Source organism: Hypanus sabinus, chromosome 2 (genome assembly GCF_030144855.1).
Source record: "Hypanus sabinus isolate sHypSab1 chromosome 2, sHypSab1.hap1, whole genome shotgun sequence".
Lineage (NCBI taxonomy): Eukaryota > Metazoa > Chordata > Chondrichthyes > Myliobatiformes > Dasyatidae > Hypanus > Hypanus sabinus.
In genome coordinates, this window is record NC_082707.1 from 73,601,034 (window position 1) to 73,725,884 (window position 124,851).

Here is a 124,851-nt window from a genome sequence, read left to right on the forward strand (position 1 = left end):
GGGTTGCACTTTGGCAGATTGAATGTGAAGGGACAGTAGACTGTTAATCGCAAGATGCTTCACAGTGTTGATTTGCAGATGGATCTCAGTTCAAGTCCGTAAATCCCTGAAAATGGGGTTGCATGTCGATAGGGTGGTAAAGAAGGACTATGACAGCTTGCCTTTATTAGTTCAGGAACTGAGTTCAAGTGTCAAGATGTGATGCTGCAGTTTTATAATACTCCATATCTGAATGACATATTTCATTCAGTTCCAATTGCCCCATCATAAGAAGGATGTCAAAACTTCGGAAAGGGTACAGAAGGGATTTACCATGATGCTGCCTGGATTAGAGAGCATGTGCTATAAGGAGAGGTTGGACAAACTGACTCTTTTCTCTGGACTGATGGATGCCGAGGGGAAACCTGATTGACGCTGATAATATTATGAGGGACATAGGCAGAATAGACAGTCAGTTACTTCCCCAGTGTTGGAATGTTAAATAGCAGAGGGCATGCATTTAAAGTGAGAGAGGTTAATTTCAGAGGACACATGCAGTACAAGATCGGTGGATGCATGGAATGCGCTGTCGAGGGTGGTGGTGAAGACAAAGACAATGGCTGTGTTCAACAGCTTGTTAGAGAGACAGATGAATGTGCAGGACATGGAAGATCATGGACATTGTGTTGGCAGGAAGCACTAGTTTTGTTGGACATTTTATTACTAATGTAATTAGCAGCACAGCATTGTGGGCCAAAGGGCCTGTTCTTCTGCTGTACCATTCTATGTTCTATTTTCCAATTAACCTATCAGAATGTGAAATTATCCATTGGAATGTGAGGACAAATTGGAGCAATCAGATGGTGCAATGTGTTCACAGGATGAGCATCCACCCACGCAGTAACCTGACGTCAGGATCAAAGCCAGGTCCCTTCAGTTGTGAGACAACAAACTTAACTGTTGCATCGCTGGGCCAATGGTGTAATTGTATCAGCACTGGCCTTCAAGGTGAATGGTCCTGAGATCAGATCCGGCCAGCTCTTTCAACACTTTCCACCTGAGCTAGGTTGAGCTTTCTGCTAGCAACTTTGCCTCGTAAACAAAAACAGTCAAATGTTACAGAAGCAGTAAAACTACCACCCAATGTGCCACAAGGTGTAGAAAGGAATGACAACAACTTGGCCACACTATCTTTTCCTTCAACAGCTTTCTAAACTACGCCATAAGAACACAAGACCACAAGATATAGGAGCAGAAGTAGGCCATTTGGGACTTCAAGTCTGCTCCACAATTCAATCATGGGCTGATCCAATTCTTCCAGTCATCCCACCCCCCTCTTTCTCCCCATACCCTGTGATGCCCTGGCTAATCAAGAACCTATCTATCTCTGCCTTAAATGCACCAAATGACTTGGCCTCCACAGCTGCTGGTGGGAACAAATTCCACAGATTTACCACCTTCTGAGTAAAGTAATTTCTCTGCATCTCAGTTCTAAATGGATGTCCTTCAATCCTGAAGTCGTGCCCTATTCTCCTAGACTCCTCTACCATGGGAAATAACTTTGTCAAATTTAATCTCTTCAGACCTTTTAACATTCATAATGTTTCAATGAGATCCCTTCTCATTCTCCTGAACTCCAGAGAATACAGCCCATGAGCTGCCAGATGCTCCTCATACAGTAACCCTTTCATGCCTGGAATCATTCTTGTGCATCTTCTCTGAGCCCTCTCCAATGTCAGTATATCCTTTCTAAAATAAGGAGCCCCAAACTGTACACAATACTTCAAGTTTGGTCTCACAAGTGTCTTAAAGAGCCTCAACATCATATCCCTGCTCTTATATTCTATACCTGTAGAAATGAATGCCAACATTGCATTCGCCTTCTTCACAACCAACTCAACCTGGAGGTTAGGGTATCCTGCACAAGGACTCCCAAGTCCCTTTGCATCTCTGCATTTTGAATTCTCTCCCCATCTAAATAATAGTCTGCCAGTTTATTTCTTCCATCAAAGTGCATGACCATACACTTTCCAACATTGTATCACATTTGCCACTTCTTTGCCCATTCCCATAAACTGTCTAAGTGTCTCTGCAGGCTCTCTGTTTCCTCAACACTACCCACTCCTCCTCCGACCTTTGTATCATCGGCAAATTTAGCCACAAATCCATTAATCCCATAGTCCAAATCATTGACCGGTAGCGTAAAAAGCAGCAATCCCAACACTGACCCCTGTGGAACTCTACTGGTAACTGGCAGTCAGGGAGAATAGGATCCCTTTATTCCCACTCACTGTTTTCTGCTGATCAGCCAATGTTCCACCCATGCTAGTAACTCCCCTGTAATTCCATTCTTTTTAAATCTTTTTATTAATTTTAAACAAACATAAATGAAACATGAATACAAAGTGTTTGAGAGTACATAATTAATAGTTTAAATAGACATTCAGATATATAATAATAAAAATATATAACCTCCCAAACTCATAACATTGATGAATAAAGAAATAAAAATTAAAAAAAAGACCCCAGAAAAAAAAAGAGAAAAAAAAACACTAACCAACATGGGCCATTGAATAATGTTAAGTACATATACTCCGATAACTCCGAACCTCCATCCAAATAATTAAGGATAATATAAGCAAGGTTTAGGAAAAGACAATTCAACTCATATGAAAATGTTGAATAAATGGTCTCCAAGTTTCTTCAAATTTAACTGAAGGGTCAAAAACCACATTTCTAATTTTTTCTAAGCTCAAACAAGAAATGGTTTGAGAAAACCACTGAAATATAGTTGGAGGATTAATTTCTTTCCAATTCAATAGAATAGATCTTCTAGCCGTTAGTGTAACAAATGCAATCATTCGTCGAGATGAAGAGGATAGATAACTATTATCCACCATTGGTAAACCAAATATTGCAGTAAAAGGATGCGGTTGGATATTAATATTCAGAACTCTTGAAATAATACTGAAAATATCTTTCCAGTAATTTTGTAAACAAGGACAAGACCAAAATATATGGCTTAATGAGGCAACATCAGAATGACATCTGTCACAGGTTGAATTAACATAAGAATAAAATCGAGCAAGTTTATCCTGAGACATATGAGCTCTATGTACAACCTTAAATTGTATTAGAGCATGTTTAGCACAAATAGAGGACGAATTAACTAATAGTAACATTTTCTCCCATTGCTCAATGGATATAAGACAATGAAGTTTTTCTTCCCATTCCTTCTTAATTTTTTCTGATACATCTGGCTGTACTTTCAAAATCATATTATAAATGACAGCTACTAAAGCCTTTTGACAAGGATTCAGAGCTAAAATTCTTTCCGTAATGTCCAATGGACCTAGTTTCGGAAAAGACTGTAAATCATTATACAAAAAATTTCTAACTTGCAAATATCTAAAAAAAATGAGCTTTAGGTAAATTATATTTATTAGATAACTGTTCAAAGGACATAATGCTATCATCTAAAAACAAATCACGAAAACATGTTATACCTTTTGTTTTCCACAAAAAAAAGTTTGATCCATAAAGGAAAGCCGAAAAAAATAATTAGATACTATAGGGCATGATAGAATAAACTTATTCAAACCAAAAAATTTACGAAATTGAAACCAGATTCGCAATGATTATAGGATTAGTTATATGTTTATTCAATTTAGATAAAGAAAAAGGAAGTGAAGATCCTAAGATTGAAAACAACAAAAAGTCTTGTACAGATTTACATTCCAAATTTACCCATTGTGGGCAGGCAGCTGTAGTCAATTCTTGTGTCCAAAATATTAAATATCGTATATTAACTGCCCAATAATAAAATCTCAAGTTTGGCAAAGCCAAACCACCTTCCTTCTTAGGCTTCTGTAAATATTTTTTGCCTAGTCTGGGATTTTTATTCTGCCAAAGATAAGAAGATATTTTGGAGTCAATAATATCAAAAAAAGATTTAGGGATAAAAATTGGTAATGCTTGAAATAAATATAAAAATTTCGGTAATACCATCATCTTAATAGCATTAAGTCTACCAACCAATGACAAAGATAGTGGAGACCACCTGGTAGTAAGTTGCCTAATCTGGTCAATTTAAGGTTAAAAAGTTAGCTTTAAATAAACCTTTATGTTTTTTAGTAATTTTAATACCTAAATAAGTAAAATAATCTGTAACAATCTTAAATGGTAAACGTTTATAAATTGAAACTTGCATATTTAATGGAAATAGCTCACTCTTGTTAAAATTCAATTTATAACCAGAAAAGTTACTAAACTGAGCAAACAAAGACAAAATAGCAGGAATAGATCTTTCAGGGTCAGATATGTATAGTAACAAATCGTCAGCATATAATGATAACTTATACGTCCCCTCCCCACGAGTAATACCAAAAATATTAGGTGATTCACGAATAGCTATAGCCAAAGGTTCTAGAGCGATGGATTACCCCTGTAATTCCAGGAGCTCTAATTTTGCAAATAAGCCTCACGTGCGGCACCTTGTGAAAGGCCTTCTGAAAATCCAAGTAGCCCATATCTACTGCATCTCCTTTGTCCACCCTGCTTGTAATTTCCTCAAAAAATCGCAGTAGATTAGTCAGGCAGGATTTTCCTTTCAGGAAACCATACTGCCTTTGGTCTATCCTATCATGTGCCTCCAGTACTCTGTAATCTCATCCCTAACAATTGATTCCAACAGCTTCCCAACCGCTGATGTCAGGCTAACAGGTCTATAGTTTCCTTTCTACTGCCTCCCACCCTTCTTAGACAGTGGAGTAACATTTGCAATTTTCCAGCCATCTGGTACAATACCAGAATCTATCGATTCTTGAAAGATCATGGTTATTGCCTCTGCAATCTCTGCAGCTACTTCCTTCAGAAGTCAAGGGTGCATTCCATCAGGTCCAGGAGGTTTATCCAGCCTCAGACTATTAAGCTTCCTGAGCATCTTCTCAGTCATAATTTTCACTGTGCATACTTCATTTCTCTGACACTATTGAATGTCTGGTATACTGCAGATGTCTTCCACTGTGAAGACTGATGCAAAATACATATTCAGTTCCTCTGCCATCTCTGCATCCCTTATTACAATAACTCCAGCGTCATTTTGTATTGGTCCTATAACTACCATCTCTTTTACCCTTTATATACTTAAAAAGCTTTTAGTGTCTTCTTTGATATTAGTCGCCAGCTTCCTCTCATAATTCATCTTTTCCTTCTGAATGACCTTCTTAGTTTCCTTCTGCAAGTTTTTAAAAGCTCCCCAATCCTCTATCTTCCCACTAGCTCTGGCTTCCTTGTATGCTCTCTCTTTTGCTCTTGCTTTGGCTCTGACTTCACTTGTCAGCCAGGGTAGTGTCCTTCTTCCTTTTTGAAAATTTCTTCTTATTTGGAATATATCTGTCCTGCACTTCCCTCATTTTTTGCAGGAACTCCAGCATTTGCTGTTCTGCTGTCCTTCCTGCTAGAGTCCCTTTCCAGTCAGTTCCCCTCTAATGCCATAGTAATTTCCTTAATTCCACTGGAATACCAACATATTGGAATTTAGTTTCTCCTCAAATTTCAAAGTGAACTTGAACGTATTGTGATCACTGTTCCCTAAGGGTTCCTTAACCTTGAGTTCTCATAAACCTCCAGATCATTGCACAGCACCAATTCCAGCACAGCTGTTCCCTTAATAGGCTCAACAACAAGCTGTTCTAAAAGCCAATCCCTTAGACATTCTACAAATTATTTCTCCTGAGGTCCAGTACTGGCATGGTTTTCCAATCCACTTTCATGTCAAAATCCCCAATGATTATCATGACATTGCCCTTCTGACACACCTTTTCTAACTCCTGCTGTAATTTGTGATCCACATCCTGGCTGCTGTTTGGAGGCCTGTATACAACTGCCATTAGGGTCCTTTTACCCTTGCCATTTCTTTACTCAACCCATAGAGCCTCTATACCTTCCAATCCCATGTCATCCCCTTCTAATGATTTAATATTATTTCTTATACATAGTGCCACACCATCTGCCTACTAATCTACCTTTGCGATACACCATATATCCTTGAACACTCAGCTCCCAACTTGTGTTGGCGCGTGGCCTAGTGGATAAAAGGCACCAAACTAGTAACCTAACTTAAGTGCTCTTATCACCTCCAGATCATTGCACAACATCCAATCCAACACAACCAATTCCCTGGTGGATTCAATGACAAATTGTTCTAAAAAGCCATCCCTTATACATACTACAAATTCTCTCCTTTGAGGTCCAGTACTGGCCTGGTTTTCGCAATCCACTTTCATGATAAAATCCTCAATGATTATTATGACATTACCTTTCTGACATGCCTTTTCTATCTCCTGCTGTAATTTGTGATCCACATCCTGGCTGCTGTTTGGAGCCCTGTATGTAACTGCCATTAGGGTCCTTTTACCCTTGCCATTTCTTAACTCAACCCATAGAGACTCTACACCATCCAATCCCATGTCATCCCCTTCTAATGATTTAATATTATTTCTTATACATAGTGCCACACCATCTGCCTACTAATCTACCTTTGCGATACACCATATATCCTTGAACACTCAGCTCCCAACTTGTGTTGGCGCGTGGCCTAGTGGATAAAAGGCACCAAACTAGTAACCTAACTTAAGTGCTCTTATCACCTCCAGATCATTGCACAACATCCAATCCAACACAACCAATTCCCTGGTGGATTCAATGACAAATTGTTCTAAAAAGCCATCCCTTATACATACTACAAATTCTCTCCTTTGAGGTCCAGTACTGGCCTGGTTTTCGCAATCCACTTTCATGATAAAATCCTCAATGATTATTATGACATTACCTTTCTGACATGCCTTTTCTATCTCCTGCTGTAATTTGTGATCCACATCCTGGCTGCTGTTTGGAGCCCTGTATGTAACTGCCATTAGGGTCCTTTTACCCTTGCCATTTCTTAACTCAACCCATAGAGACTCTACACCTTCCGACCCTATGTCATCCCTTTCTAATGATTTAATATTATTTCTTATACACAGGGCCACACCACCCTCCCTGTCTACTAACCTATCTTTCTGATACACCGTATGTCCTTGGACATTCAACTCCCAATTGCAGCCATCCTTTAGCCAAGTTTCAGAGATGGCCACAAAGTCATACTTGGCAATCTGTATCTGAATTTCTAGATCGTCCATTTTATTTCTTATGCTGCATGTATTCAAATACAACACTTTCCGTCCAGTATTAGCGACTTTCTGTTTTAACTGCACCACGTCTCTATTGCCCTGTAACTCATCCCACTGGCTGTGATTATGTCTCATCTCATGTACTTTCTATCATCTCTGTTGCACGCAATCTTTGATTTATTTCTGTTTTCCCCTTCCTAAGCCCTATCACTCCGTTTCTCATCCCCCTGCCAAATTAGCTAACACCCACCCTAACAGCTCTATTAAACCTGCTTGCTGGGTTATTGGACCCCTTTGAGTTCAGGTGTAATCTGTCCTTTTCGTACAGGTCATACATCCCCCAGAAGATGCCCCAGTGATCCAAGAACCAAACGCCCTGCCCCTAACACCAGTCTCTCAGCCAAGCAACAATATGCCTGATCATGCTATTTTTTCACTCATTAACACGTGGCACAGGCAGAATTTGTGAGATAACTACCCTGGAGGTACTGCTTTTCAGCTTCCTACCCAACTCCCTGATTTGCTTTTTCAGGACTTCCTCCCTTTTTCTACATATGTCATTGGTACCAATGTGTACCAAGACTTCTGGTTGTTCACCCTCTCCCTTCAGAATACTCTGCTCCCGATTCGAGACATCTTGTACCCTGGCACCTGGGAGGGAACACACCATGCGGTTATCTCTATCAGGCTGACAGAACCTTCTGTCTGTTCCTCTCACTATGGAATCCCCTATAACTACAGCATTTCTCATCTTCTTCTCTCCCTTCTGCACCACGGACCCAGGCTCAGTGCCAGAGGACGATCACTGTGGTCATCCTCTGTCAGGTCACCCCCACTCCCCCTCAACAGCATCCAAAACCAGTTAACAATTATGGAGGGGGAAGGCCACAGGGGTCTCTACTATCTGAGCTCTTCCCTTCCCTGACAGTCACCCTCTTATCTAACTCCTGCAGCCTCACCCAGCTCATTCCCAGCTGCTCTGCCAGATTAGATATTGCAAACATCATTTATCTTGAGAAATTGGGCATCAACTACTAATTCATATATGTCACTTAATCCTGAGTATGATTACCACCGCATGCCACTATTGCATTTTAATTCGATTAGACATTACAGAAAACTCAGCATTCAATGATTCATTTTACATACAGATTATTTTGCAAATTGCCATACTCATAGAAATAGTAAGTATAAAGAGTCCCTAATAGAATTGCCTGCATTTATATGGACGCAACTTTGGCCAAGGATGGAATTGTTGGATTTAGTGACAGATTCAGCGCATTGGGTCTGTCAGTTCATTCTTCCACAAGGCCCTAGGATGCAGAGGATCAGAGACCCTGTTGATGTCAATGCCACAGGCAGGATCTTGTGTTTATTTCACATAATGGTAAAGCGATCGGCTGGTGTATGTACAGGGGAAAATTTGTTTACCCGCAAAACCGCGCCTCCCGTATATGTGGATGCTGTGAAATACACGCTAATACAAACTCACACACACAATATCAAGAGCACACCAGGTACATTTACAGAATACACTTTATAAACCTTACTAGAACTAAGTGATTAATAACGGAAAAGGCGCCAAAACTTATCAGAGTTCAGTCAATTTAGTGCGCATCTTTGGAGCTCAGAATCCTCTTCACTCTCTTCTGACCTCCACGACCCCGCACCTGGGACCACCCTCACTGATTGACCAGCAGTGCTGCACCCGTCCACCTTCCTCGCCATCTTCTTCCTGACTCCCCAAAAAGACTGTGCAATCCCAGCCTCCCGACCCATAAGAGAAAATAACATCCAACCCAACTGGTTAACAAATGAATACAATCTCCGTTATCAGCAACTTAAACCCAAACAATCTTTGAGAAGCTTCAAGAGTGCTCTGCAAGAACAGCACTCGCTCACCAGTTAGCATAACAAAGAAGCAGTTTTACTCTTAACAAACAAAGAAGCCAATTTGATTAACATACGCAATACATTCTCTTCCCTCCATCAAAAGTCATGCCCTCATGACATTAACAGAGTTCCCCAATCCTTCTTGCAAACACAAAACCCAACCCAGGTGCAGAAAGCAGTGACATAACTGCCCAGAGCAGTAGAGATCACACTCGGTTCTCCTGGCACTGCATATGGTAAACACTCTGGGGGGTGCCTACTTCTCTGAGACCTCAGTATCCCCTTTGCTGACCCTTCTGCCTCAGACACCACGGGCAACACCCCAGATCAACCTGTCGGACCCTCACTGGGATCCCTCTTCACCTGAGGGCCCCCTGTCACAAGTTCGGCTTCCATCCTCTCTCAATGCTGGCTGCACCTCAGTCTGCTCATTAACACCCTCCCTCCTCTCACCTAACTCAGTAGGGAAAGGGCCAGGAGCCTCTTCTTCCGGTACTGGAGAATTAGCAAATGGAAACGGGGGCCACCTATTTGAATCGTCGTCTTCTGAATCGGTATCCCTTTCCGGGGTGAGAACCAGTCCCGTCTCTTCCGCAGCAGGTTTTTCCCTCACCCTGCGCCCTTGTAGAGTCCTCGTACTAAGCGTAACCTCCCACTCTGGCTCTTTATCCATCTGCACTGCTTGACCCAGGGGCAGCAGGTGGTTCCTTGACAGGCCCCTTCCCATCCTTGAGTTTCACCCGGTAAACAGGTAGATTCGGCATCTGGCTCTCTACCACAAAGGGGGTGGCCGCCCATCGGTCTGCCAACTTGTGCTTACTGGGTAGTCCTAAATTCTGTGTAAGGACCCAGTCTCTCAGCAGTAATTGAGCGAACTTCACTTTCTGGTCATATCTCCTCTTATTCCTGATTCTTCTTGGTGGCCGCCGCCTCAGCCAAATCGTACGCCCCTTTCAACTCTCCTCATATCAGACACCTACTTCAGGTAGGGCTTCACAGGTAATTCGCCTCAGTCCCAAAACACAAGTCGATGGGCAACCTCGCTTCCCGCCCAAACATCAGATAATAAGGCGAATGCCCTGTAGCGTCATTGCGAGTACAATTGTAACAGTGAACCAAATGCCCAATATATCGACCCCACTTACTTTTCTGACCAATCTCCAGTGTCCCGAGCATATCCAACAGTGCCCGGTTAAACCTCACAAGCTGAGGATCTCCCTGTGGGTGATAAGGGGTAGTTCTGGATTTCTCAACCCCAAGCATAGTCAGTAATTCATGAATAAGCTGGCTCTCAAAGTCCCACCCCTGATCACTATGGGAAGGCCATAATGAACAAAGTACTTCTTCCATAATACCTTTGCCACTGTAGTTGCTTCCTGATCCTTAGTGGGAAACGTCTGAGCATATCGAGTGTAGTGATCCGTGATGACTAAGACATTTGCGGTGTTGTTGGTGTCTGGCTCAATAGACAGTAAATCCATACACACCAAGTCCAGGGGTCCCGCACTCTGCAAGTGCGACAAAGGGGCTGCCGACGCGGGCAGGGTCTTCCTCCGGATGCAACGACTGCTCTTCTTATAGTATCCTTCAACCTCCCCCCTCATCCGGGGCCAGAGTAATCCATAGGTCTTTTCCACCCCAAGTGCCCGGAATCATCATGCAGTGCCTGGAGCACAGTCTTCCGATATTTCTCAGGCATGACCAGATGCCAACGCCGGGGGTGGTCCCGGGTGCACCGTGACCTGGTAGAAGACTTGGTTCTTCAACTTTAACCGAGGCCTTTCCTTCAATAACAGAGGCACTGAAGCGCGTTTCGCCTTTTCTGCCCACACCACATCCCCCTTCTCCACCGCCCTCCAAGCAGTGCCAATGTCGGGTCACTTCGCTGAGCAGCTGCCACTTCCCCCAGACTTAGTTCCGGCAACTGTTTAGTTTTCAGTGCAGTCGGGTCACAGTAAACTTGGGGCAGGGCACCATCAAAAGCTCCCAAGGGGTCCACTGCTTGCTCCAGCCTCCCCCTTCCCTTGGCCTTCATGGTGATAACAAACTGACACATGGTTTTCACTCCAGGGGCAGGAATGCTCTCCCATTCCCCAGGCTCCCAACGTGACAGAGCATCCGCATTGACATGCTTGCTTCCTGGGCGGTACTTCAGGCTGAAATCATATACCGACAACGCTGCCAACCACCGATGTCCTGTGGCATCCAGTTTCGCAGAAGTCAGGATATACGTGAGAGGATTGTTATCCGTTGTCACCTCAAACTTGGCTCCGTATAGGTAATCGCTCAACTTGTCCACCACCGCCCACTTCAGTGCCAGGAATTCCAACTTGTGAGTGGGATAGTTTTTCTCAGATGGCAACAAGCTTCGGCTGACAAGTGCCACCGGTCTCAATGCGTTGCCCTGCTCCTGGTGCAGGATAGCCCCTAGACCCTCTCGGCTGGCATCAGAGTACTGTACATACAGCTTCCGGGGATGGGCAAAAGCCAGCTCCGGGGCCTGGGTCAGCACCCTTTCCAGAGATTGGAACGCCTCCTCACATTGATCATCCCAACTCGATCCACAAGGCTCCGCCGGGTTCAAGTATCCCCCTGCTTCTTGCCCTCGGTCCCTCTTCCTTTTCTTCCTCACAGGTGGATAGCCACGCAATAGCTGAGTCAACAGGTGACACACTTTAGCATATCCTTTCACGAATCGCTGGTAATACCCACAGAACCCCCAAAATGAGTGTAAGGTGCTCACCTTCTGGAGTCTCTGCCAGGTGGTCATGGTGTCTATCTTAGTCGGATCTGTAGCCTCTCCCTCTCGTGAAAAGATGTGGCCAACATAGACGACAGATGACTTACAGAACTGGCATTTATCCAGGGAAAATTTCAACACTTCATCCTGAAGCCAGCTTAACATCTTCAACAGCCCCTCCTCATGTTCCTCCAAAGTAGATCCAAACATTATCAGATTGTCCAGATACACCAGCACCTCGAGCAGATTCATATCCCTCGCAGCTCTCTTCGTGAGCCTCTGGAAAGTGGCTGGGGCCCCTGATATGCCCTGGGGCATTCGTTCAAACTGGAAGAACCCCAATGGGCAGATAAAGGCCGTCTTCTCTTTATCACCCTAACTCATCAGGATCTGGTAATATCCACTCAAGTCCAGCACACTGAACCAGGCAGGCCAGTGCATCTTCGACCCTCGGGACAGTATACTGGTCAGGGACAGTGCACCAGTTCAAAATCCTATAGTCCACACACGTGTGTACCCTTCCATTCTTCTTCCAGACCACTACTATTGCTGACGCATAGGGGCTTCCGGACTCAGTGATCACTCCAGTTTCCTTCAACTTGCACAAGTGCTGCCACACGCCTTCCACATCTGCAGGGGCCAGTCGCTGTGACCTCTCTCTGAACGGGGTGTCCTCAGTCACTCGGATGGTGTGGCGAGTGCCCTTGGAGCAGCCCACATCAAACTCGCCAAGAGAAAACACATCTTCCAGCGTCAACATCTTCTCCACCAGCCTGCTTTTCCACTCCAGCGGCACAGGAGAGTCCCCAAAGTGAAAAGCCTCAGCGGTCAGCTTTCCTGGGTTTTCCAATCCTTCCCCTTTAGTGGCCTTCACTGGTGCGATAGACGTTACCATCACCGGGAACAAATGCACCAGCAGCATCCCTCTCTTTAAGGTGATTTCTCTCTCCGTAGTGTTCCTGACACTCACGGCTATACGCCTCGCATGTACCACCGCTGGCGTCGGCACTTCGGGCCTCACCAGCAGCCTCACCAGAAGTCGTGTCTCCCCCTTGAGATCATCCGGGGTGACTACTAACAGGGCTCTACCTGCCAGCACTCCGGGGAATCTGGGGGTCCCCATCGCAAGTACCACCTCCCCGGTCGTATCATCTTAGGCCTCACTTGCGTACACCACATCATCCCTCATTTGCACTGTGGATCCAGCCATTGGGGGTCACCCCCATCTTTGAACACCCCCCAAAATACTGGGTGTTCGAGAGGGTCTCCAGAAAGTTCTCCCCCGCCTTTTCCTTACAGGCTCCCAGGAGCCATCTCAAAAGGGGGGAGTTAGTCCCCACCAGAAGGGCAGTGCCACTGGTTTCCACTGGGTCCGGACAAACCAACACCAATGTCTCAATAGCTTCAGACACTCCCACATCGTCCTCCGAGAATTCCAATCTCACTGACAGGTACCTATCGTACGGATAACCCCCCCTTGCTCACACCCCAAATCTCCAGTGTGTCAAATGGGGTTACTGGCAAGTGCTTTAGGTATTTGTTGTAGAACAACCGGTACAATAAGGTAACCTGTAATCCTGTGTCCAGAATGGCTTTTGCGTAAACTCCCTCTATCCGTAGGCACACGCTGGAACGTGGTCCCACCAGCCCCTCCGGAATAAAGGCTTGGGCTTTCAGTCGTCCTCTGGCTGATTTCTGGGAATGTGTTCCTCCTGAGACTCCGGTCTGTTCCCTCACTGAGTCTCTCCTAAGTTTCCTGACAGCTCTCCCTTCTTAGTCGCCTGGGGGCTTGCCCTCCGTGGGGCGCCTTGTCTCTCACAATCCCACCGGAAGTGTCCCTCCTCCCCACAGCTGTAGCACACCCTTGGCCACTCACAGTCCTGCCGGAAATGCCCCTCTTTCCCTCAGTTAAAGCACACACTACCCACTGTTCCTCCTCTCCTGGGACGCCCGCCACTCCCAGCCCACTGTGCTGGTCCCCTGACAACCCAAACACTCCCTCCAAATCTTCTAAATACACCTCCAATGAAGCCATGGGTTTGTCAACTTTCAACTCCCGGACTACTTTGGCCGCTGTGCCCCTCAAACTTCCCTCCAATCGCTGTCTCTTCTCCACATCCGAGCCTGGCCACTCCTCTAACAACAGGGATTTATGTTCGATCCTGATCTCATAGTCCACCTCCCCATCCGGAGTAGGCTTGGCTCCTGAGAACACCCCCAGCTTCAGCCGTGGCCTCTCGGCCACTCCCACCAGGGAGTTAAGAGCGGCTGCCAGCTTGGAGGCTTCTGCTTTATCTGGGGGCCGGGGCCTTGCCAAGCCTTCCCCTTCCAGCCTCCCTTTACTGGTTACTGGCACCTCCCCTGGGGTCAGCTCTAGCTCCTCCTCTCGTGTCTCCTCACCTTTGTCCTCCAAGAGGGTGTGGAGACCCTACGGCCCCACCTGCCCCGGACACTGACTGTCGCTGGCAGTTCCAATGTCCTGATGTCAGCACTCGTACGAACCGACACCCAGCTTCCCTCCATCTCTTTATGCACCTCCATGCTGCCAGTTCTCTCGGCCCCATACCTTTGACCAAACTCAACCCCCGCACTAACGCACCATCAGAAATGCGGAAACCCACTCTGCTTACCATACACACATAATGCACCGGTACTTTCTCCAAATTGCACGAGTTTACAATCTTATCTCTATCCATCTCCACACTCTGGACATGCGCGATTCACACAGCCACTGAAAATTCAATCCTGGAGATGAGCACCTCACAAATGTAACGCTAAAGCAAGCAGCTGGTGTATGTATAGGGGAAAATTCGTTCACCCGCCAAACCGTGCCTCCCGTATATGTAGATACTGTGAAATACACACTAATACAAACTCGCACACACAATATCAAGAACACACCAGGTACGTTTACAGAATACACTTTGTAAACCTTACTAGAACTAAGTGATTAATAAAGATACAGTATATATGAAGGAAAAGAAAATAAAGAAAAGGCGCCAAAACTTATCAGAGTTCAGTCAGTTTTGTGCACATCGTTGGAGCTCAACCATCGAATCCTCCGACCCCTCTTCACTCTCTTCTGACCTCCACGACCCCACACCTGGGACCACCCTCACTGATTGACCAGCAGTGCCGCACCCATCCACCTTCCTCGCCATCTTCTGCCCGACTCCCCAAAAAGACTGCGCAATCCCAGCTTCCCGACCCACAAGAGAAAATAACATCCAACCCAATTGGTTAACAAATGAATACAATCTCCGTTATCAGCAACTTAAACCCAAACAAACTTCAAGAAGCTTCAAGAGTGCTCTGCAAGAAAAGCACTCGCTCACCAGTTAGCATAACAAAGAAGCAGTTTTACTTTTAATAAACAAAGAAACCATTTTGATTAACATACGCAATACAATGGGTTACTTGTGTCTTGGCCAAAATGGTTAGGCAGGTAACTGTGAATTATTTAGATCCCCTTTGAATTGATAGGGTCATTTAGTATTCAGAAGTAAATACTCTTGGGGGGATAAATAAATTCTGATGTACTATTTATATGGTGCAGATTTGGGCTTGATGAAATATTCAGTTCACCATCAAATGATTCATCTGGGGAATTAGTTCTAAGTGCATTTGTGCAACAAAAATAAATTATATTAATAAATAAAAGAGAAATAAATATTGAGAAGATGAGGTGAAGCGTCCTTTGAAGTGAGTCCATAGGTTGTGGGAACAGTTCTGTGACAGACAAGTGAAGATGAGTGAAGTTATCCACAGGGGTTCAAGAGCCTGAGTGTTGAGGAGTAATAACTGTTCCTGAACTAGGTGTTGTGATTCCTGACTCCTGCATCTACTTTCTTATGGCCGTAGTGAGAAGAGTGTGTGGCCTGGATGATGGGGGGGGGGGGGGGGGGTGTCCTTGATGGATGCTGCTTTTCTGCAACAGCGCTCTATCTAGATGTGCTCAAAGCTGAGGAGATCTTTACTTGGATGGACTGGTACTCATTCACGACTTATTGTATGATTTTCCATCCAAGGGTCTGGTGTTTTCATACCAGGCTGTGAGGCAGCCAGTCAATATACTCTCTATCACTCATCTATAGAAGTTTGTCAAAGTTTACAATGTCATCCTGAATCTTTGCAAGCTTCTAAGGAAGTAGAGATGCTGTCATGCTTTCTTTGTATTTACACTTTTGTGCTGGTCCCAGGTCACATTTTCTGGAATTATAACACCGAGTATGTTAAAGTTTCTAACTCTCTCCACCTCCCATCCCCTAATGGAAACTGGTTCATGGACTTCTGCTTTCCTCCTCCGGGAGTCAATAATCAGCTTCTTACTCCTGTTGACAGTGAGTGAGAGGTTGTTCTTGTGGCCAGGTGAATGAGAATGCTGGTGGAAGGGCTGAGCCTATGAGAATGCAGTAATTAAGATGACACATGATTAATGAAACGGCTGCTCAGCCAATGAGAATGCAGTAATGTGTTTACTGTGCCGCAATGTTGTGAGAGGACATGTGGGGCATCAAAGTTTAGGCTTAGACTTACTTGTTTAGGTTAGAAGGGATGGTTTTGGGGACAGCACATGGAGTTAGGGGACAGGTTAGAGTGTAGGGACAGGGATGGTGTATTAGAGGTGGGGGGCAGTTAATGAAGTATTTGGGACAGGAGTCCAGGTCAGAGTATCCACAGGATGGCGGGAGGACAAGCTGGTAGGAGAGAGGTGAGCAGTCCTGACAAAAGTTTTCAACCCGAAACGTCGACTGGATAATTCTCCAGAGGTCGGTGAGTTGGAGAGCAGCAGATATGACGAAGAGTGGGCAGTGAGGGAGAGCCTCACCAAGCACCCAGCGAAGAGAGAATAGATAATGGGGATCCAGCAAGCATCATGTTTTGAATTTCTGGAGGCTTTCAATAAGTCCCGTAGAAGACCTGGTCAAGACGGTTGGAGTGAGGTGTAATACTCTGACATGAACTGGGAACTGGTAATTGGACAGAAGCCGAAGAGTAGGAATGAATGTCACTCTCAGGTCGTCAGACTGTGTCTGATCGGTTACAGCAGGGATCAGCACTTGGCATTCAACGATTCAGGAATGACACAACATTTTGACTGAGAGGATCAAATGTTGTATTTCTTGGTTTGCTGACAAGACATAACTGGGTTGGATGAAGAATCTGAAGGGGTTTCAGTGGGATAAAGACATCCTGACTGAGGGCACAGGAATGTAGCACAATACAGAAAAGTAGAGTGTTTGAAATGTTTAGAGATTGAATAACATTGATGTTCAAAGGATCCCAGGGGTTCTCTTACTGAAGTAAATCAAAACCAGGTGAAACTAGTAATTAGGAAGATAACAATTGGGATTTATGGAGAAAAGATATGAGTACAGGAGTAAAGACAGCTTACCACAATTGCAGTATATAAGGCCCTGTCTGGGTTTGTCAAGCTCTGGTTCCGTCTCCCTGGGGTCCCCTATTCTGACATCTGTGCATTAGATGTCACCCTACCCAATGAAGCTACAACAAGAGCAAGCTGTGAAGAAGAGAAGTCAAGTACAAAAATTGGCAATGCACCTCATCCAAATTTTCTCAGAGAGTTTACACATAAATCTTGAGAATGGACAGCCAACCTTCAAACCTCTTCAGAACACTGCTGGTGTACATGTCAGATAGTCTGAAAAAATTCTGCTGCAATGACTGCAGAGATAGATGAACGGAAGTTGATGTGAGCAGTACAGCAGAACGAAGTGGGAATGCTGTCATTACAAATGTTAACCATACAACTATATAGGTGGGAAGTTAATATTAGGTTCACCACTGATTAAAATGATGTAAATATTAGAAACAGCTGTTAGATATATCTTAGCAGTGATATGGGCTTTAGTAATGTTATAACTATAACTATCTTCTAGTACCCTTATTATCTGTTAGTTGCATTATAGTAAGATGATTTTAGTGTGTAGAATTACTAAACCCAAGTGAAGCATACTTAAATGCATACAGTACATTTTTAAACCATTGCGAAGGGCAACAGTCACGGACTGATAGAGTAATTCAGCATAGGAACAGGCCCTTTCACCCAACTCATTCATCAAGTAATTTCTCTGGCAACAGGTTTCATACACTCACCTCCTTCTGCATGAAGAAGTTGCTCTTCAGGTGTTTGTTAGATTTTTCCCTTCACGTCTTCAACCTATGCCTGAAGACTGTGTACACCACTGAAGGATAAGCTCTCTGTCTCCTGTGATGGTGTGTTTCTCAGTGAGTAACCAACATTTTTTCTGAATAGTGAATAATTTAAATTATAAAGACTCATTGCAAGTACTTTATTATGGAGTAAATATCTGATGGATGTGAGTGGGTAATATGTCAGAAGGTTTGGGCTGCATTTTGTGATTTGAACAATTTATTTTTGTTTCTGTTTCCATTTATTCATTTAAATATACTCATGTCAAATAGCTTTTTGCACAATTCTGCCAAACATAAATTTTATTTTATAAAAGATCATAAAATACTTGAATATATGTTCATAATATTTCAACTCAAGTTGACACGCTACTTAATGCACCAGCCTATTTTTGGATATTTGAATATTGATGAACTTCACATGTTAATACTTCTAAACTAAGCGGTGTGATGGCCTTCATCAGCTGTGGGGTTGAGTTAAAGCACTGTGACGTGATGTTAAAGCTATATAAGATCTTAGTTAGACCCCATTTGCAGTATTGAGTTCAGTTCCAGTCATCTCACTACAGGAAGGATGTGGATAGTATACAGAGTGTGCAGAGGAGATTTGCAAGGATTTTGCCTGGATTAGAGAGCATGCCTTATGAAAATAGGTTCCGTTAACTTGGAATTTTCTCTTTGAAGTGCTGGAGGATGAGAGGTGACCTAATAAGATGATCAGAGGCATTGATCTTGTGGATACCCAAAGGCTTTTTCCCAGGGCTGAACAGTCTGACATGAGGGGGCATAGTTTTAAGGTGCTTGGAAGTAGGTACAAGGAACATGTCAGAGGTAAGTTGTTCACACAGAGAGTGGTGGGTTTGTGGAGTGCACTGCTGGCAATGGTGGTAGTAGCCGACACAATAGCAACTTTTAAGAGTCTCTTAGCAAGGTGTATGCTGCTCAGGGAAATAGAAGGTTATGCGTTAGGGAAATTCTAGGCAGTTTCTCGAGTAGGTTACATGGTCAGCACAACATTGTGGGCTGAAGGGCCTGTAATGTGCTGTAGATTTCTATGTTCTATGTACTTGCAGAAGATACAGTAAATACAAAGGAAATCAGCCTACTTCTGGAGATTTGTATATTGATGCAGTTCACATGTTAATACATTTAAACAATAAAACAAGAAAGTCAGCTGATTCTATGTCTGGGAAGTACTTGCAGAAGAACACATAAAATACAAAAGCAATCAATTATGCTTTCTTCACATTATACACAGAATGTTGCAGAAAAATGAGGAGACATGATTATCGTGAAATTAACCTGTATATACACATAATGCATTGGTCCACTTTAAACCAGGGCTGGATGTTTTAGGGAAGATGAAATGACAATTATTTATTCTACTTATGGATTCTCAGATCAGATCACCATGGGAACAGTGAATGAAACAATCCATCACAAGAACAAAGGGTCAAGCAAATTACATAATACGCTCTAACAATGTTTAACTGACTGTTCTGCATGTTTTGTACCTTCAGCAATCTCTGATCGGGATTCTTTAGTCATAGAAGCGTACAACTTTGGTCCTTGGGATGGCTGTTAGAATTTAAAGTTGGATTCTGAACAGGATTTTGAATGGGATTTTGAACAAGATTTAGAATATAATTTAGAGTGGGATTTGGACTGCCAAATGAATAGGAATCTGAAGTGGGTTTGGAGGCCTGATCTTCAGTACGATTCCACACTGGAATACTTGTTTGCCTTGGGGCTACAGGTATAGCACAATAACGAGAATACTCAGATGATTCACTGCAAATTGCCTTTGTGCTAAGGCAGGCAAAGCAAAATTCCACATGGCATCTGACACACATGATATATTTGCACTTATCTTTATGTTCTATAAGCAAACCACAAGTGGGACAAGCACGGATTATAGGACAATTTTGAATATTGCTGTCAGGTAAAATTTTTGTGTCACAGTTCTTCAAGGTTTCCAGCTGGATATTAATGCATCCTTCATTATCACATTTATCAGATCGCGGACCTGGGCCTTTCCACTCCTTCATACATTGCCAGCAAAATTCCAAAGGGATTCCATCGATGGCCGTGCAGATTGAACAAGTCACTGATACGTTTGTCTCATCTTTCCGTTCCACGTAAGTCCCACACCTAGGACACTAAACAAAGACAGATGGTGAAATTAGTAATTAAGGGCATACACCTCTGATAATAAACTGTATATAATTATGTAATCTTAGCTTGTAAATGTGCTTCTTCAAAATTAAAGTTATGGCATCTCCCGTATTGATAATTTTTGATGTTCCACACAAAATAAAAGTTTGCTGTAGTTTAGACATGAAATCATTATCACAGTAACAATATCTAGATCCCTGCCCTCCTACCACCCCCCCACCCCACCAGAAATGTTATACCTAAGCAGTTGGCTAAGTACTAAATACAATGAGAGATTTCTGGAGTGATATTCATCTGATGATTAATTCCTTGGTTATATGGGTTTATACCACAATCACTGTGTTTCCCCTTACATTGATTTACAGCAGAATCACATCTTTGAGTCATAGAGTCATAGATTCAAACAGCACGTGAGCTGGCCCTTTGGTCCAACTGCTCCGTGCAAACCGAGCCATCCATCTAAACTGAAGTCATTTCAGAATCAGAATCAGGGTGAATATCACTGGAATGTGTTCTGGAGTTTGTAGTCCTTGCAGCAGCAGTAAGTGCAATAAATAAGAACAGAGAGAAAACCATGAATTACAGTAAATATATATGTAATAGTTAAATTAAGTAAGAAGTATAAAAATGAAAATAAAAAGTAGTGAGGGAGAGTTCATGGGTCCAATGTCCATTCAGAGATCTAATGGTAGAGGGGATGAAACCGATTCTGAATCATTGAGTGTGTGCCCTCAAGCTCCTGTATCTCCCTGATGGAAGCAATGAGATGGGGGCATGTTCTGTGTGATGAAAGTCCTTCATGATGAATGCCACTTTTTTAAGGCATCGTTCCTTTAAGATGTCCTGCAGGCTAGTGCTCATAGTGAAGCTAAGTTCACAACTTTATGCAGTTTCTTTCAATCCTGTGTAGTAGCATCCTAACCCCCCCCCACCCCCACCAGAAATTGATGCTCATTTGCTTGAGTTTGGCCCAAAGTTCTTGATTCATCATCTTTGCTGATCTTCACAATATAATATAAGGATGGTGTAAAGTAAGGAGAGTCTGAAGCTGTGGCTCAGAAGAGAATGGAGGAGAAGAGGACTGCAGTATTGATAGGGGATTCCATAGTTAGATGCATAGACACAAGATTCTGTGAACATGGTAGAGACACCCAAATGGTATGTTGCCCCAGATGGTGCCAGGGTCAGAACCATTTCAGATTGAGTCCATGGCATTCTGAAGGGGCAGGGTAAGCCATCATGATACAGATTGGCACCAATAAGATAGATAGGAAAAGGGAGGAGGACCTGAAGAGAGAATTTAGGGAGCTAAGTAGAAAGCTGAAAAGCAGGACCTCTAAGGTAGTAATCTGCAGATTGCTGCCTGTGCCACTGGCAGTGAGGGTAACATGCAAATAGTTGAAGGTATATAATACCTTCATTCTTACCAACAATTTCCACTGAAAAGTTCATGGGTCCTGTATCTTCTCTAACCTGATGCAAGGTCAGAGAACTATTTTTCTAATCTACATACTGTGAATTCCACAAGCTCCTTCTGAGAGCATTCATGCAGAATTCATTGTTAGAACATAACTGACAGTCTGGGACTTGCACATTTATGAGCAGCAATAAAAAAATGCTGACAAATCTGTGCAGAGCTATTGGTGAAAATAATGTTGCAGAATTAACAGTTTGGAAGTGAGCCAATACTTTGGTGTGTGTGCTCCAATGAAAAATCTCAAATACAATAGATTCTGCAGATGCTGGAATTCCAGAGCAACATACACAAAATGCTGGAGGAAGCCAGCATGTCAGGCTACATCCATGGATAGGAATAAACAGTTGACATTTTGGTTGAGACTCTTCAGGACTGGAAAAGAAGGGGACGATGCCAGAATAAAAAGGTGGTGTAGGGGAAGGAGGACTAGCTAGAAGGTGGTAGGTGAAATGAGCTGGGTGACAAAGGTAAAGGGCTGTAGAAGAAGGAACTGATGGGAGAGGAGAGTGGATCATGAGAGAAAGGGAAGTAGGAGTGGGCACAAGGAGGATGCAATAAGCAGGCGAGGGGAGGTCAGAGATTGAAGTGGGGAATAGAAGAATAGGGGCAGTTTGGCAGTTTTGGGCCAGTACTCACTGGAATTTAGAAGAATGTGGGGGGATCTCATTGAAACCCAATGAATGTTGAAAGGGCTAGATAGGGTGGATGTGGAGAGGATTTTCCTCTGGTGGAGGTGTCCAGAACTAAAGGGCACAGCCTCAAAATTGTGGGTCGACCCTTTCGAACAGAGGTAAGGATGATTTTTCTCAGCCACAGAATAGTAAATCTGTGGGATGTTCTGTCACACACTGCAGTGGAGGCCAAGTCCATGGGTATATTTAGGGCAGAATTTGATCGTTTCCTGAATGGTCAGGGGATCAAAGGATGTGGTAAGAAGGCAGATGTATGGGGTTGAGTGGGATCCAGGATCAGCAATGATCGAATGGCTGAACAGATTTAGTGGGATGAAAGGGCAAATTCTTATGGTCTAAGAGGGAAAGTTGAGGGAAAAGATTTACCAGAAGGAGAAATCGATGCAGAATGGGTAGCCATCAGGTTGGAGGTGTTACTCCTCCACCCTGAGTGCAGCTTCATGATGACAAAAGAGGAGGCCATCGACCAACATGTCTGAGCAGGAATAGGGATAGGAATTAAAGTGCTTTGCCAAGGGGAAATTCTGCTTTTGGCAGTGTAGCAGAGATGCACAACAAAGTTGTCCCCCAGTTTCCAACAGGTCTCACGAATATAGAGCAGGCCACATTGGGATCATTGAGTCCAATAGATGACTCCAATAGATTCGCAGGTGAAGTGTTATCTCACCTAGTGGGACTGCTTGGGGCCCTAAATGGAGGTAAGGGAGTAGGTGAATGAGGAAGGTGTGCCACAGTTTTGTCACGTGCCAAGAGGGCGATCAGAGGGGAGGGATGAATGGACTCGAAGCTCATAGAGGGAGCAAGCCCCATAGAAAGCGGGGGGGGGGTGGAGGTAAAGATGTGTTGAGGTAATATTGAAGTATTGAAGTTAGTGAAAATTGTGGAGAATAACAGGTGAGGCCAAGAGGAATTCTACCCCTGTTCAGAAGTGGGTGTCTGGAAATGGAGGAGATTCAGGTGAGGGCAGCATCAATGGTGGAGGAACGGAAACCCAGTTCTTTGAAGAAGGAGGACATTTCTGATGTCCTGGAAAGGAAAGCCTCATCTGGAACAAATACAGTGGAAATGAAGGAACTGAGAAAAGAGAACAGCATTTCTACAGGAGACAGCGTGAGAAGAGTTATGGTCAAGGTAGCTGTGGAAATCGGTAGGTTTATAAAAGTTGTGGGGAGATGCTTTGTATCCAGGGATGGAGAAAGAAAGATTGAGAAAGCAGAGAGGTGTCAGAAATGGCAAGTATATTGAAGGGCTGTTGGAAGTTGGAGGCAAAGTTGATGAAATTGACAAGCTCATCAAGGGTGTACAAGGAGCACCACTGCAGTCATCAAATTATCACAGGAAGAGTAGGGGAACATTCTACATAACCATTGTAAAGACAGGCATAACTGGGACCAATAGCTAACCCTTGAGTTTGGAGAGATTGGGAGGAGCCAAACGAGAAATTGCTGAGGATGAGGACAGTTCTGCCAGGATGGTGGCAGTGGAGGGGAACTGCTTCGATCTGTTTTTGAAGAAAGATTTAAGGCCTTCTTGATGGGGGATAGAGGGTATCGATGCCCATGGTGAAAATGAGATGAGTGGGGCTCAGGTTTGTGGATTTTGGGTAGGAGCTAGAGATAAGCAGAGCAGTGTAAGCGAATGATGAGTTCACTGGTAGTGGATAGGAGTTCTCCAGAGTTGAGGTTAGTGATGAAGTAGGAGACAATGTTTTGATGGTCCAGAGTGGGGGGGGGGGGGGGGGTCAGTCCACCACAATACAACAATATCCACTTTCTCTGTGGGATTGATGGGAAAGTCCTCCTTCTCCAGCCGTTTACCTTTCCCAGCCATCTCAGTTCATCTATTACCTTCTAGCTAGTCCTCCTTCCCCTTCTTCAACATTTTTATTCTGATGTCTTCTCCCTTCCTTACCAATCCTGAAGGCAGGTCTAACCAAAACACTGATTGTTTTTTCATTTCCACATGTAAAGCTTGTCAGTTTATTTCATGTCAGCCCCTCAGTGTATCTTTATTTCTTCATGCACTCATCCACATTCCTCATCTTCTTTGCTTTTGTTCTCAGTTACTATGTATTTTTCTCTTGTCTCTCCTGAATTCACAATCCTGGAATCTCTTCATGAAAATTTTTTATTATCTAAAATTGTATTCTTCCACAAGTGAAAATTTATTTTCTACATTGATCATTTCGAATCTCCTTATAATTTTAAACATTTTGATCAGGTAATCTCTCTGTTCTCATTTGCAGAAAAATGGTCAGTTAACATGTTCATTGTTATAGTCTCTGGGAAACCCTTGGGAGAACCCTGGCTTATTATGTTGAAATTTCTGTTAAATGGTGGCTCCTTTTTAAAACATTGCCTGTCAACCTCCCTCAATACTATTTCATTTCTTCAGACTCTCACACCATCCCAAACTTCACAGCTTTCACAAACCCAGTATTGACCCCTATTTATTAGCAGTTAGTTAGATGCCAGTCCTCTTTACCTGTTTGTATTCACAGTAACTTGAAGCAGTGAGAGTGGCAATCTTCTCTTCAAAATCCTGTCGTTCCTCAACAGAGAGCAATGCGTGTCTGCACACCTCCACGTAGGACCATTCCTTTCCACAGCCTTTATTTGTCCCATCTATTAATGCAGGGCAGTGGAATTTGAAATGACCCTGGAGAAGACATTGAAAAATATTGTAAAGCATTCCAATTTATAAAGTGGATTGAGCATGAGATATAACAGAAAGGATTGTTTGTGATATCCACCTCGCTGATACGGATCCGACACCATTCCGTGAGTGAAATGGGATCCACAGCGTGTCCACAGGACATTTCCACTCTGTAAACATTCGGGTCATCATCTCCTGCAATGGAACATTTTCTTGGAATTACTACAGAATTTGTTTAAGAATTTAAGTATACACAAGCAACAAATTCTTGAACTTTTCATTAAAAGTACTTGCTTAGATAAAACAAAATAAAATGGTTCAAGAAATTTGATCTGATTGGTAAAGAAAATACCAGAAATGTGAGTAAAGAAATGAACAGATTTACCAATGGTTACAAAACATATATTTTCATTTTAACTGAAATGTATCCTGGGGTGATTTGAAGGAGCTCTGGATTGTTTTCTGTTATAGAACATGGAAAAGTACTTAACAGGAAACTGCTCATAGGTACATCATGTCTGCACCAACCATGAAGCCAAGTTAAAATAATCCCATCTGCTTGCATAGGGTCTGTGTTCTGTCAAACTCTTCCAGTTCATGTGTCTGTTTAAATTCTTCTTCAATGTTGCCGATATCTGTTTCTATCACCTCCATGGCAGGATGTTCCAGTCATCTACTAATTTTTGTGTTCTTTCTAAAGTAGCCAAGGAATTTGAACAAAGACAAAGTAATATTATCTCCTTAAATTTAGTGTTTATATTTCTGAAAAAATTAGAAGCAAGAAAAATTTGATTATGATTTGAAAATCCTTTCAAATTATTAATAGTGACTGGCACACCACATTATTTCTGCCAAAGTTAGGCAAAGAAAACACAGTATCTTTCCCTGTATCTCAATTCCCCCCCCCCCCCCAACTCCTTACCCAAACTCAACTCTCCTTATAATAATCTAAGGACCCTCTTTCCTTCCAGGGTCTCAATTGGTTTGTGTCTTCTTGCCAATCAGTGTGCCAAAACCCAGCAGGTCATATCTGCATCACTGGCAGAGGCCATTGCGAATTGATAGTTGGGACATGAGGCTGGAATGTCAGAGCTGTTCTAAGAAAGTGATATTTGTAGAACACTGAAATTTTGGCAACATAGCTGAATTCCCATCAAACATAGCAGACTTTCCTGGCAAGTCCTGTTTCATACATACGTCTGTGACGTAGGATAGGGGACAGGTCCTTTCCTGGGCTGAGGCATATAGTTAGGAACCCACACCCTACCCAAAGGGACAGATTTTTGAACTTTGTGACAAACCATAACTGATATCTCAAACCCAACTGGCTTTCCATTTTATATTCAGAGACAAAGAACACAAGATGTAACACATCAGGATACCACAGACACAAGAAGAAAGAGTAACTCAACATAAATCGACAATGTTTGATTGCTAATCCACAGAACTACAAGTACAAGTAACAAAAATAAAACACACAAATTAGAAATGATTACAATGGTAAACAATAGTCAGCCTAATAATTGACAGTGTATATAAACTATTTATGGGTTAAAGGTAAAAAGCAATTTTGTTTCAATGAATGAATATGGTCTATTTTCAATGGAATGATTTAATCAGACAGATGAAAACTATAATGAAACCAAACAATTTGTAGCCACATACCATGAAACAATAGCAAAGAACATTTAGATTACTTGCTTTTGAAGGATTTATTTGAACTTTTGAACCTTGGAATAGAAGCAAAAATTACACAATGCACAAAAAACAAACTGTACAGATTGAGCAGACTGTATTGCCATAATGTCTTCCATTAGTGAGAGATACAGCAAGGAAGAGACACCTCCGGCCCAACAAACTGTGTCGGCCAACAACTCACCTATTTAACACCTGCCAAACACCAAGCTGAACAACTTACAATGACCATTTAGGCTACTAGCCGATAGGCTACCACGCGGTCATGGCGAGAACGTCCAAACTCCTTACAGGCGGACCCCGAAATGAACTTCCACCCGCCGAGCTGTAATAACTCGCACTCACCGCTACGCTACTGTGGCGTCTTCAAGTTCATTAACAACATGGTTTGGGAAAACATCAATTTTCACTTCACATAAGACAATGTCCATTATCTGATTCTGATTCAGAAAGGGAGAAACACTCAGAAGACTTAAAATGCATTGGAAGCAGCTCTGGGAATGTACACTGAACTAATTCCCGCATCTAGCAGAAAGAGACTATGAAGAAACTATGGTGTGTATGTACTGAGTTTAGAGAAGCATGTGAGAGGAACTTTATTCAAGTATAAAAAAATCCTGAAAGATCTTGACATGATGTCGAGGGGATTCTCTTGTGGGAGATTCGAGAACTGGTTTGGGCGTGGGGGACGCTATTTAAAAATAAGGGTTGCCTAAATCTTTGGAATTCTTTTCACAGAAGCGTAATACTGTAGCGTCAAAATCTTTGAATATTTTAGGGCAAAGTTAGATAGGTTCTCAACAAACAAATGGCTGAAAGTTTACTGTCAATTGAGTTAACGATTTGATTGCGTGGCAAACCAAAACTAGTTCAAAAATATCAAGAACACTTTGGAGTATTATTAAAAGCTCTCAACATACACCGACCTCCCACTATCCCACGTTAGCTAACCAGGTCTGGGCTTAGACAAAAATCTATTTCTACCCTGGGTCGTCGATCAGCCAAAGACCATTAGCCATTCAGCGGCCGCTGCGCCGGGGTCTGGGTCCGGATTCTACACACGTAGAATTCCGCGTAGACTTTCCGCTCCAAACGGCACCTTTAATCCGGGGTGGGAACAACTAGTGTACAAGACACTAGAGTGAGCTTGCCCACCGAAACTCGACGTTGGCGGGCGGGGTGGTCAGCCTTATTTTACTCATGGTGTGATGCATATTTTACCTGTGATCTCGTCCGGTCGCTTAACAAATTTCAATCTGTTGTCGTTGGAATCATTGGACATTTTCTCTGCACCCGTTCCCGTCCGATGCACCTTCACAACAGGGGAGTTTGTATAGATCAGGAACTATGATTTCAGGTTGCGCCAAACAAGAACAGTGAAATGTAAACCCTCTGACCACTCCCTCGGCGGTTTATTCCTTTAACTTCCTTCCTGGTGCGATGCTTCTCCGAACCATTGTTTGCGCCGGTAACATCTCCCCTTTTCCTCGTGTTTAACATTTTACTTGGACACTTCTTGTTGTTTTGTTAAAAATACGGCCCGCAGGAAAGTTTGCCCTGTTTTATGCCCACCTCTCCCAGAGATATCCCGACATTATGCCCTCTTCTGACATTGACTTGCTAACTTCGGTCCCCTCGTCGGTTCACAAAACATCGAACAGCCCAACCCTTCAGCCAGAGTTACGTAACGCAAGTGAAACTAAATCTAGTTCATTTTAATAGACCTTCACGGGTGATAGATACAGCAGCAATCGAAGTTGCAGAAACCAAAATGGGAAAGATCTATCAAGTGTGCGTTATTGGTTTGAAAGGCGAAAGAATTATGGTTGATATATCGGAGTCCGAAGCTGAATTTAATGCGATGAAGATCACTACCTTTAAAACATTGCTGAAAACCAAACTGCCATCTTTATTAGGTACTTCAATAGCGTATCATATGGGTTTCTGAGATGAAAATCTCAGGGTCTGACCTGTCAGGAAGTTGACAATGCGTACAAAGCTTCGCGGATTGAGGCAGAATTGTTACGTTTTACCGATATTTAAATAGTTGTTTCAAACCTTACTTTGAATTCAGTTTTCTCGAGACAATTCTGGACTTGAAAATGTTTTCTTTTTGAATTTGATGTTTTAAAAACCTGTTTGATTAATTACAACGCAGACAATAGATTTAAGATTACTTATGGTTCTTTCTTTTCTCAATTTCTGTCTGTTTAAGGTATCGGAAATGTGGATGATTTGCGCCTCATTTTCAGCGACAAGCAACTGGAAAACGAGAAATCATTCTCCTATTACAAGATCAGGGAGAAATCCACAATACTCATCTTATTACGGCTACTTGGAGGAGCACTAGAATAAAGAAGCACTCTGAAGAAGGATTCAACTTCAGTCATCTGTGTTCATGTCTCAGGCGATATGATTCAGAGACATTACACGCAATCGTGGCTTTAAAGTGTGTATATAAGCTAGTGCTTTCAAAAGTACATCTGGTATACGTTCTGTGCCCGAAACGGAGACTGTATGCTCATTTCCATAGACGCTGAGTTCCTCCAGCATTTTGCGTGTTGCTTGGTAGCCGTTGACGTTTGTGATGAGAAATTAGGTTCAATTGAACACTTCGTGTAGAAGAGACAAAAGAGAGCGCAGAGGGCGGAATCCGGAGCGATACGGGAGACGGTGTGTAGAGTGGATAGAGGAATTCAGCGAATCAGGCAGCATCTGTGGGAGCAAACGAACAGCCGAAGAAATCAGCGAGATTGTTCATGCGGAATATTCTATGTTTTTCTCGTGCAAACCCTTATTTAGTTACGTGGCTTTATGTCAGAATTAGAATATTTTCGTGTTTATTTTCAACAGTTGGCACATTTTCAGAGAGGTGGTGACACTTCTCTGCCCCTTGTTATGAAGCGAGTGAGCCTGTGGCATGTCGGATTGTCTGGGGAAAGATTAGTTTTTGTTGGACAGCAGATCATGGTCTCTCTTTGGGGCTTTGCAATTGCTTGTTTGGTGGGTGGTGGGTGCTGAGGCTTCCTGCTGAAGTAAGTGGGGGTGGGGAGGAATGCTCTGCTGCTGTTTGTGCATGGGAGGGGGAGAGGGAGCTTTGGGTTCTGACGTTTTACTGTCACTCATTCTTTGTGGTTCTCTTCTGTTTTTCAGGTTATATACTGTATGTATTCTCTGATATTAAATTAAACCATTGAACCATTTTCCTAATTCAATTTTATTGCATCAATTTTGATTTTTTTTTGTGCAAAGTCTTTCCTTTTAGTCAGTGAGGATTGTGCCCAATGTGTCCAGCAACTGGTGATTTGACAAGATGGGGCCAATGGAATTATTTTGGATCCTAACCTCCTGGACTGAAATGCTTGAAGCCTCAGATTCTACTCCAAATTTCATTTTGTTTCAGATCTGAGTGTCAGTTCCCCAGCATAGTGCTGGAAGTGGTTCTGTCACTGCATCCACAGTGAATTAGGTGATGGGCCATTGATAAAGGGGGCAAAGCAAAGAAAATAGCCTGTAAACAATCCTGGGTGGGCAACAATGGTCAAAGAAAATAGGTAATATGAAGAAGTTGATCATGTTTACTGGATATTTTGCTACATCTTCTATAATAAAGATGAACTTCTGATCTTCTAGTCTACATGGTCATTGTTGTCCTTGCTCCTTGTCTGCCTATCTACACTCGTTCTGTAGCTGTAAAACTACATTCTGCAGTTTGTTTTTCCCCTTTTTGTATCACCTCAATGTACTGATGTTTACAATTATCTGTCTGGATGGCATGCGAAACAAAGCATTTCTCTGTATCCTGGTACATGTGGCAATAACAAACAATTTTCAAGTTATCTGTACCTGAAGCACAAAGGGAAGGATTCTGCAGCTGCTGCCAGATGATGGTTAAGCAGGTGTCAGGGTTTCAGAATGCATTCAGGAGAATGTATTCAGATACATTAGAAAACTCTGTTGCAATGTGCAAACATGTGAATTTAAAACTCTTCTCTTTCCAATATTTTCATCAATTTGCATATAAGAATACAGAGTACAAGTACATTGAATCTTCTCTAAATTTAAACATGACATCACATAACCATTGTGTATGAGTAGGAGGAGTCGCATCTTTCCACTTAAGCAAGAGTGTTCTTCTGGCAATAAGAGAAAAAAAAGCCAAAATGTGCAAGTCAGATGACTCCAAAATAATATCCTTTCCTCTAACAATATCAAATAAAGCAGTCAAAGGATTAGGCTTAAAGTTTACTTTGAAAAATATCAAGAATGTTCTGAATACTTCTTTCCAATATTTTCCAAGACTCGGACATCTCCAAAATATATGAATGAGTGAAGCTTCTCCATTATTACATTTATCACAATATGAAGATATCTAAATTAAAACGAGACAACTTGTCAGATTCAGATTCATTTTATTGTCATTTAGAAACCACAAATGCAATGCAGTTAAAAAATGAGACGTTCCTCCAGAATGATATCACAAAAGCATATGACAAAACAGACTACACCAGAAAATCCACATAACGTTTGGCAATCCCCAATCCAGAGTCCGGAGAGGCTGCTGCATATTAATATTATTATATTAATATTAATACCATCTTAGCGCGTTCCCCAGAAAGGAGCTCCAAAGTCATCAGACAAACAAGACCAAAAACTAAAGCTACAAGACTTGAACTAAACCACATAGTTACAACAGTGCAAACAATAGCATAATTGATAAAAAAAAAAGTCTATGGGCACAGTGAAAATAGTCCAAAGATGTTAAAGGACTATTAGTTCAAAAGAAATCACCACACAGTTTCCGCAAGTCCCCAGGGTCCCGACAGACTAGCCATCCCACGCCGATGGCAGAAGGGTCTTCCATGGCGCCCCCCGACTCAGCCTCGCAGACGCAGCACACACCGAAAGCCACCTGACCGCAGCGGGCTCCGAGTCCGCCGAACCTTCGAGCCGACGACCATCCCCTCCGGCACAGCCTCTCTGAACACCATCCTCTGCCGAGCGTATTAAGACGGCACTGCCAAAGGCCATCGGCAATGTGACCCCTAGGTCTGGGGGCCTGTTCTTCCCAGCAGAGTCCCGGACCTCACAGCAGCAGCAACGAAGAAAGTCTTCCGGGAGGTTTCCCGATGTTCCTCCGTGCTCTCACATCCGTTTTCAATCGATTAGGATTGCGCACGGCACCCCGCTTCACAAATAACAGATAATCAGCTCCAGAGTGCCTGCTGCAAGTTGTGTCGCACCGCCAGCTTGGAATATCAAGTGCCTTGGTCCTTGGTCATATGGGCTCTGTGCCCCACTTTGAATTGGAGGAGAGAGTGACGAGCACATAGCGATGAAGTGTTAACCAATTTAAAAATTTGATTCCAAGTTTCCTCAGAAATTGAAGTCTGTAAATCTTGTTCCCAAAGATTTTTAATTTTATCTAAAGGAACACTTCTCATTCCCAACAGCATATTATAAGGTTTAGATATAGATCCATTATAAAAAAAGGTTTTATATTAAAAATTATATGTAGTAGATTCTTATCAGGACTTTTAGGATATATACTTATTTGAGACAGGAAAAAATCTCTTATTTGTAGGTATCAGAAAAAATGAGTTTTGGGTAAACTATGCTTAGTTGACAGTTGTTCAAATGAAAAGAGACTTCCCTCTACAAATAGGCCCTGAAATCGTTTAATACCTAATCTATCCCATTCTTTTAAAGCCACATCAATCATAGAAGGTTTAAAAAATAATTCGAAAAAATGGGACTTGAAAAAGAAAATCTCAATAAGCCAAAGTATTTTTGGAATTGTACTCAAATTCTCATACTACCAGATTATCAAGAGAATCAAAAAAAGATTTAGGAATAAAAACAGGCAATGCCTGAAAAGATATATAAATTTTGGTGATATATTCATTTGGTAGAATTAATTTGGCCAAACAGCAATGACAAAAGAGACAACCAATTTGAGAATATCCATTTTACGTAATTCAATAGGGCAAGGAATTTTTATTTAAATAGACACTTATAGTTTTTAGTGATTGTTACACCTAAGTAGGTAAACTGGTTTCTTACAATTTTAAAAGGAAGGTTAGAATTGGCTGGTATCAAATTATTCAAAGGAAAAAGTTCACTTTTATGTAAGTTTAATTTATAACCTGAGAACTAGTCAAAAAAAGGAGAGTAAAGAAAGCGCATGGGGTAATGAAGTCTCAACATTAGAAGTAAATAGCAGCAGATCATCAGTATATGGCGAGACTTTGTGAATAGTGTCTCACCTTAATATACCAGTGATATCATTAGATCATCAAAAGGAAATGGCTAAGGGTTCTATGGCCAGATCAAAAAGCAATGAGCTCAATGGACAGCCTTGTCTAGTGCCACGTTGAAGCTTAAATGGTTTAGAATTATGAAAATTAGTGATAACCTTAGCGGAAGGAGATAAATAAAGTATTTGAATCCATTGAATGAAAACAGGTCCAAAATGGAATTTTTCTAAAGTTTTTAATAAATAATTCCATTCAACTCTGTCAAAAGTTTTCTCAGCATCCAGGGATACCACAGATTCTGATGTCATGTTAGAAGGAGAATAAATAACATTTAATAACTGACAAATATTAAAGTGAGAATATTAATTTTTGATAAATCCAGTTTGGTTATCAGAAATGATAGATGGTAAAATATTTTCAATCCTATTGGCCAAAACTTTAGATAGGATCTTAGTATCAACATTAAGTAAATAAATTGTTCTATAAGAAGAGCATTCAATTGGATCCTTATTCTTTTTAAGAATAAGTGAAGTGGAAGCATTTGAGATGGAGGAAGTCTGCCCAACTTAAATGAATCTGAAAAAAAAACTGAACATAAATGAGGCATAAGCAGTGAGGAAAAGGTCTTGTAAAACTCTGCAGAAAACCCAACTGGACCCAGAGCTTTCCTCGAACATAATGAGAGCACAACCTCAACAATTTCCTAAAAATAAATAGGTTGTTCCAGCAACTTTCTATTGTTGGCAGAAATTGAAGGAATCTTTAGTTAGTCTAAAAAAATTGTTCATTGCAGTGTTGTCCTTAGGAGATTCAGAACTATAGAGTTTAGAATAAAATTCTCTAAATGTATCATTTAATTCTAAATAATCAGTTGTCCTATCACCATTAGCTTTGCATATTTTTTAATCTGCTGTTGAACTATAAAGGTTTTAATTTGATCAGCCAATAATTTACCTGTTTTATCTCCATGAATATAAAATTGACTTTTATCTTTTAGGAGTTGAGTTTCAATTGGATAAGTTAAAAGGAGATCATTTTTAGTTTTAGCTTCAACACGTCTTATACATAAGGCAGGTTTTGGAGCCAAGGCATACTCTTGGTCTAACTGTTTCAGCTGATTAGCTAAATCATTTCTCTCTTTATTAGCTTTTTTCTTAATATTTGCAGTATAAGAAATTATTTGTCCTCTAATATACAGCTTAAAGGCATCCCATCTGATAAGACTAGAAGTCTCCTCTAATGTATTCTCTTCAAAAAACGTAAGTTGTCTCTCCATAAACTTTAAAAACATCTTTATCAGAAAACAAGGTTAGATTAAATCATCAAAACCTATTTGTTTGAAGAGGACCAGGAAGATTTAAAGATAGGAACACAGGTTCGTGATCTGAGACAGCAATTTCTTTATATTCACAGCAAAAAACTGATGGAATAATTTGGCTATCCATAAAAAATAATCAATCCTGGAATATGTATGATGGACATGAGAGAAAAACAAATATTCCTTGTCTACTAATGAAGAAAACACCAAGCAGCAACAATACCACATTTCATTAAAAAGATTTAATAAACACAGCTGATTTATTTGGTATCATTGGTTTGGAAGATGAACAATCTAAAACTGGATCTAAGCAACAATTGAAGTCTCCACCCATCACCAATGAGTACCGACTTAGATCAAAGAAACCAGGGTCATCTATATTCGGAGTATACACATTGGCAAACATCATTAGTCTGTTACTTAGTTTCCCTGATACTATAACCAAATGCCCATTAGTATCAGAACTTACTTTATGTTGAACAAAGGGAACTTTATTATCTATAAGGATCAAAAATCCTCTCCCTCTGGTCTGGAACAATGAATGGAAATGAGACTCTCTCCATCGATTAAAAAGGCAAGAATGGTCACACTTAAGTACATGGGTTTCTTGAAGAAAAACAATTGGTACTTTAAGTTTTTTTAAAATAGGCAAAAATCTTATTTCTTTTCACGTGGTGATTTAGCCCTATCACATTAAACCTAAGTAAATTAATACTTTGATTCATTTTAAAACTATTTACAAGAAAGGTTAAAGTAGCAATCAGAAAGATGTATAGTAAACCCAAATAATAAACCTTGAGACATATTAGCTAAGCAACAGGATTGACTAGATTCCCAAATCAGCTTCAAAAAAAAACTTCCCAACCTCCTCCCTCCTCCCAAAGAGAGAAACAGGGTCAAAGAAAAGCCGCTATCTACCTCACCTAAATCCATTCCCTTAGAAAGCCTGTTGGAACCGCTCCAAAGAATTCAAGGTTATTTACTGTTCCAACCAAGGCTAAAAAATGTACAGTGAAAAACAAGCTTAGACAGGTTTATCAAACAGAAATAGCAATTATTCATACGGAAAAATACTACAGTCATTTTCTAATATATAGTTTTTCTGTTTTTGCAAGATTTTGAATCTATTCAATATATGTATACAATCATTTTTTAGGCTAAATATTCTTGCACCTGTTTATTTGTATAAGGCCATTTAAATGATCCATCTTCCATTTTAATTCCCAGTTGAGCTGGAGAACGAAGAGAGAGATTAAAATTTTGGCTGTATAGCTCCGCCATAACTTTTTTTTTAACTTAACACATTCTGCCATAACTACGGATGAAAAATCTTCAACAACACAAATCTTTTGATCTTGGTAGTCAACCATACCTTTTCTATGGGCAGCACGAATCAGCCGATCCTTTTTCTGAAATTCATGGAAACATATAATGACTGATCTTGGTTTTGATTTTGAAGTTGATCCATAGATAAGCGACCTAAGGGCATGATCAGTCAAAGGCAGAGACTTTATAATATCGGGGAATAATTCCATCAAAAGGTTTGCAAAGAATTCTTTAGGATTATCTCTTTCCATTTATTCTTTAAGTCCCAAGATTCGTAAGTTGTTCCTCCTACTTCTGTTTTCCAAATCAATAATCTCCTGACTCATTATTTCATTGAACTTGTATTGTTTTTGCATATAGCTTTTGCAAATCATCCACTCTCTTGTCCAGTATAGTAATAACATCTTCATGTTTCTTTATCTTCTTATCATGCTCAGTTAGAATTGCATGAATATCTTATAGTTTCATATCTATTTCTTTAATTTCAGTGCAGATTTCTTTTCTGAACTGCTGAGACTCCTCAGTAAGCTTTTGAATTGAGCCCATAATAGCTTCCAAATATGCTTTGGTAGTCATAGTAATATAATAACCTGTCTACAGTAGTATTTCAAAAGGTTAGAAAGAAGCTGTCCTATAGCCTGTTGGTCCTGGCTTTAATGCTGTGGTACCGTTTGCCAAGCGGAAGCAGCTGAAACACTTTATGGTTGGGGTGACTGGTGTCCCCGATAATCTTCCAATCCTTTGTTACATAGCTGCTGCTTTAAATGTCCTCAGTGGCAGGAGATCACATCCACAGGTATGCTGGGCTGTCCCTACCACTCTCTGCAGTGCCCAGCAATCAAAGTTGGTGCAGTTCCTGTACCAGGAGGTGATATAGCCGTCAGAATCCCCTCAATGATGCCACTGCAGATGTTCTTGGGGAGTTGGGGGCTATTGCTGAACTTCTTCAGTTGCCTGAGGTGGAAGAGACACTGTTTTACTTTTTTTGATATACTGGCAAAGGGACATGAGCTGGCGGCAAAATGTGACCCTTGATCAGCGAGATGTCGGCACGTTCAAGATTTGGAATTCCAAGCAGACAGGAAGAATGATGACCCCCTGGCATCAGGAATAGGTGAGACCAGAGTTTGAGGCCTAGTATTCAGGCTTCTGCCATCAGTGTGCTCAGAGATTGAAGCCTGGTGTTTGGTGATTGGTGGGTTCTGCGATCAACAACAAGGATCAAGGCCTGAGAGTTCAATCAGAGCTCCGGAGGTTGAGGAGCCCGGATCTGTCAATTGATGCGAGTCCGCTGGGGAAGATGACGACCCATTGTCTGCATGTCCGGGTCTGAACCTGGGTCTGCTGGAGGCCGAATGCCGATGAAGACGGACTGTCTTGGGGTTAGAGGATTGTGTGTGTGTGTGTGTGGATGGGAGGGAGGGTTTGGCTGTTGTTGTTTTGTTGTTGTGTCCTGTGTTGTTCTGCCAAGCTTTGTGGGCATCTACGTTGGCACCAGAATGTGGGGCAACACCTGGGTGCTGCCCCAGCGCACACTCGGGTGTGCCGGTTGTTAACACAAATAACTCATTTCACTGCATGTGTCGATATACATGTGATAATGAACTTCAATCTTGAATCATGGCCTTTACAAGCTGAGGCACTGAGTGTAATTATTGTGATGTCCCGTCACAAGTGTACAAAACTTTGGAGAGACTCCACTTCAGTATTCTGTACAGTTCTGGTTGCTACATTACAGGAAGGATGTGGCAGCCACAGAGATAGTGCAGAAGAGATTCACCAGATGTTTAGGACCTGGGTGCGGTGTTTCCACCCAAAATGTTGATAATTCCTTTCCTCCCACCAGTACTGCTCGAGCTGCTGATCAGACTATTTGTTACTTCAGATTCCAGCATCTGTATCTCTTGTGTCTTCATCAATTGTTGCCTGAAATTGAGGGCTGTCATTATAATGAGAAAAAGGAGAGTGTGGGTTAATTCCCATATGAACTTGGGAGGTGGAGAGTCTGATCTTGCAGAGGTTTATAAAATTATGAGGAGCACAGATAGGATAGATAAGCAGAATTGTTTTACAATGGTAGGGAGGTCTGATATTCAAGTTCTATGGAGAGAGAAAAGAAAATTAAAGACAAACTGATGAATAGATTTTTCACGTAGAGTGGTGGTTATCTGGAAGATGGTGATGAGGAGGTATACAGGAGTGAGATAGTTGAGTTGGCTGAGTGGTGCCTCAGTGATAACTTTTCACAGTATCAGATCAAAGAAGTGATTATGAACTTCAAGATAGGGAATCTGGAAATCGCATTCTGATCCTCACTGAGGGGTCAGCGGTGGAAAATGTGAGCAGCTTCAAATTCCTGGGCATCCTCGAGATCTGGAGCAGCAGCTGAATGACCATTGGCTTGTACAGGAGAGTGAGGAGGTCATCGATCAGAGTTACAGGGCAGAAATCATCTCGAAGTTGCAAGAGATGGGTAGCTGGGCAACTGTCAGGAGAAGGAATGGAAAAGTGAATAGGCAGTTAGTGCAGAGCACCCCTGTGGCCATTCCCATCAATAGTAAGCATACTGTTTTGGATACTGTTGTGGGGGATTATCTCCCAGGGGAATGCTGCAGAGACCAGATTACTGGCACTGAGCATAAGTCTGTGATACAGAAGGGAAAGAGGGAGAAGAGAGAAGTGGTAGTGACAGGGAACTTGAAAGTCAGAGGAACTGAATGGAGATGAGCGGTGCATCAGATGCTATGTTCCCTCCCAGGGGCCAGGGTCAGTGATGTCGCGGATTGCGTCCACAGCCTTTGGGCGGGGTGGGGGATTGGAGAGCAGCCAGATGTCTTGGTAGGTTTTGGTAACGATGACATAGGAGGGGAAGGCAAACACATCCTGAAGAGGGAAATTAGGGAGCTAGGCAGAAAGCTGGGAAGCAATTTCTGGATTGCTACATGTGCCGTGTGCCAGTGAGGGTACAGACAGGATGACTTGGCAGATAAATGTGTGGCTGAGAAGCTGGTGGAGCAGAGTCAATGGGCCAAATAACCTAATTCTGCTCCTGTGTCTTATGGTCTGATCACCTGCTGCTATGGAGGTTCCAATGTGTATCATTGGAAAAGGTGCAGAGAGCTGTAAACTCATCCAGATACATCACAGGCTCAGCCCTCCCTCCATCGAGGATATCTTCAAAAGACAATGTCTAAAGAAAGTGGCATCCATCGTTAAGGACCCTCACCATCTCAGACATTGAATCTTCTTATTACTAGCATCATGGAGGTACAGGAGCCTGAAGACCCATACTCAATGTTTTAGGACAGCTTTTTCCCCTCCACCAATGACTTATTGATGGTCCATGAATCTATGAACAGTACTTAGTAATTTCACTTTTGCACTATCTATCTGTTCACCTTTTCAGAACAGTCACCCTCTACCAGGCTGTTCAGCTGACAATGGTGTGCTGAACCAATTAAATTAGTAATTAGACAAATGGCTAACTAAACAATTGTCTCCTGCCTGCACAATGTCCATATTCTTCCATTTTCCTCACATTCATGTGCCTTTCTAAATGTCACTCAGAAATCTCTAATGTTTCTGCCTCTACCACCACACAGGGCAGCACATTCCAGACACCCACCACTCTTTATGATTTAAAAAAAATTGTGCCTCACATCAGCTTTGAATTTGCTCCATGTCACCTGTACCTCTGGTATTAGACATTTCAACCCTGGGAAGAAAGATATTGCCTGTCTACTCCATCTATGCCTCTCACAATCTTGGAAATCTCTGTCAGGTCTCACCTCATTCTCTGCCGTGCCAGAGAAGGCAACTCAGCTTTTTCCAACCACTTGTTAAAGTACATGCCCTCTAATCCAGGCAACATCCTGAGTAAATGTTTTCTGCACTCTTCTCTGAGGCTCGACATCCTTCCTGCATATATTCTGCAATATCTTGGTGACTATTGCGGGTTTGTTGTACAATCCAGTCAACGTGATTGTGCACTTCCTTTTTGTTAATTCTACCCACTTATACGAGCCCCCCATTATGTCCCCTCTGAGTTCAGCTATGATACTGTCCATGATTAGTCGAGCAACTCCCCCTCCTCTTTTATATCCCTCTCTATCTTTCCTAAAACATTGAAACCCTGGGATATTAAGCACTCATTCCTGTCTCTCTCTCAACCGAGTGTCAGTGATGGCCACAATACCACAGTTCCATGTACTGATCCATGCTAAAAGTTCATCTCCTTTACCCATAATACACCTAGCATTAAAATACGCTCATTTTCACACTATCCATCCCATCTTATCTATTACTTTGCTCCAGGTCAGGGTTTTTACTTGCCCTGACATCTACCTACCTTGCCATCCCTCCACTTTCTGACCTGGTGCTCTGCTTCCCACATCTGGCTAAAGTAGTTTCAAACCTCCCAAGCAGCACCAGTGAAACTCCCGGCTAGGATATTTGTTACCCTCCAGTTTGCTTGCAACCTGGCCCTCTTGTACAGATTACCCCTGCCCCAGAAAAGGTTCCAATTACAGTAGACATTTTGGCCCATGACCCTTCATGAAGAGACCCCTGAAGGATCTCGGACTGAAATGTTGAATGTGCTCGTTTCCATAGATGCTGCCTGGCTTGCTGAGTTCCTCCAGCAGTTTGTGTGTAATATTTCACAGAATGCAAGAAAATGAAGGGCAACAAACCAAGTCAGGTTATGAAAGCAGCGGCTCATCGTGAAGTTGTGAGGGGGTTGGGTGGGGTGGGGGTGCAAAATCTATTCTAATTTGAATGGCATGCCACAACTCATGGTTCAGAGTTCAGGCACAGGTGGTCGAAGAAGTTAAAAGAATGCGATCAGTAGTTATACCACATTCATGTAGGTGTAGGGCGTTATTTCGAAAGCTCTCAAATGATCTCCCTCTGCCCTCATCTTCCATGCTCTGCAAGAGTTTCTGTATTCTTGTAACACTGAACTTCGAACTGCTCCTTCCACTGTTTTAACTTGGTAGTCACTTATTCAACCTTTGCACTCCTGGTTCTTGACATTCTCTGAATAATTTTTAATAATGTGCCATCTTTCTATTTCCAAACTACTGCTTAAAATCATATTTTCTGGTCTGCTTCAGTTGCTGGTGGAACATCTCCAATCTCACACACCAGTCGGTTAACTAGTTATTGTCACCTGATTGGGTCAGGGTTAATTTGGGGGTTGCTGGGCCACGCAGTTCGAAGTGTTGACGAGGCCTAATCTGGGCTTTATCCCAATCAATCAACATTACAAATGTATATATATATTTAAAATATCTTCTTTTTCCCAAGTCTGCCTTGTCATTTCCCTGTTTGTCATAAAGTTTTTTAATATTCTTTCTTACATTATGAGGATTATTATAAGGAATAACTTGAAACAGAATTGATGTTATTTGGGTATTAAACAGCTTTTCCATTTACTTCCTGTTGTTATTACAGGTAAACATTTTATTGGATTGAGAAATCAAGGAGCCACAGATTATCTGAACACATTACTTCAAATGTGGTTAAACAATGCATTTCCAAGTAGGATTGAGGATTATATTATGTCCAATCTATTTGTAGCATTTTTATATAGAAAAATAAAGGTACTTTGGTAGGAAACTTTTAGAGGGATATGGGCCACACAAAGGTAAATAGAACTAATTTAGGTGTGAATCTTGAGTAACACAGGCCAGTTAGCCAAAGGTGCCATTTCTATGCTGGAGGACTCTGTGTTTCAGGAAAAATTAACATCCAGATTTTTGAAAAGTTTAGAACTTAAAAGTTGGTGATGAACTTTTGTTTGAAATGGGTAATGCATCTCAGACAATTGCGAAAAGGGGACTACTGGAGGAAGGGATGTAACTGCGATGTCCATAAGTTCAATACTTTTATTCAAGACTGAAGCAAAGACAGAATGTGTAGCAAATGGTCAGCAGCTCAGGGTGGGGGCAGCCCTATTGGGGGGCAATTGGGAATTGATAATTTATGACAGCTTATTGATTCACAGTTATGATTGACTAACTAAATTCTAAAAGTAATGGAGAACTTAGGGAAACAACATTTGTTCTGTAGGTACAGAGCCAATTTGGAATGAAAATATGTATCAAATTGATATTTGTGGTGGCAACATCATTGGGAAAAGGTTCTGAGTTCAATGATTTTTCAGAAGACACTGGTAAAATCATCATTGTGAATTTGTAAAGGGAAAAACATATTAAAATAATTCCTTTTTTATCAAAGGGGTAACACATAACATGAGTAAATACAATGTGGTAGATTATTACAAGGTGTTTGACAGATTGATACATGTTGGTGGTGTTTTGGATATAAACAGTACATCAGTGCTGGTCATCATTTGGATCCATTGCTTTTCTTGATAAATATCGAAGACTTGGACAAAACATGTAAGAAGCATAATTCAGAAGTTTGGAGAAAATACCAAGACTGGCTGCACTGTTTATGGGTATGGGGAGAAAGAAGACTGCACGCTGGGCTCAAAGATTAAAAATATAATGCACTTTGGAGCAGAATAAGATAATAGATTGGAAATGAAATACAGTATATTACTACAAGGTTATTGGCCAAGAGCTGGAAAGTACGACTGGTCCGCAGAACTCCTGTATTTTGGCCAATATGGTTATGATGAGCAGAAGGAAGTGGTTCTATGTAATATATTTCAATGATTCCATAATTCTTTTCAATGGAGAAATTCTAACCTGGATTGAATTAGCTCGATAGCCCATTATAACCATATAACCATATAACAATTACAGAACAGAAACAGGCCATTTCAGCCCTTCTAGTCCGTACCAAACACTTACTCTCACCTAGTCCCACTGCCCCACACTCAGCCCATAACCCTCCATTCCTCTCCTGTCCATATATCTATCCAATTTTACTTTAAATGACAATACCGAACCTGCCTCTCTCACTTCTACTGGAAGCTCATTCCACACAGCTACCACTCTCTGAGTAAAGAAGTTCCCCCTCGTGTTACCCTTAAACTTTTGCCCCCTAACTCTCAACTCATGTCCTCTTGTTTGAATCTCGACTACTCTCAATGGAAAAAGCCTAGCCACGTCAACTCTATCTATTCTTCTCATAATTTTAAATACCTCTATCAAGTCCCCCCTCAACCTGCTATGTTCCAAAGAATAAAGACCTAACTTGTTCAACCTTTCCCTGTAACTTAGGTGCTGAAATCCAGGTAACATTCCAGTAAATCTTCACTGTACTCTCTCTATTATGTTGACATCTTTCCTATAATTCGGTGACCAGAACTATACACAATACTCCAAATTTGGCCTTACCAAAGCCTTGTACAATTTTAACATTACATCCCAACACCTATACTCAATGCTCTGATTTATAAAGGCCAGCATACCAAAAGCTTTCTTCACCACCCTATCCACATGAGATTCCACCTTCAGGGAACTGTGCACCATTATTCCTGGGTCACTCTGTTCTACTGCATTTTTCAATGCCCTACCATTTACCAAGTATGTCCTATTTGGATTATTCCTACCAAAATGTAGCACCTCACACTTATCAGCACTTAACTCCATCTGCCATTGCTCAGCCCACTCTGCTGACTGGCCTAAATCTCTCTGCAAGCTTTGAAAACCTACTTCATTATCCACAATGCCACCTACCTTAGTATCATCTACATACTTACTAATCCAATTTACCACCCCATCATCCAGATCATCCAGATATACTGAGCTGTAAAACTGACATAAGGGAAGTTGTGTGTGTTGGCACTAAATGACCAAATGGCTGCTGCTGGAAAATGATTGCAGAAGCAATGATGGTAATTTAATTAGTACCTCTTTCACCATGTGCTGGCTACACACAAGCATATTGGGTCGCATATTGCCAGTTCTTTCCGCAGGTTTTGATTTTCTTTCAAGTTCTTAATTGATCCATGTGCATTTTGCAATTGTTGAAATCATTTTCAAATTAGGTTAGTGTTTCAACTAAAGTTATGCACCGACATGCATGGAGGATCTAGTGTTAGCAGTACAAAGAACCTCATCCCCTTCAACCCATAATCCTTCTGAATTGTATTCTAGGTAATCAAGCACAATTTTGGAAGCTGATGGTTATACCTCATTTTAATACATTTTCCAAAATAAAGGACCTTCCCCTGGAATTCTACATTCACAACTGGGAGTACTCCAGAATTGAAATGAATATGGCAACAGTTCAGTGATGGGCAGGTGAAGTTGAGTGAAGTTATACTCTCTGCTTCAAGAGATGATGTCTGAAGGGTAAAAACTGTTTCTGAACCTGGTTGTGTGAGTCCTTACATTCTCGTAACTTTCTGACGGCAGCAGTGAGAAGGGAGTAAGTCGTGGGTGGTGGGGGTTCCTGATGATGGATGTTGCTTCCCTGTGACAGAACTCCATATAGATGTGCTCAGTAGCAAGGAGGGCTTTACCTGTGATGGACTGGGTTGTATCCACTACTTTTTATAGGGTTATCAGTTCAATGGTATTAGTGTTTCCATACAAGGCTAAGACGCTGCTAGTCAATATACTCTCCACTACACAACTAATTTGCTAATTGTCATGTCTGTTTGAATGATTATCAGATGGGAATAAATGGTTCACGAGCACAGAAATGTTGACCCCTCCCCAACTGAATTTGAATGGTAAGCAATAGACACATCCATGCTTTCATCAGATAGCAGCATGCCAGTTTGCTGATTTAAAAACATTCTTCTCAAATTCATAGCATTCTTCTGCTTGATCTATTTATGATTGAATTGTTCCATAGTTGGGGTCAGGTTTGTGAACTCACAAAAGGGAGGCAATTCCACAAACTAAAAAAATGTATCAAACACTATAATCTCAATAGAGGATATGTGCAAATTTGCTTGGAGTTCCAATTATACATCAGTGTCACATTTATAGGGTGGCACAGAAGTTAAGTTACCAGAGACCTGGTCTCATAATCTAGAGAGCTGAGTTCAAATCCCATTGCAGTATTTAACTTTAAATTTAAACTGCAGAATTTAAATTCAGTTTCAGTTTCAGATTTTATAAATTTTGGTAACAGAAGCTTCCAGATGGTCACTAAAAACCCATTTGGTTTACTGAAGCCCTTTGTAGGAAGGTCATTCAGGCTCACAGATAATTCCAGAACCATCTGATGTGGTGGGCTTGTCAATGCCTTCTGAAAGTCACTCAGTTAGAAATGAGCAACAAGTACTGGTCTTGCCATTGTCACCCAGATCACCAGTAATGAATAACATAAAATCTGGTGCTGATTGTCAAATAAATTATATCTTCAGGAAGTACGAAGAAAAAAAAACTACTGGTTGCATTAAACCTCTCCAATGAGCTGGTGCTTGTCTTGTCAATATCAACTTTGTTCATCTAGGTGAAACCCTCTGGCTCGCATTTGTCTAAGGGATTCAGCATTCGGCCCCACCAAACTGGGTAATCATGTCTGTGTGGATGCTGTGTAATGTACCCCCAGTTACAAACCCACAACACAAAATTTCACACAATACACCATCTGCAATTAAATGCTAGACTTTATGAATCTTAATCTGTATATAGGGTTAGTAATGAAAATAAACAAAACAAAAATGGGCCCAAGTCAAAGTCAAAGCCCCAGTTCAAACTCACTCAGTAGTCATTCTTCCACTATGGATCTCCTCTGAATGTTGCCGACCTTCGGACCCTCAGATCCCAGTCCACTTCGTCTGGTGGTCTACCAGCTCCCTCCACACGTGTCTTCCCTCTTCACCTCTCCACGACGAAAGACCGCGAAAACCCAGCTCCCAGACGCACAAGAAAAAACAACGTTTCCTCATTGGCTAACCCCTGCATACCAAACCCCGTTACCTCCTAGCTATAACCCATATATCCCATATATATATATATATATATATATATATCCCAGACCGTTACATTAGCAGTGAACATTGCAGAGAACCCCTTACATTAGCATTGGCAGTGAAACATTACAAAGAAGCCATTACATATGTAAGGATGACTGTGGAGCAATGAGAGCAGAAAGAACAGTACATTCTTCCCTACAACAGATCTTCCTACCACAGCAATTCTGAGTTCTTATGGTATTTATAGAGATTTGCAACCATAAGCAAGCAGATTTGGGAATTAAGCAAAAAGTGAGATCAGTATAACATCCCCAGACTGACTGACGGATTACCATTAGCCCCAGAAGCTTCCTGCTGGGCATCAGCAAGACAAAGCAGAAAGTGGTGGAAGGAATGAAGGGAGGATGTGCAAAAGGAGCCTGGCGAGGATGCCCTTAAACCAAAAATTTACCAGTGATACATAATGGAATAATTGTTTTCCAGGCACTCAATAAGGGAGTTATTCAACAAATGAATAAAATAAAATGAGATTTGTGTAAATGGGTGGCTGGTGCAGACTTGGTGTACTGAAGGGATTTCTGCAAATATATAGCAAAAAATTGCATCATTTCTAAATAATCACCTGTCATTCTTTACAGCTTATCTCCTTAAATGTCCCTTCAACTGTTTGCTCGATCTTCAGTTGATCACCCATTCTCCCATGGTCTAGGACATACTGTAAATCATTTTTGAATGTTTTTATAATCCTGGGAAAGATGTGAAGCCAAGTGGTTGAGCCATCTACAATAACAGGCATGAAAAGATGGTGGGACAAGTACATGGATAGGAAAGCTTTAGAAGGACATTGGCCAAATACCTTTACCACTGAAAGAGCCACTTGGACCCATTTCCCACAGAAAAGAAAACACTGGGAGCCGCAAAACCCGTTTGACATTTAAAATGAAATAACACTGCATACAACGTTTTTTTTGCCTTTATGCTATGTATAAACAAACTATAATGTGTTGCATTTATGAAATTGATGAACTCCTGCAGAGAAAACGAAATTACATTTCTGCATGCAACAAAAACATTTTGAACTCCGAAAAAAAGACGTTGGGTTGAAAGTTACTTTTAAGTAAAATATTCAATGTCTATTTGAGTCCTTCTTGTATTTATGAAAAACGCCGAACTTAAATTTTCCGCCAGCAGCAAACCAAAAATAACGTCAGCCAGCTGTCATCCTGAAAAATGAAAGGACTATTTCACTGAACAATGAAAAAATATGAATATAAGTAAAATAATAGGCAATTAAAATATTTATCATACTTGGTTAATGGGATTTCTTCTCCTGGACCTCAGCGCACAGCGTCTGCACATCAGGGCTGTATTATGTCACCTTCATCTTTACACAGGATCGCAAGCTGTCATCTGTGAGGTTTTCAATATCACTCCATTTGTGTTTCTGAGCAAGAACGGCCTTCTGACGGGCAACATCTTCAAGGTCTGCTGTCAAGCGTCTAAACTTGGACACCCATATGTCTTTGTCGGCTATGTCGGCCAGTTCCATCTCAAGATCAGGTTGACTCACACCTGCCAATGCAGTCGTATTCAGTAGGGAAGGATCGATGCTTAAGGGAGTGACCGGGAAGGATAATGTGTTTTTTTCCTCTCTGAACTCACAGAAGCGTTTCCCAAACGATGTTTGCATTGCGATGATTGCAGAATGTAAATACTCCGAAATTATCATGTCGTGACCTTGTTTGAACTCTCTCAAATTGGGGAAGTGAGACAAAGTGCCTTTCTGTAAATCTCTGGCAAGCACTGTCAACTTGCGCTCGAATGCCAAAACATCCTCCAACATGTGCAGGGCTGTACGTCCTTTCCCCTGAAGAGCTGTGTTCAGCGTGTTCAGGTGCGCTGTCATGTCTACCATGAAGTGTAGCTTTTCCAGCCACTCTGGCTGTTCCAGCTCAGGAAAGGTGAGCCATTTGCTGCCCAGGAAAGTTTTCACTTCTTCCAGACACGCGACAAAGCGTTTCAGCACCTTCCGTCTGGACAGCCAGCGATAAAAACACGTTGTAGCGGTGTCAGTAAACTGCAGTCAAAGATAGCTTTATTCGAACTAAACAGCCTTGCTTTTCAGCTTCCCTCAACCCAGCCCCCATGGACGCAGATGCTGCAAAAGACGCGTACTCACAAACCCCCGTAGGCTATCTCCCTTAGCCGGAATGCTGGCTAATTGTGAGCCGTTTTATGATGTGGCAGGAAATGTGTCGCTACACTTAGGTTGTACAAGATCACCATAATTACATTTCAAAAGCTAACAAACTAACATAAAATACATTTTAATTAAATACTGACCAATTATTTCCCAAAGCCACAGGGAGCCGCAGCACAGAGGTGAAAGAGCCACAAATGGCTCGGGAGCCGCAGGTTGCCGACCCCCGGTTTAGCATGAATGGACATCTCAGTCAGCATGGATCAACTGGACCGTCGTTACAATTCTTTCACTGATCTGCCAGAGCCTCTGGATATGACTATTCATGCACTGACCTTCCAGAGAATGACCCACCCTTATGGCCTCCTCCTCTTCAGTCAGCTTAAATTTCCATCTCAAGCACACACAATGGACACAGAGTGTCTGACATTCCTCAACGTTAACCAGACCACCTTTGCACAGTGAAATGTTCTGTCATTGAAAAGTGCTGAGGAAGATGAGGAAGGAAACACAGACAATCAATCAAAAAGTATCTATCACTATACCTTTATCACCTTTGATCACTTTTGTTTCTTCCTGATGAAAAATTATACTCCTCTTCACCATAGTAATTTAATGTCTTATGCCATACTCCTGAAAAACACGGAACTTTATCCCACTTTTATAAGGCAGTTATACAATTCTCACATCAGTCAATAATACAAATAGTGAAGTATTTATAGGCCATGAATTCTCCAGAGAGTCAGTAACTGAACCCTGTTTCTCCACATCATTTGTCTTGCAAAGAGACAATGAACGCAGTTGCGTCTCAAGAAAGTGTGCTTTGCCCACTGCTCTCTTCTGAAAACTGTGTGGCTAAACACAGCTCAATCATCATCTATAAGTTCACTGATGACTTAACTACTGTTGGCAGAATCTCAGACAGCAATAAGGAGGTTACAGAAATGAGATAGAGCTTGTCACAGGCTGGTTGAGTGCCGTAACAGAACAATCAGACCCCACTTCGAGTACTGTGCTCAGTCCTGGTCGCCACACTGCAGGAAGGATGTGGAAACTATAGGAAGGGTACAGTGGAGATTTACAAGGATGTTGCCTGGATTGGGGAGCATGCCTTATGAGAACAGGTTGAATGAACTTGGCCATCCTTCCTTGGAGTGACGGAGGATGAGTGGTGACCTGATAGAGGTACATAAGATGATGAGGGGTATTGATCGTGTGGATAGTCAGAGGCTTTTTCCCAGCTGAAATGACTAACACGAGAGGGCACAGTTTTAAGGTTCTCAGATGGGGATGTCAGGGGTAAGTTTGTTATTCTGAGAGTGTGAGTGTGTGGAATGGACTGCCGGCAGTTTTGGTGGAGGTGGATACAATAGGGTATTTTAAGAGACCCCAGGATAGGCACATGAAGCTTAGAAAAATAGAGGGCCATGGGTAACCCTTGGTAGTTTCTAAAGCAAGTACATGTTCTGCACAGCATTGTGGGCTGAAGTGCTTATATTGTGCTGTAGGTTTTCTACATTTCTATGTTAATGTCAGAAAGAACACAAAATTTATTGTGGACTTCAGGTAGGGGAAGTTAGGAACACTTATGTACGGGAAGGAAAAGGTTAGGAACAGGAAGATGTCAATAACTTTACTGGATGTTTTTTATAGGCTGCCCAATAGTAACAGGGATATCGAGCAGCAGATAGGGAAACAGATCCTGAAAAGATGTAATAATAACAGAGTTGTCATGATGGGAGATTTTAATTTCCCAAATATCGATTGACATTTCCCTAGAGCAAGGGATTTAGATGGGGTGGAGTTTGTTAGGTGTGTTCAGGAAGGTTTCTTTTTTTAATTTTTTTTTATTGAAGTTCATCATCAATCAAACATTTCCATAAGATGTATTTCAGACATTGTACATATATATCATATAATCATATATATCACAAATCTCCACAAAGTATTTATCTGAGGTATACACTTATAGAAAAGAGTGGAAAGCAAAAACAAGCAAAGGGAAAGAACTAGGTACAAGTAGGGAGTGATCCTATTTTTTACAACATATTCATTGATTTGTGAGAATAAAATCAGGCCTATGAGGCATTATGTAGTTAAACCATTTTTCCCAGTATGAATCAAATTGTTCCAGCTTATGGTTAACAGATGCTGTTAACTTCTCCATTTTGTAAATGTTCATTGTAATTTCCATCCATGTATTTAAAGTTGGGCTCTCCTGTGATAACCATTTCCTAGTAAGAGTCTTTTGACCAGCCACCAACAGTGTATTCATTAAATATTTATCTCTTTTCAACCTTTCTTGAGGTATATATCCAAAATATATGGTCTTACTCTCTAAGGGTATTTCACATTTAAAGATGTCTTGTGGGACATTGTGTATTTCCCTCCAATAGTTTTTGATAACAGGGCAGTCCCAAAAAATATGATAATGATTTGCATTTTGATTTCCACAATTTCTCCAGCAAACAGGGAGGTTACTATCATAATGGGATTTCTGAGAGGGCGTAATAAAATATCTTATCAAGTTTTTCCATCCAAACTCCCTCCATTTCGGTGAACTGGTACACTTCCATTGATATCTCCATATTGTTGTCCATTCTTCCTCAGATATAATTATCGCTCCTTCCTTCTCCCATTTTGTTTTAAAGTATGAAGTCGAATGTGTTTTAAGATTTGACAACCCCTTATACATGCTTGAAATGATTCTACTACCATTATCTGAATTATTTGCTTTTCTAAATAGCTCTATCAAACACGTACTTTCCTTGGTTACATTTTTAAGCATCTTATTAACATATTGTCGCATCTGTAAATACTGATAAAAATCTTGTTTTTCTAACAAGTGTTTCTCTTTCAGCATTTCAAAACTGAACAGTGTTCCTTCTTTCATTATGTTGCAAAGAACTGTTATTCCTTTAGCTGCCCAGTCCTTAAATCTAGCATCCGAATTATTTGGTGTAAAATCCGAGTCATATGCACACCATTTAAGAATAGCAATATCTCCCTCCAGATTATATTCTTTTATAGTAGTTTTCCATATTTTAAGAGCCAATTTCACCCATGGGTTATCAATAGTATTTATGTACCTTTGCAGGTTGTTATCAGCCAAAATTGCTTGTATAGGGGTGGGAAGTACCCACTCCTCAATGTTTTTCCATTGAGCGTCATATGATGGGTTGCACCAACATATCACAGCTCTCAACTGTGCTGCAAAATAATAATCTCTAAGAGAAGGAAGGCCCCATCCCCCCTTTTCATTTGCAAATTGCAAAGTTTTGAGATGAACTCTAGGCCATTTACCCTGCCAAATATACCTTGATAACACCTTGTTCCATTCATTGAATTGATTTTGATTCATCTTTATTGGTAGGGTCTGAAAGAGATATAACAGGCTGGGCAGTATATTCATTTTAATAGACTCAATCTTTCAACTGAGACTGAAAAAAGGAATGATGTTCCATCTTGCCACATCTTCCTTAATTTTTTTACATAAAGGCTGATAATTACATTCTGATAATTTTGCCAAATATTTTGGCATTATAATGCCCAAATATTTGAAAGACTCTGTGTGCCATGCCCAGGGGTATCTACTTTCAATTTCTCTTGGTGGGCTATAGTAATATGAAAGTAATTTTGGGTTTTATCTATGTTGATCTTGTATCCTGATAATTGACCATATTGTTCAAAGGATTGCATCAATTTCAATAAAGAGCATGTTGTTTGCCCCAGATAGATCAAAATGTCATCCACATAACAAGCCAATTTATGCTCTGTCACTTTAATAGTAATTCCCCTGATATCTTCATTTTGTCTGATATATTGAGCTAATGGTTCCAGATATAATGTGAAGAGTAGCGGTGACCATGCACAACCCTGTCTTGTGCCCCTTTCTAGGGTAAGACTATTTGATAAATATCCATTGATTTTAATCCCAGCACTAGGATAGCCATATAGTGTCTGTATAGTTTTAATAATTGTGTCTTGGAAACCAAATCTATGTAAAACTCCGTAAAGAAAATTCCAATTAACTGAATCAAATGCTTTTTCAGCGTTCACGCTTATCACTATTGCTTCAATTTTATTATTTTGTATATGATCCATAATGTGAAGTGTGCTTCGTATATTCTCTTGTGTCTGGCGTTGTTGTATAAAACCTGTCTGATCGTTACGTGTCAGTATGGGTAGAAACTCCTCTAATCGTTTGGCCATGATTGAGCTAACTAATCTATCATCTACATTAAGAACGGATATTGGTCTAAATGACCCGCATTCCATTTTATCCCTGCCTTCTTTCAGTATAGCTGAGATTATTGTTTCCTTTCAACTAGGTGGCCTTTGTGCCTTTTTTAGAGCCCAGTTCAGTGTGGGGAGTAAAACAGGAATTAACTCATTTTCAAATTCTTTGTACCACTCTGCCGTATACCCATCCAATCTTGGTGACTTGCTTAATTTAAGCCTACTAATTGCAGCTTTTAATTCAACTTCAGTTATGTCAGCAGTCATCGTTCTATTTTGTTCTTTGCTTAAAGTGGGTAACTCTAGAGAATTCAAGAAGGTGTCAATTTGGGTTATGCTTCCCCCTGGAACTTTTGAATATAGAGTTTTGTAAAACACTTCAAAAGCTTCTTGAATTTCACTTAGCTTATTTTTTATCATTTTCGTTCTTGGGTCCTAATTCTATGAATTGTATTTTCTGCTATTTTTTTTTTTCAGTTTCCACGCCAGTATTTGGAAGGTTTCTTGACACAATATGTAGAAAAGCCTACAAGAGGAGAGACTGTTCTTCATTTGGTATTGGAAAATGAACCAGGTCAGGTGTCAGATCTCTCAGTAGGAGAGCATTTTGGAGACAGTGATCATAATTCTATCTCCTTTACAATAGCATTGGAGAGCGATAGGAACAGACAAGTTAGAAAAGCGCTTAATTGAAGTAAGGGAAACTATGACGCTATCAGGTAGGAAATTCGAAGCTTAAATTGGGAACAGATGTTCTCAGGGAAAAGTACAGAAGAAATGTAGCAAATGCACAGGGGAGATTTGTGCGGAGTTCTGCATAGGTATGTTCCAATGAGACAGGGAAACTATGGTAGGGTACAAGAACTGTGGTAAACAAAGGCTGTAATAAACCTAGTCAAGAAGAAAAGAAAAGCTTACAAAAAGTTCAGAGAGCTAGGTAATGTTAGAAATCTAGAAGTTTATAAGGCTAATAGGAAGAAGCTTAGGAAGGAAATTAGGAGAGCCAGAAGGGACCATGAGAAGGCCTTGGCAGGTAGGATTAAGGAAAACCCCAAGGCATTCTACAAGTATGTGAAGAGCAAGGGGATAAGATGTGAAGGAATAGGACCAATCATGTATGGCAGCGGGAAAGTGTGTATGGAACCGAAGGAAATAGCTGAGGTGCTTAATGAATACTTTACTTCAGTATTCACTATGGAAAAGGGTCTTGATAATTGTAGTGATGACCTGCAGCAGACTGGAAAACTTGAGCATGTAGATATTAAGAAAGAGGATGTGCTAGACCTTTTGCAAAGCATTAAGTTGGATAAGTTACCAGGACCAGATGAGATGTACCCCAGCTTACTGTGGGAGGTGAGGGAGGTGATTGCTGAGCATCTAGCAATGATCTTTGCATCATCAATGGGGATGGGAAAGGTTCGGGAGGGTTGGAGGGTTGTGAATGTTGTTTCCTTATTCAAGAAAGGGAGTAGAGATAGCCCAGGAAATTACAGACTGAAGAGTCTTACTTCAGTGGTTGGTAAGTTAATGGAGAAGATCCTGAGAGGCAGGATTTATGAACATTTGGAGAGGTACCATATGATTAGGAATAGTTAGCATGGCTTTGTCAAGGGCAGGTCATACCTTACGAGCCTGATTGAATTTTTTGCAGATGTGACTAAATACTTTGATGAAGGAAGAGTAGTAGATGTAGTGTATATGGATTTCAGCAAGGCATTTGATAAGGAACCACATGCAAGGCTTATTGAGATAATAAGAAAGCATGGGATCCAAGGGGACATTGCTCTGTGGATCCAGAACTGGCTTGCCCACCGAAGGCAAAGAGTGGTTGTAGATGGATCATATTCTGCGTGGAGGTCGGTGACCAGTGGAGTGCCTCAGGGATCTGTTCTGGCACCCTTACTCTTCGTGACTTTTAAAAATGACCTGAATGAGGAAGTGGAGGGATGGGTTAGTAAGTCTGTTGATGACACAAAGGTTGGGGTTGTTGTGGATAGTGTGGAGGGCTGTCAGAGGTTACAGCGAGACATTGATAGGATGCAAAACTGGGCTGAGAAATGGCAGATGGAGTTCAACCCAGATAAGTGTGAGATGGTTCATTTTGGTAGGTCCAATATGATGGCAGAATATAGCGTTAATGGTAAGACTCCTGGCAGAGTGGATGATTCGAGGGATCTTGGGGTCTGAGACAATAGGATGCTCAAAGCTGCTGTGCAGGTTGATTCTGTGGTTAAGAAGGCATACGGTGCATTAGCCTTCATCAACCGTGGAATTGAGTTTAAGAGCTGAGCAGTAATGTTGCAGCTATATAGCACCCTGGTCAGACCACACTTGGAGTACTGTGCTTGTGCTCAGTTCTGGTAGCCTCACTACAGGAAGGATGTGGAAAGCATAGAAAGTGTGCAGAGAAGATTTACAAGCATGTTGCCTGGATTGGGGAGCATGGCTTATGAGAATAGGTTGAGTGAACTTGGAGCGACAGAGGATGAGAGGTGACCCAATAGAGGTGTACAAGATAATGAGAGGCATTAATCATGTGGATAGTCAGAGGCTTTTTCCCAGGGCTGAAATTGCTAGCACAAAAGGGCATAGTTTTATGATACTTGGAAGTAGGTACAGAGGAGATGTCAGGGGTAATTTTTTTACACAGAGAGTGCTCAGTGCGTAGAATGGGTTGCCGGCGGTGGTTGCAGAGGTGGAAATGATAGGGTCATTTTAGAGACTCCTGGATAGGTACGTGGATCTTAGAAAAATAGAAGGCTATGGGTAAGCCTGGGTTGTTCTAAGGTAAGGTTATGTTCAGCACAGCTTTGTGGTCCGAAGTGCCTGTATTGTGCTGTAGGTTTTCTATGTTTCTATCTATCCCTTTCAGTGACTTATCAGGAATCTTATAGCCAGGGTCTTCCTGTATCTGCCAGACGATCCTGCCCGTCAAAGCTCTGCTGCAGCAGTCATAACTCACATTGTTCAGGTTCAGTGACACCCCTCTGCTCACTGATGTGCATTGGTTCATGAACAGCGAGCACCCAATTCCTCTCTGTTACCGGACCCACCAGGGCCTTCCCCATTGGTGAAATAATGGCCATCGCGATGATCTAAATCTGCTCTCCAGGATATCGGTGATATGGGGTGATTATCTAAATGCAGATGATGCACTTGTGTCTTTTTCACTTGCTGCCATCTTACCGGCCAAAATTCACTCGCATTCAAGTTGATCTACAGGACTGGGTAATTAAATATTGAGCTAAATGGAGATGAGTATTAGGAAAAGCAGTAACACTTGTCATAACTCATTGCCTTTTTAACAAATCATAATGTGTGAGATACATTGATCTCAATAAACATGTCACTCTGCTAATCTTCACCAGTGATTATAATCACTCCACATTGTGCCCATCTACTACACATTGTGCCTTCATCTGCTACACTTTTAAAGAGCCTTGCACATTTTTTTAAACTTTCCACCTGCATTTTGGAGCAATAAATACTTGTCTTAACATACAGGGTTCAATAGGTACATTTAATGTCAGAGAAATGTATACAATATTCATCCAGCAATGCTTTTTCTTCACAAACATGCATGAACACAGAATGTGCCCCAAAGAATGAATGCAGTTAAAAGTTAGAACCCCAAACTGCCCCCCACCTTCCCCCTCCCACACACAAGCAACAGCAAGGCAATGATTTCCCCCCTACCCCACCACAAGGGCCAAAATGTCTGCATATGTTCCTGTGAGCTCACTTTCTACACTTTCACCTATGTGGTTATTGAAAGGGATCGCAAGTTCCTGCTTTTTATGACTCGCTCATCTACCTATCCCATCTCTTCCCACCCACTCTTCTGAGTCCACTGGCACGTTTCCCTTTAACTGGCAGAGGTGTAATATCTTTCTTTATCTTCTCCTCCCTCACCAACACACCAGGGCCCAAACAACCCTTTCTAGTGAGCAAGAGGTTCACCTCAAATCAAATCAAATCAAGTCTAATTATCATTCAGACCACACATGGACACAGTTGAATGAGACAGCTTGTGGGGCACAGGTGCAGGGCATACATTCAAAATAACTAGAAGAGAGAAAAAAACACGCACATCGTTACGCAAGAAAACACATGTATAGTCCAAGTCCTTGAGCGACATTCAAATTGATGGTATAGCTCCCGGCAATCCAGTTTGTCATTCCACTGGTCGAACACTGGGGGGCAGCACTGACAGGAGAGACTGGCTCCCACCTGAGCACAGACTCCATGCTGCACCGCCTCACTCGGCCTGCAGCAGTAGGCAAGCCCACTTGAGGCCTTGTCCTCACTACAACCGTGGTTCTGCTGCTGCCTAGTTGCGTGTCTCACTACCAACAAGGGAAACAGGCCTGCGGCATCTCCCACTATCAACATCCAACAGGGACTTGTGATTGCAAGGGAACTGTCCAGGACAGTCACCCATGGTTACGCTGCACATGACTTTTGCACACCTACTTCAATGCTTTGAGTAGCAGGTGGCAACATGGTCTGCACCCGGGTCAACTTCTCAGAACCTTTGCCCAGCCAAATGCCGGGCAGTTTCCCCTTCCACTGGAGGGGAGCCGACTTCCCCTTCCACCGGAGAGGCGGCGACTTCCCCTTCCACCGGAGGGGCGCAGTTTTCCCCTTCCACCGGAGAGGCGGCGACTTCCCCTTCCACCGGAGGGGCGCAGTCTTCCGCTTCCACCGGAGGGGCGCAGTTTTCCCCTTCCACCGGAGGGGCGCAGTTTTCCCCTTCCACCGGAGGGGCGGCGACTTCCCCTTCCACCGGAGGGGAGCAGTTTTCCCCTTCCACCGGAGAGGCGGCGACTTCCCCTTCCACCAGAGGGGCGCAGTTTTCCCCTTCCACCGGAGGGGCGCAGTTTTCCCCTTCCACCGGAGGGGAGCAGTTTTCCCCTTCCACTGGAGGGGAGCAGTTTTCCCCTTCCACCGGAGAGGCGCAGTTTTCCCCTTCCACCGGAGGGGAGCAGTTTTCCCCTTCCACCGGAGAGGAGCAGTTTTCCCCTTCCACCGGAGGGGAGCAGTTTTCCCCTTCCACCGGAGGGGAGCAGTTTTCCCCTTCCACCGGAGAGGCGCAGTTTTCCCCTTCCACCGGAGGGGCGCAGTTTTCCCCTTCCACCGGAGGGGCGCAGTCTTCCCCTTCCACCGGAGAGGCGGCGACTTCCCCTTCCACCGGAGGGGCGGCGACTTCCCCTTCCACCGGAGGGGCGCAGTTTTCCCCTTCCACCGGAGGGGAGCAGTTTTCCCCTTCCACCGGAGGGGCGCAGTCTTCCCCTTCCACCGGAGGGGCGCAGTTTTCCCCTTCCACCGGAGGGGAGCAGTTTTCCCCTTCCACCGGAGGGGCGCAGTTTTCCCCTTCCACCGGAGAGGCCGCGACTTCCCCTTCCACCGGAGGGGCGCAGTCTTCCCCTTCCACCGGAGGGGAGCAGTTTTCCTCTTCCACCGGAGGGGCGCAGTCTTCCCCTTCCACCGGAGGGGCGCAGTCTTCCCCTTCCACCGGAGGGGAGCAGTTTTCCCCTTCCACCGGAGAGGCGGCGACTTCCCCTTCCACTGGAGGGGCGCAGTTTTCCCCTTTCACCAGCATCACCCAGCCAAGCTTCAGCTTCCTCATCACCCAGCCCAGCATCCTCATCACCCAGCCCAGCATCCTCATCACCCAGCTGAGCACTGGCTTTCCCTTTTCTGACTCGTCCACTGGTTTCTTTGACAGTCCGGCTGGCAGCTCTGAAAAACAAACAAATCACTCACTGATGTAGTGGGCCTGCATTGTCCTTGGAGTGCATTGTGGTCTTACATTCACAGAGAAACACATTTTAAAAAGAACAGTGCATTGTTGGTTGGCCCCAGCAGGCCTCTCCATTTGAAAATGCTGCCACCTTACCTGAAGTCACTTTGACTACACCTTTTCCAGCCTGTCTACTGCAGTCAGTGTGGCCTTCCCTACTTTGGAGAAACCAGGCATTGACTAGGAGACTGCAAGAGCCATATTCAGCTTCTATTTGCTTATCATTTTAATTCTCCTTCCCACTCCCACACTATTCTGTCTGTCCTCAGCCTCCTCCATCGTCATAGAGAGGAAGAATGTCAAATTGGATGAACATCATCTCATATTCTGCTTAGGTGATGAGCAGATAATGGAATCTAGAACAATGATACGAGAGTTAAATTTTCCTACTTCAGGTAACCACACTCCGGTGCTCTTCCCTCACACACACTCACTTCTCCACTCAGTTTTCTTCTTGCGTTGATCCCATTCTAGATCCCTCCTCCCTCCCCTTCCCTCATCCAGTTGCATCTCCCCTTCACTCCTTCCCATCTGTTTCCACCTCTTACCTATCAGCCTCTGACCCTCTCTTTACTACCATATACCAGCAATCTTCCTCTTCCCTCTCAGTCTTGATACATGATCTTGACCCAAAATATTGACTTTAACCGTTTGCCTCCACATACGTGGTTTGAGTCGCCTTTTTCTGCCGGAATTCTGTTAGGATGTTCCAGATTCCAGTACTTGCAGTCTCTTTGTCTGTTTTTTAAGAGCTGATGAGAACATACCGGAAGCTTATTTTGAAGTGAACAAAGACCCAGTTGATGTATAATCCTCTGGTTCATTTTTAGACAGATTCTATGAAGAGGAGTGTTCAGAAACTGGAGGGTTATGGAGCCTGAAGACAGTGGTTTTGGTCTTCCCAATATATACTCAGGGCGGCACAGTAGCGCAGTGGTTAGCACAACACTTTACTGTACAGGTGAGTCGTGTTCAATTCGGGCAGGATAGTGGAATGCTCCTCTTGCAGGATGTGGGAGGCAGGAAGACCTCCAGTGTCCCAAACCACTACAACTGCGAGAAGTGCATCCAGCTGTAGCTTCTAACAAACCGCGTTTATAATTTGGAGCTGGAACTAGATGAATCCCGAATCATCTGGGGGGTTGAAGCGGTGATAGGTAGGATATATGGAGAGGTAGTTAGACCCAAAGTGCAGGACACAGGAAACTGTGTGACAGTCAAGATGGGGAAAGAGGTTAAGGAACCAGTGCACAGTACCCCTGTGGCCAGCTCCCTCGACAACAGGTACAGTATATCGCTATAGATACCATTGGTGGTCGGTGGGGTGGTGGGGGGTGGGAGTGTAGAGATGACCTAACGGATCATAGTCAGGACTCTGGTACTGATTTTTCCTCTGTGTGTCAGAAGGGAATGGAGAGCTAGAGGCATGCTGTGGTGATAGGGGATTCATTAGTTCGGGGAATGGACAGGAGGTTCTGAGGGTGAGAAAGAAAATTCCTGGATGATTTGTTGCCTTCTGGGTGCCAGTGTCCGGGATATCTTGGATCAAGTCCTCAGCTTTCTTAAGTGGGAGGGTGAACAGCCAAAAATCATGGTCCATTAGGTACCGACGACATGAGTTGGACGAATGACAAGATTCTGCAAAGGGATTTCAGGAATTTCGGTGCTACATTAAAGGGCAGGGCCTCCAGAGTTGTGATCTCAAGAGTTCTACCTGTACCACATGCTAGTGAGGCTAGAACTAGCAAGATTATGCAGTTTAATATGTGGCTAAGCAGTTGCTGTAGGAGGGAGAGCATAAGATTTTTGGATCAATGGGCTCTGTTCCAAGGAAGGTGGGACCTGTACAGAAGCGATGGTTTGATCCTGAAACGAAGGGGACTAATATCCTAGTGGGAAGGTTTGTTACTGCTGCATAGTGGGGTTTACACTAAAGTTGCAGGGGGATGGGAACCAGAGTGCCAGAACAGATGTAAATATTTCATTTTAGCAGTTCCGTAGGAGCAGTCTGTTCTGATTACAGCATGTTTAGGTTTGAGTTGAACTTAGGAGCGTTGTGTCAGCCAGTCTGGATGGTGGAAATGGGAGAAGGTTCTAGAGAACACTGGGTAGAGAAGTTTCTTGATGGACACTGGTGTGGGTCGAGGTCTTTTTGGTGGAAGCTGGGAGAAGACAAGAGGGAAGATGTCTGGGGATGCTGTTCCTGTTGCACAAGGTGCTTTGTGCAGATGAATGACTTCAAGCAGGAGGGACCAATGGTGCCGTGGGGAGCCCGTCTATTCGAGCAACATTCAGAAGGTGGAGTGTACTTTCACCCTGACCCTGGGTCCAGAGTGAGAGTCAAAGACAACTTCAAGACGAGCTCCAACACATGTGAACATTTGGACTGGGTTAACTGTAATGGGCATTTTATTTTATTTTATTTTTCTACTGTTTGATATTGTTGAAATTTGTAAATATACTTTCTTTACAATTGTATGCAGTGTGTGATCTGTAATTTCCTGCCAAATACTAATTGTATGGGGCAGTATTTACACAGTATTCACACAGATCAGAGTTCGGGTGATTGAGACATCCAAATTCCCGGTTTTGCTGGGACCCAAGTCATACCGACCTAGATGCATGGAGTTTGAAAAAAGGTGGTTTTCTCACCACTGAGTCCAGTGGTTGTCAGCAAGGGGCAAACAAGTTGTTTCTCCGGAGATGCCCAGTAAAAAGGGGGTTCAACAGAACTGCGAGTGTAAAAAGATCCTAATGTGAGTTGTAGAGAAAACCCAATCAGTTGTAACGATGTGGCCTACAAATTACAATGGGAGATAGAAAATGCACACCAAAAGGGCAATGTTACCATGTTCATGGGGAACTTCAGTATGCAGATAGATAGGGAAAATTAGGTTGGTGCCGGATTATAAGAGGGAGAATTTCTAGAGGGCCTGCAAGATGGCTTTTTAGATCAGCTTGTGTTTGAGCCCATTAGAGAATCAACTATGCTGAGTTGTGGCTTCTGCAATGAACCAGAATTGATTAGAACGCTTAAGGTAAAACACCCTTGGGACAAGTGATCATAATATGATCAAATTCCACCTGAAATCTGAAATTGAGAAGCTAAAGTCAGATGTGTCAGTAATGCAGTGGAGTAAAAGAAATTACAGAGGCAAGACAGACGAGTTGACCAGAAATGATTGGAAAAGAACACTGGCAGGGATGATATTAGAGCAGCAATGGCTAGAATTTCAGGAAGCAATTCGGAAGGCACAGGATATATATAAATATATTGCAAAGAGGAAGAAGTATTCTAATGGAAAGATGACACAATTGTGGCTAACAAGCCAATGCCAATATAAAAGCCAAAGTGAGGGCAGATAATAGAGGGGGACAACAAAATGGCAGATGTATATCAGTCTGCACTCCGAAGACACGAGTAGTATTGTAGAGGTTCCAGGTGTCAGGGGGCATGACGTGTGTAAAGTTACCATATCTAGACGTAAGGTTCTTGAGAAACTGAAAAGTCTGAAGGTCGGTAAGTCACTCGGACCAGATGTTGGACACCCCAGTGTACTGAAAGAGGTGGCTGAAGAGATCATGGGGCATGAGCAATGACCTTTCACGAATCACTAGATTCTGGAATGGTTCCAGAAAATAGGAAAATTGTAAATATTGCTCTCCAAGAATGGAGACAGGCAGAAGAAAGGAAACAATAGGACAGTTAGTTTAGCATCAGTGATTGGGAAGATGTTGGAGTCGATTAATAAGGATGAGTTCCCAGGTTCATTCTCACGCATGATAAAATAGGCCATAGTCAGCATGGTTTCACCAAGGAAAAATCTTGCTTGACAAATCAGTTGGAATTATTTGAAGAAATAACAGGCAGGATAGAGAAAGGATAATTGTTGGATGTTGTGTACTTAGATTTTCAGGAGGCCCTTGACAAGTTGTCATACGAGGCCGCTTAACAAGCTATGAACCCATGGTATTACAGGAAAGATTCTAACATGGATAAAGCAGTGGCTAATTGGTAGGGGGCGAAGAGTGGGAATGAAGGGAGACTTTTCTGGCTGGCTACTGGTGGCTAGTGGTGTTCCTCAGGGGTCTGTATTGGGACCAATTATGCTTACATTATATGTCAATGATTCAGATGATGGAATTGATGGATTTGTTGCAAATTTGCAGATGATATGAAAATAAATGGAGGAGCTGGTAGTTATGGGAATGTAGAGAGGCTACAGAAGAACTTGGACAGGTTAGGAGAATGGACAAAGAAATGGCAGATGGAATATTGTGTCAGGAAGTGTATGTCATGCACTTTGGTAGAAGAAATGAAAGGGTTGACTATTTTCTAAATAGAGAGTAAACACTAAAAACTGAGGTACAAAGGGACTTTGTGCAGGATTTCCTAAAGGTTAATTTGCAGGTTGAGGCTGCAGTGTGGAAGGCAAATGCAATGTCAGCATTCATTTCATGTGGACTAGAATATGAAAACAAAGGTGTAATGATGAGACTTAATAAAGCACTGGTGAGGCATCACTTGGAGTATTATGAGCAGGTTTGGGCCACTTAGATTAAAAAGGATGTGCTGGAAGTGGAGAGGGTTCAAAAGAGGTTCACAAAAATAATTACAGGATTGAATGGCTTGTTATATGAAGAGTGTTTGATGGCTTTGGGCCTGTATTCTTTGGAATTCAGAAGAATGAGGGATGACGTTGAAACCTATACAATGGTGAAAGGCCTTGATAGAGTAGATGTGGAGAGGATGTTTCCTCTGGTGGGACAGTCTAAGTTCAGAGGACACAGCCTCAGAATAGAGGGGCATCCTTTTAGAATGGAGATGAGTGGGAATTTCTTTAGCCAGAGAGTGGTGGATCTGTGGAATTCATTAGCATCAAAGTACCTGGGGAAAATCAGCACCTCAGTGCTTGAAAACATCAAAATGCCCAAAATTTATTTCATATTCTATATTCTGCATCACAAGTTGAATGAACTAGGAAAATTCTATTATCTGCTTCTTGATTTTGGACAACAGTAAAATTAGTTTGTCACCAGCATCACAAATATGATGCACCAATAAAATGAAAAGTAGCATTACTGTACAAAGTAAGGATAATATCACCTTATTATGTATCCACATAAGTAGTAAAAGAGAATGAGGGAAACAAACATTGTCTAATTAACATGAGAGATTCTGCAGATGCTGGAAATCCAGAGGAACACCCAAAATTTTGGTGGAATTCAGCCGGTTAGACACCAACTATGGAGGGGAATATACAGGCTTGGCCCAAATTGTTGACTGCTCATTCTCCTCCATAGATGCTGCCTGACCTGCTGAAGTCCTCCATTATTTTGTATACTGTTCTTAACAATTAAAAAAGAAAAATTTAGCAGTTTTTATGTTTATCCTGAGGTGGAAGACTCATGGTTCATCAAAATACATGAAAAAGCAAGAAAACAAATTGATGTTACAATACTATAATTCACGAAGTTTATAAACCCATTGCATGTCAGTATGCAAATCAATGACAAAATAATAACCAGTGAATGCTACAAATCATCATACCTGCTTTGGGGTTTGTATCGATCAGTCTGTACATAAGCATGTAAGCAGTTCTGGAACTGGAAAAATATTAAACAAATTAGGTTTAAAATGAGATGAGAGCATAAATAATGTCTTCTACCAGTATGGATCAATATGTACATTGTTCCTACCAACTTCTTTAATTTCTCAGTTGTAGATCAATTTAAATACATTTTAAAATTTCTACTGCACTAAACAAATGATCACCTTATGAATATATCTATACTGTGATGACGTTCAAGTGTAGTGTCTTTCAAAATAATGTAATAATGTTTGTTAACTTTAAAATCTCTTACACAATAGATGAGGCAGCAACGATGGAGGGAAATGAGCGCGTCCCTGCTTTATTACCTGCCTATCCTCCCTCACACACTGTCTCCAAGCTTTTTCTATCTGTGAGCCAACTGCCTCTTCCCCAGTCTCTTTAGTTCAGTTCCCACCTCCCAACAATTCTAGGTTAAATCTCCCGACCAGGATATTGGTCCCCCGGGATTCAAGTGCAACCCGTCCTTTTTGTACAAGTCACATCTGCCCCAAAAGAGATCCCAATGATCCAGAAATCTGAATCCCTGACCCTGCTCCAATCCCTCAGCCACACATTTATCCACGACCTCACTCTAAAGACTGATTGTCACAGAGAAGCCGGTGAATCAGAATAAGTAGATGCTTTTCCATTTGACTGGATACAAATAGCGGGGTGCACCAAGATAATTTCTTGGGCCCTGTATTCACTGTCCTAATAATTCCTATACTCACTGTCGTGTGGCAAAGGCAGTAATCCCGAGATGACTACCTTTGCTGTCCTCTGGCAATGATATTTACATCATCAATGGTGGTGGAGAGAGGTTCCGGAGGACTGGATGGTTGTGGATGTTGTTCCTTTATTCAGGAAAGGGAGTAGAGATAGCCCAGGAAATTATAGACCAGGGAGTCTCAAAACTTTGCAATTAGCAAAGGAAAAGGGGGGATGGGGCCAACCTTCTCTTAGAGATTATTATTTTGCAGCACAGTTGAGAGCTGTGATATGTTGGTGCAACCCATCATGTGACGCTCAATGGAAAAACATTGAAGAGCTGGTACTTCCCATCCCCATACAAGGAATTTTTGCTGATAACAACCTGCAAAGGTACATAAATACTATTGATAACCCATGGGTGAAATTGACTCTTAAAATATGGAAAACTACTATAAAAGATTATAATCTAGAGGGAAATATGGCAATTCTTAAATGGTGTGCATATGACTCAGATTTTATACCAAATAAATTGGATGCCAGATTTAAGGACTGGACAGCTAAAGGAATAACAGTTCTTTGCAACATAATGAAAGAAGGAACACTGTTCAGTTTTGAAATGCTTAAAGAGAAACACTTATTAGAAAATCAAGATTTTTATCAGTATTTACAGATGTGACAATATGTTAATAAGACTGTAATAAAAATGTAACCAAGGCAAGTACGTGCTTGAAACAGCTATTTAGAAAAGCATATAATTCAGGTAATGGTAGTAGAATCATTTCAAGCATGTATAAGGGGTTGTCAAATCTTAAAACACATTCGACTTCATACATTAAAACAAAATGGGAGAAGGAAGGAGGGATAATTATATCTGAGGAAGAATGGACAACAATAAGGAGGTATCAATGGAAGTGTACCAGTTCAGAGAAATGGAGGGAGTTTGGATGGAAAAACTTGATAAGGTATTTTATTACACCCTCTCAGAAATCCCATTATGATCGTAACCTCCCTGTTTGCTGGAGAAATTGTGGAAATCAAAATGCAAATCATTATCATATCTTTTGGACTGCCCTATTACCAAAAACTATTGGAGGGGGATACACAATGCCCTTCAAGACATCTTTAAATGTGAAATACCATTAGAGCGTTAGATCATATATTTTGGATATATGCCTCAAGAATGGTTGAAAAGAGATAAATATTTAATGAATATACTGTTGGTGGCTGGTAAAAAGACTCTTACTAGGAAATGGTTATCACAGGAGAGCCCAACTTTAAATACATGGATGGAAATTACAATGGACATTTACAAAATGAAGATAACAGCATCTGTTAACCATAAGCTGGAACAATTTGATTCATACTGGGAAAATGGTTTAACTACGTAATGCCTCATAGGCCTGATTTTATTCTCACAAATCAATGAATCGGTTGTAAAAGAAAAGATCACTCCCGACTTGTACATAATTCTCTCCTTTTGCTTGTTTTTTCTTTCCACTCTTTTCTATAAGTGTATACCTCAGATAAATACTTTGTGGAGATTTGTGATATATATGATTATATGATATATATGTACAATGTCTGAAATACATCTTATGGAAATGTTTGTTTTATGATGAACTTCAATAAAAAAATTATATAAAATCTCTTGCACAATAGATTATGCATTGAATAAATTTGATCATTACCTTAGATTGATATCCATTTTCTTAATGAAATGCCAGGATGAATAAATATTCATTGGCAACATGCAAAATAAACATCAAAATGTTACTATGTGTCAGGAAGGTATATGACATGAGTTCAAAACTAAAAGCACTAACACAATAAATGTAATGATCATCAACAATAAATTCAGTGAAATAATGGCCTGTCTCAGTCCTGAGTAAGTTTACCTGAGAGCTTTTCTCAATCCTATACATTCTTTGTTAGAGGGAAAGACATAAAAATGACCATTTTTTAATATTTTCCTTCCAAGTTACTCACTCTCTCAGTCTAATGTATAATAATTTTTACATTATTTCTGGGGCTAATTCTGGGAACCTTCCACCTCACAGCATTGAGAAACAGGTACACTCAGAGTGCAGAGATGAAGCAGGTGACTCAGCACTCTCTCAGGGGCAATGACAATGCCATTCTACAAATGAATAAAGAAAAAGCCACTGTCTGGTAGCTCACATGATCAGTCTGATGTGTTTAATGTTAATCCTGTAATATTATGTTTACATTTGATCTCCAAAACAAGCTGGCATGGAATTATGGAGAGCTAAGTAAATAAAGTTCAGTCTCAGCTCCTATAGTGATCTTGTACTTTATGAATGGGATGATTAACCTCCAACAACATAATCAGATCCTTTTGTGTGAGGTATAATGCTGCTTTAGACAACTTTTCATTCTGTTCTTAATTTTTACCTGTTCAACATTTTCATCATTAAAATTGTACCAGTCATCAGAGTCTGATTTGATTTCAGCATAATAGTGGCCACTTCCATAGCTTCCCATGTGGTGCCATATTGCAAACAATTCATACCTTTTATCCTAAAGCAGAGAAATGCAACAGAAAGATATTGTTAATTTTAGTTTCTTTGCACTGGCCAGTCATTTACATTTACACCTCTGATAAATTGAGCAAACAGTTAAATTTGATGCTATCAAGCAGACAAGACAATTTCAACATTTTCCTGTCAGGGACGTGACTTCTTTACCACGATACAAGGATGACCAATCGGAAAATGGGCTATTTTTCTTAGAAGTACTGGCCAAATTTCTGCTAAAAGATGAAATTGAATACAGAAAATGTTGTGAGTACTCAGCAGGTCAGGCAGCATCTGAAGAAAGAGAAAGAGTGAATGTCTCAGAGTCTGTGCCCTGAGAGGGCACAGTTTTAAGGTGCTTGGAAGTAGGTACAGAGGAGATGTCAGGTGTAAGTTGTTTTTACACAGAGAGTGGTGAGTGCGTGGAATGGGCTGCCAGTGACGGTGGTGGAGGCGGATACGATAGGGTCTTTTAACAGATTCCTAGATAGGTACATGGAGCTTATAAAAATAGAGGGCTATGGGTAACCTTAAGTAATTACTAAAGTAAGTACGTTTGGCACAGCATTATGGGCTGAAGGACCTGTATTGTGCTGTCGGTTTTCTATGTTTCAGATCAAAGTGTTTGATCGACCTGAAATATTAACCCAGTTTCTCTTAACATAGCTGTTTCCTAACCTATTCAATATTTTCAGTTTTTTCAATATTTATTTCAGATTTGTGGTACTTTGTTTTAGGATTTTTGCTGAAGAATACTTGAAAGAATGTAAAATTTTCTTACAGATGATGTCATTTACACAAGATTTCCACAACTCTTGACTCAGAGTTCAACATGAATTTTTACCTTTACCTTTATCCATGTACAAGACTATGTAATTGTCTTAGCCTGAAAATATTTCTTCTTAAGTGAAAATAATAAAGATATTATGCTTGGAAAACAGCTAAAAAAAATCCTTGTTTGCTCAGACTGGCAATCACAAATGCCTGGTTTCAGAACCAAAAGAAATCTCAAAGAGAAAGAGCCGTGAGACAGCAGCAGTGCAGCTGCCTCACAGCCCCAGTAACATTGGTGGGAAAGTGGCTTAAAATTACTCAAATTTGTTGAATTGATCCAGCGTGGATGGATTTCAGTGACTTGGTGACTGTGGGAGAAAGGATCAATTATAGGAAGAACTTTGAATGGTTCATTAAAGACAAGGCAGAAGAGGACTTGCTCATGTTCAATATTTTCTGTTTCCTTACCTCTTGTCCAGTTGAAACTTGCTGTGAGTGATCTAAAGGAGAGAATGAATAGAACACATCAGAAGAGTTTATGAACATTACCACATGGTCAGTCATGTTTCTTGCAGCTGGTGCTCGAGCCCACCAGCCGTGCTGATGCTTTGTGCCTGCAGCTTCCAACGTACCTTGAGGGGTTGCAGGGTTTCTTCCTGTAATGTCCACAGAATCTTCCTGCTTCACTTCTTGTGTTTGAACAGGTGTTTCTTCATCTTTCACAACATCCACATGCCAATCATTCTGGGCATCATTCACCTGTGTGAGAGCATGAAATAAAAGAAAGCAGGATATTAATTTTTCAATAATGGGACAGAGTCCCTGAACAGAGATGTCCTGGAGTGCAATCCAATGCCAGCCACAAAAGCTGTCCACTTTCCAGGTGAGCAGCCAGTATTGTAACAGCAACAGGCAGGAGTAGGGGTCTGCAGAGGGAAACCACGTAAGATGCCAGGGCCAGATGACATTCCAGGCCGAGTACTCAGAGAGTGTGCACATCACCTCACTGACACCTTCATGGATATCTTCAACAATTCACTCCTCCAGGCTGCTGACCCCCCATGAGCTTCAAATCCGCAACCATTATCCATACCAAAGTACTCTCCACCTTAGAACTAACCAACTACTGACCGGTGGCACTGATGCCAGTAATCATGAAGTGCTTTGAACAGCTGGTATTGGCACATATCAAAACTCCACTCCTGCCATACTAGTCATTCATCACGATGCGCATTAACAGAATTGCTCCACAACTGATGCCACAGCATCTGTCATGCCACCAGCCCTGGCACACCGAGAAAACAAGGACACGTATGTCAGAATGCAGTTTCCAAATCCCAGTTCAGCATTCAACACTATGGGCTCAACGATGTTGGTGAACAAACTCCTACTCATTGGACTATAAATATCACTGGGAAGCAGGGTCTGGGACGTCCTGACCAACAGACCTCAGATAGTCAGGATACACAATGCTCTTCCCTTCCAATTATCCTCAACATGAGTGCCACCCAGGATAATGCGCTGAGCCCATCGCTCTACCTCCCGCCGGCTGGTGGCTTAGTGGCCACATACCAAGACATCCTTCTTTAAATAAGGCAATAAATGCCCGATATTCCTACATTAGTTGGTTGTTGTTTTACCTAGCCTGGAAATTTTCTCATCTCATCTCAAAAATATGTTGTGGCCTTTGAGGTAGTTATGTGACCATAACGGATGCTGCGTAGATCGGTGTTGACTGCATCACTGATTTATTTAGAGATCGAACAATTCTCAGGGCCGCCAGGAGAAACCTCATCGTAGGCATCAAGTGGGCAATGAGAGCCTTCGCACAAAACATTCAGGAACACATGTCCAGTACCGAACCCTGGCATATGTTGCTGATCACGAAGGGCAGTACTGACTAGACAAGGAAAAACTGCACTGACTTCATCAGTGATGGCTCCCTCCCTGACACTCCAGCAACTTTATTGCACGCTTTGAGACAGGAGTCACAACATCGGCCATGGAAGGTAATACTCTTCCAGGTGAGCAGCCACTCTCTGTAACAGCAACAGATGCAACAAGAGCTCTGCAGAGTCAAACTCCGTAAGGTGGCTGGCCCAAACAATATTCCATGCTGAATACTCAGGGACTGTACATAGCAGCTCACTGACACCTCATGAGTATCTTCAACTCATCACTCATGCAGTCTGCTGCCCCCACATGCTTAAAATCAGGCACCGTCATCCCTGAACCAAAGAAATCTACACCTGCAGAACTAACTAGTGGCACAGTCACCAGTAATCATGAAGCACTCTGAATGACTGGCAATGGCACATCTCCAACCCACCATTCCTGCAACATTAGACATTCACAGAACCACTTTACAACAGATACCACAGCATCTGTCATGCACCTGGCCCAGATACTGTCACCAGGTTCAGATATGACCCATGTGCAGATTGAGAGACACTGAAGTGGGTCGATATTAAACAGATTTTACTGCGAACAGTGTTAAATGGAAGAGAAAACAAGAAACGCTAGGCCAAACAGAGCAGTGAACTAAAACTGTCAAATGGAAAATGAAGCCTACAGTGCATCTGAAAAGAACAACTAAATAGAAAACAAATACCACTAATCTGCAGAGTCAGTTGACTCGACAGTCCAATTTCTCAGGCAAGGCCGAATGCAAGCAGACAGCGAAGTGTTGCTATGCTATGACCAAGTCTCAACAAATACTATAATGGAATGAATGGAGATAAATACTATCACAATGAAATAATATGTAGCTGACGCATATTCACAAGTGCAATTGCCGTATTCACTGTGCTGCCGAATCTGTGGTTGTGACAGGGTCCTCCTCTCCAGCTGCAGCACCTAAGGTGCCACAGACCCGTGCACGTTGGAAGTCCCAGATGAGGGACTTGTCGAAGATGTCCTTCAGTGATGCTGGTAGATAAGTTCCATGGTGTGCACTGCCAATATCGGAGCCAAAGACTTCCATGTAGAGACAGAAACAAGAGCTTATGCAGAGGTAGCTCGACGAAGTGACACTGGGAGACAGATCATTCTCAGTGAGGACCCTCCGATTTGAGCTAATCAGGCACCTGCTTCAACAATAAAATCAACAGAGAATCTGTTGAGCCTAGCAGAATAAACCTAACAGAAAGCACCAGGAAACTACATTACATAGAGCGAGTCGTTTGAGAAAAACAAAGAATTCTTAAACCATTAATAACTGTTGTTAAGCTTCAATTAACTAATTCAGGTGCTCTAAAACCTCAAAGACCAATGCCCTCTGATGCCCTGAAGAAGACACTACATGAACTCCCTCCCTATAGCTGGTACCTGATGGCCCAGGAAGATCTGAAATCTCGAGATCTAGGGATGACTCAAGAGAACTGGGGAACTTAAGAGGGAGGCATGGGGAACCCCAATAGACTGAGAGACCGGGGATCCAGAGAGACCTAGGAATCCCAACAGACTGAGAAACCTGGGAAGTCCAACAGACTGAGATCAAGAAATTTCGGGTGGAACCGAGAGGGAGGCTTGGGAGTCCAAGAAGGGGAGGACATTGAAAAAACCTAAACACTTTGAATAAGCCTTGGAAACAATTGGAAAAATAAAAGCCTTGGGAACATAAAGAAAAGTCATTGGGAAAACTTGAAAACATGAAACTTGAAACCTAGAGAAGCAATCTTTTCAAATGTTGCTCAGTGCTTTACCTTTCACAATTTTTTCCAGAGGCAATTAGGATACACTCTCAATTTTACAGATCAAGACAGGTTTCTTTTATCACTAAGCTGGCTGGTTTTCTGTAGATCTGTTTAATTTGCTGCATGGAAGTTCAACTTTTCCAGTCTGTACCATGATTTTCATCAGGAGGCTAAAAATACTCCTGATAGGATTACTTTAATTGCAAATTTGCATCCTCCAGCGAGGGATTAGCAGGGCTCTACCAGAATTCATACTATTGACTTGAATGATGATTTGTTGAATCAATTGTTAAGCTTGCTTGAAGTGCTTATTTGTTAAGCAGACCTGAATCATGGGACCACAAAGCTAGGAACCAGGGTACGTGTGACTTCAAAAGCTTGGAATGGATACTGGAGCAAGTCTATGTCGACTAGAGAAGCTTGGAATGTAGAGTCAGGACATGCACTGAGAATAAAGTCACCCTCTCCTCAAGCCACCAATGTCAAAACGTCACTGTTCAAACTTCGCTGGGTCCATTACTTGGCAAGATCCTTCTGTCATGATAGAGACAGAAACAAGAGTTTATACATAGGAATTTCAACGGAACATTTATTCCTTGCCGAATCAGAATCTTCAGAGTCATTTGACTCGACAGTCTAATTTCTTAGGCAAGGCCGAACGCAAGCAGACAGCGAAGCTTTGCTGTGCTGCATCCAAGTCTTGATAAATACTATGACGGAATGAATGGAGTTAAATACTGTCACAATGAAATAATAATTAGCTATCATGTGCATATTCACAAGCGCAATTGGCGTTTCTACTGCATGCTGAATCACTGGTTGTGGGAGATACACATAGAAAACAAGAACACTGATGCCAGAATACTGTTTCTGGGTTTCAGTTCAGCATTCAACATTATTGTTCCACAGACCTTGGTGAAGAAACTCTGACTCCTCAGTCTAAAAATACCACTGTGCAACTGGGTGTTGGTCTTCCTGACTAACAGACCTCAGATAGTCAGGATGTACAAGTGCTCCTCCCTCAGCATCATCCTCAACACAGGGGCCTCCAGGGCATTTGCTGTACACACTGCTCACACATGACTACAAACCCAAACCCCGATGTCATCACATAGTCATGTTCACTGATGACATGACAGTGGTGGGGCTCATCACCAACAACAATGCGACAGCCTAAAGAGAAGAGGTAGAAGAGCTTGAGGCCTAGTACCAGGCAAACAACATCTTCCTCAATGTCAATGAGACAAAGGAGATGGTTATTTACTCCAGGAGAACTCACACCCCTCTTTACAGTGACAGCATAGCAGTGGAACTGTGAGCAGTTCTAATCTCCTGGGAGTTCAGATCCTGCACAGGCTCTCATGGTCCCAGAACATATCCTATACTATTATGAAAGCTCACCAATGCCTTGACTGTCTGAGGAGGCTGAAGAGAGCTGGACTATGCACATCTACACATACGGCATTCTACAGATCGACAGAAAATTGCTTCCTAATTTCTTGCAATACTGCATTGTAAGCAAGCTGCAACATGGCAGACAGGAGGACTCCACAACGAGTAGAGAAATTTGTCCAACACATCTCCTACACCAGCCTACCCACCATCAAGGTTATTTATCGAGAAAGGTGTGGAAAAGGGTTCCCACCCACCCTCCTCATGCATTGCTTGTCCTATTCCCATCAGGGTGTGGTGAATTATCACCACCCCAGAACCACCCGACTCATTTACTTACCCTAAGCAGCAAGGCTAATCAACACCTCCACCAATGCTTCCACACCTCCCACCAACCTATTTTATCGTTTCCTGTCAGGACCCCTTATGTATAGACACTCCAGTGCCTAGCACCACTTTAAGGACATACAATTAATCTATATAAGCTGTCTTGGGTATTTATATTTATTGTGTTTTTATTATTATATCCTTTACATTACAGCACAGTACAGGCCCTTCAGCCCTCCATGTTGTGCCAACCCATATAATCCTTTAAAAAAAAGTACTAAACCCACACTACCCCATAACCCTTTTTTTTTCATCCAAGTGCCTGTCCAAGAGGCTCTTAAATACCCCTAATGTTTTAGCCTCCACCACCATTCCTGGCAAGTCATTCCAGGCACTCACAACCCTCTGTGTAAAAAACTTACCCCTGATGTCTTCCTTAAAGTTCCCTCCCTTAATTTTGTACAAATGCCCTCTGGTGTTGCTGTTGGTGCCCTGGGAAACAAGTACTGACTATCCACCATATCTATGCCTCTCATAATCTTGTAAGAACTCTATCAAGTCCCCTCTCATTCTTCTACGCTCCAAAGAGAAAAGTACCAGCTCTGCTAGCCTTGCTTCACATAACTCGTTCTCCATACCAGGCAACATCCTGGTAAATCTCCTCTGCACCCTCTCCATAGCTTCCACATCCTTCCTATAATGAGGTGACCAGAATTGAACACAATATTCTAAGTGCGGTCTCAACAGAGATTTGTAGAGTTGCAACAAGACCTCTCTACTCTTGAACTCAATCCCCCTGTTAATGAAGCCTAGCATCCCATAGGCCTTCTTAACTACCCTATCAACCTGTGCAGTGACCTTGCGGGATGTATGGATTTGAACCCCAAGGTCCCTTTGTTCATCCACACTCTTAAGTAACTGACCATTAATCCTGTACTCAGTCTTCTGGTTTGTCCTTCCAAAATGCATCACCTCACACTTGTCCAGATTGAACTCCATCAGTCATTTTTCTGCCCAACTCTGCAGCCTGTCTATATCCTCTTGTAATCTTCGACAACCTGCAGTTCCATCCACAACTCCTCCGATCTTCGTGTCATCACCCATCCTTCCGACTCTACATCCAGGTCATTTATAAAAATCACAAATAGCAGGGGTCCCAGGACAGATCCCTCCGGCACTCCATTAGTCACTGACCTCCAGACAGAGTACTTTCCTTCCACAACTACCCTCTGCTTTCTTTCTTTAAGCCAATTTTTTATCCAAACAGCTAAGGTTCCACTTATCCCATGCCTCATGACTTTCCGAATGAGTCTCCCATGAGGGACCTTGTCAAATGCCTTGCTAAAGTCCATGTAGACCACATCCACTGCCCTACCCTCATCATTGGATAAGGTATCGGATCCACAGAAACAATTAGTCATTCTGCTTTATACCTTTACATTGGAAATGAAACTGAATAGTATTGAACCTTTATGGCTCAAATGTGATTAACACCAACTCCAAAATATATTTGGAAAAGTACATCTAACACAAGTGCAGTGCCGTGGACTAAATAGGAAGGTGTATTTTTCTGCACTCTCATTTTGAAAACCAATGTAAAATGCACAAAATTTGAATGATCTCTACATTAAATGCTGAATGCAGTAACAGCAATGCTGAAAAGAGTCAACAATATATGCCGTATCTGAGGAAAGTTAACTGTTAACATTTGTGCTCTGATACCCTCAGCCAGGACTGCAAAATGGAGCAAACATATTCACTTCCAGCTGCAAAAAGTTGGCAGATGAATGCAGAAAACTTAGGAATATTTTGGGTCGGTTACAACTGAGATAATGTGGCTTTGGGAACGTGATTACTCTTCTCCAGGGTGGAGACAGAGAGTATTGTGGCCTTGTGTCAAGACATCAATGTCAATAGAACAAAGGATATGAACATTCACTGCAGGAAGTGGGGCTGAGAATATTCCGCTGTTGGCATTAATGATGCCAAAATGGAGGTGATTGAGGGCTTAAAGATCCTAAACGTAAATGCAGTGGATTTCGGTTAATTGGACTATCAGTTAATCGGGACAGAAGCTTATATGGGACAATTCTGAAAGAACAAAAACTAATCAAAGTAGTAGCTAGGATTCTCATTATTTCTTTGGTACACTCTGCTGCTTAATCGGGGCAGGAGACTGTTGTCGAATAATTTCTAACAAGTGTCAAATGCGGGCACTTGTGTGGTCATTAGACACTATACCATGCTTAGTACAAACAGTATTTGAATACTGTCCGTTACATGGACATGTTGAAAAAGTAGTGAATTTTGTCACTAACAGTTGGTGAGAGATAAGGAACAAGTCAATTATAAACTGTTTTGCTCCATGATGTTTCAAGCATCGAGGCCTGGAGATTCCAGAAACGGCCGAGAGTGTTCATGAAATAATTTCAACCACTTGAGAAAGTTAACTATGCAGAACTTGAAGGCATTGACAATCATTTTGAATCTTGTAATGAAACCGAAGATTTCAAGAATGCAATTGTTAAAAGCAGTGTGTGAAGGCCATCCATTATCTACACGAGGAAACGTCGCTGATTTTGATCACTTACAGTCAAACAAAAGAACATGTACACTGGATAAATTTTTGTATTGATGACGATTATGAACCAATACAGTTTTGTGACATTGCAATAGTATTGACAGCTGTTCTGTGTTTCATTAAATTACATAATACATCACTATTTTAAACTGTAGTTTGTCTTACCAAATAATTTTTAATGATTTTCATGAAATGCACGCTAATTGAGACAGCCGCTCAAATGGGCAAATATATATTGTTCCCAAACTGCCCCAATTACCAAAAGTCACAACTCCAGGACACTGATCACTGATTAAGATCTCTCGTGCTATTGCATGGAATTAGCATACACTCTGCATGGGAATCACTGGGCACTCTGGTTTACTCCCACAGTCCAAGGATATGCTGGCAGTCAGCTTAATTGGCTTCTGTAAATTACCCATGTGTAAGTGACATAAAATTGCTCTGATTTTCTAAATTGATCCAGCCTTTATGGACTTTAGAAACTTGGTGACTGTGGGAGAAAGAATCGATTATAGCCAGGTCTTTGAGGGTATATTAAAGAAAAAGTAGAAGAGCACTTCTTCATGTTAAATAGTTGCTGTTTCCTTACCTCTTGTTCTGTGGAAATTTGCTGTGAGTGATCTAAAGGAGAGAATGAATAGAACACATCAGAGGAGTTTATGAATATTCCCACGTGGTCAGTCATGTTTCTTGCAGCAGGTGCTCGAGCCCACCAGCCGTGCTGATGCTTTGTGCCCGCAGCTCCCAACGTACCTTGAGGGGTCTCAGGATTTCTTCCTGTAAACACCACAGAATCTTCCCGATTCACTTCTTGATGTTGAACAGTTGTTCCTTCGTCCTGCACAACATCCACAGGGGTATCATTTTGGGCATTATTCACCTGTGTGAGAGCATGAAAGACAGAAAGCAGTATATTAATTTTTCAATAATGGGACAGAGTCCCTGAATAGGGATGTCCTGCTCACTCACAGTTTATCTCAGGGATGTTCATTTGCCTGTGTGCAGCGCTCCAGGTTTCTGATATAATCCATTTTCCAATGCACTCAGTACATTGACCAACACATACTTCTTTAAATAAGGCAATAAATGCCCGATATTCCTACATTCATTGGTTATTGTTTTACTTAGCCTGGAAATTTTCTCATCTCATCTCAAAAATATGTTGTGGCCTTTGAGGTAGTTATGAGACCATAACGGATGCTGCGTAGATAGGTGTTTTATTTAGAGATTGAACTGATTTATTTAGAGATTGAACAATTCTCAGGGCCATCAGGAGAAACCTCATCGTAGGCATCAAGTGGGCAATGAGAGCCTTCGCACAAAACGTTCAGGAACAGCTGTCCAGTACCGAACCCTGGCATATGTTGCTGATCACGAAGGGCATTACTGACTACACAAGGAAAAACTGCACTGACTTCACCAGTGATGGCTCCCTCCCTGACACTCCAGCAACTTTATTGCATGCTTTGAGACAGGAGTCACAACATCGGCCATGGACGGTAATACTCTTCCAGGTGAGCAGCCAGTCTCTGTAACAGCAACAGATGCAACAAGGGCTCTGCAGATTCAAACTCCATAAGATGGCTGACCCAAAAGATATTCCATGCTGAATACTCAGGGACTGTACATAGCAGCTCACTGACACCTCATGAGTATCTTCAACTCATCACTCATCCACTCTGCTACTCCCACATACTTCAAATCAGCCACCATCTTCCCTGAACCAAAGAAATCCACACCTGCAGAACTAAATAGTGGCACAGTCACCAGTAATCATGAAGCACTCTGAATGACCGGCAATGGCACATCTCCAACCCACCATTCCTGCAACATTAGACATTCACAGAACCACTTTACAACAGATACCACAGCATCTGTCATGCACCTGGCCCGGATACTGTCACCAGGTTCAGATAGGGCCCAAGTGCCGAGTGAGAGACACTATACCCATGCTTAGTGCAAATAGTTTTTAAAATAGTGACTGTTATGTGCACTTTTGTTGAAAAAACACTGATCTTTGTCATTGACAGTTGGCAGGAAATAAGGAGCAAGTCAATAATGAAAGGTTTTGCTCACTGATGTCTCAAGTATTCAGGCCTGGAGATTCCAGAAATGGCTGGGAGTGGAAATGAAATAATTTCACTTCTTCAGAATGTCAAGAACTGCACAGAATTTGAAGGTATTGCCAATCATTTTTCACATTGTAATGAAACCGAAGATTTGAAGAATGCAATTGTTAGAAGCAGTGTGTGAATGCCATCCACTATCTATGTGAGGAAACATCACTGATTTTGCTCACTTACAGTCAGTCAAAAGAACACGTACACTGGATAAATTTTTCTGTTGAAAACTATTAGGGACCAATACAGTTTTGTAGCATTGCAATAGTATTGATGGCTATTCTCTGTTTCATTAAAATACATCATTTGTTACTATTTTAAATCGTAGTTTGACTTTTCGATTCCTTTTTAACGATTTTCATGAAATGTCCGCTAATTGGGTCAGCCGCTCAAATGGGCAAATATGTATTTTTCCCAAACTGCCCCAATTACCAAAAGTCACAGCTCCAGTGACACTGATCACTGATTAAGATCTCTCGTGCTATTGCATGGAATTAGCATACACTCTGCACGGGAATCACTGGGCACTCTGGTTTACTCCCACAGTCCAAGGATATGCTGGCAGTCAGCTTAACTGGCTTCTGTAAATTACCCATGTGTAAGTGACATAAAATTGCTCAGATTTTCTAAATTGATCCAGCCTTTATGGACTTTAGAGACTTGGTGACTGTGGGAGGAAGAATTGATTATAGCATTGATTTTCAGCATTTATTAAAGAAAATGTAGAAGAACACTTGTCCATGTTCAATATTTCCTGTTTCCTTACCTCTTGTCCTGTTGAACCTTGCTGTGAGTGATCTAAAGGAGAGAATGAATTGAACACATCGGAAGAGTTTATGAATATTCCCACGTGGTCAGTCATGTTTCTTGCAGCAGGTGCTCGAGCCCACCAGCCATGCTGATGCTTTGTGCCCGCAGCTCCCAAAGTACCTTGAGGTGTCTCAGGATTTCTTCCTGTAAGCACCACAGAATCTCCCCGACTCACTTCTTGATGTTGAGCAGGTGTTTCTTCGTCTTTCACAACATCCACATCAGAATCATTCTGGGCATTATTCACCTGAGTGAGAGAATGAAAGATAGAAATGGTATTAATTTTTCAATAATGGGACAGGGTCCCTTAACGGGGATGTCCTGATCACTCACAGTTTATCTCAGGGATGTTCATTTGCCTGTGTGCAGTGCTCCAGGATTCTGATATATTCCATGTTCCAATGCACTCAGTACATTGATTACTCTGACCAGCACGTAGTTCTGACATGTACGCCTGTCAGCAGTATCGACAGAGCACGACAAACTATATAGAAGTACAGAAGGGAAAAGCGGAATGGCCACTGGCACGAGTAGGTCAGTGTAAAGTAGAAACAGCAGGTTTTGACTCAGAGGCTTTTTAAGCATCTGTTAATGTTTCCTTTTTTGTTTTTTATCTCACTTATTGTACCAATTAAATGCTTTGGTGTGTTCTTCGTGCCAGATGTTAGAGAACGGGGAGTCCTAGAGTCTCCAGGGAGCTACATCTGCATGAAGTGCATCCGGCTGCAGCTCCTTGAAGAGTGTGTTAGGTATCTGGATCAGCAACTGGAAGACCTTCGGCTTCTACATGAGAGTGAGGAGATAATTGATTAAAACTACAGTGAAGTAGTCATCCCGAAGTTGCAGGAGGCGAGTAGCTTGGTGATTGTCACGAGAAATGGAAATAGACAGTGAGAGCAGAGCACACCTGCGGCCATTTCCCTCAAATATAAGGTACTTACGTGGGGGATGACTCATGTTAGAATGCCACAGCGACTGGGTTACAGGGAAAAAGGCAGAAGAAGAGAGCGGTAGTGATAGAGGACTCAGTGGTGAAGGGGACAGACAGGAGATTGTGTAGACGTGAATGAGACACCCGGATAGTATGTTGCCTCCCAGATGCCAGGGTCAGGGATGTCTCAGATCACGTCCAGAATATTTTGGAGAGCAGTCAAATGTCTTGGTACATATTGGTACCAAAGACATAGGAAGGAAAAGCAAAGAGGTCCTGAAAAGAGAATTTAGAGAGCTTGGTAGAAAGCTGAGAAGCAGGACCTCCTGGGTAGTAATTTCTGAATTGCTGCCTGTGCCGCACGCCAGTGACGGTAGAACAGGACAATCTGGCAGATAAATATGTTGCTGAAAAGCTGGTGCATGAGGCAGGACTTCAGGTTCTTGGATCATTGGGATCTCTTCTGGAGTCCAGTTCAAAAGTGACCTGAACCCAAGGGGGACCAATATTCTTGTAGGCAGGTTTGTTAGAGCTGATGGGGAGGGTTCAAACTAATTTTGCAGGTGGGAAAGGACGGATGGTAAAAAAGTAAAGATAAGCATGCAGTCAGACTGTCAGGAAGGGCAGGCAGGTGATGGGACTTAGTTGCAGCCAACAGGCTGAGTATCAAAACATTAGGGATGCAGAATCAGAAAGGACAGCAAACAAGGTACTCAAGGTGATGTATCTAAATGCACGGAGTATAAAGTGGATGACCTTCTTGTAGTACTGCAGATTACCAGGTATGATGTGTAGCCGTCACTGAATTGTGGCTGAAGGATGGTTGTAGTTGGGAGCTGAATGTTCTAAGTTAAACGTTACATCAGAGGGATAGGAAGGTCAGCAGACGGGGTGGTGTGGCTCTACTTGTAAACATAAAACATAGAATAGTACAGCACAGTACAGGCCCTTCGGCCCACAATGTTGTGCTGAACTTTAAACCCACCCTCCCATATAACCTCCCCCCACCTTAAATTCCTCCATATACCTGTCTAGTAGTCTCTTAAATTTCACTAGTGTATCTGCCTCCACCACTGACTCAGACAGTGCATTCCACGCACCAACCACTCTCTGATTAAAAAACCTTCCTCTAATATCCCCCTTGAACTTCCCACCCCTTACCTTAAAGCCATGTCCTCTTGTGTTGAGCAGTGGTGCCCTGGGGAAGAAGCACTGGCTGTCCACTCTATATATTCTGCTTAATATCTTGTATACCTCTATTATGTCTCCTTTCATTCTCCTTCTCTTCAAAGAGTAAGGCCCTAGCTCTCTTAATCTCTGATCATAATGCATACTCTCTAAACCAGGCAGCACCCTGATAAATCTCCTCTGAACCCTTTTCAATGCTTCCACCTGCTTCCTAACATAGGGAGGCGAACAGAACTGGACACAGTACTCCAACTGTGACCTAACCAGAGTTTTATAGAGCTGCATCATTACCTCTTGACTCTTAAGCTCTATCCCTCGACTTATGAAAGCTAACACCCCATAAGCTTCCTTAACTACCCTATTTACCTGTGAGGCAACTTACAGGGATCTGTGGAGATGTACTCCCAGATCCCTCTGCTCCTCCACTCTACCAAGTATCCTGCCATTTACTTTGTACTCTGCCTTGGAGTTTGTCTTTCAAAAGTGTACCACCTCACACTTCTCCGGGTTGAACTTCATCTGCCACTTCTCAGCACACTTCTGCATCCTATCAATGTCTCTCTGCAATCTTCGACAATCCTCTACATTATCCACAACATCACCAACTTTTGTGTCATCTGCAAACTTGCCAACCCACCCTTCTAGCCCAATTCCAGGTTGTTAATAAAAATCGCAAAAAGTAGAGGTCCCAAATCTGATCCTTGTGGGACACCACTCATCACAACCCTCCAATCCGAATGTATTCCCTGCATCACAACCCTCTGCTTTCTGCAGGCCAATTCTGAATCCACCTGGCCAAACTTCCCTGGATCCCATGCCTTCTGACTTTCTGAATTTGTCTACAGTGTGGAACCTTGTCAAATGCTTTACTAAAATCCATGTAGATCACATCCACTATACTACCCTCATCTATATGCCTGGTCACCTCCTCAAAGAACCCTATCAGGCTTGTTAGACACGATCTGCCCTTCACAAAGCCATGCTGACTATCCCTGATCAGACCATGATTCTCTAAATGCCCATAGATCCCATCTCTAAGAATCTTTTCCAACAGCTTTCCCACTATAGATGTAAGACTCACTGGTCTATAATTACCTGGACTATCCCTACTACCTCTTATGAACAAGGGCACAACATTTGCCTCCCTTCAATCCTCCGGTACCATTCTTGTGGACAATGAGGACATAAAGATCCTAGCCAGAGGCTCAGTAATCTCTTCCCTTGCCTCATGGAGCAGCCTGGGGAATATTTTGACTGCCCTAGGGATTTATCCATCCTAAGGTATTTTAACAACTCCAAAACCTCCTCTCCCTTAATATCAACATGCTCTGGAACATCAACCTCACTCACCTTGTCCTCACCATCATCAAGTTCCCGGTCATTGGTGAAACCGAAGAGAAATATGAAAGCAAGCTAACAAATAATATCAAATTGGATAGTAAAAGTTTATGTTAAGAATAAAAAAGAGCAGATATAGGACTGCTTGAAAATGAGGCAGGAAAAATAATAACAGGGGACCAGGAGATGGCTGCTGAACTATAATAAGTATTTTGCATCAGTCTTCACTGTGGAAGACACTAGCAGTATGCCTGATGTTGTTGTGTGTGAAGGTAGAGAAGTGGGTGCAGTTACTGTTACAAGAGAAAAGGTGTTCAAAAAGTTGAAATACCTAAAGGTTTTTAAGTCACCCAGACCAGAGGAACTGCATCCTAAGATTCTTAAAGAGGTAGCATTAGATATTGTAGTGTCATTATAAATGATCTTTCAAAAGTCATTAGACTCTGGCATGGTGCCAGGGGACTGGTAAGTTGTAAATGTCACTCCACTCTTTAAGGAGGAAGGCAGTAGATAGGAAATTATAGACCAGTTAGTTAGCTGAACCTCAGTGGATGGGAAGATGTTGGAGTCAATTGTTAAGGATGAGGTGATGGAGTACTTTGTGACACAGGACTAGATAATACAAAGTCAGTATGGTTTCCTTCAGGGAAAATCCTGCCTGATGAACCTGTTGGAAGTCTTTGAGGAGATTACAAGTTGGATAGATAAAGGGGGTGCTATGGCTGCTGTATATTTGTACTTTCAGGAGGCCTTTGACAAGGTGCCACACATGAGGGTGCTTACCAAGTTAAGAGCCCATGGTATTACAGGAATGTTACTAACATGATTAGAACATTAGTTGATTGATAGAAGGCAGTGAGTGGGAATAAAGGAATCCTTTTCTGGTTGTCTGCCAGTGACTAGTGGTGTTCTGCAGAGATCGGTGTTGGGACCACTTATTTTCATGCTATATATAAATGACATATGATGGAATAGATGGATTTGTTGCCAAGTTTGCAGATTATACAAAAATTGGTAGAGGGGCAGGTAGTATTGAGGAAACAGGTAGGATTCAGAAGGACTTAGATGGATTAGGAGAATGGGCAAGAAAGTGACAAATGAAATACAATGTTGGAAAATGTATGGTCATGCACATTGGTAGTAGAAATAAATGTGCAGACTATTTTCTAAATGAGGAGAAAACCCAGGAATCTGAGGTGCAGAGGGACTTGGGAGTCATTGTGCAGAACACCCTAAAGGTTAGCTTGCAGGTTGAGTCAGTGGGGAGGAAGGCAAATGCCATGTTAGCATTCATTTCCAGAGGTCTAGAATACAAGAGTAAGGATGTGATGCTGAAGCTTTATAAGGCACTGGTGAGGCCTCTCCTTGAGTATTGTGAACAGTTTTGGGCCCCTTATCTTAGAAAAGATGTGCTGGCATTGGAGAGGGTCCAGAGAAGGTTGACAAGGATGATTACAGGAATGAAAGGGTTATCATATGAGGGAATTTTGATGGCCCTGGGTCTGTACTCACTGGAATCCAGAAGGATTGGGGCGGGGGGGGGGGGGGGGGAATCTCATTTAAACCTTTCGAATGTTGAAAGGCCTAGACAGAGTGGATGTGGAAAGGATATTTCCCATGGGGGGATCGTCTAGGACAAGAGGACACAGCCTCAAGATAGAGGGACACTCTTTCAAAACAGAGATGCACAGAAATTTCTTTAGCCAAAGGGTGGTGAATTTGTGGAATTTGTTGCCACATGCAGCTGTGGAGCCCAAGTTTTTTGGTTCTATTTAAGGCAACAATTGATAGGCTTTTCATTGGACAAAGGTTATGGGGAGAAGACCGGGAACTGGGGTTGAGGAGGAGAAGAAAGAAGGATCAGCCTTGATTGAATGGCGGAGCAGACTTGATAGGCCAGATGGCCAAATTCTGCTCCTATGTCTTATGGTCTTCTCAACATGTCAATAATTGCCCAATATTCTACTATATTAGTTGATTAGTGTTTTACCAGTCTCGAAATCTTTTCATGTTTTCTCAAAAACATGTTGTAGCCATTGAGGTAGAAGAGATCCCTCACACCCTGCTCATGGACTGCTTATCCTCTTTGCATCAGGGTGAAGGCAACTTAACATCTATGCCAGGACCAGACTCAAAAACCTTTACTTTCCCCATGAAGCAAGGCTGGTCAACACCTCCACCCACTCACCAGTGCTTCCACACCTCCCACCACCACTACTGTATCATTTCCTGTCAGTCACCTCACGTACGGACACTCTTGTGCCTCGTGTCACTTGATGGACATACAATCAATTTATGTAAATAATTTCACCTGTGTACTTACATTTATTGCACTTTTTATGATATTCTTTATCTTGCTGTGTTTAATTTGTGCTATATCAGATCTGGAGCAATAATTATTTGTTCTTCTTTACACTTGTGTAGTGGAAGTAACATTAAACAATCATGAGTTTTGAATCTTTATGGTTCGAATGTGAATAAACACTAACACTTAAAAAATAGTTGAAAAAAAAACACAGATGCAGAAGCCTGATCTAGATGAGGAAGGCCTAATTTCCTGCAATCCGATGTGAAATCCAATGTAAAATGCACAAAATTTGAATGAGCACTAAATTAAATGCTTAATGTAGAAACAGCATTACTGAAAAGTGTCAACAATACATGCTGCATCTGAGGAAAGGTTAACTGTTAACATTTGTTCTCTGATACCCTTCGTCAGCACTGGAAAAGGGAGCAAACATAGTCATTTCCAGCTGCAAAAAGATGGCAAGAGAATGCAGAAAACTTGTAGAATATTTTGCATAGGTTGCAACCAACTGAGATAATAAGGCTTTGAGAATGAGATGACTGTTCTCCAGGGAGGAGATAAGAGATCATTGCGGCCATGAGTCAGGACATCAATGTCAATAGAATGAAAAAGGTGAATATTCACTGCAGGAAGTTGGGCTCAGAACATGCCACTGCTAGTATCAATGATGCTGTCATGGAGGAGGCTGAGAGCTTAAAGATCCTAAATGTGAATGCAATGGGTTCTCTTTGGTTATTTGAGTCATTATGCTGCTTAATTTTGGCAAGAGACTGTTGCCAGACTAGTGTGCTCTTGTGTGGCCACTGCATGCGACACCATGCTTCGAGTAAACTGTTTTAAAAATAGCATCAGCGGCATGTGCTTGTGTTCATAAAGCAGTGATTTTTGTCACTGACAGTTGGTGAGAAAGACACAGTAAGACAATTATGAACTGTGTGTGTTGCTGTGTATGGCTCAATCTGTCTGGATGTCATGCAAACAGAGGTGTATCACGATATGTCAGTGCATCTGAATTAGTAAATCAATTACCAGGCCTGCTGTGTATAGTCAGCAGGCATGTCTATGCTTATCAATGGAGAAAAAAATGAGACAATTAAAGACAGAAGATGAGGAACTATTCCTCAGGCTTGCAGGAGCCCTCACTGTAACAGCAAAGGTCAAAAGACAGTGTCAAAGCTTGGTTGGAAAAATTAAGTGGGAACAGAGAAGAGTTTCCTCAACATCCTGACCATTGGTGCTCAGTAAAGTGATCACCTTCTATGCATTTGCTTAAAATTTTACAAAGTGAACCCTATTGCTCACATGAATGTTGTGTACCAGAGTGGAAGAGATATGAAGCAGTGATTCACTAACTTTGGTACTACAGGTGTTTTTATGGGTGTCAACGTTCATCACTTTGTCAAAATACTAACACTGCCAAATGTAACCTGAATTAGATTGTCAAGTTATAATCAAACATTTCAAACATTAATACCTCATTACACTCCACAATTTTAGCCTGGTTAAGTGGTCAAAACCACTTTGCACCATTGCCAAAATGGTAGTGTGAGTGCACTTCAAGATTAATTTTGTTGCTAACTCATTTCTTCTGGGAAACACCAGTCAAGGTATAGAATATGCAAGTCTATATGCAGAAAAGTGGACTGGCAATTTAAACAGAATATTTACGATAAACTATATTCAAATATTAATTGCACATTAAGTATAAATCTAATTGGAGAATTATACAGATCACATATTCAGATTTTTAAGTATGTACATCCTACAGTGACCCAAGTACCATCACATCAAATGCAAAATACAGAGGCAATAGTTAGCTCATTGCAGGTGAAACAGTTCTCTTCCTCCACCCAACCCATGAACAAGACTGACACATCCAAGCTTACCAAAAATCTCCCTGAAAGAAAATTTTAGTTTTTCCATCCAATCACAATACTGCTAAAAGCCTCAAGATTTCTAATGGAAGAAAATCTTGGTCAATTATTCTTTAGATTTTCTATGTCCTTGATTGTCTTAAGCACCATAACATGGTGTTGTGTTACAGAACAGCATTCTCAGCTCCCCATTGACACAGTTAATGTAATACATTTATTTGCATGCCTTACCTTGTTCACTGTAAATTTTACATGCCATTCATTATGAACATCCTGTAAATAAAAGTAAACTTCAATTAAGGTATAAAATTAATGTGATTGTAAATATCAGGGGAAATTTTCAACTTTGTCACTGAATGTACCCTCAGATGAGAGCATCATGTGTCAGGTGCATTGTTTCTGTTAACTTCAGTGGCTAAACAGGTGCAACCAATGATCTCACATGGCAAATGCTGTGAAATCACAGTTAAGTGTGTTTTGTAACAGTCTTAACAACACAAGACAGACTGACAAGATCAAACATTGAAACCACACAATCTATCAGTGTCACAGTTTTGTTCTTTCTCACCTCTTATAGAGATCACATGGTTTCAGATATAATGCAGAATATGAGGATTGTGTTGCCCAGGTATCATAAATATTAAAGGCAGGCAAGATGGAGCAGTGTAGCTACAAATTCTAGCACCAAATGTATCAGAGCCATACATACATTATTAATAATTAGCCCAGTATAATAACTAGGTATTAGCCCAGTTCTACACCCTACCTAAAGCAAAGTGAACATTCAGAGAAAAATTGAAACACTCCAAACTCTGAGATAAAACTGAATATTAATTCTTATTAATATTTGATACATCAAATAATAAAATTCCAAATAAAACAAAACTAACAAGGAGTGGAAGAAACAACAGTAACTGGCTAAGAGTTACTGTTAACAATGAAGAAGTGTGGAAAACTAAAAAATTATACTGCAACGAACTACCCATAGTTACTTCCAACCATAATCCGGAACCTCGACAGAACAATGCTTTTTAATCCCCTGAGGTTGCTGAGTTAATCATATTATCCATACATTTGCACGATGCAAATGACAACATTCTGGAATGCACCACAATTTAAAATTCAATATTATTTTAAACTGCAGTATTGTTTCGAATGACAGAAATGTTACCTGAGATCTTGTAAATTCCAAACCAGGGGGAACAGTAATGCAGTCTGTAATTTTCTGAAATGCCATGTAGTTGTAATCGAATTCAAAGCGTTTCAGTTGAAATGTAAGAATTTGTGGCAAGTGCTTAAAATAGTATCTCTGAAAAATGTAAGGTAGAAATGAGTTTTACTTTTCCTGTTTCATCAATGCAAAGCTGAAGATTAGCAGATCTCTTTGCTATACATTTCAAATGTTGCAGCCATTCACTCTCCGTGTTGTAAATCCTCATGTGAATACATTTCACATGGAATTCCACATTGTATGTATTTGACACGTCTCACCAGTGAAGACATTGCACTGACATCTGGCAATACTGAAGGGCTCAAGGAGATGATTTGTCCAGGAAAAAATATATTTTTACCTTTCAGCTGCTTCTATTGCTCCTCTGATTTGCAGCATGAAGAATTACAGAAATACCAGGATGACTGATTGGAATACTTACTGATGATGTTTCAGTCTTCATCTCACAGTTGGTACAATAACATTTGTTGTCACCTTCCATTTTTTCCTCCTTCAAAAACTGTTCAAGACTCTTTTCCTTTAAGAAGAAAGGAACAGGATAGAGAGAAGGTACCAGTTCATGTCCATTTTGTTTAGAGATACAGCTCGAAACAGGCCCCTCCGGCCCAATGAGCTGCACCACCAGGCAACCCACCTGTTTAACCCTCGCCTGACCTGAGGATAGTTTACCATGACCAGTTAACCTACTATCCAGAATGCCTTTGGGATGTGAAGGAACCGGAGCACCCGGAGGAATCCCACAGGCTCACAGGAAGGATGTACAAATATTTTACGGATGTAATCAGAACTGAAATCCAAATTCTGATGCCCGAGCTGTAGTAGGGTCACACTAACCGTTACACCACCATGGTGTCCCAATTCTCAAACAATTAGTCATCTGTTGTATTGGCTTCAATGCATGCTGTAACTGGTAGGTACTGAACAAATAGACCCTCTACTCATTGCTAGAACCTAGTATATTAATAATAGGCAAATTGTCAATGGCAATACCACTGGATATTAAGACAAGATGGTTGGCCTCCCTTGTTGGAGGTGACCAATACAAGGCCCAGATGTGGCATAATTCTTATCTGTAAACTTAACATACCAGGCTTCTAAATGTGTGAAAATACTTTGATTTTCACGGTCAGTTACAGTTAAAAACTATTAGTAAACAAAAAATCCTATTACAAGAAGTAATTATTTTAGAAATTAATTCTAAATGCTTAAAATAGTTAAAATGTTCCAAATCATTGAAGTTGACAATTAATCATGCTTATAGTAACTCTCAGCACTGTCCTCTTTCATTAAAATGTAAATTGATATATTTAGACTTGTCCCAAGTCTAAGCTGGTGCAGGTCAGTGATCAGATTTTCCATCATAACTACTGGGAAACTCCAATTCAGCCAGTACTCTCCTGGAGAGGTTCGATGCTGGAATGGATCAACACGCCAAATTGATTTCTCAACACTTTGCGAAAAGCTAACTTATAAAAGAATGAATATGCAAGATCATTCTGAGGTCAAAAGAAAACAGGTGTCCTAAAATTTTTTGATAATTTTCTGGATTAAGTATTTTATGTTTCGAGGTAAGAAACAATACAGGTGGTCAGTCAGTTAGTTAATTAGCAACACAGTGTGGAGTCGGTCTCTCTGGCCCTTCGAACCATGCTGACCCAGCAAACTCACAACCCCAATTAACCCCAATCTGATCACAGGACAGTTTACAATGACCAAGTAACTTACTAGCCCATACAATAGAGACTGTGGGAGCATAAGGAGAAAACCCATGCAATAGGAAAGTAATCAATCACTCTAATTTTTAAGAAATATTTACCTTATTTTCCTTTTTTTAAAAAAACTTACCATGAAATCAAACTTCTCTGCAGCATTAACTGAGCAAACAGATAGAGGTATATCCAGGAAAAAAGTGTCTTCATCCATGGATTGTTTGCATTTTAAACACTTCAATGAGTTAACCATGGTGACCTGATAAATCTACAAGATATAACCCAATGAGAACTGAGCCTGTGATCCATCAGTTGGAATTTAGTACAAGAAAACTGATACCTTATAAATTGCTCTCAAAAATACAGATTCCTCATTGGTTTGATTAAGTTGTACAATAAATATTCTTAAGGGATGAACACCACGTGAATATGATACCTTGGCAACAACACTGATTGGCTGTTCTTGTTCAGCTTCAAATGGAGTGTGGCACAAGGAGGAATTGACCGGCCATCGTTCTCCCTGTGACACTGGAATCATTGCTCTCTTGAATCAGAATCAAGTTACACATCACTGATACTTGTTGTGAAATGTGCTGTTTTACAGCAGCAGTACAGTACAAGATGCAAAAATTACCATAATGTACAAGAGGGATTGTGAGGTTGCTTTCATGGGCTGACTGGCCATTCAGAAATCTGATGGCAGAGGGGAATCAAAATCAGTTTTAATATCACCAGCAAATGGAGTGAAATTTGCCGTTTTACAGCAACAGTTCACTGATATAAATTAACAGTGAAAACAAACTGAATTACAATGCATATATATGTATATATCTATTAAATAGGTAAATTAAAATATATAGAGCAAAATACTGGAAATAAAGTAGTGAGGTAGTGTTCACTGGTTTAATGCCCATTTAGAAATCGGATGGCAGAGGGGAAGAAGCTATTCCTGAATCACTTAGTGTGTGCCTTTTGGCTTCTGTACCTTCTTCCTGGTAGTAACAGTGTGAAGAGGGCATGTCCTGGCTGCTGGGGATCGTTAATGATGCACTCTGCCTTCCTAAGACACCGCTCCTTGACGATGTCTCGGATACTACAGAGACTGGTACCCTTGATGGCACTGACTGATTTTCCATGTTTCTGCTATATATTTTGATCTTGTGCAGCAGTGCCCCCCTCCTGCATATCAGGTGGTGATGCAGCCAGTCAGAAAGATCTCCAAAGTACATTTCTAGTTTTTGAGTGTTTTAGTTGACAAACCAAATCTCCTCCAACTTCTAAGGAAATATAGCTACTGGCTTGCCTCATATATCTGCATCAATGTATTGTGTCTTAGTTAAGTCCTCAGAGATATTAACACCCAAGAACTTGAAACTGCTCCCTTTCTCTACTTCTGAGGATTGTCTAAAATTCTGCGTGTGGTTTTCAGGCTCTTGTACCTCCTTCCCGATGGAAGCAATGAGAAGGGGGCATGTCCTAGATGGTGAGGGTCCTTTATGATGTATGCCGCCTTCGTGAAGCACCAACTTTTGAAGATGCCCACGATAGACAAAGGCTTGTGCCCGTGATGGAGCTGGCTGAGTTTATAACCCTCTGCAGCCTCTTTTCATCCTGCACCTTGGAGCCTCCACACCAGGTGGCAATACAACCAGCTAGAATGCTTTCCCCAGTACATATGTAGAAATTTGCTAGAGGCTTTTGTGACATAACAAATCTCCACAAACTCTGCAGCCTTCTTCATGATTGTATCAATGTTTTGGGCCCGGTATAGATCCTCTGAGCTGCTGATATTCAAGAACTAGAAGCCATTCATCCTTTTCACTTCTAATGCAAAGATGTGTTCTCCTAACTCCCCCTTCCTGATGTCCATAATAAATTTCCTGGTCTTGCTGACATTAAGTCCAAGATTGTTGTTGCTACACCACTCAACCAGCCTTTACCAGGCTCCATCTCACTCCCATAATCTTCTTATTGCCATCTGAGATTCTGCCAACAACAGTTGTGTCATCAGATAATTTATAGATGGTGATTGAGCTGTGACTAGTGCACTCTATTTCCTGGAGAATTCGTGGCCTATCAATACTTCAAGACTTGAATCATCGACTGATGTGAGAATTGTATAACTGCCTTAGAAAAGTGACCAATGGGATAGATACCACCTTTTTCCAGGCGTACGGCATAAGACATTCAATTAGTATGCTGAAGAGGAGATTAACTTTTCATCAGGGAGGTAACAAAAGTGATCAAAGGTGATAAAGGTATAGCGATAGATAATTGTCAATCAATTGTCTGTGTTTCCTCCTCCATCATTCTCAGCACTTTTTAGCGACAGAACATTTCACTGTGCAAAGGTGGTGTAGTTAACCTCGAGGACTGTCAGACACTCTGTGTCCATTGTGTGTGCTTGACATGGAAACTTGAGCTGACTGAAGGAGAAGAGGCCATAAGTTGGGTCACTCTCTGGAAGGTCAGCACATGAATAGTCAAGAGGCTCTGGCAGAGTAAGACCAGATCAGTGACTGAATTGTAAAGATGGTAGAAATACATCAATAAAATCAGTTTTTGAGTACAATACAAATCGTTCATCGGACACAGAGTCATACAGCATTGAAACAGGCCCTTTGGCCCAATTGATCTATGCTGACCAATATTCAAGCTAAACCAATTTGCAAGTATTTGGCCAATATCCTTCTAAATCTTTCCTATCCATGTACTTGTCCCACTATCTTTTCAAGGCTGTTATTGTAGATGACTCCACCACTTGGCTTCACATCTTAGCCAGGATCTTAAAAACATCCAAAAATGATTTACAGTATGTCCTAGACCGTGGGAGAATGAGTGAGCAAACAGTTGAAAGAACATTTAAGGAAATAGGTTGTAAAGAATGACAGGTATTTGTATAGAAATAATGCTAAATAAGGAAATATAGAAAAATTAAACTGAAAAGTACAGATCAAATTACAGGTAAACCGAGGCACATTTTATAAACAAATCGATTATCAGTATCACAACAGATCAATTTTACCTTCAGAATATTATCCTCCTGATCCATTTTGCTATTCAGTTTGTTCACCAGACTGCGAAAACATTCCTCTATGTCTCTCTGCTTATAAACTTGACAAAATAGTTTTAAAAATGTGTCAATGTAAGCATACAAGTACAATTATTATAGTTGCTTAAATTAGCATTGATTTCCCAGTTAATGTTCTGTGATTATTAATTTTATAATATAAATTGCAGATGTATGAATTTGAAATAATAAATTGAAAATGATAGAGGCATTCGGCGGGTCAAGCAGCCTCCCTGGTGGGAGAAAAGTAGAGCCAATGTTTCAGGTTGACGACCTTCCGTCAGATTTTGATGATAAATCATCAACTTGAAATACTTGCTATGTATTTGCAGAAATCCTTTCAGTACATCAAGTCTGCACCAACCACCCATTTATTTAAATCCCATTTTATGTATTTATTTGTTCAGTGACTCCCTCAGTGAGTGTCTGGACAACAATTATTGCATTATGTACCACTGGTAAATTTCTGGTTTACGGGCATCCTGGCCGAACTCCTTGTGAACATCCTCCCTTCGTCCCTTCCACCACTTTCTGTCTGGTCTTGCTGAAGCCCATCAGGAAACTTCTGGGACTAATGGTAATTCCGTCACTCAGACTGGGGATGTTATACTGATCTCACCTTTTGCTTAATACCCAAATCCGCCAGCTAACAGTTGCAAATCTTGATAAATACCATAAGAAATTCAGCAGTTTAAATTTTAAAATGAATATTGCAATGGGATTTGAACTCAGCTCTCTGGATGGTGAGACCAGATCTCTGGTAACTTAACCTCTGTGCCACCCTATTATTTCAACCCTGATGAGTAACTGGAACTCCAAGCTAATTTACACATATACTCACTGAGCATATGGAGATTGAAACAATTTTTTACTTCATCGAATTGCCTTTCTTTTGTGAGTCCACAAAACTGACCCCAACGACGGAAGAGTTCAATCATAAATATATCAAGCAGCAGAATGCTATGGATTTGAGAAACTTTCTTTGAATCGGTAAACTGGCATACTGCTATCTGATGAAAGCATGGATGTGTCTATTGCTTACCTTTCAACTTCAATTGGGAGGTCAACTGTTCTGTGCTCAAGGACCATTTATTCCCATTTGATAATCGTTCAAACAGGGAACGCAACTCACAAATTAATGAATCTTGTCCATTGTAACTGCAAAAAATATGAAACAGTGAAATTTTACATCGCTTATAACCTCTGAGGGGGTCAGCAACTTTAAACTCCGCAGTGCTATCATTTCCGAGGACCTGTCCTGGGCCCAGCATTTCAGTGCAATTATGAAGACAGCATGGCAGCACCTCTACGAAGATTGAGAATGACATCTAAAACTCTAGCCAACCTCTGTAGCTGTGTAGTGGAGAGTTTATTGACTGGCTGCATCATGGCCTGGTATGGAAACACCAATGCCATTGCACTGAAAATCCAATAAAAATGTAGAGGATTCAACCCAGTCCATCACGGGTAAAACCCTCCTTGCCAGAGAGCACATCTACATGGAGTTCTGTCACAGGGAAGCTGCATCCATGATATGAAACCCCCACACCCAGGACATGCTCTCTGATCCTGTTGCCATCAGAAAGATACAGGAATGCAAAGACTCACACAGCCAGGTTCAGTAACAGTTGTTACCCTTCAACCATCAGCTCTTGAACCAGAGGATAACTTCACTCATCTTCACTCGCCCATCACTGAACTGTACCCACAACCTCTTGAATCACTTTCAAGGACTCCATATTTATCAAATATTTATTATTTTTCTCTTTTCTATTTTCTTTTGAATTTGTACTGGTTGTGCCTTTTGCACACTGGTTGATAGCCCTGTTGGGTGCAGTCTTTAACTGATTGTATTGTGGTTGTTGAATTTATAGAGTATATCTGCAAGAAAATGAATCTCATGGTTGTATCTGGTGACATACATGCATACTGGTCATAAATTTACTTTGATCCATATTATGTGCTACCCAATTGATAAAAATAACAAATTATTTTAATGTGATTTTCCCTTTACAAATTCTCGATGATGATTTTACAGTGTCTTCTGAAAAATCATTGATCTCAGAAATTTTTCCCCAATGATGTGGCCACCACAAATATCAATTTTATGCACATTTTAATTTTGAAATGTCCCTGTACCAACAGATTAATTGTTACTTTCCCAAGTCCTCCATAATATTTAGAATTGAGTTAATCAATCATGACTGTATAATCAATAAGCAATAAAAACTGCTGCTGCTGTAAACCGTGAACTCCTATTTGCCTCCCCTGACTATTTCCGGCATGTTCTGTACTTGTCTTACTCTTGAATAAAAGTACTGAACTTACAGGTATCACTATTACATTCCTTCCCCGGTAATCCCTTACTTACAGTTATCTGGGTTGCATTCCCCATTCCAAATAAATGTTCTTCACCAACTTTTAAGCTCTAAGCTCTTTAAAAATCTGGATATTTATTTTCCCCAAAACATAGTGTACACCAGTGTAGAAATGGCATCTTTGGTCTAACTGGTCTGTGTTGACCAAGTTTCACATCTAAGCTAGTTCCATTTGCCTTTGTTCAGCTAATATCCCTCTAAATGTTTCTTACTGAAGTACCTTTATACACACTATTTCTATATAAAATAGAGAAGTCATTATGCAATTCTCAATCCTACCTGGTAATGCATTCTTTAACTTCCTGGGTCATGAACCATGTTTGAAGTAATGTGTTCAGGTAACACGTGGCTCCCTGATTTTTCAATCCAACAAAATGTTTACCTGTAATAAAACCAGGAAGAAAATGGAAAAGTTGTTTAATACCCAAATAACATCAATTCTGTTTCAGGTGGTTCTTTATAACAATCCTCACAATGTAAGAAGGTATAGCAAAAAGCTTTATGATAAACAGGGAAATTTCAAAACCGCACACACAGAATGCTGGAGGAATTCAGCAGGACAGGCAGTATCTGTGGAAAAGTTCTGCCGAAAGGTCTCAGCCTGAAATCATTGCTCAGATTTCCAACATCTGCAGATTTCTCTTGTTTGTGAAAGAACAAAGTGTAATTGGGTAAAAGAAGATGATATACATTTTATTGTAGATTGCTTGAGATAGAGTAGGCCCTTTGAACTGCGCAGCCCAGCAACCCCCAAATTAACCCTAACCCAATCAGATGACAATTTACAATCACCAATTAACTCAACAACTACTGTGTGAGAATATTAGAGATGTTCTGTCTGTAACTGAACTAGACACACAAAAAAATATTTTAAACAGGAGTTTGGAAACAGAAAGATGGCACATTTTTGAGGATTATTCAGAGAATGTCAAGTGCCAAGAGTGCAAAGGTTGAATAAATGACTACCAGGTTAAAACAGTGAAATGAGCAGTTCGAAGTTCAGTGTTGCAGTAATACAGAAACTCTCGCAGAACATGGAAGACTAGGGCAGAGAGAAATCATCTGAGAACTTTCAAAATGATGCCCAACACCTACAACATGAATGTGGTTTAACTACTGATCGCGTTCTTTTAACTTCTTCGCCCAGCACTGAATGCTGATCCTTGAGTTGTGACGTGCCATTCCACTTCGAATTGACTTCTCACCCTCACCCGTCGCCCCCACACCTCCCCCACCCCAACTCCACACGGGGCCGCTGCTTTCATCGCCCTACTGGGTTAGTTGCCCATCATTTTGTTGTGGTCTGTAAAACATTACCAATAAAATTAAGTTATAAAGTCACTGCGTACTACAGAGAGAGAGAGAGTGAGAGTGAAAGAGAGACAACTGTACTGCAAGGCATCGTGCTTAAATTCAACCAGAGAATTAATCTTATCAAGAGCTCAAATTAGAAAGATTTGTCTTTACAGTAATACGTGGATAGTTACTGCTGATTTACGCTTCATACTTTGGTAGCCGGAAGACTTTTGGAACCAGGGGAACCAGTTAAACAAGTAGTGCCTGGCACTGGCAGGTATCCAACTGTAGAAGCGAAGTAGGAGCCACGACAAAGTTCTGTTAATAGACATCATCACGAAAGCTGCAACATTCATTCAGGATATTGGCGCCTAATATACTTTTCTACTAATGCCTTTTTGTCACTTGTTAGCATTTTATATATTCTTAACACTTCCTGTTTCACTTTCTCTGAACCAGGGGCGGTTTCTACAGAGCGGAAAAAACAAGGAAGTTACAGGTTTAATATACTACGGCGCCCACTTGTGCTCGTTACAAGCAAGTTGTACAGAGAAATATTACTTCACAGACAATTGTCGCCGGATCTTTCAGGCGGGATTTAAATCCGATGTGTTTTGTTTTGGATTTCGGGAGCGGGGACCCCATCGATTATGGCCTGGACCCAGTAGTATTAGCCATCCAATTCCGTGTGTGAGAGCGGAGCACGACTTTAATCCACCTTTGAATGCATCTATTTACAGAAAACTTATGTGGTTACACGAGTCATTTTATTCCTGGGCCTCTTGCAAGTGCTAGCAGCCGAGTTGTAACGAGAAGGAAGTTAAGCAATTCGGACAGGAAACTAATTGGCCGATAGGACATTGCTGACAACTGGCAGGGGTGAGACAACCTCCCCAGAGAGCTGAAAACTTGGCAGACCGCAAATGGCGCACGTACGGTCAGGCGACCAAGGTTGATTATGCACAAAAACACCGGGCTGGTGGGCTGAAGTCCTGGGTCAATTCTGACAACTCATTAAGTTTGTTCAGAAGTTTGCAGATCCTCAGTAAATTTCACTCTCGGTCAAATCAGGAGAGTACCAAACATGGAATGGGATTTTGAGAAAGTCCAGCTGAATGGTGGAGTCAGGGGCAAAGTTTCCCACCCTATGAATCTGAGGTGGTGCTGAAAATAAGAGATGATATCACAACATCAGCTGAAAACAAGACTTTTTTGTGCTGAATGTTGTATTTGTTCTTCTGGATGGTATAACTCACTGGCTCAGAAGGTGCTGTTGAAGTAACTTAATGAGAAGCCCAGATAAATGAGATTTCTTGGAATCATATCACTCAGATACAGGCCTCTTGCCCATGTCATCCACGTTGATCATGATGCCTATCCGTACCAATTCTATTTGTGCATATTATGTCTGTATTCCTCAATACCTGTTCTGTCCAAGCAACTTGTCCAAATCATTTTTTTAAGCTTTGTAATTGAAACTGCCTCTATTGCTCCCTCCAGAATCAGAGTCAGTTTTATTTTCACTGACATGTTATGGCATTTGTTGTTTTGTTTCAGCAGTATAGTGCAAGATGTGAACAATCACTACAGTCACAATAACTGAAGAGATCCTGCACAGTGAGTGTAGGAAGTTAGAGAAGAGGCTGAAGAGCAGGACCACCAAAGTAGTCATCTCTGGATTACTCCCGGTGTCACGTGCTAGTCAGGGCAGGAATAGAATGATGAGTGGAACAGATTAATGAGTGGCCGAGGAACGAGTTCAGGGGGCAGGGCTTCAGTTTCTTGAATAACTGGAACCTTTTCTGGGGCAAGGGTAACCTGGGAAAGAAGGATAGGTTGCAACTAAACTGGAAGGGAACCGATATCCTAGCTGGCAGGTTCATGAATGCTATTGGGGAGGTCTGAAACTACTTTAGCCGGGTGTGAGAAGCAGAGCACCAGGTCAGAAAGTGGAGGGATGGAGAGGAAGGTAGATGTCAGGGCAAGTTAAAATGGACAGGAGCACAGTAATAGATAAGATGGGATGGATAGTGTGAAATGTGAGTATGTTAATGCTATGTGTATTATGGATAAAGGGAATGGACTTTTAGCATGGATCAGTACATGGAACTGAGGTGTTGTGGCCATTACAGACACTTGGTTGAGAGAGGGACAGGAATGGGTGCTTAATATCCCAGGGTTTCAATGCTTTTGGAAAGAAAGAGGGGGATATAAAAGAGGAGGGGGAGTTGCATGACTAATCAGGAACAGTATCATAGCTGCACCAGGAGGAGAGATAATGGAGGGCTCGTATAAATGGGTAGAATTTTAAAAAATAGGAGTCACTCTGATGGGATTGTACTCCAGACTCACAATAGTCACTGGGATATTGAGGAACAGATATGCAGGCAGGTTTATATGCAGGAAGAATGTCAAGGCTTTGGAGGGAGTGCAGAAGACGTTTACCAGGATGTTGCCTTGATTCGAGGGCATGTGCTATCACAAGAGGTTGGACAAACTTGTGTTGTTTTCTCTGGCACGGCAGAGGATGATCTGAGATCTGATAGAGAGTTACAAGATTAAGAGAGGCATAGATGGAGTAAGCAGAAGGTAACTTTTTCCCAGGGTTGAAATGTCTACTACCAGAGGTTATGTATTTAAGGTGAGAGGGGGTAATTTCAAAGTAGATATGAGGGGCATTTTTTTACACAAATACTGGTGGGTGCCTTGTGTGGTAGTAGAGTCAGAAGCATTAGAGAATTCTGAGAGACATTTAGAACGGCACATGAATGTGAGGAACATGGAAGGATATGGACATTATGCAGGCAGGAGACAATAGTTTAGTTAGCCATTTGTCTAATTAACTTAGTTGGTTCTGCTCTGAGTTGTGGGCCAAATGGTTTGCTCCAGGGCTGTACCATTCTGTGTTCTTTGTTCTACAAAGATAGATAGATGGATAGTGCAAAAGAGGAAGTACAAAGTAGTGTTCATAGATCCATGGACCATTCATAAATCAATGGTGGAGGGGAAGAAGCTGTTCTTAAAACACTGAGTATGAGTCTTCAGGCTCCTGTACCTCCATGATGCTAGTAATGAGAAGATGGAATGTCCCAGATGATGAGGGTCCTTAATGATGGATGCCTCTTTCTTTAGACTCTGCCTTTTGAAGATGTACTCGACGGTGGGAGAGCTGAGCCTGTGATCGATCTGGATAAGTCTACAACCCTCTGCACCTTTTTCCATTATGCGCATTGGATCCTCCATACCAGCAGGTGATAAGACCATAAGACAATAAGACATAGGAGCAGGATTTAGGCATTTGGCCCATCAAGTCTACTCCACCATTCAATCACGGCTGATCCTTATTTACCCTTCTCAGCCCCACTCCCCGCCATTCCTCCTGTAACCTTTGACACCATTGTCAGTCAAGAACCTATCAATCGCTGCCTTAAATACAATCAACGACCTGGCCTCCACAGCTGAAGTAGTAACAAATTCCACAAATTCATCACCTCTGGCTGAAGAAATTCCTCCACATCTCTGTTTTAAATGGGCACCCCTCCATCCCGAGGCAGTGCCCTCTTGTCCTAGACTCACCCACCATGGGAAACATCCATTCCACATCTACTTTGTCTAGGATTTTCAACTTTCAAAAGATTTTAATGCGATCAGCCCTTAACCATTCTAAACTCCAGTAAGTACAGGCCCAGAGCCTTCCAATGTTTCTCGTATGATAACCCATTTATTCCTGGAATCATCCATGTGAATCTCCTCCGAACCCTTTCCAATGCCAACACATCTTTTCTTAGATAAGGGGCCCAAAACTGTCCCCATTTAAAAAATAGTCCGCTCATTAATTTCTTGTAACAAAGTACATGACTGTGCATTTTTCAACATTGTATTTCATTTGCCACTTCCTTGCCTATTTTCTGAAACCAAGTCCTTCTGCCGTCTTCCTGTTTCCTCAACACTACCTGCCCCTCGACTGATCTTCATATCATCTGAAAACTTGGCAGCAAAGTCATATATTCCATCATCTAAATCATTGACATATAGCATAAAAAGAAGCAGTCCCAACACCGAACCTTCCAGAACACCTCTAGTTACTGGCTGCCAACCAGAAAAGGATCCTTTATTTCCCCAATTGTTGCCTCCAATCAATCAGCTAATATTCTAACCATGCTAGTAACTTTCCTGTAATACCTTTGGCTCTAACAAACCTGTCCATGAGAATATTGGTACCCCCTTCAGTTCACGTGCAACCCATTCCTTTTGTGCAGCTCATACCTTCCTCAGAAGAGATCCCAATGATTTAAAAACCTGAAGCCCTGACCCCCACACCAGCTTCTCAGCTACACATTTATCTGCCAAGATATCCTGTTCCTACCCTCACTAGCACATGCCACAGGTAGCAATTGAGAAATCTCTACCCTGGAGGTCCGGCTTTCTGCCTAGCTCTCCAAGTTCTCTAATCAGGACCTCTTTGCTTTCCCTTCCTAGGTCTTAGTACGAATATATAGCAAGACATCTGGTAGCTCTCCCTCCCTCTCCAAAATGCTGTGGATAGAATCTGAAATGTCCCTGACCCTGGCACCTGGGGTGCAACATATAGAAACATAGAAAACCTATGCACAATATAGGCCCTTCGGCCCACAAATTTTTGTCGAACATGTCCCTACCCTGGAAATTACTAGGCTTACCTGTAGTCCTCTATTTTACTAAGCTCCATGCACCTATATAAAAGCCTCTTAAACGACCCTATCGTATCTGCCCCCACCACCGCTGCCGGCACTCACCACTCTCTGAGTAAAAAACTTACCCCTGACGTCTCCTCTGTACCTTCTCCCCAGCACCTTAAACCTGTGTCATCTTGTGGCAACCATTTTGGCCCTGGGAAAAAGCCTCTGACTATCCACATGATCAATGCCTCTCATCATCTTGTACACCTCTATCAGGTCACCTCTCATTCTCCGTCGCTCCAAGGAGAAAAGGCCGAGTTCACTCAACCTATTCTCATAAGGTATGCTCTCCAATCCAGGAAACATCCTTGTAAATGTCCTCTGCACCCTTTCTATGGCTTCCACATCCTTCCTGTAGTGAAGCGACCAGAACTGAGCACAGTACTCCAAGTGGGGTCTGACCATGGTCCTATATAGCTGCATCATATCATCCTGTGTTCTGTCCAGGTCCACAGAATTCCATTCTGTTCCTCTGATGTTGAGTCCCATATCACTAACACTTCCCTCTTCCCCCTCTGTTCTTTCTGCATCACAGACCCATGACCCATGCTCGGTGTCAGTAACCTGCTTTCCATAGCATTCCCCTGGGAAGTCATCCCCACAACTGTATCCAAAATGGTGCACTTACTATTGAAGAGAATGCTATGCATTATCTAGCTATTCACTGTCCCATTGCTTCTCCTGACAGTCATACATCTACCCACCTCCTGCAACGTAGGGGTGACCACTCCCCTGTAACTCTGATCGGTGATCTCCTCACTTTCCTGTACAAGCTGAAGGTCTTGCAGCTGCTGCTCCAGTTCCCTAACATGGAATTCAAGGAGCTGCAGCGAGATGCACCTCTTGCAGATGTAGTTCGCTGGGAGACACAGAGCCTCCCAAGTCTCCAAGTGAACGATGTCCATTTAAACTACACTAAGTACCCCCGCCACAGCAAAAAAAGGGGAAAAACAGAGACTTACACATACAACTTACCCAGAGTCGAAGCCTCCTTTGATCCAAAGCTTGATGCTACCTGTGAGAAACCTACTTACTGTGAGCAGCTCCCACCGCTGATTGGGCTGCCAGAGTGAGACCAAACGCCAGTGAAACTCTCCTTTTAAATGAGCGCTGCTGATCTGCGAGAAACCTCCTCACTATGCACTGCTGACTGCAGCCACTCAGAATGCTCTCCTTGGTACATCTCCTGAAACTTGATGGAGTCTTTGGTGACATGCCAAATCTTAATAGAAACATTGAAACATAGAAAATAGGTGCAGAAGTAGGCCATTCGGCCCTTCGAGCCTGCAACGCCATTCAGTACGGTCATGGCTGATCATCCAACTCAGAACCCTGTACCTGCTTTCTCTCCATACCCCCGATCCCTTTAGCCACAAGGGCCATATCTAACATCCTCTTAAATATAGCCAATGAACCGGCCTCAACTGTTTCCTGCAGCAGAGAAATCCACAGATTCAACACTCTCTGTGTAAAGAAGTTTTTCCTCATCTCGGTCCTAAATGGCTTCCCCTTTATCCTTACACTGTGATTCCTCGTTCTGAACTTCCCCAACATCGGAAACAATCTTCCTGCATCTAGACTGTCCAATCCCTTTCGAATTTTATATGTTTCAATAAGATCCCCCCTCAATCTTCCAAATTCCAGCTAGTATAAGCCTAGTCGATCCAGCCTTCCTTCATATGAAAATCTTGCCATCCCAGGAATCAATCTGGTGAACCTTCTTTGTACTCCCTCTATGGCAAGAATGTCTTTCCTCAGATTAGGGGACCAAAACTGCACACAATATTCCAGGTGCGGTCTCACCATGGCCTTGTACAACTGCAGTAGAGCCTCCCTGTTCCTGTACTCAAATCTTTTTGCTATGAATGCCAACACGCCATTTGCCTTTTTCACCACCTGCTGTACCTGTATGCCCACCTTCAATGACTGGTGTACAATGATACCCAGGTCTCGTTGCACCTCCCACTTTCCTAATTGGCCACCATTCAGATAATAATCTGTTTTCCTGTTCTTGTAACCAAAGAGGATAATCTCACATTTATTCACATTAAATTGCATCTGCCATGTATTTGCCCACTCACCTAACCTATCCAAGTCACCCTGCATACTCTTAGCATCCTCCTCACAGCTAACACCACCGCCCAGCTTTGTTTCATCCGCAAACTTGAAGATGCTGCATTTAATTCCCTTGTCTAAACCATTAATATATATTGTAAACAACTGGGGTCCCAGCACTGAGCCTTGCGATACCCCACTAGCCACTGCCTGCCATTCTGACAAGGTCCCGTTTACTCCCACTCTTTGCTTCCTGTCTGCTAACCAATTCTCTATCCACAACAATACCATACCCCAATACCGTGCGCTTTGAGTTTGCACACTAATCTCCTGTGTGGAACCTTGTCAAAAGCCTTTTGAAAATCTAAATGAAGCACAGCTGTCAACCTGCTTTCTTCATGATTGTATCAAAGTCTTGGGTCCAGCTTCCTCTGAGAAGCTGATGCCCAGGAATTTGAAGCTGCTTACATTTTCCACCATTGAGCCTCATGAGGATCATAAGGTGATCTCCAGATTCCCCTTCCTGAAGTTCATAATCATTGCTTTGATATAACTGATACTGTGCAAGGTTATCGATGTGGCACCACTCCGCCAAATAAATTATCTAATTCCTGTATATCTCCTCATCAGCATCTTCCATATAACCACTATGCTTTGTGAATTATCTATTCATCTGATTGTCCTTAATTTCTTTTCTCTCTCCATAGAACTGTGCACTTGAGTAGCAGACTCCCCTACCCTGGTAAAACAATTCTAGTTATCTATCCCATCTGTGCTCCTCATAATTTTATAAACCTCTACAAGATCAGCCCCCCCACCTCCTAAGTTCATGTGGGAATTTACCCACCCTCTCCTTTTTCCCATTAGAACGACAGCCCTCCATTTCAGGCAACAATTGATGAAGACACAAGAGACTGCAGATGCTGGAATCTGGAGTAGCAAATAGTCTGATCAGCGGCTCGAGCAGCATTCATGGGAGGAAAGGAATTGTCAACATTTTGGGTGGAAACACTGCATCTAGATCGTGAACATCTGGTGAATCTCTTCTGCACTCTCTCTTTGGCTATCACATCTTTCCTGTAATGTCGCAATCAGAACTGTACAGAATATTAAACTGGAGTCTCTCCAAAGTTTTGTACCTTTGCAACAGGACATCACAATAATTACACTCAGTCCCTCAGCTTGTAAAGGCCATGATTCAAGATTGGAGTTTTTATCACATGTACATCGACACATGCAGTGAAATGTGTTATTTGTGTTAACAACCGACACACCCGAACGTGTGCTGGGGCAGCAACATGGAATGCCGACAAAGCTTGGCAGACAAAACAACATCAAAATAACAGCAACAAAACCCTCCCTCCATCCACACACACACACACACACACACACACACACACACACACACACACACACACACACACAATCCTCTAACCCCAAACCCCAAGATAGTCCGTCTTCATCGGCATTCAGCCTCCAGCAGACCCAAGTTCAGACTCGGACATGCAGACACTGGGTCATTATCTACCCCAGTGGACTCGCATCAATTCGTAGCTCCTCAACCTCTGGAGCTCTGATTGAACCCTCAGGGCTTGATCCTCGTCATTGATCCCAGAACCCACCAATCACCAAACACCAGGCTTCGATCTCAGATCACTGATGTCAGAAGCCTGAATACTAGGCCTCAAACTTTGGTCTCATGAATTTCTGAAGCCAACAGGTCATCGACCTCATTCTTCCCAACTGCATAGAATCCCAACTCTGGAACCCGGTGACAACTGGCTGGGCTGGGGGTGGGGGTGGTGCTACCAGCCTTTATCCACACCTGCCTGCTGGTCCAACATCTGGCTGGACGTTCCAGCCCAACCCGTGGGTGCCCCAAGTTCACATCCCTGGCCTTTGAATGTGCAGCAGGGTCTGCTAAATATAGCCTGTCCTCTAATTACCCCACATCTCTGTCTCTAAACTCAAACCGGATCCCTAACTTCCCTCTTTGTGCACAAAATCATCTGCCTGAACCCAAAAAGAAATAAGCAACTTCAACAGATATCACAGTTTGCTGCCACCTTATGCCCCTGGCCAGAATATCAAATGGCAATCTCTTCTGGCAGATTGTTCCACATTGCCACCATGCACTGTATAAAACAAACCGTCTCTCAGATCCCCTTTAAATCTTTCTCCTGTCACTTGGAAAAAGATTGCATTATGTCCCCTATCTAAGCCTCTCATAACGTTATAAATCTCTGCAAGATCACCTCTCAGCCTCCTTTGCACCTGGGAAACCTGTTCCCTGCTTATCCAATCCCTATTTCTAACTCAACCCTTCTGATCTAGGCAACAGTTTGATGAATCTTTTCTGCAAATCCTTATCACATCTTTCTTATACATTGGCAACCAGAACTAAACACAACAGTCCAAGTGTAGACAAACCAATGATTTGTCCAACTGTAGCAATATGTCCCAACTCATCTACTCAAATTCTCCGCTAATGAAAGCAACCATACAAATGCCTTCTTCATGCCTGTCTACTCATGTTACAGACAGACAGACATACTTTATTGATCTCGAGGGAAATTGGGTTTCATTACAGTCGGCTCAGGCTGTCTGACACTCCGAGGGAGGAGTTGTAAAGTTTGATAGCCACAGGCAGGAATGACTTCCTATGACGCTCAGTGTTACATTTTGGTGGAATGAGTCACTGGCTGAATGTACTCCTGTGCCTAACCAGTACATTATGGAGTGGATGGGAGACATTGTCCAAGATGGCATGCAACTTGGACAGCATCCTCTTTTCAGACACCACCGTGTTACCACATTTAGAGAACTTTTGTAGCTGTATCCCTAAGTGTCTGTTCTACAACATTCTCCAAGGCCCTATCATTTACTGTGCAGGTCCAGCCACATTTTACCCAACCAAAATGCAACACTTCACTTGTCTGTGTTAAATAGATACCTCACACTTGTCTGTGTTAAACTCTGTCAGCCATTCCCTTGCCCACTTTTCCAGTTGATCTAGATCCTTTTGCAAATTTAGACACCATTCTTCGCAATACAGTGTCACTAAGTTTAGTATCATTTGTAAACTTTCTAATCATGCCACTTCTATTCTTTTCCAAATCACTCAAACATCTGATGAAATTTAAAGGATCCTGCATCGAATTTTGGGGCATAAAACTGAGAACAGTTACCCAATCTGAAAAGCAATGGTTGACCGCCAGTTATTGCCAAGCCAATAGTGTATTTAGACAGAAGCCTCAAACACAAGCAGATCATCTCCAAGCCCAAGCTTCTGAAGTAACATATTTTATTTTTATGAAAGTCAAAGTCATTTGCACAAGTATACATATGCACATGCTTACTTGCAGCTGCATCAGAGGCACATAAAATCAGTGACATAACTTTCACAAGGAAAACATAATTAAACATAAGTGATACAAAATAATACAAGAGAAGGTTCTATTTAGAACAAAATAAAACCTGAATCACATTGCCCATTGCACTCCCAGGATTGTTTACAGGATATTTTGTCCCTCTTGTCCAGTTTTTCTCTACGTTCCTTCTTGACATCTATCAATCACCCATCTGCTAATTCACGGTGGATACAACTACAGAACCAGGCTTGCTTGGGTTCTCTAGCACTACGCTGGGGAACTGACTCTCAGATCCAAAATAAGATGAGAGCCGAAGTGGAATCTGAGACTTCAATCATTTCCATCCAAGAAATTAGGATTGAAAATAATCCCATTGGCACCATCTAAATTAGGATCCAAATTAATTTCTCTCCTCCCCCCCTCTCTCCTCCCCCCCTCCTCCCCCCCTCTCCTCCCTCCTCCTCCCCTCTCCTCCCTCCTCCTCCCCTCTCCTCCCTCCTCCTCCCCTCTCCTCCCTCCTCCCCAACTTGTATAGAAGACAGAGTTCTGTTTCCTGCAGAGCATGGTTAAGGGGCATTAAGTGGCATTAGTTTGAAACTCAAAGAAACAATAAAAACTTTCCTTCAAAATCCAGAAGTGCAAATGATAACAGAAAACATTAGCAGTTTTCAGAACTTGAAACATTAATTGTTTCTTTCCCAATAAATTCTATTCAACCCGCTGATTACAAGGTTACAATATTTTGTGATTTTTATGTCACATTTCTAAAATTTGCAGTCTATTTGGTATCAGTCTTTGCTTCATTGTCTATGTAATACATTGCCCACAGGAGCAAAAATAGTACAAGCAGAAATGGTCAGTTCTGATACAAGTAGAAAGAGTGTTTTTCATAAAATTTTGACAATTCAATATTGAGTCTCATAATTCAGCAGGCTCATGATTACTCCTATAAGCAATTGCACCTTCTGTATTCCAAAGTCAAGTTTATTGTCATACTCACAAGTATATTTATGCAGCGGAGCAATGAAAAGGGTTAATTGCAGCTTTATCATGTAGACTGAGTGGACCACTGCTGCTCGTTCCAAAAGGGAAACAGGAAGGGTGGCTTATTCCAGTGCTTGGGTCCAGGAGACCCAAGGTGTGAGGAACATCTGCTCTTTGCCCTTAATCCCCATGTTACTTACAATATGTGTTTGTTTGGCTCTAAGTGGAACCTTCTACTGGTGTGGACACTGAAAAGTGATGTCATGCTCTGTGACTATCAACACGCAGCAAGAGTTATCCTAAAGCTACAGGATGTTCCTTCCTCTGCTGGGAATGTGTCTCCTGTGTTGCAACATCTGAATGAGCCAGGATCCAGGGGGCCCAGTGTGGTGAACTACATATACCTGTCAGGACACGCCCCCCCCCCCTCCCGCTGACTGCTCCTGTGGCTCCTCCCACTGACCCCTGTATAATGGTGATTGGAGCCACAGACCCTTCCTCAGTCTCCAAGATGTTCTGTGATGGTCACTTGCTGCTTGTGCTTTCTTCCAGCCAATAAAAGCCTACCTTAACCCATGTCTCAGAGATGGTGCATCACCTAGCCTTCTCCAAGCTCCATGCTGTAGCCTCAGGTTCATCACCTGGATGGGAGCAGCATTTATGTACAGTGTTCTGGGCCACTGGATGTAAATGTGCTTCTGCTGGCATGTCCATGTGCTCACAGAGTGAATGGTACAATGGATATTGTCCAATTCCAGACTTGAGATATAGTTATGTTCGTGCATCTCCAGACTGTATGACCAGAGTCCAGTGCTCTGCAGATAGGGCGGGACCCTCTCCTTGGTTCCTCTGTCTCAGTGACACACTGCTTCCTATTGGTGCATGAGAGACAGAATGACACTCTTGGCCACATCTGCTGGGGTTTGATAATTGAACAGCTGGCTCCCTCAACTGCTGAGTTCCACCCTCAAGAATAGATGATGCACATGGAGGCAATCCAGAATTCGTTGTGAAATCAGGGTTGGGTTGGGGGGGGGGTGTTAACCAGGCCGAGCACCTGAACAATGACACTTGGACCTCAGGCAGGCAAACAGCTGAAAGATCTAAAGGTACCTAAGTCACCCAGACCAGAGGAACTGCACCCTAGTGTTCTGAAAGAGGTAGCATTAGAGATTGTGGTGGCATCAGAAATGAACTTTTAAAAATGATTGGGCTCTTGCATGGTACCAGAGGATTGGGAAATTGCAATTGTCACTTCTTTCAGTGATTGGGAAGATGTTGGGAAGAATTGTTAAGGATGAGGTTATGGAGTACTTGGTGACACAGGACAAGATAGGACAAAGTCAGCATGGTTTCCTTAAGGGAAAATCCTGCCTGGTGAACCTGTAATAATTTTTTGAGGAGATTGCAAGTAGAATTGATAAAGGGGATGCAGTGGATGTTGTATAACTGCTTCTGGTTCTGGGGCAACTAGTCACAACTTAAGTAGCAGCAGTACTCTCAATGGATATTGTTACGTACCCCGTAACTGGGTGTCTGACCAGCAGAGAAAGAAGAATCCGTTGGAGACTGGTGATACCAAACTGAAGGTGTTTATTAGTAAACTACACAATACAGTATCAAAAATGCAAATATACATATAAAACAAGTTAGCAGTAATAAACAAAGTGTAGGAATAATAATACTCAATAATAAACAAGCTCTATCGATGTCTAGGGGTAAATGAACTGTCATAGGAAAGTATAGAGTTCAGTTCATAAATGCTGAGGTGGTTATGTTTGTTGTATTGAAATCGATGGAGAGAGAGAGAGCAAGCGAGATGTAACAGCAACAGCTGCGGCAGGCAAACCTTTTGTGGCTTTCTTAATCGGTCATATTGTTGTGGTCATTCCGTTATGACCCCTCTGTTCTTCAGCTAGACCATTCTTCTGTGGTGGACTCGTCACTCTGGCATGAGTGGACACACACACACAAGTCCCCACCGGTCCTGCTGTAACACTGTGAGATTTACTGACCGATCTCCTGGTTCGGTCTCCGAAGCCCCCACCTTTCTGTGGGTTCCCAACACTCAGTGTCCTCTGGTGTGGCTGAAGGGTGTCTCTCCAGCCCTGTCTTTTATCCCCACTCACGGGGTCTCAGCTATCCATCAACTCTGAATGACTGTGTCTATCAAATCAGGCCACTCCTGCTGTCTCCTGAGGAATGTTAACGAGCAAAGTAAAGTCCTTGTAGTGGAAGGTAAATAATCCAGGAAGAGTCAAAATACAGTAAATCAACAGTCTCTCTTCCCCCTCTTATCTGTAGCAGATCTTCTTGCCTGGGCTTTATCTCTCTCTCTCATGAGCAGCATAGCAACAGCAATAGTTCATAGTTCTCAGGATGGGGGTTGGGAATGGTTAACTCTGCACCCCATTGTCCATCAGGTCTGTTAATCACTCATAACAATATGACTAAATATTCCTGTTTCAGCCTGATACAGCTAAAAAGCACATTTGCTTCCAAGGTCAGTACAGTCAACAAAGATGCCTCTATGCATTTAAGTGAACTATTGCTGCTTAAAACTGACGGAAGCAATACTGATAATGATTGGAAGTGCCCACAGAGGATACTGCAGAGGAAGCATGGGTGTAGATCAGGGGTTACAATTGCATTTAAGGAAATTGGGTTTTAAACTCCCTATACCAACTATCTTGCTGGTGAACATGGAGTCTGTGGTGAATAAAATCGATTATCTCAGAGCTAGGGTTCTGAATCACAGGGACATTAGGACCGCATGTGTCCTTTGTGTCACAGAATCCTGGTTAAACCCTTCCATACCATTTGCAGTGATCCAATTTGACGGGTTTACACCATCAGGATACTTCTGTAGAGTTTGCCAAAAGCAAAGGTGGAGGAGTATGCCTCATGATGAACTCTTCTTGGTGCACAAATATATCAGTGCTGTCCCAATTCTGCACACCAGACCCAGAATGTCTAGCAGTAAAGTGCCATCCTATTCTTTTTCAATATTTTTATTACTTTTTACATAGAAGAATATAGTGTACATGGGGATATATATTATGAATCAAAAAAAGATGAATTAGCACCTAACACATTATATTTAAATCACACTTGCAATCACAGTACCCTATATTCATAATCAAACACATACATTAATTAAATTGTAATTTGATTTGTAATAATTTTCTTTTTAAATCTTTTTTAATTTTCAAATTCATAAACATAACAACAATAATAGTACAAAGAGATTGGGATTATGTTATTGGTAAATAACATATGCAAATAAAAGCTGCAGATAGCACAAGTGTACTATGCCTCCTAAACTCTTAATGTAATGAAACATGATTAAAAAAAATGAAAAATTGTCAAAAATAAAACAAATTTAAAAAAATCTAAACCAAACTAAGCTAAACAGAACTAAACTAAACAAAGCTGGGCTATTATATTACATCAAATACAATCATTAATGTCATTAACTCCGCTCTTCTATCCATATATTTAAGGTTAATAAAAAGGATTCAGAAAAGGTCACGTTACATCATATGAAAGTGCTGAATAAGTGGTCTCCAAGTTTCTTCAAATCTATCCGAAGTATCAAAAGTGACACTTCTGATTTTTTCTAATCTTAAACAAGATATAGTTTGGGAACGCCATTAATCTCTTTCCAAATCAATAAAATGGATATCCTAGCCATTAATGTATCAAATGCAATCATCCAACGAGCTGAAGAGGATAAATAACTATGTTCCATCATTGGTAAACCAAAAATTGCAGCAATAGGATGAGGTTGTAAATCAATTTTCAAAACAGTTGAAATAGTATCAAAAAGGTCTTTCCAATATTTTTCTAAAAGAGGACAAAACCAGAACATAAGAGCCAAAGAAGCTACCTCAGAATGACATCTATCACAGACAGGACTTATATGAGAGTGAAAACAAGCTAGTTTGTCTTTAGACATGTGGGCCCTATGTACCACCTTAAATTGTATCAATGCAGGTTTAGCACATATAAAGGAAGGGTTAACTAATTGGAGAATTTTCTCCCATTTCTCTATAGGCAAAGAAAGCTGAAATTCCCTTTCCCATTCATTCTTAATTTTATTAGATATACCTGACTGTATTTTCATAATCATTAAATAAATAGTTGCTATTAAACCATTCTGATAAGGGTTTAAACCTAACTTTTTTCCATGATATAAGTTGGATATAATTCAAAAAAGTAAGTAACATAGTATTCAAAAAGTTTCTAATTTGTAAGTATCTAAAAAAAAGGGATCTAGGCAAATTATATTTATTAGACAACTGTTCAAAAGACAAGAAACAGTTATCCAAGAATAAGTCGCGGAAACATATTATATCCTTCACTCTCCATACCAAAAATGCTTGATCTGTAACAGAGGGTTGGAAAAATAAATTAGATATAATAGGGCTTGATAGAATAAATTTGTTCAAACCAAAAAATTTACGAAATTTAAACTATATTCATAGTGTATATTTAATTATTGGATTAACCATTTGTTTATTCAATTTAGAAAGAGCAAAGGAAAGTGAAGTCCCAAAAATAGAAACCAATGAAAACCCTTGAACAGATTTACATTTATCCATTGTGGACTTGGAATTATATCCAAATCCTCTGTCCAAAATATTAAATATCTGTTAATAATTGCCCAGTAATAAAATCTTAAATGTGGCAATGCCAAACCATCATCCTTTTTAGACTTCTGTAAAGATTTTTTACTTAACCTAGGATTTTTATTCTGCCATGTATATGAAGAAATTTTGGTGTCAACAGTATCAGAAATGGATTTAGAAATAAAAATTGGTACCACTTGAAATAAATATAATAATTTAGGTAAAATAATCATCTTAATAGCATTGATTTCACCAATCAGTGATAAAGACAATAGGGAACGTTTAGTAAGCAGTTGTTTAACTCTATCAAATAAAGGTAAAAAATCGACCTTAAATAAATCCTTATGCTTCTTAGTAATTTTACTACCCAGATAAGTAAAATAGTTGGTAACCAATCTGAATGGTGAACATCTCTAAATTGGAACCTGCATACTTAATGGGAAGAGTTCACTCTTATTAAGATTCAGTTTGTAGCCAGATAAGTTACTAAACTGGGATATTACTGCAGGAATAGATTTCTCAGGGTTAGAGATATATAGTAACAGATCATCTGCATATAGTGATAACTTGTGCGTCCCATTCCCACAGGTAATGCCGTATATTAGGTGAGTCACCAATAGCAATATCTAACGGTTCCAAGGCAATATCAATAAGAAAGGGCTAAGAGGACAGCCCTGCCTAGTGCCACGAAACAACTGAAAAAACGGAGATCTTTTATTATTGGTAAATATGGAAGCCAAAGGGGTATGGTATATCAATTTAATCCAAGATATATATTTTGGACTAAAAGTAAATTTCTCAAGCATGCTGAATAAATATGCCCATTCGACTCTATCAATGTGAAATGACACATTCTGGAGTTGTAGATGGCAAAGTATAAACAATATTCATCAATCTCCTAATATTAAAAGATGAATAATGATTTTTAATAAATCCAGTCTGGTCGACAGAAATAATTTGAGGCAATATATTCTCCAATCTAGTTGCCAGTATTTTAGAAAAAAATCTTGGAATCCACATTCAGCAAGGATATAGGCCTATATGATGCTGAATGTGGATTCCAAGATTTTTTCTAAAATACTCAAACGATTCTTATCTTTTTTAAGAATTAGGGAAATAGAGGTTCCGTAAAAAGATTGTGGTAATTTACCTACAAATAATGCATCCTTAAAAATTCTGCATAACCAAGGAGAAAGTATAGTAGAAAAGGATTTAAAAATTTCTGCTGTGTAGCCGTCCGGACTAGGTGCTTTACCTGAATTCATTGAAGAAATAGCATCCTTTATTACTTCTTCCATAATAGGTGCATCCAATGTTAAACATTCATTGGCGGGTAATTTCAGAATATTTAATTTCCTTTAAAATTCATGCATTATAGTGTGGTCATCAGGAAATAAATTTAATAAATAAAGTTAATCAGGAAATAAAATCAGTATAAAATTCTTGAAAAAAAATTGTTTATCTTAGCATGATCAACCATCAGAGTACCATCTCATTTATGAACCTTGATAATCTGGCTTTTAACCGAAGCAGTTTTCAATTGATTAGCCAATAATTTACTAGATTTAACACCATGTATATAAATCTGACTCCTAGTTTTAATCAATTGATTTTCAATTGAGGATGTTAATAATAGACTATGTGCCATTTGAAGTTTGACTGTCTTTTTCTAAAGCTCCTTACTAGGAGCAATAGAATACTTCTTGTCAATATTTTTAATCTTAACAACCAGCATTCGTATTTCATTATTAATTTGTTTTTTGAATCCAGCAGAATATGAAATAATTTGCCCATTGATATACACATTAAAAGTGTCCCATAATACCCCGCTGGAAATTTCTTCCATAAAATTTGATTTTAAAAAATCAAACTGTTCCTTAATAAAATTAGCAAAGTCTGAGTCCTGAAGCAGAATATAATTGAACCACCATTGTCTAGTACTAAAAGATGTATCCATTAACTTGATAGATAGTTTCAAGAGCGCATGGTCGGAAATGGCAATGGAATTATAGTTGCAGTCAATAACAAAGGGAATTAAACAAGAATCAATAAAGAAATAGTCAATTCTAGAATAATTTTGACATACCTGAGAGAAGAATGAAAACTCTTTATCCTTAGCATGTAAAAATCTCCAAATTTCTGAAATTCCGGAATTAACCATAAAGGAATTGATAAAAGTAGTAGGTCTGTCCATCGAGGGAATTAAACAGCAGTTAAAATCTCCAGCCATTATTAACATATCATTTAAATTAGGAAGGGATGTAAAACTTCTTAAAAATTCAGGATAATCAACATTTGGAGCATAAACATTAACCATAACAACTTTTTGTTAAACAGCAAGACAGTAATTAGCAAGAATCTACCATTTGGATCTGAAATTGTGTCATAATAAGCAAATGAGATTGAAGAATCTATAAAAAATAGAAACTCCTTTCACTGTAGCCTGAGAGTTTGAATGGCATTGTTCTTCTTTCCAAAACATGACAAAATGCTGATTATCCTCCTTCCTCACATGAGTTTCTTGTGCAGAGATGATATGAGCATTCATTCTATGGAATACTTAAAAAAAAATTCCCATTAATCAGATGGTTTAAATCATTTGTATTCCAAGAAACAAAATTAATAATCTTATCCATATTACTAGAATCAGCCACTTGGTACATAAAAGGTTAACCAGAATGCAAACTCATGAACCCAGAAGAGGAAAAAAGTTTCAAAGAGCAACCGGAAGTTATGACATTTCGGATATTTTAGTAGTTTCTAGTCAGCCCAGTTGAAAAAATCTAAGCTAAAAATGGAAATACCCCTTCCCCCACCCACAGAAGCCCAAGAAAAGGCCAAAAGACGGTCTGAGAATATTCTAGCACTAAATCTAACCCTATTTCTCCAGAAGGCAGCCCGAAAGACATATGTTTTTTTTAAAGAACACCCACAGTCAAGAAAATAAAAAAGTGATTACTGTAAAGGGGAAAAAAACTGCAGTGATTAGTGAAAAAGTTTTTTAAAAAAAACACATAATTTAGAACATAAAACACAGTACTTTCTTTTCTTTTTCAATATTTTTATTATTATTATTAATATCAACATAATAAGATTAATACATAGATAATGGGATTACAAACATAGAAATTTAAACTGAACATGAAAGGATACATAAACAATAGTTACAATATAAATGAATCTTCCCAAATCATGGACAATACAAGTAACATATAAACAAAGCAAACCTAGGTATATCATAATATATATTTTTAAAAAAACAGAAAAGAGAAAAAGAAAAATAAATATGCTAGAAAAACTAATCTAACAACCTAATAACTAATAAGGAAAAAAAAATGAAAAAAGAAAAAAAAGGAAAAAAAAGAGAGAAAAGGGCAGGTTATAATATCTAACAAAAATACAAAATCATCAGTGTCGTCAACTCTGATCCTCTCAACATATGTAAAAGCAAATCTGGAAAAACAAATAGGCTTGGAACAGGGTCACATTACATCATATGAAAATACTGAATAAATGGTCTCCATATCTTTTCAAATTTAATAGAAATATCAAATACATGATGAGTCCATCATTGGTAAACCAAAAATTGCAGTAATAGGATGAGGTTGTAAATCAATGTTCAATACCATGGAAATAATATCAAAAATGTCTTTCCAATATTTTTTTCAAAATTGGACAAGACCAAAACATATGAGTTAAAGATGCTATCTCAGAATGGCATCTGTCACAAATAGGATTTATATAGGAATAAAAATGAGCCAATTTATCCTTGGACATATTAGCCTTATGCACAACTTTAAACTGTATTAATGAATGTTTAGCACATATAGATGATGAATTAACTAATTGAAGAATTTTATCCCAATTCTCAATAGGGATAGTAAGGTTAAGTTCTCTTTCCCAATCATTTTTAATCTTATAGAAGAGCTCTGAACGTATCTTCATAATTATATTGTAGAGTTTTGATATTACCCCTTTCTGAGAAGGATTTAGTTCTAGGAAATTCTCCAAAATACCCGAAGACACAAGATTTGGAAAGGTAGGAAGTACAGTAGTTAAGAAATTCCTAATCTGTAAATATCTAAAAAAATGAAATCTAGGCAAATTATATTTATTAGATAATTATTCAAAAGACATATAACAATTCTCCAAAAATAAATCGGAAAATCATAGTAATCATTTAGTCTTCCAAGCTGAATAAGCTTGGTCTATAATAGGATAAAAAAAGCAATTGGATACAATAGGAATATTGAAAACAAACTGAGTCAGCCCAAAACATTTCCAAAATTGAAACCACATACGTAAAGTATGTTTAACTATCGGATTGTAAATTCATTTCTGCAATTTAGAAAGAGCAAAGGGAAGAGAAGACCCTAAAATAGAACCCAATGAAAATCCTTGTACAGATTTAATTTCCAGGTTCATCCAATGAGGGCTAAAAGATAAATCCCATTCCTTTAACCAACATATCAAATATTGGATATTGACTGCCCAATAATAAAATCTAAAATTAGGCAATGCCGATCCACCTTCCTTCCTTGCCTTCTGTAAATATTTTTTACCTAATCTAGGATTTTTATTCTGCCATATATATGAAGAAATTTTTGAATCAACTTTAACAAAAAAAGATTTCGGAATAAAAATTGGTACCGCTTGAAATATATATAAAAACTTGGGTAAAATAGCCATCTTAAAGGCATTAATCTGACCTATCAGAGGTAAAGATAATGGTGACCATTTAGTAAACAAACATTTAATCTGATCGATTAGGGGTAAAAAATTAACCTTAAATAAGTCCTTATAATTTTTTGTGATTTTAATCCCTAAGTAAATAAAAGAGTCATTAACTAATTTAAAAGGTAAATTTCCATAAATTGGAACCTGTCTATTTAAAGGAAACAATTCACTCTTATTAAGATTTAATTTCTACCTGGAAAAATTACTAAATTGAGCTAACAATGATATAACTGTAGGAATGGATTTCTCAGGATCAGAAATAAATAATAATAAATCATCTGCATATAATGATAACTTATGTATATCCGTCCCATGAGTAATGCCAAAAATGTTCGATGATTCTCTGATAGCAATTGCCAAGGGTTCTAAAGCAATATCAAATAATAATGGACTAAGAGGACAACCTTGTCTATTACCCCGAAATAAACAAAGAAAGGGAGATCTTTGATTGTTAGTAAAAACCAAGGCTACTGGAGTATGATGTATCAGTTTAATCCAGGAAATGAATGTCGGACTAAAATTAAACTTCTCAAGCACAATAAATAAGTATGGCCATTCAACTCTATCAAATGCTTTCTCCGCATCTAATGAAATGACACATTCTGAAGTGCTATGTGAAGGGGTATAAACAATATTCAATAATCTCCTAACATTGAAAAAATAATAGCGATTTTTAATAAAACCAGTTTGATCTTCTGAAATAATTTGAGGTAATACCTTATCCAGCCTGGATGCCAGTAACTTGGAAAAGATCTTGGAATCTACATTCAATAAGGATATTGGTCTATAGGATGCACAGTCAGTAGGGTCTTTATCTTTCTTCAATATTGAAGAAATGGAAGCTCTATAAAAAGATTGTGGCAGATTACCCAATCTAATTGCTTCTTCAAAAACCTTGCATAACCAAGGAGGAAGAGTAGAGGAAAAACATTTTAAAAATTCTACTGTATACCCTTCTGGACCTGGTGCTTTCCCAGAATTCATAGAGGAAATAACCCCTTTAATTTCTGCATCCGTAATAGAAGTTTCTAATATTAAAAGATCATCTGATGATAATTTTGGAAAATTCAATTTCCCAAGAAAATCATACATGATATTATAATCATGAGGGAATTCAGAATGATACAGGGAGGTAGAAAATCTTGAAAAGATTTGTTTATCTCATCATGGTTAACTGTCAGATCCCCATTCTGTTGACGAATCTTAATAATTTGACGTTTAAGCAAAGCATTCTTCAATTGACTAGCTAACAGTTTACCCGATTTATCACTATGTACATAAAAATCAGATCTGGTTTTCATTAATTGATTTTCAATCGAAGATGTAAGTAATAAACTATGTTCCATTTGAAGTTCAACCTTTTGTTTGTAAAGCTCCTTACTATGAGCAGTCAAATATTTCTTGTCAATCTCTTTAATTTTATCAACCAATAAAAGAGTTTCCTTCTTAATGCGTTTTCTCAAACCAATGGAATAGGAGATAATCTGTCCACGTATATATGCTTTAAAAGTGTCCCAAAGTGTTCCACAAGTAACATCATCCATGGAATTAGTTGAAAAGAAGAAATCGATCTGTTCCTTCATAAATTTAATAAAATCCAGATCTTGCAGTAAGATAGAATCAAATCACCATTCTCTAGCACTAGAAGCTGTATCGTAAATTTAATAGGAAGTTTTAATGGAGCATGGTCAGAGATGGCTATAATATCATAATTACAACCAATTACCAATGGAATAAAACAGGAGTCAATAAAAATAATCAATTCTCGAGTAAGAATGATAACCATGTGAGAAAAATGAAAACTCTTTGTCCTTAGAATGCCGAAATCTCCAAATATCAAAAATTCCATTATCAGTCAAAAAAGAGTTAATATAAGTGGCTGACTTATTAGATAAAGCCTGAGTAGATATAGAGCTGTCCAACAAAGGATTTAAACAACAATTAAAGTCACCACCCATTATTAACCTATATTCACTTAGATTAGGTAGAGAAATAAATAAGGACTTAAAAAAATCGGGATAATCCACTTTTTTTTTTTTTTTTTAATTTTTTGAGGTAACACTGATGTTTATTCCGATGACGGTAGGGGCGTTTCAATTGGTGCTGGTGGGGATAATGAGAGGAAGGCCGGGCTCCAGGACCCGAACCCTCGCCACCCCCACAAAGCCACTGCCCTGCCAACACTGCTGTGCCCCTTCCTGGGTCCTCACCACCCCAGAACCAGCATCACCCGTGTAGAATGCCAATGAGATGGAACGGCAGAGCATTCTCGATGGGCTGAATGGCCCACCCTGCACCTAGGACAGAGTCCATGGGGGAGGGAGAGACCCTGGGGTAAGGAGGGTGGGGCAAGATCAGAGGGTCAGACGGAGGGTATGTGAAATGGGGGGGTAGGGTGTGTACATGGCTGGGACCCAGATGGTTATAGACGGAGAATGAAGACAGGGTGAGGGCACCAGTGAAAGGGCTGTCACTGCTGATGGTGGGGTAGGGAGGGAAGGGAAAGCTGAGGTTACAGGTTGCAGGTTGTTGTCACACTAACCAGGGAAAGGCACGTTCCAGTCTGTGTGGCTGGGGGTCAGTAGGGCTGAGGGGTTGGGACAATGACAGTGCTGAACAGAGGGGTTGGCTGGGAGACTGTGACTCGCTCGATCCGAGGTGGACGTGTTCTCAGGGGGTCTGAGAGCCGGAGCGTTTGGGTCGGAGTGAGCCCAGCAGGGACTGCACTCCCTTCCTGACACTGGAGCCGACCCTCCTGGCGACAGAGTCTGCACACGGCACGGTGGGGGGAGAGCCTGGCCCAGGGGGACGAGCGTCTAGACACTTCTGGTAACGTAGCATGCAGGCAGCCTGTACAGCCTCGGACAGCCCCGCAGCGTTGGGCTCGCACCAGAACATGTGGCAATCGAACTGGTCGGGGCCAGACGCCATAATGAAGGCAAAGGAGTGGACGTCTCGTCCTACCCCCATGAATGAGAGGAAACGCACTCGACACTCGGACAGAACCTCACCGGCCTCCTCACTGACGATAGTGACTGTTGCGGATGCCACGTTGACAACAACAGGAGTCCAGCTCTCTCTGCTAGTATTCACTGTTGTACTCTCTAATCCACATTTGGAGCATAAACATTAAACATAGCAACGTTTTTTGTTAAAAAGTAACCCAGTAATTAACAAAAGTCTATCATTTGGATCTGAAGAAATATCGTGTTGGACAAATGCAATAGAGGAGTCAATAAAAATTGAAACTCCCTTTACTTTAGCATTCGAATTTGAATGGTACTGTGACCCTCCAAAACCTAAAAAAACGATGCTTATCCTCTTTCCTCACATGAGTTTCTTGTACAAAAATAATATGTGCATTCAGTCTTTGGAATACTTTGAAAATCTTTTTCCGTTTAATTAGATGGTTTAAACCATTAGTATTCCAAGAGTAAATTAATGGTCTGAAGCATATTTCTGAAATCAACCCTTTGGTATATAAAGGGTTAACCAAATTATGAACTCATGCACCCGGAACTGGAACAAAACTAAGGGGCGGACCCAGAAGTGATGGTGTCGCGGACATTTTAGTAGTTTAAGATCAGCCCAAATGAAAAACCTAAAAAAAATTGATTAAAAAAAATTAGATTTAGAAAAAAATCCCCACCCCCCACCCAAGAAGAGAAAGTCCCTCCCCAGCCAGGAGAAGGCTGGGAAGAAAGAGGAATGAAACTAAATCTACCCCCATATCAGCAGAAGGCAACTCCATATATAAAGGAAAAAAAAGATCCACCCAAACTCTAAAAAAAATTATCACTATACTAAAACCAAACTTCTTAATATAATTGCTAGTAAAAAAAACAAAAAGAATATAATCACTAGTAACTTATAAATCGGGTTAAAACCCAAACAAACCAAAAAAAATTAAACTGTGATAAGAAATGCATTATAGGAAGAAGACAAGAGAAAAAAAATGGCGAAATCAAAAAAAGCCAAAAATATTTCAGAGAAGAAACCGCCATCTTAGTAAAAAAAAATTTGTCTTTGAAGGATTAATAATAATGACCGAAGATAAAGTACAGTGGTTAAAGTAAGTAAAATAAAAAGATTAGTACGCCGAAAAACATGGAAAAGCATGGTATCTCTAGACATTCAGAAGGCTTTTGATCGGGTTGAATGGAATTATTTATTTAAAACATTAGAAAAATTTAACTTTGGGCCCAATTTCATTCAATGGATTACATACTTTATTTATCTCCTTCTGTTTAGGTTCTTACTAATTTTCAGAATTCTAAACCTTTCAAACTCCAACATGGAACCAGATGTCTCTACAACTCACATTAGGGTCTTTTTACACTCGCAGTTCTGTTGAACCCCCTTTTTACTGGGCATCTCCGGAGAAACAACTTGTTTGCCCCTTGCTGACAACCACTGGACTCAGTGGTGAGAAAACCACCTTTTTTCAAACTCCATGCATCTAGGTCGGTATGACTTGGGTCCCAGCAAAACCAGGAATTTGGATGTCTCAATCACCCGAACTCTGATCTGTGTGAATACTGTGTAAATACTGCCCCATACAATTAGTATTTGGCAGGAAATTACAGATCACACACTGCATACAATTGTAAAGAAAGTATATTTACAAATTTCAACAATATCAAACAGTAGAAAAATAAAATAAAATAAAATGCCCATTACAGTTAACCCAGTCCAAATGCTCACATGTGATGGAGCTCGTCTTGAAGTTGTCTTTGACTCTCACTCTGGACCCAGGGTCAGGGTGAAAGTACACTCCACCTTCTGAATGTTGCTCGAATAGACGGGCTCCCCCACGGCACCATTGGTCCCTCCTGCTTGAAGTCATTCATCTGCACAAAGCACCTTGTGCAACAGGAACAGCATCCCCAGACATCTTCCCTCTTGTCTTCTCCCAGCTTCCACCAAAAAGACCTCGACCCACACCAGTGTCCATCAAGAAACTTCTCTACCCAGTGTTCTCTAGAACCTTCTCCCATTTCCACCATCCAGACTGGCTGACACAACGCTCCTAAGTTCAACTCAAACCTAAACATGCTGTAATCAGAACAGACTGCTCCTACGGAACTGCTAAAATGAAATATTTACATCTGTTCTGGCACTCTGGTTCCCATCCCCCTGCAACTTTAGTGTAAACCCCACTATGCAGCAGTAACAAACCTTCCCACTAGGATATTAGTCCCCTTCGTTTCAGGATCAAACCATTGCTTCTGTACAGGTCCCACCTTCCTTGGAACAGAGCCCATTGATCCAAAAATCTTATGCTCTCCCTCCTACAGCAACTGCTTAGCCACATATTAAACTGCATAATCTTGCTAGTTCTAGCCTCACTAGCATGTGGTACAGGTAGAACTCTTGAGATCACAACTCTGGAGGCCCTGCCCTTTAATGTAGCACCAAACTTCCTGAACTCCCTTTGCAGAATCTTGTCATTCGTCCAACTCATGTCGTCGGTACCTAATGGACCATGATTTTTGGCTGTTCACCCTCCCACTTAAGAAAGCTGAGGACTTGATCCAAGATATCCCGGACACTGGCACCCAGAAGGCAACAAATCATCCAGGAATTTTCTTTCTCACCCTCAGAACCTCCTGTCCATTCCCCGAACTAATGAATCCCCTAACACCACAGCATGCCTCTAGCTCTCCATTCCCTTCTGACACACAGAGGAAAAATCAGTACCAGAGTCCTGACTATGATCCGTTAGGTCATCTCTACACTCCCACCCCCCACCACCCCACCGACCACCAATGGTATCTATAGCGATATACTGTACCTGTTTTCGAGGGAGCTGGCCACAGGGGTACTGTGCACTGGTTCCTTAACCTCTTTCCCCATCTTGACTGTCACACAGTTTCCTGTGTCCTGCACTTTGGGTCTAACTACCTCTCCATATATCCTACCTATCACCACTTCAACCCCCCCAGATGATTCGGGATTCATCCAGTTCCAGCTCCAAATTATAAACACGGTTTGTTAGAAGCTACAGCTGGATGCACTTCTCGCAGTTGTAGTGGTTTGGGACACTGGAGGTCTTCCTGCCTCCCACATCCTGCAAGAGGAGCATTCCACTATCCTGCCCGAATTGAACACGACTCACCTGTACAGTAAAGTGTTGTGCTAACCACTGCGCTACTGTGCCGCCCTGAGTATATATTGGGAAGACCAAAACCACTGTCTTCAGGCTCCATAACCCTCCAGTTTCTGAACACTCCTCTTCATAGAATCTGTCTAAAAATGAACCAGAGGATTATACATCAACTGGGTCTTTGTTCACTTCAAAATAAGCTTCCGGTATGTTCTCATCAGCTCTTAAAAAACAGACAAAGAGACTGCAAGTACTGGAATCTGGAACATCCTAACAGAATTCCGGCAGAAAAAGGCGACTCAAACCACGTATGTGGAGGCAAACGATTAAAGTCAATATTTTGGGTCAAGATCATGTATCAAGACTGAGAGGGAAGAGGAAGATTGCTGGTATATGGTAGTAAAGAGAGGATCAGAGGCTGATAGATAAGAGGTGGAAACAGATGGGAAGGAGTGAAGGGGAGATGCAACTGGATGAGGGAAGGGGAGGGAGGAGGGATCTAGAATGGGATCAACGCAAGAAGAAAACTGAGTGGAGAAGTGAGTGTGTGTGAGGGAAGAGCACCGGAGTGTGGTTACCTGAAGTAGGAAAATTTAACTCTCGTATCATTGTTCTAGACTCCATTATCTGCTCATCACCTAAGCAGAATATGAGATGATGTTCATCCAATTTGACATTCTTCCTCTCTATGACGATGGAGGAGGCAGAGGACAGACAGAATAGTGTGGAAGTGGGAAGGAGAATTAAAATGATAAGCAAATAGAAGCTGAATATGGCTCTTGCAGTCTCCTAGTCAATGCCTGGTTTCTCCAAAGTAGGGAAGGCCACACTGACTGCAGTAGACAGGCTGGAAAAGGTGTAGTCAAAGTGACTTCAGGTAAGGTGGCAGCATTTTCAAATGGAGAGGCCTGCTGGGGCCAACCAACAATGCACTGTTCTTTTTAAAATGTGTTTCTCTGTGAATGTAAGACCACAATGCACTCCAAGGACAATGCAGGCCCACTACATCAGTGAGTGATTTGTTTGTTTTTCAGAGCTGCCAGCCGGACTGTCAAAGAAACCAGTGGACGAGTCAGAAAAGGGAAAGCCAGTGCTCAGCTGGGTGATGAGGATGCTGGGCTGGGTGATGAGGATGCTGGGCTGGGTGATGAGGATGCTGGGCTGGGTGATGAGGAAGCTGAAGCTTGGCTGGGTGATGCTGGTGGAAGGGGAAAACTGCTCCCCTCCGGTGGAAGGGGAAGTCGCCGCCTCTCCGGTGGAAGGGGAAGTCGCCGCCTCTCCGGTGGAAGGGGAAAACTGCTCCCCTCCGGTGGAAGGGGAAGACTGTGCCCCTCCGGTGGAAGGGGAAAACTGCTCCCCTCCGGTGGAAGGGGAAGTCGGCTCCTCTCCGGTGGAAGGGGAAAACTGCTCCCCTCCGGTGGAAGGGGAAGTCGCCGCCTCTCCGGTGGAAGGGGAAAACTGCTCCCCTCCGGTGGAAGCGGAAGTCGCCGCCTCTCCGGTGGAAGGGGAAAACTGCTCCCCTCCGGTGGAAGGGGAAGACTGCTCCCCTCCGGTGGAAGGGGAAGACTGCGCCCCTCCGGTGGAAGGGGAAAACTGCGCCCCTCCGGTGGAAGGGGAAAACTGCTCCCCTCCGGTGGAAGGGGAAACTGGCCGGCACTTGGCTGGGCAAAGGTTCTGGGAAGCTGACCCGGGTGCAGACCATGTTGCCACCTGCTACTCAAAGCATTGAAGTAGGTGTGCAAAAGTCATGTGCAGCGTAACCATGGGTGACTGTCCTGGACAGTTCCCTTGCAATCACAAGTCCCTGTTGGATGTTGATAGTGGGAGATGCCGCAGGTCTGTTTCTCTTGTTGGTAGTGAGACACGCAACTAGGCAGCAGCAGAACCACGGTTGTAGTGAGGACAAGGCCTCAAGTGGGCTTGCCTACTGCTGCAGGCCGAGTGAGGTGGTGCAGCGTGGAGTCTGTGCTCAGGTGGGAGCCAGTCTCTCCCGTCAGTGCTGCCCCCAGTGTTCGACCAGTGGAATGACAAACTGGATTGCCGGGAGCTATACCATCAATTTGAATGTCACTCAAGGACTTGGACTATACATGTGTTTTCTTGCGTAACGATGTGCGTGTTTTTTTCTCTCTTCTAGTTATTTTGAATGTATGCCCTGCACCTGTGCCCCACAAGCTGTCTCATTCAACTGTGTCCATGTGTGGTCTGAATGATAATTAGACTTGATTTGATTTGATTTGAGGTGAACCTCTTGCTCACTAGAAAGGGCTGTTCGTGCCCTGGTGTGTTGGTGAGGGAGGAGAAGATAAAGAAAGATATTACACCTCTGCCAGTTAAAGGGAAACGTGCCAGTGGACTCAGAAGAGTGGGTGGGAAGAGATGGGATAGGTAGATGAGCGAGTCATAAAGAGCAGGAACTTGCGATCCCTTTCAATAACCACATAGGTGAAAGTGTAGAAAGTGAGCTCACAGGAACATATGCAGACATTTTGGCCCCTGTGGTGGGGTAGGGGGGAAATCATTGCCTTGCTGTTGCTTGTGTGTGGGAGGGGGAAGGTGGGGGGCAGTTTGGGGTTCTAACTTTTAACTGCATTCATTCTTTGGGGCACTTTCTGTGTTCATGCATGTTTGTGAAGAAAAAGCATTGCTGGATGAATATTGTATACATTTCTCTGACATTAAATGTACCTATTGAACCCTGTATGTTAAGACAAGTGTTTATTGCTCCAAAATGCAGGTG

General features: G+C 41.5%; 2 protein-coding genes and 1 long non-coding RNA gene across 9 annotated transcripts; 1 reads left to right on the forward strand and 2 right to left on the reverse strand.

The window, feature by feature from the left end:
* Window positions 1-19,059: 19,059 nt before the first annotated feature.
* Window positions 19,060-28,119, reverse strand: LOC132379889 (uncharacterized protein DDB_G0292642-like). Of its 2 annotated transcripts, none has more exons than XM_059948189.1 (4): window positions 27,874-28,119; window positions 25,055-25,152; window positions 24,787-24,960; window positions 19,060-20,117 (listed from the first exon to the last, which is right to left on the reverse strand). In XM_059948189.1, exons 1-4 carry the CDS (start codon window positions 27,932-27,934, stop codon window positions 19,503-19,505), a joined length of 948 nt encoding a protein of 315 aa, XP_059804172.1. In that variant the 5' UTR covers window positions 27,935-28,119; the 3' UTR covers window positions 19,060-19,502. The 2 variants fall into 2 exon arrangements, with proteins under 2 accessions (XP_059804172.1, XP_059804181.1); XM_059948198.1 differs by lacking the exon at window positions 27,874-28,119 and adding an exon at window positions 27,637-27,853.
* A 27,384-nt stretch (window positions 28,120-55,503) lies between these two features.
* LOC132379907 (uncharacterized) lies at window positions 55,504-97,310 on the reverse strand. 5 transcript variants are annotated; one of them, XM_059948247.1, is made up of 18 exons: window positions 95,721-97,310; window positions 94,493-94,595; window positions 92,878-92,993; window positions 91,791-91,879; window positions 88,902-89,033; window positions 87,478-87,573; window positions 86,997-87,134; window positions 86,057-86,098; window positions 78,307-78,433; window positions 78,143-78,174; window positions 76,010-76,136; window positions 75,846-75,877; window positions 67,891-68,017; window positions 67,727-67,758; window positions 66,363-66,488; window positions 65,639-65,658; window positions 63,197-63,252; window positions 55,504-57,584 (listed from the first exon to the last, which is right to left on the reverse strand). In XM_059948247.1, the coding sequence occupies exons 1-18, from the start codon at window positions 95,863-95,865 to the stop codon at window positions 56,368-56,370; spliced, it is 2,757 nt and encodes a 918-aa protein (XP_059804230.1). In that variant the 5' UTR covers window positions 95,866-97,310; the 3' UTR covers window positions 55,504-56,367. The 5 variants fall into 5 exon arrangements, with proteins under 5 accessions (XP_059804230.1, XP_059804219.1, XP_059804245.1 ...); XM_059948236.1 differs by having other exon boundaries at window positions 78,143-78,433; XM_059948262.1 differs by having other exon boundaries at window positions 78,143-78,433; window positions 95,701-97,310.
* Window positions 96,249-107,193, forward strand: LOC132379923 (uncharacterized). 2 transcript variants are annotated; one of them, XR_009507573.1, is made up of 4 exons: window positions 96,249-96,388; window positions 98,642-98,760; window positions 103,150-103,317; window positions 106,862-107,193. It is a non-coding gene; the product is annotated as an uncharacterized LOC132379923 (long non-coding RNA). The 2 variants fall into 2 exon arrangements; XR_009507571.1 differs by lacking the exon at window positions 106,862-107,193 and having other exon boundaries at window positions 103,150-103,553.
* The last annotated feature ends 17,658 nt before the right edge of the window (window positions 107,194-124,851 follow it).

What these genes read in the sequence shown, in the direction of transcription:
- LOC132379907 (XM_059948236.1), bottom strand. Translation starts at nt 95,865, where the DNA reads ATGAATGTTGCAGCTTTCGTGATGATGTCTATTAACAGAACTTTGTCG. An exon ending in CTCCCAATTGAAGTTGAAAG is followed by an intron (nt 91,880 to 92,877) that starts GTAAGCAATAGA and finishes TATTTTGTCAAG; the next exon opens with TTTATAAGCAGAGAGACATA. An exon ending in AAACCCTGCAACCCCTCAAG is followed by an intron (nt 67,759 to 67,890) that starts GTACGTTGGAAG and finishes TCTCTCCTTTAG; the next exon opens with ATCACTCACAGCAAGTTTCA.
- LOC132379889 (XM_059948189.1), bottom strand. Translation starts at nt 27,934, where the DNA reads ATGTCCAATGATTCCAACGACAACAGATTGAAATTTGTTAAGCGACCG. An exon ending in GCGACCGGACGAGATCACAG is followed by an intron (nt 25,153 to 27,873) that starts GTAAAATATGCA and finishes GTTCCATTGCAG; the next exon opens with GAGATGATGACCCGAATGTT. An exon ending in GTCGGATCCGTATCAGCGAG is followed by an intron (nt 24,961 to 25,054) that starts GTGGATATCACA and finishes TGTCTTCTCCAG; the next exon opens with GGTCATTTCAAATTCCACTG.